The sequence below is a fragment of the Corvus cornix genome, chromosome Z (assembly GCF_000738735.6).
Source record: "Corvus cornix cornix isolate S_Up_H32 chromosome Z, ASM73873v5, whole genome shotgun sequence".
Lineage (NCBI taxonomy): Eukaryota > Metazoa > Chordata > Aves > Passeriformes > Corvidae > Corvus > Corvus cornix.
This window is the reverse complement of record NC_046357.1, coordinates 39,288,289-39,432,467: the sequence shown is the minus strand read 5'-3', so window position 1 is coordinate 39,432,467 and position 144,179 is coordinate 39,288,289. Positions and strand designations below refer to the sequence as shown.

The window sequence follows — 144,179 nt, the reverse complement described above, 5'->3', positions numbered from 1 at the left end:
ATGGGGGACTTTCACAACCAGCTTCTTACTCGGGCAGCGATGTCTTTCCACTCTTCAGCAGCCCAGATTGGTTTTCCCCTACGCTGCCAATTAGCTTTTTCCCACTTTTCCAGCCATCCCCACAGAGCATTGGCTACCATCCATGAATCAGTGCAGAGGTAGAGCTTTGGCCACTTCTCTCTTTCAGCTATGTCCAGGGCTAGTTGAACAGCTTTGAGTTCAGCGAGTTGGCTTGATCCACCTTCTCCTTCAGTAGCTTCTGCAACCCGTCGTGTGGGACTCCATACGGCTGCTTTCCACTTTCGTTTCATCCCTACGATGCGACAAGAACCATCGGTGAAAAGAGCGTAGCGTGTGTCTTCTGATGGCAGTTGGTTGTACGGTGGAGCTTCTTCAGCGCGTGTCACTTGTTCTTCATCAGCGAGACCAAAGTTTTCACCTTCAGGCCATTTGTGATTATTTCCAAAATCCCAGGGCGATTCAGTTTTCCGATACGGGCGCGCTGTGTGATGAGAGCAATCCATTTGCTCCATGTGGCATTGGTGGCATGGTGGGTAGAGGGAACCTTGCTTTGAACATCCACCCCAGCACCGGTAGTCGGGGTGCCAGGAGGAGTTGTGCCTCAGTGCCAATTACCTCTGAGGCTTGGATTCCTTCATAGGCTGCCAAGATTTCCTTCTCTGTTGGGGTGTAGTTGGCTTCAGACCCTCTGTAGCTTGCTCCAAATCCAGTGGTCGACCTCGAGTCTCACCAGGACACCTTCTGCCAAGGCTCCAGGACAGACCATGGCTCCCGGCTGCAGAGTAGAGCACGTTCTTCACTTCTGGTCCTGTCCTGACTGGGCCAAGGGCTACGTGAGCGATTTCCTGCTTGATTTGGGCAAAAGCTTGTTGCTGTTCAGGGCCCCATGGAAATCATTCTTCTTGCGGGTAACCAGGTAAAGAGGACTCACAATCTGGCTGTACTCGGGAATGTGCATCCTCCAAAACCTATGGCACCTAGGAAAGCTTGTGTTTCCTTCTTGTTGGTTGGTGGAGACATTGCTGTGATCTTATTGATGACCTCAGTGGGAATCTGACGTCCATCTTGCCTTTCACTCCAGGAACTGGATCTCTCAGGCAGGTCCCTTGACTTTGCTCTTCTTGATGGCAAAACCAGCTTCCAGGAGAATTGGATGATTTTCTCTCCTTTCTCAAACACTTCTGTTGTGGTGTTCCCCCACACAATGATGTCATCAATGTACTGCAGATGTTCTGGAGCCTCACCCTTTTCTAGTGCAGTCTGGATCAGTCCATGGCAGATGGTGGGACTGTGCTTCCACCCCTGGGGCAGTCGGTTCCAGGTGTACTGCACGCCCCTCCAGGTGAAGGCAAACTGAGGCCTGCACTCTGCTGCCAGAGGAATGGAGAAAAATGCATTGGCAATGTCAATAGTGGCATACCACTTTGCTGCTTTGGACTCCAGCTCGTACTGGAGCTCCAACATGTCCGGCACAGTAGCGCTCAATGGTGGAGTCACTTCATTCAAGGCACGATAGTCCACAGTCAATCTCCATTCCCCGTCAGACTTGTGCACAGGCCAGATGGGGCTGTTGAAGGGTGAGTGGGTCTTACTGACCACCCCTTGGCTCTCCAGCTCACGGATCATCTTGTGGATGGGAATCACAGCATCTCGAGTTGTCTGGTACTGTCAGCGATGCACTGTTCAGGTAGCAATTGGTACTCGTTGTTCTTCCCCCTTCAGAAGGCCGGCTGCAGATTGGTTCTCAGATAGTCCAGGCAGGGTTTTCAATTGCTTAATGCCCTCTGTCTCCACAGCCCTCCCCCACCAGGTTCAGGAAAAAGAAATTTTCCTCGAAGGAAAGTGAAAGAGATAAAAACTATTTATTTAACAAACACACAGGAAAAGGATAATAATGCTAAATAATAAAACCTCTTGCTGTGGAGAGAAAACCTGGGAAACTTTCAGAGTCCTTCTGTAGGTCTCTCTCCCCCTCCTTGAAGCTGGGTTGTGGTGGGCCCACCTCCAGGGCCAAGGCCTTGGTGGAAAGTCCTTCCGATGTATTCTGATGTTGAAACAGTCCAGCAGAGAAAAAGGGAAAGAAAAGAAGTCCCAGGAAAACAAAAGTTCAACTCTCCATCTCCCTCTGGAGAAAAATCTGAAAGCTGGCTGGAAAGCAAGCAGTGCACTTCCTCCGCTCCCTACCACAGAAAGTAGAACGTAGAGGAGTCTCTATCTCTGTGTCCTTGAAACAAACTGCAAACTGCTTTGAAAGTTTTGCTCAGTTTTTTTCCTCTCCCCCCTCTCAGGCTCAATTTATAGGCACAGAAAGGCACAAAATTAATTTCTGGGCATAGAGCAGCAATAGGGGATACAACATCATAAAGTCACCCCAAGACACTGCTCCTCTCATTCTCTCAATTAGGCAACTTAGATTTTCATTTCAAATTTTCAACTGGCAGAAAGCCTTGAAAATCAGTTGAATGAAAACCTGAAATGGTGAGGGCCAGAATACCATCCCAGGATTATTCACAGGCTTCATCATCCCTTTTGCAGGTGCACATACAGCGTGTAACAGCATGGGAGAAATTTTAAGTCTTACACCCTCAGCCTGACAACTTTACCACAGCATAACAGCCAAGTTTGAAATCATCACTTACTTCTACTTTTTCTGTTATTCCTACAAGTTAATAACAACAGAGCAAAAAATAAACTGAGAGGATAAATAGAAGAGGTTTTCAGTGGGAGGGACAGGCAAGATAGCCCCAGGCTGATGCATCAGTGGGTGATGGGAGCAGACTTGGAACAAATGTGGCCTGAAGCTTGGGCCTGCAGCTACAGCATGCTTCACAAGTAAGAAAGTTTGCCTGGCCTCTAACCTGAGATTGATTTGTCTGTGGAATGAAAATGTTCTTGGCAGGTGTGCAGTTGGAAAGCATCTTCAGAGTAGAGCAATTTAGATCCCCAGAGTTTGTTGCAATCTGAATCCCAGCCCACCACTGTCATCCTGCAGTGACTCCTACTCCTTGTCCCATGCTTGCCATGAAAAAATCCTGTATTTCCAGACAACGTGCTTTTTGTGAAAGCTGTTGTGGTATCCAGGTTCTGTGTTTCTCTGTGCCTTTTCTTTTATTCAAAGCAATTCTATTTGCTTTCCAGTATCTAGAGGTAAAAGCTTAATCCCCAAGGAAACATATGATACACATTTCCAGCAAATGCAGTATGCAGTTATTTGTGAAATAGTCAGGAGTTATTTTATAACTGTCTTTCAGAAACACAAGGTTTTTCAGCTGATCAGGATGTTTTCCTATTTAAACATTGATTTAAAAGCCTTGCCAAGTATATCAGGAAGCTAAGACAGAAATTTCACAGTGCACAGAAAAGCAGCTGTTTTTTCCCCCTCAAGTCCTGGCAATTTAACCAAATGTTTAACAACAGCAACAAGAAGTAAGGTATACAATAACTTTGTTTCATTATAGTATAGAGCCAAATTAGCATTTGCAAAAGATTTTCAGAAGAACATGCATGTGCACTAAGTTGGTATTTTTCCCTGTGAAGGGCAGGAGAGGACATAGAAATTTAGTCACACATTTCACTTAAAGACCATTTTAGTATGTGAGGGGACAAAATATCCTTAGCAGCTGCTCTAAGTTTCCTAATGGATTCCCAAGCAAAACTTCTCCAACACTAGCTAAAAATCATTAAAAATACAGTGAAAACCTTTGAACTTTGCCCTCTCAGATGAAAACTGGTTTAAAGTAATGCCATGCTGTGAAATCTGAATATAAGTGCATTTAAAACTAAACAGAATTCCTTCTTCTTTGATACAAAAGGTAAACCAACTGCATCTTGTGCTGTAGTCTTTACAGTAACTTCAGCTGAATATCATTCAATGTTTTTTGCAACTAGCAACTTTGGAATGAAGAACCACTCAATTCAGCCACATTTATTTTTTAGTCAGATGGCTTTACTATTTTTTTATTTCCACAAACACCTGCAGTCAGAGCACCCATTTTCTCAATATGAGCAACAACACTTGTGCAGTAAGAAAGCACTACCTTCTACAAAGTTTTTACTATTCTTCCATTTAAAAGTTTCACTGGCAAGAAAGCAGAAAAAGTAGTGTAAGTCACAGGTCACCAAATAGAAGCCACTAGGAGAAAAGAACATAATAATCCAGGGCTTCAAAACTAGCACTGATTATATGAGTTCAGTGACATTTTCATAATTCAGGTCTGATTAGCAATTCAGTAATATGCACCTATGCAAATTTAACACCCTTTTACAGCAAAGGAACCTCTTCTAGAGGTACAGAGACAGGACCTATCTTTCATACCTCAGAAACTCACTTGTCTCAAGGTTTTTCCCTGTCTAACTTCTCTGTATGGGCAAACCTAGACTATTAGTATTACCTACTTAAATGATAACAGTGTTTAAAAGTCCTTTTAACAAGAAATTTACTTCCCTAATCCACTTAATAAAGGCAAAGTGTATGGGATATCAATAGCAAGAACTTGTGTTCAACTGCCTTGAAATGTACAAGATCTGTTAAGCCTTTAAAACATTTCACAGTATTCTCTGCTGATGAAGATGGAGGCAGATAAAAGCAAGCATATGGATTTACAGCCCCAGCAATTTCTGAAGCTCTTTTAGTTTCACTTGGGCCAACCAGATCATTTCCAGCAGAAAAGGAAGGGGTGTTTCCCAATGGTAGCCACCAGCATGATTGTATTTGTACACAAACATGCAAGAAACTACTTTTTGCCTAGAAAAAAAGAAAAAAATAAAAGTACTCATACTTTTTTTTTTAATTGGTCAATTTATATTTGTTGAAAGATATACCTGTGGGTATACTTATGAAAGATTTGAAGCAGGTGGCTTGACAGTTCATTCAGCAGCTAGACTCTGGGAAAGAGCAACAGTGCTTGAATCTCTGCCCATAAAGCAAATTCAGCACACACAAATTTCACATACCATAACCAGCACGCACCTTCACAAAACAGAAGCAGTGTTTATGTTTACCCCATTTCTCCTGTGTGCTTAGAAGATGAGTGGAGGGGTGCTAAGCTGTGGGTCTTTGTGGGGCCCTGGTCTGCAGGCTCTGTCTGCACCTAGCCCTGTGAAACTGCCAGCACATCTAGTGAGCCACGTGTCTTATTTACCCTTCCATTTGTACTTTTGCATCCTTTCCCTGAGGCCAAACATAATTATGCACTGATGAAATCACTGCCTCTTCAGTCCTAGACTGATGAACCCCCTGACTGTGAGTGTGCAAGCAGGCTCTTCTCCCCACCACACCAGCACTGAGCAAGCCAGGACCAGTGCTGGACCAAGGAGGACTGTGAAGCTGGAGGCAGCCGTCCTCTGAGCCCGGGTGTGTACTGCTCAGCAAGGCTTCAGACCACTAGATAGAGAGCTGGCAGGCCTCAAAGCCCTGGCTTTCATTCCCTGCTCCCAACTGCTGCCACAGATTTCCAGACTGTGTTACAGAGATGAGTTTGGATGCCTGCAGGAACAGCTAAAAGTGGGAAGCAAAAGCCAGACTAACTGGCTCCAGTGCAGGACATGGCTATTCTGAAAAAGGAAGCAAGAGGAAAGAAAGAGAGCTGTCTTCAGATGTTGCAGCCACAAGTGAAACAGTTAAAATCATTAAACACTTTCGTAGCTTTGCTTCCCCCTTAGAAATGATGCCATAAGATTGCGTTTATAGGTTCGCTGTGAACAGAGCTAGGGAGGCCCAGTACACACTATACAAATGTGGTCTTTTCTTGGGGAAAAATGAGACACCCTGGATTAGAAGTTGCACCAGACATTAGTGCTCCTGATGGGACAAATGCCCTGCTGAAGTTTCAATTTCAGCCAAGAGACAATCCACAAGGTTATTTAGGAGCATGCACCATGTCTTACAGCATATTGTGAACATACAGCTATGGGAGGGTTTAGCAGATCTTTGAAGAAAACAAAACCCACAGCAGTATAGTAGAAGAGTGCCCTAATATGTGTGCTTCTAATATGGGCAAATCCAGCTACTTTAAAGGTATATCCAAATACAGTGTTTGTAACTAAAAAAAATGATGAAAAGGCACAAGCAGCTGCCTACTCAACATGAACAGTCTACAGACTCAGCTAGTAACAAGAGCAAGATGTCTGATCTGCTACTCAGTACACAGACCCATTTGCTGTTACCTAGTAAAATCTTGCATGTAGAGCACTATTAACTAAATCATCAAAAATTAAGTAGCAGAAGCCATTGGCAAAATCTAAGTTGCATTCAGACTGCATGCAGGACTTGTGAGCACTTTCTAGTACCTAAGGCAGTGTGGTCCTAGGAAGAATGCCAAGATGCAGTACAAGTACATAGCACACACATTACCAAATCCCCTGTGGAAAAAAAAAAAACCAAAACAGGAGCACAGACTGAGAAACAGCTACAGTACACCCTGAGGAGGTGTCTGGCTTGGTTGAGCAGCAAATAATATATCAGCTTGTCATTAGAGAGGGAGCAGTCTGGAGATAGCCAACCAATGAATGATTTCCAAGAACAAGCATCTTATGGGGAAAAAAAGAACAAGTGTCAAGATTTGGAGGATATAAGTCACAGCTTTAAATATATCTAAGGTAAGAATGAATAACTTTGGCCTGTGTACGATATATCGCAAACCTACTGAAAACCCATTTGAGACCAGAACTATCATAATTTCCTTACAATTTACTCATCATTTGCTTCCAATTCAACAAATCCATTTTTCCCTGCCTACTACATTAACTACTACTGCTCCACCATTCTCTCACCTTTACCATATGTCTCTTCTGATTGGGCTATTAAACACTGTTTTTCCGCTCCGAAGTAAACAACTCCAATCTGTGATTATTTTACAAATTCATTAAATTTTGATAATTTTGTCAATATTTGTCTTCTATGAGTTCTCGCATTGATTGTAATTCCCTTTTCCTACACCTGCTTCCAAAAATTCCTGAGTCTCTTATGTGTCACTTCTGTTTTAATTAGACAAAATGTCCAGGCAACATGCTAATATATCTTGTTTGTCATGACTAAAATTATAGTTAGAAGCACATTGAATCAACTATTCTGGTAGTATAATGCATTTTCATAATAGAAAAAACAACTATAATTTATAAACAACCACTGTATATCATAGCTCACAATTTTTCTAGACTTCTAAGTAGACATCTTCAAAATAATTTCTCATGATTGAAACTAAAGGAATTATGGTCCCATATTTTAGTTAGTCCTAACATCATTTTTGTAGCTATGAAAGTTTAAATTCCGTATCTACTGTTATTGAAACGTTTTGCAGCCTCTGACAGTCAGCTCTTGAAACTGCCTCCAGATTAAAACTATCATTTTCAAGTAACATAAAAAGTGAAGTCCAACATTTCTATGCTTTTGCTGTTAGAGCAGCCACAAATCATTGCTCAGAATGCAAATTACAGATGCATCATACCAGTATATCAGAAAACTGCATTCCTTTGACACGGAAACTAACAAAGCAGCACTTGTTTCTACACTAGCATGCCTTGAGTATGGGGCTCACAAGGGAGTCCTGTACCAAATTCCACACAGACTTTGAATAAGAAATTTCATTAATTTAAAAAGGAAAATGAAATAGTTATAGAACTAGTAGTTAAAAGTAAGAAAGAAAAAAGACAAATAAATCAAGCCCAGCTCATCAAACGTCTGTATACCTTGCTACTTGCTTTAATGGTTCATTCTGATTTTTTCTTTGAAGAACCTGGATAACATGGAAGAGGAGTCCATTTTGAAAGAGTTAGTTTGTGAGAGTTAGTCTTACTACCATGGGAAGCAGAAGAATGAAGTAAGCAGGATAAGGTCAACACATTAACATTTACATGAATTCAGATCCCATATAGCTTTAATCCTCTTCAGTGACAGGCAAACCATCAGAGAGGAGGAAATGAGACTTCAACATTAATTCAAAATGCCTGGTTTAACCTTTAGAAAATAATTCAATTTTCTCTTTCTTTCTCTTTCCTGTTCTCCTTTCCATGCACCACAAAGGCACTTTTCCGTTTCTTCAAAATTAACAATGTCTTTTTCAAGCTTTCATTTAAATTTGGGGAAACTGTCCATGCACACTAAAGTACACATATGGGACTTAAGCTCCTTTCAAACTCTTTGTGCCTCATTCCTGTAGACTTAACTGAACTAACAAAGAAGATTGAGTCAGGATTATCTTCTATTCACCTAAAATACGAGATGTTAGCAGTCACTGCCTGGTAGTTCCAGGTGAACTTTTCAGTAACAAATCACCTAAAGAGAGAAAGAGACCTAAAGTTACAATGAAGGGCACTCACCAACTATTTTAGAGGGGTAAAGAATTGTTTCAATGGAAGAAAGCAAAGTGGGGGAGTGGAGAAGGGAGTGGTGTGAGAGAATCCCAAATCTTAAGTAAATAGGACTTAAAAATATTTTAAAACAGTAAGACTAAAGCTTTAGAAAGTGGGGGTTTTTTTGCATAGTTCCTTGAGGCTATGTAGTGCAATAATTGTTCTTTCTACTGGGATCCTTCACATTTCCCCAGGAAGGTGAACTGCAGCTTGCAGGGTCTAGAAAACTGCAGCTGGGAGAAGGATCAGTTTAAGCAAATCTGGCTGTCCTAGATCAGCAGAATCAAAATAAGATAACATAGTGTCTTTTTCTCAGGCAGGACATTAAGGAGGGTAAAACACAGTGCCCCAAAGAACTGAATATACTCAGACCCAGACCCAAAAGGCCAGCTCGTCTTGCTGAGAGACAGTCTGTAAAGATTGAAATTTTCCTTATACAGTGATAACTTATTTCTAACCACATCAGCATAAGTTCTTCTTTCTGAAAAGAAACCTACCTTCATGTAGGTTAGTGTGAAAGTGTGTATTCATCTGCATCACTCTCATAAACAAATCTTAATGGCTTCAAAATGGCAGAACTTTTGTTAAAGACAAGCATCTGTCACTTGTCTGTAGATATGGCACTGCAATAGCACATACACACAAAAATAAGGATAGTCAGTCCCTACATAGGATGAGACACGGGAATATTACTAAAGTTAAACACTTGCAGAAGCGTTCTCATACTCCACATAATGTGGAATGTCATGTGAATCACGACTGAAGAAATGTTTCTTAAACTCAAAGTTGCATGCCAAACAGCAAAAACCAATCACAGATTCCATTTCTTGATGAATAGATAAAAGTATATGTTTATTCTACTTAATTTCTATTTAAAAAAAAAAGCCCAAAGCAAAGCAATCTTTCTTATTTTAATTTTTTCCATCATCACTATGGTCAAAAAAGTTCCATCCTTTTGATTTCTTGTCTGGCACTGACTTCATTTTAAATAAAACCCAGTAGAGTACTCGGTTGCCAAATTGCTGCATTTTTAAACATTCTAAATAGGACATTAGTTCTTAGCATGAATGTTTTGAAATCTGATCAACAAGCCATTTCTCAATACATTAGGCAAAGCAAGCAAAATTAGGCTGTTTTATGTCAGGTACTTAGCACAAATCCCTTAATAATGTGTTTGAGTGCAGAAACCATTAATAAATGCATAATTCCCTAAGACAGGCTTGATTAATTAAGTCATATGTGTATCCTTCTAATTAAAAAAAGAACATTAGGCAGATGAGTGGAATTTCTGAGTACAAAATTCAAAGGCTGTTTTGCTTTTATTTGAACAACGAAAGAAAAGCTGCTCGTTAATATAGCTGCCAAAAAACCAGCAAGAGTGCTGACACAAACCCCCCAAACTCTGACTTGTTCAAAACAGCTAAGTCTTTACTCACTCATTTGTAGTCCAATTTTTAATCAGGTAGCTGCTTGATTAATCCAGGCAGCTTAAATTACAAAGGCAGCTGGTGCTAATATACACATAACTAGGTGATATGTTGGTTGCATTTCTTCCAGTAAATTATTTAAAACCAAAGACTCACAGGTTTTCAAACTCTCAGGGAAAACTATTTTATGAAAAAATAACAGTCTAATGGTTGACCCCAGACTCTTCCCAAGCATGTACTTTACTGTCATGTGGATTGCAAATTTTGGTATGATACCATAATTTGCAGCAACACTGAAGCAATAGCTATTCTTAAATGCATAGCTTTTCTTGTAAAACAATTAGCTTTTTGAAGTTCCTTGCTAAAACAAGTAAACTAAACCAGAAAGAGCAGAAAACATAATGTTATGAGACATAACAGGAACATAAAAAATTCTGCTAAGCTAACAGATACTGTTAAGCATAACAATTTTGCCAAGGTGATTTTTGAGGATAAGTAGGACTGATAACAGTCAGCACAATTTGGTATAATAATGCTACCAAGCCAAATACAAGCCCAGTACTCTAAAAGTTTTAGTCTTAGAAACATGAACCTGTTGAAGATAAATGGTAAATTTAGTGGCTCGTGGGTGGGCAAACCTGGTACCTGTCAGGCACAGACAACAGACTGATTTGCAGGATTAACTCCTGTTGGGGAAAGGACTCTACTGCTTTGAGTAGGGGGTTTGAACTATATGAACTTCAGAGGTCATTCTGTGACACTGGCCCTTGAAGCATTGACCTATTTACAAGAACACAATGTCCTGTGGCTGTTTAATTTACAGCAAAGTGCTTTGATTTTGATGAGAAAACAACCAGGTGTCTGAAAGCAAGAGGGAAAACAGTAGGCAACAATGACTAAGGAGCAGACACTGATAGATTTGATAAAGATTTGACAAAATACATTGCATCCATGGGACAGGATGGAGAGAGGAAAGCAGAGACAAGGGTGTAAAAGTGATTTGAGTAAGATCTATGAGCATCCCAAGAAATATTATTTTGACCTAACAGAGCTGGCAAAGGACTTGAATCTCATGGCCTGAAAGAAGCTAAAAGTCAGATCCAGTTATAAAGCCACTGAGTTGGTTTCTCCAAAAGCAACTGATGATTCAAAGGGATTAAGTGTTTTAATTCTTCAGCTGCTATATCCTAAACCATCCACATAAGCAACGTTCCCAAATTAAAAGCAAAGCAGCTCAGCATAAAACCAGCCAGAAGGCTGCTGTATGTAGTCCTAATTGGTTGGTGCAGCTAGATTTCCAGTCTAGGCCTTATGCCTAGGCAATAACATAATTTGCAACAGGAGTGACAAGACTGAAATAAGGCCCACCATGACTGCTAGGTTTTCCTCCTGTGTCTTCCTCTAAAAGAGAGTTAGCTACAACTGAGAGAATGGCTAAAGCTTAGTCAGACAGGCTGAGTCTGCAGCTATGAAGAAGACAGTACATTACTGCCACACAATTAATGCAAGATGACTTGCTGTGTTGAACGTTTATGGGAGGTTACATAAGGGCACAGTTGTTGTACAATCTGGAATGTGACTTTGAATTAAGCAGGAATCCACTTTATTAGACAAGTAAGGACTGCGTACAGCTCATCATGGGAGTTCCAACTCCCTGAGTTGCAAGTCTGAGATCTCCACACAGAGAGACATGCTTAAGTACTTCTATCCAAAAAGACATACAGCACTGCACTTGCCCTTGTCTGCTTTTGCCATAACATATATTCATGCATCTACCAGAGTTCTGCTTAGTATACTGATACAAGGTTACCACTCTTTAAAAATCCAGTAAAGAAGACTTAAATGAACATCATAAGACAACGAATCCTGTTACTAAAAGGTTGGAGAATTACAGGGAAATCTACAGATACAGGATGCTGGAAATGAGCAAAAATAATATACACAGTAAAAGTTAGGTTGGAAAATGCTTAAATCAGGAGGGAGTGTTGTTACAAGAATCAGACTTGAAAGCAGCTTGCCTGTTGACATGGTCAATAAATATGACAGAGAAAACAAACACAATCAGTCTAGATTTAACTGTTTAATTGTAACTCCAGTTAAAAAACAGGCTCCAGCTTGGCCTCAGTTGGGTGAAGGAAAAGAAAATAAAGTTTCTATATTTTAGATGGGTTTGAGTTTAATGGAATTAATTTTTGGCATGGGAGGAAGTAATATCTATCCTACAAATCAGCTACCTTTTCCACCATTTTTTCTATCTAACATGACTCGAACTCTCAGTGCCTTCTTGAACTGTAATTAAATCCATGCACTAATTTCCTCCTGTGAAAAAACTGTCTTCTTTCTAATGTTTAGATGCAAACCTATGTCTCCTGTTGTTCTGACTCTCCAGATCATTCCTGTGCTATCCACCATCTCCCATGCCCTTTGTCTGTTGCCCTCCTGGAAGATTTGCCAAGCTTAGTACACTCTTGATGCAGTCCAGTGCCTTAATTGTGCCTCCCCTGATGGGAGATACTTTTTAGAGTCTTTGCCGGGAGTCTGAGAGATGGACGGGACCTCTGTATTTTCTTGGTCTTCAGGTTGTTTATTATATCTTATCAGTAAGTCACATGCTGACAGCATAGCATGAAGCAGAGCAAAATACAAAAGGCAAAATGCAGGTAAGCTCAAGGCTTTTTAAAGGTAAACTAACCAGTGGTCAGTTAAAATGAAAGACATTTTCACTTTTCTACCGATTATCTTGTCACATAGACAGGAACTGCAGAATTCTTTATCCAATCATCCCAAACTACTTCTACTGCAGAATATGGAGTAGTAGAAGAAGAAGAAGGTCTGGAGAACAACAATCCTTCATTTTGAAGTTTTTTGTTTTTATCTACTTACTAGATTAACAAACCCAAAACCTCTAAGTTTTTCACCCTGTGATAATCTTACATAGTATTCTAACACCTAGTTCACACCAGTGTAGATTCTAATTCTTCCCAGAGGGTAGGCAATTTTCTGCATGGACGAAGGTCAGAAACAGTGTTGTCCAGGGGGGTAGAACCCTTCAAAACAGGCAGAGAAATATTTTCTGCACTCTGGGTTCCCACAGGCTCTCAGGAGGTTAAAGCCTCTCTCATCTCCCACTCACCAAATTCTTCCTTTCCTCTCCTTCTTTCTACTGTTCCACCCACAACCTTGTCAAAAGCCTATGTATTTTGATTTGGGTTGTGGTGTTTTAATTTTGATTGTTTGTTTTGGTCTTTTGAGAAAAAACTCCAACACAATTATCAGTTATGCTGCATATTGTATGTGTGAAAATGAGAGCTAGAATGGTCTGAAACCGGACAGTTTTACTGATTTAGGTGACTTCAGAATGTGAAGTCATGCTGATTTACAAACAGAAATCAAAATCGGACCTTATTCTGCAGACAGCCATTGAGAAATCTCCAGTAGGTGGATTTTTGTCAATACTGTTAGTTTTCCTTAAGCATTTGTTTTCTGCTATTGCATGTTCTTGGCTCCTGGCTGACAACACATTAGAGTGCAAGTCTATTCCCTGAAGACCAGCATTCTATCACTGCTTATCTTTCCTTGGGACTCAGGTCAGATTAAGATCCAGGTCCATGTGATCTAATCTTCTAAGGTCAAACATCACATCACACTAACAATAAAATAATTTTTAAAAAAAATTCTTAAAATACAGAGGTTGTCCTCTCTATCAAAAACCTCCTTCCCTTCATTGTCTCTCTTACTGTCTTCTGGATCAAAAAGCTAAGAAACTTGGACAATTTGAGAACGTATTTTACAAGTGTCTTGGTTTGAAAGACAGGTGTCTGCTAAGGAAGGCAGGAGCCCCCCTTGGAATGGCAGATGCAACCCCCCTTCCCTCCGAGTTATTATAATTTTGAAATCAAGGGGCTTTCAGGGAAAGATGTGGAAAATAGGAATAACAGTACTTTACTATAATATATCTATATGTGTATAACCAGTCAAACAAACAACAATAGCTATGGAAGTAACAGCAAACAATCACAAACCCAGTGCCAGCCTTCTCGGCTGTCGGGCCCTTTCCCCTCGGGTGCAGTTCCGCTCGCAGCCGGCAGGGGCGCTGGCGGCTCCCGGTGAGCAGGGCAGGTGCGATGGTTCCCCCGCGGCTGCAGGGGGCGCTCCGGAGCAAGCTCAGGGAGCACGCAGCGCTGGTGCCCTGGGATCCCAGGAAGGGATGGAACAAAAAAGCCTCACAAACACCTGGGTAGCTGATCCCGGTGTCCAGCTGGACCCTCGGGAACAGCAGGCTGGAACGGCAGGCTGGAACGGCAGGGACAAGCACAAATCCCGGGTGGCAGATGTGATGTATCCAAGCGGAAACCCCCCGGAGGTCTGGGCAGGCAGGGTGACCATGGCTACAACGTAGCGAAAGGCTCTAAGCAATGGTGGGGCAGGGCAGCCACAGCCGGGCTCCCAGCGGGGCGGGGAAGGAGGGTTTTGGGATCCCGGGGCTTCTCCAGCAGAAGGAAAAGCGGCCAAAGAAAGCAGCCTCCCTCTCTGTCCAAATGCTGGAGATCGACTGCCCACACACCCAGGTGAAATAAAAGAGTAGCCAGCTCTTTTGCTTTTCTTAATTACACAGCCATTTGTCCCCCCAGCAACATATATGGGGGACATTCCTTTAACAGAAAAAGAAACAAACCAGGAGAGCTCCTAAAACCCCAACAACAAGTAAGCACTCATTTTTCCTCTCTCTTTTGCGGGGTTTTTAAAAAAAAATTTTTTTGGTTGGTTGTTCCTTTTTATATCTGTGTTTTGTAGAAAATGCTTACAGTTCAAGTACATATTCAAGGACACCAAAATTACTCATTTTCACCTTCCCTATATACATAAACCTTTCCTATATATGTAAAACAGCATTTAGACAGGGTGTGCTGACATGCTTCAAAAAGAAGGGAAAAATATTTGTCATTTTTCAACTTTACTAAGAAGAGCACCTCTTTCCTTGCAAGACCTCATTCTGGTGAATATTAGGGACAGACGATGGAGCATGGACATTCAGAGACAAGTTTCCTCAACAATTACATTTTCTTCTCTTGTACACAATCCCAGTGTTATTAAATGTTTGCAGACCATTCACTGCAGGAGACAAGGGCACAGCCAATTCAGACCAAAGCCTGGAACACGGATAAACACTGAAATTCTGAAACTCACCTAACAGCCAAGGGTCTGGAGCCAGGGCCAGAATATAAGCCAAGGCTGAAGCCAAAGACAGGAACCAAACAAGCTGCCAACAGGCAGGACCCAGAGCCAAGATAGGATCCAAGGGTTGTGAGCCAGAGCCAAGATACAAGTCAAAGGTCAGGAACAGATGCCAGGGACTCGGATCAACAACAGGCTTCAACCATTCAACAGCTGAAGAGAAAATACAGACACCACTTTAACACCCAGCAACTAACTACATGGGATGGCCACACATGTGACTGTGCTGCTGAAAAGCATCAGCCCTCTCTCACCCAACAATCTGTAACAGGCTCCAGCTAGCACTGAGCTCAGGCCAAAGCCAGCAGTCCAGGCTCAAATAAATTGCAAACTATTGCATCACAGCCAAGTGATGGGGTACAAGCTAAGGTCTGAAAGTGGCATCACAGTTTCCTTGCCCCCACAGACCCGAATCAAACTGATAACATAGTTCATTACACACACCACATGCATGTGGTGCTGAATCCTTGTATCTTTGGTAGGGTGAGCAAGAGCATCCACTACTGTCAGCGTGCAACAGGAAATGGGATGCCTAGATGACTGGAGATCAGAGCACAGAAGAGTTACAGGTACAAAACTACTTTTGGGGATAGTTTTATCAACAAACTTGTTGCTATAAAAACAGACATTCCAATAAAGCCAGATGGCAATCTGGACCTTTTTTCAGTAATCAGACTGTCATACTTGCTCAGACAAAATTTAGAAAAAAACCACAATGAGTAAATACATCCTTTTGCACAGACAACCACAGCAACATAATTAATTCACTTTCTCCTATAAAGTCTGAAAAGTCTGAAATGAGAATTAGAAGTTTCAGAAAAGAGTAGGAGAACAGCATGAACTACCTTATCACAATCTTTGGCTAACTGGAGGAAAAGAAAACCAGTAATTGCATGCAAGCTGCAGATGTAACAAGAGGGCTTATCCAACCAGTAAGCTAATAAGCCCAAACAGTGGAAGAATGAACTAAGACAGATAATCAGAGCCCATTGCACTGATGCATCCAAACCTCATTCAATTAGAATAAGAAGCATTGATAAAATAGTGTTGTCTAATTTGCCTTGATTTAATACCTGGCATTTCCCCAAACGTCATCCTCTCTGTATCATGTTTGAAATAAGTTTTAATGAGATACATATATTCCTTTAATTTAGCCTTCAATATTTATTTTTCAGATGCAAAATTTCAGGCTTTGTAGCAAGAAACAAGTTGTATATTATCAGCATCCAAAATCATCAGGAGTCATGGTCTTCAGGCTCTTCCATATTTGCATTAAACATCCTGCTGGCCCAGATCAGGTCAATCACTGCTTATGAAAGCAAAAGGTGATGTTTTTCACTCCATTTTCTTTACAAATAGTTTGTCAATGCATGAAAAGGTGAATAAAGTTTGGTTTAGAGCTTATAGTAGTTTCTATAGTAGCTCCTTAGGCAGGAGGATGAGAGGTATGGTAATGAACAATATTATTCTTAAAAAGGTAGGATAAGGAAAAGAAAAACAGAATGATACATGTTTTGAAGTATGTTAGAAAATTCAATTGATAGGATGTATCAATCTCAAACCCCTCAAAGAATGGCTGCTTCTCTTGTTTGCTAAAAAAATCCAAAACATAATTCTCAGACTTCAGAACATTTAAAGCTTTAGGCTTTCATGTGGCTGTTGTCACTAGAAAATCAGCATATACTCTAAGAGAAGTCTTCTCAGTGAAAGAGGCTGTGAAATGATTGCAGAGAGGTTTCCAGCTAAAATGTGGGGGGTGGGGGGCAGAGGAGAAAGACTCATCCCTTCTTTAATTTTTGTTGTGAGACTGTGCTGAGGAGATGGATGTAATTCTTCTTGCCAGTGAAGTGAAACTGCTCAGATACCATTACTGAAACCCCTTTCTCTCCTATCCTTGAAGGCCTATATCTTTCTAATTAAATACTAAAAAATATCTACTATCAGGAATGCTAATATCAAAAATGATCAAGAATTTGTTGCGTAGGTGTCAAGCATCTCCTGAACAGTACTGTTAAAACTTTATATGGAATTTTTTTTTCAGACTAAAGAAATATCTACGTGTTGATAGGGACAAGTCCTGTGGAGTGCTAATACACTTTGGAACAGCTAGAAAGGATTTACTTAGGCCACCCATAATGCGAAAAAGAGTAAAAGTAGCTTTTAGCTTGTCATTTAGCCTGAGGTCTAAAAATAGTTTGTAACAAGGTTATGACACATGTCCTATAAGCAGAAGATCACTTCTCTACAGGGGAAGTACCTGGCTGCTATTAAAGCTGGATGGGTTATTAACAACACGGGTGCCCCTGTAATTTCGCAGCTGCCTGGAGGGTTCATCAGGTATCTCTTCATTCAAACATCAGCAAGTTCCTGGAGGCAAAACCATATGGGGTGAAAAGAGCTCTCCCAGTAAAGTAATTTCTTACTTGTAAATCCTACTAATTTATGACCCTGTGTTAATTTCTCGAGCCCTTGAAGAACTATTACATAAATCTTTTTAACTGCATTATCATCTCTTGCGCACAAATCATAATTTATTCTAAGGACTTCAAAGGTCATCAGTTATCCTGGCTGCAGCTCCAGCCTGACATGGCAATCCATTAAAAACAGAGAGACTTTTACCAACAAAGTTTTTCACTTTAAATTGCCAGATGACTGAAACTGTTAAGAGGTCACTTTCAGACAAATAGTCATCATATTTTTATCATCTTTAAAATCCTCTGTTAAATTCTGCAGTCTACTAAGACACCAGCTATCTTCCCCATGGCCTCTATTATTCAAGAATTATTCAATACCCTCATTATGATATGTAAATGTATATTTGACCTTGATGAGCTCCATCTTCAGTATTATCCCAAACAAACTCTTAGAATGGAGCACACATCAGAGAATATGCTTCTGCTTTGTAAATGTATTCAGAAGAAAGGCACCCTTTTCGAAGTATTTCAAGCAATATTTCTTTGGAGTTCAAAACAGATCTTCCTGTTTCACATCTGTTTATACCCCTGGTTTGAATATGCTCTCTGTATCAAAAGAGTAAAGCATTTGTAAAAATATTTTGAGTGTTTATCATACAAAGTCCAAAAAACAACTCCAGAGGGACTGGAAAATGTACCAATTAAAAAAAAACAAAAAACGAAAAAACAACAACAACCAACGAAAAAAACCCAAAACCAAACAAACAAACAAAACCCAAACAACCAAAAAACCCCAACAAATTAAAAAGGCTTGAAAGCAAATCAAACAAAGAGGGATTTACCAAATGGAAAAGGCAGCTGTAATGGCTGAACTATTTTTATCAGTATTCTAACAAATAACACCTCCTGTGCTTTAAATATTTAATGTGAAATCCATGGATTTATATAGCTTACAAAATGCCAGAGGCTTATTATCTTTACAGATTGCATGACAGGAATATTCATATAATTTGATTCCACTTTTTAAGACAACAGGAATTCCTCCAGGTGCTAATGGTAGATAACTTGTGTGCTGCTTCAATAATCTACTAATTATAGAATCCCTCAGGTAGAACAATGTCATTAATCTGATTAAATTATTTATATTTCTGGAAAGTAAAATCTTATTAGGTCCTTGGCATTTGACTGTGTATATTATGCAGCTGCGTTTGCAGTTTATGGTGTGGAGGAAAAAGATCTATATTTTACCTAACCATCAGCATATCTGGAAAAGGACCAGAGTCTCTTATAGCCTAACATTGCCGTTCATAAATTCCAGGGCATAGCCTGCATTGCATAGGTTGTCCATTTAGAGCACTATAACACTTATGAGAATGAAGGTTTTTTGTAGGCATTTATTAGATACCTTGTCTTCAGCAATATAACAACAGACATGGATGGATTCTCATCCACCCACTGCATGGTAAACATGTTAAGACTAGTGAAATTATCAGACATTCTCATGTAAGATCAGAATAAAGCCAACTGCCAGAATTAAAGTGAGGGTTTTAGTTTTCTACTAAATATAGCAGGACCAACAAAAGCAACATATGTTTGCAGAAAGCACAGTCTGATCCCACTTCAGTAGCTTTGATTTTAAAACAGGAAGGAGAGTAGGGGATTGAGAGCTGGCATTAACTTGTAACTTAGCACATAATAATGACACTAAAACTAGATTCATTTTAAGTTAGGGAAAACAGAAATTTTGATTAGTTCTTGCAGCTGATAAGATACTTTCTGCAACAAGCATTATCACATCATATGGGATAGATAATGTGTTTTTTAATAGAGAAGCAAAAAATTCCACTGTCATCTCTGTACACCATTGTGCAGTATATCTAACTTCTATTCTGCCATGTGCCTCCATTTGAAATTTATCTTCCTATATTTGTATGACAATTAGACAAGTGTAACTAACATAAATATGTTCCCATAGTAAAGAAATAAAAGCAACAATAAATTTTTAGTAATTTAAATATTAATATATTTAGAGATTCCTTAAGGATGTGATTTGGTGTTGCACCTGTTTTAGCTGCTATATCAGACAACTTACATGTACAATAATTTACTGAATAATATAAAGGTGTGTCAGTAGGTCATTATTCTGCTAACATTTATTTACAGTCAACATAAATTCACATCCAGTTACGGCTACAGACAGGCTTAAATGTTAGCAGTATCCCTTCAAGCAAAAGATTGCTGTGTTGCTTTTATGAAAAACATCAACTCATGATCATTTATCTTCTTGCCCTTCTAAACTTCTAGAATATTTAAGTACAAAATAAACTGTATAGAAAAAGTTGAGAACACCAGTGTCCCATTTGTTGTCTATTAAAATATATGATCTAACAGTTCCTTCTTACGTTAAAAATATATGAACTTTTACATTTCATATTTTGCCAAGAAATTCTGTTTTGTTATTGGAAATAACTTATACAGTACATACTGTATGTAGGCAGCCACTCTAAATACTATAAAGCATTATTATAAAACATTACAAGTCCTAACATTACCGAATAAAGTAGAGGTTTTTATTCCTTTATATGAATTACCAAGGATTCCTGCCAGGGCATTACTGTCCATCTATCAAATGTCTGAAAAGGGATTAGAAGGAGCAGCTTCACATATTCAGCTGATTCCTCTAGCAAAAAATAGTTTCAGTTTGTGAGTCATCTCACTTTCTGGCAACTATAACCCAAAAAAAAAGCGATAACATATTTCACCTCTGTACTACGCAAATCTGGTCCTATAAAATGTAGGATGTTCATGACAGTGAAAGTGAGAAAAAAGAGTTCTCTTCACCCTTCTATAGCAGCTCCTGCAATGTGTCATAGCAAAAATTCTCCTTGCATAAAACACAATCTTTCTCTCAGGCCAAATTCTCTCCTAGTTGATCTGGCACAGTATAACTGAAATTAAATAACCATCAACCATTTGTACCATAAGAAAGTTCAGTGCTCTTTTTATTAGCAGGTTTCTGATGTGCCTCTTGAGAACAGACTTTCCCAGGGGAAGCTGGTTTGCATGTCACAGATCTGAATGACAGCACATGCCTGCTGATTATCACCATCTTGGTAGACTTCCTTAAAGTCTCTTAAGTGACATAAATGCCCGTTTTTCAGACACATCCACTTGAGTGATTGCCAGAGGAAGTTTACAAGCCATCCTGAAGAATGCTAAAGTGATGAGTCTTCCATCTGCCTTAAATCACAGGGGTACTAAGTATGTTCCCACAATCAGTTCACTGCTCAGTTGGACAACATGCTCAAGGTTTGATGCTTTCTTATGCTTAAGAAAGGCCTCTGCAAAGAATGAGATACATAGATACAAGCACACTTTTTTTGTGACTGTCCTCATTGTTCCTCAGGCCAAGAAGGTCTGATTCATGTTTGCTAGATAGGGCATGCATCTGCTAAATAGCCAAGTTAATAGAGAAGAGAAAAAGCCTGCAAATCACCTTCAAGTTTAAAGACCTCATTTTCTCCTTCTCTACAGCTACTGTGGTATCACAACGCATTATTCAGCATATATAATGTTTCTGCAAAGTCTACTATATGGAGTGATAAAAATCCAAGTGGGTGGAAAAACAAGATTATTCAACTCTGAATGCGCAGTAAATGCCTGTTAAAAGCTCTCTGCTGAAGGATTTTAGAGTTTGCTCTAGCAATGCTCTTATTTGTTTTCCTAGGTCCACTAGCCATCGAATCCCAAAACAATGACTTTTTTTCACCTCTAAGATGTTATATCACTCGTCAGAACACAAATCTAGATTCAGAAGTCACTAAAACCAGCACTGGTTCCTATATCTGTTAGTGGGAAGGAGAAGATTACCAGAAATGACAGAATCAGCTGTAGGTAATGCTGCCACGTTATTCATAGTTCTCAGTGCAAAAAGGCTTTTGGCTTAAGCTATCATGCCTTCTTATCTAATGTGAATAGCTCTCTTTCAGTCTTTTGTAGGAAAGATAATGAACTTCACCAGGAAGATAAGTGCAAGAACCCTGCTATTTCAAAAAAATTCTAAGGCTCCACTTACAAAATTAAATTTGCTTTTGCCCTACACAAAGGACCATTTTTACTTATCCTCAAAAAATAGAAAACTAGTAATAGAAATTTTTAAAGATTTAATTAATGCATAGTATTCTTTCTCTTTCACTACAATTTAAATAGGTCCTAAGCTCTCATGCAGGTGTACTCCATTACTGAAAGTTAAACTGCAAAAAGCAGACCAACAGTTCTTCTCACCTGAATGCAAATAGACATACTAATAGAGTGAGCCTAGGGCACAAAAAACTGAGGGAATGCAAGACAGAATGCCATAAGACAGGACTAACAGATAATCTATTGTAAACTGCAGAAACTTCTCTGGCTCTGGTACACTACAGTGGCTTGCACAGCTAAGAGCTCTCCTGGGATGAGAGATGGGAAAGAGGGATGAGACAGAACAAAGTGTCACAACGCCTTGTCAAAACTGGATTTCAGATGTTTACCTTTAGTGAGAGATCTTTGATATTCAGGCTATCCAAGATGTTAGTTCAGTGGTGGTGACTAGAGAGGTGAACAATCAAAAATATCTGCCAGGCCAAAAATATCCTTTTGCATTACTAAATGTCTACTCACAATGGGTATTACAGTTGCATTGTTTGTAGGAGGATAAAGGTTACTATTTTGCTTTTTTTCTATATCACTATGTACTTGACTATGGTTTCATGGTTGCCATTAATTTTTGGCAGATTAAATAATTGTGTGGTTAAAAGAAGGATATATAAAGTTGTGAATTTTTTAAAATAACTATTCTTGCAACATCAGTGACATGTACACAATTCTTTAATTACTCATTAAAAATGACAACCTCAGGTACAAAATCATTCACATTTTAGTCACTGAAAAAAATATAAAATCTGATTCTCAGAATTTAAATATGCTCAGGCAAGTCTGCTGCCTCCAGCAAAATGACACCTGATGTCCTTTATAGGATTTAACAACAAATATCAGCAAGTGTGAAGCAATGTATTAGATGTCTGACTGTTCTTTTTGCCTCCATCATTCTTAAGTCTTCATTTCCATCCAGTAAAACAATGATACCAGCATCACTCAGATGCACTCTTGGCTTTGTGTGGTTTTTTAGATTCATAATGAATATTGTCCCTCCATCTACTTAATTCTCCTGATTAAACTGGTGTGAAATTCAGTAAAAAACCAAACACTGGTAGCCCTAACTAAAGAAAGCTGTCATCTCAGATACCTATAGCCCATTACCTGAGAATCCACCAGATCATAAATTCAATGATCATTTACAATAAAATCACTATATCACAGAACTACAGACTCATGTATTTCAGAGAAAATGCATCACAATATAAATTGTAAGTATATATATATATTTATGTATATAAATTGTGTATGGTGGGTAAGATAGGGGCACTTAATTTAGTTCTAAAAACTCATTTCAAACATATATTTTTATTGCTTGGTTTAGTCCTCATATGCTAGCTGAATGCAATGCTTATTAGGTTTTGGGAAAAGAGGGACTAGTCAGCCACAAAAGATAAAGATAAAAGAAAAAGATAATTCTATAGCAGTAGGAATGTGGACTATGTGTATTCTTATCACTTTTTCTATCTCTAGTTTTCATGGTTGGATGGTCAACTATTTATAAATATTGTCTTTTCTCAGAATGCCCTAAGCAACATGTAAATATAATTTCAATGCTATAATTCATTCTTGGTGCTTCAGATGATTCAGCAATACTCCAATCCCCAACCCTTCTTGTGTCACTCAGAAATATCCACCAGTACATATATACAACATATATACAACATTATTCAGGTTAGAAAAAAACCTTTAAGATTGTCACATTCAACTATTATGCCAGCACTATGAAGTCCACCACTAAACCATGTCCCTAAGCACCATGTCTATATGTCTTTTAAATACCTCCAGGGCCGGTGACTCAGCCACCCACTTGGGCAGCCTATTCCATTGCTTAACAACCCTTTTTGTGAAAGGGATTTTTCCTGATATCCAAGTTAAAACTTCTCTGGGGCAACTTGGGGCCATTATCTCTCACCTAGTTGCTTCCTGCTTAGGAGTAGAGACCAGCCTCCACCTCACTACACCCTCCTTTCAGGTAGTTTTAGAGAGTGGTGAGGTCTCCTATCAGCCTCCTTTTCTCCAGGCTAAACAACACCAGCTCCCTCAGCCACTCCTCACAGGGCTTGTGCTCCAGACCGTTCACCAGCTTGGTTGCTCTGCTCTGAACACACTTCAGCACCTCAATGTCTTTCTTGTCATGAGGGGCTCTAAACTGGACGCATGATTCAAGGTGTGGCCTCACCAGTGCTGAGTACAGAGTGACAATCCCTTCCCTATTTCTGCTAGCCACACAATTTGTAATACAAGCCAGGATGCCACTGGCCTTCTTGGCTGTTGGGGAAGATGAAACAGGAAAGCCTTATAAATATGATTGCCTGACAAAAGATTTTGGGAATATGAAAACTACAGGCGACATCGAAATGAAAGCCACTTTTGAAATACCAAGTCTTAGTTACTGAACAACTGGAAAACAATGGTATGGCCGACTGAAGGTAATCCCCTCTTGATGGAACAATACCCTCTGCTTGCAGGCAGGTCCAAGGGTCAGAGCAGACCCTACTAGCTCAGCAGAAGGGGTCCAAAGAGTAGTTTTTAGAAGTTAAGATGTAACACTCTATGGTAATATAAGAACTCTTATAGGCTGTATGTAAATGCTATAGGATTTGTATCTTGTATTAGATTGGTTAGTGACAATTAGAATATTCAGTACAGAAGATGATTTATTGTATTGTAACCAGAACTTCAGTCACTCTCACTCTCTCTCTTACTCTTACACACTCTTACTACACTCTCTTATTCCTCTCTCTCTCTCTCTCTCTTTACTTACCCGCTTACTCTCTTGCTCTCCTGGGCCTGCTCCGAGCTGAGTCTGGCAGCTCTAAGCAGTGCCCCTATACCCATGCCCTTTGCAATAAACCGCATGTTCCAAGATCTGCTTATAGAGATCTCTCTCCGTCACCGTCTCCGTCTGCGCCCGGTCCAGACTGAACCCCAAAGCTCCCACACTTGGCCACCTGGGCACACGCTGGATCAGGTTCAGTTGCTGTCAACAAGCACTCCCAGGTCCTTTTCCCTCGTGCAACTTCCCAGCCACTCTGCCTCCAGCCTGTGGCACTGCCTGGGGCTGTTGTGACTCAAGTCCAGGACCCCACAGTTGCCATGTTGAACCTCATAATTTCATTCTCGGCCTGAGTCCAGATCCCTCTGCAGGGCCTTCCTACACTACAGCAGTTCAACACTCCCACCCAACTTAATGTCATCTGCAAACTGACTGAAGGAGCACTCATCCAGGTTGCTGATAAAGATAGTAAACAGAAATGGCCCCAACACTGAGCTCTGGGGTACCCCACGGGGGACTGGCTGTCAACAGAATGTGGTACCATTCACCAACCTTCTGTGGGCCAGGTCATCCAGCCAGTTTTTAACTCAGTGAAGAGTTCACCAGTCTAAGCCATGAGCAACCAGTTTTTCCAGGATAATACTGTGGAAAACTGTATCGAAGACTTTACTGAAGTTCATGTAGACACATCCACAGCCTTTCCCTCCTCTACTGAGAAAGACACATGGTCATAGATCAGGCTGGTCAAGCCAGACCTGCCTTTCACAAAGCCCTGCTGGTGGGACCTGATCCTCTGGCTGTCCTATATGTGATGCATGATGACACTCAGGATGATCTATTTCACCACCTTCCCCAGCACTGACAGACTAACAGCTCCCTGGATCCTCCTTCTGGCCCTTCTTGTAGATGTGGCTAAGACTGGCCAACCTCCAGTCAAACTGGGACCTCCCTGTATAACTGGGACTGCTGATAAATGATGGAGCATGGCTCAGTGCGCACATTCACCAGCTCCCTTAGTACCCCTCAGGTGGATCTATTCTGGCCCCATAGATTTGGGAGCATATAAGTGGGCAAGCAGGTCCCTGTCCATTTCCTCCTGGATTATGGGGCCTTCATTTTGCTCCCCATCCCTGTCTTCCAGCTCAGAGGGCTGGGTAGCCTAAATATTACAGACTGAGGCAAAGAAAGCATTACAAGCTTTCCCCATCTGTAGTCGCTCCATTGGCATGGTATTTCTACATGGCATCCTGTAAAAGCTGATCACCCTGTGCTACAACCTAACACAAAGTCTACACCTCACCACAGGAGTTATTTCCTAGTACTTCAACTGAAGTGAAGAAGCATAAATAAGGATAGCAAATGAAGCTCAGATAAGAAGTGAGGTCTAATTCTCTGACACTAACAGTCCCCAAGGGGGCATTATCACCACTTAAAATAAGTGTAATTAATTCTAATTCTAATCCTGCTCAGAATTTGTGTATCAGGGACAGGCCTAAAGCCTCTCTAAAAAAATGTAACATGCCATATAACTGTTGGTCACTTTATGTCTAGTATTCATCACATTATTTTTCCGGAGTACTTGCACTGTTTGGGATCATTTCTGAATGAAGACTTTGTGGTAGGTCTAGTTCAGAAATACCCTGATTAATTGTCTGCTCCATAAACCACCAAAATACCTAAAAGTTATCTTGCCACTTGCTAAAACTGAAGGCCATTTCTGAACACTTCTCAATATTCACCCAAAGGACTGGAGCATGGAGCTCCCAGCCTTAAGACCCCCTGAATTCTCAGTGAATCTACTGACCAAAACTACCAACGAGCCAGTTTGCAGACTGCATGGCTGCTCTGCACAGCCTGCAATGGCCAAGGACATCCCTTATCACTTGCCACAGATCAAGAGGTCCATGTAAAGTGTCCAGCCAGGACCACAGACACTTTATGACTCCACAGAACTGAAGGCATGCAAAAACTGTGGCCAAGAGGATAATTTAGAGTTTAGGTGCTCTCATTCCATTTCATATAGAATTTTCTGAAGTAAAGTCACCACCTGATTTTTAAGTATTGTGGTTTAAAAGACAGGTGTCTGCCAAGGAAGGCAGGAACCTTCCCAGAAAGGAAAAATATGACCCCCTCCCCTCCAAATTATTGTAACTTTGAAATTACAGGGCTTTCAGGGAAAGATATGGTAAAAAGAATAAGAGTTCTTTACTAGAATATATATAACAAGAGAAACAAACAACAACAACGGCAGCAACAGCAAACAATCACAAACCCAGTGCCAGCCTTCTCGGCTGTCGGGCCCTTTCCCCTCGGGTGCAGTTCCGCTCGCAGCCGGCAGGGGCGCTGGCGGCTCCCGGTGAGCAGGGCAGGTGCGATGGTTCCCCCGCGGCTGCAGGGGGCGCTCCGGAGCGAGTTCAGCTGCCTCTCTCCACACGGTAATGGCGGCTCGGGCGAGGGGAGGACGGGGAGGTGGTTGCCCTTGCAAAACTCACAGGGAGCAGCAGGTCTCAGTGCCACTCCAGGTGGCGAGCTGGACTGTAGCAGGAACCTCGGAGCAGCGGTCTGGAACAGCAGAAGTGAGCAGATCTGGGGACAGCAAATCAAAGTGTAGCAATAACCCCGGTCCAGCTGCAAGAGCAGCGGCAGGAAACCGCGGGGGCCAGACGCGAGGAGCATCTAGCTAAAGTGTGGCAAAAGACCACATAGCAGTGGCAGGAAACAGCGGGGGCAGGCAGGTCTGATCGGATCTGGTCTCAGAATGCACCCCGGCGTCACTCACTGGCAACTGGCAGCGATGGTGAAGGCAGGCAGGTCCAATAAAGCAGAGGTTGATGTCAGCAACCGGTAGAAACGGGAAAAAAAATAAAGAGACACCGGGAGCAAACAACAACGCATCCTCCTCAAGGGAAAGACAGGCTTCTGCTTCCCACATCATACGTGGCTGCCATTGCGGAGAAGAGAAGGGGCTGAGCCCAGCCCCTGAGCGCCAGCCAAGTCCCAGTTAGACCCCGACCTCTGGAAGTACCGCTGCACTTCCCAAGAGAACCTCCCAGCCAGAGAGCTCACTCCCCAGCTAAGACACTGCCACAACTGCGCCCCTTCCCCCCCCTCCCCCAGGGCCATCCCAGTGGAATTTGGAGACACCCAGCCATGTTTTTTGTCTCTTAAGTACTGTCTGTTCACCATCTCCAGGGCAACAAATGGGAAGAAAAGTCCCTGAGAGAAAAAAAAAGAAAATGCCTAACGCCCAACACGAAGATATTTACTTTTCCTTTCTGTAGGAAAGTTTGGAATTTCTACTTCTTGTTTCAGAAAGCTAGAATTTTGACTTTTGGACCAGATTTACCATCTTATGTCTGAAGTAGACAAATCATCATCATAAAGAAAGGAGCACCATGGAAGAGTATTTTCGGTGCAATTCACCTTTCTGTGTTCTCCTACGGGTCCATTTGATGTTCTCAACCTTAGAATTTTAACGTAGTGGTCAGACCACACCCTTGCCATATTCTTTACTTCCTTCTAAAGGCTGCCTGAATGGCGAAGGCAGCAAAGACATGAGGAGGTGCCTGATGCAAGAGGGAACTAGGACCTGTTGAGCTGTCACCCTGAGTGTGAATGCAGAGGCAGGTTTTGCCCAAGCAAGTTGGCTCAAGCAAAGCCAGCAGCAGCACCAGCTGCAGCTCAGGCAGCCAGCACTGGTTCTGCCAGCAGCACCATCACAGGGGGACCTGCAGATGATTTGCACAGCTCAGCTCTCAGAAGAAGGAAACATCTAGCTTATCTGGCTGTACTACCTATTCCCCTTTGGAAAAAAGAGGGCATGCTTCCTCAAGGCTTCCCATAGCCGCTCAGAAGAAGCTGATGCAATCAGTACGCTAACCTTTTTTGGCAGCAGTCACCTCATGCATGGCGTCACTTTGCTGTGAGGCAGAGACTCCCAATTACATACTCTGGTCCCAGTTTATTTTCTGCAAAAGAAAATCTTTTTGCTGCTCCACTGTTGCTGTCCATTGTGCATCCAAGAGGGGATAAGACAGCTGCCAGCTGGAACTAAGCTGATTTATATCCAGTGGTGGACATCAGTGGGGAGATGAGAAGATTCAGGGCTAACTAGATTCAGTCATAAGACAATTTTGGTGTTTGTGATCATATGTCTGTGATGGGCATTACTCAGAGGTAAAAACTGTGCCAAAAGGAGAGAGAACAAGATTATTGCAAAGCCCCAAACAGTAAAAATAAATCTAAGTTTGTGGAGAGAGATGCACACATTTCATCCTTGCCTAGACATGACTCATTAGTACTCCTCTCTCCCTGCAGCCTGAGGAGCTCCCCCAGAGCTTCCCTCCGTTTCCCTCACTTACAAACCATGTTGGCCATGGATTTACAGCTGTATCACTGCACACAGATGGGCATATTGTGCATATAAATTCAAGGACTACTGTTAAATAACTTTTTGTGAGCAAATCAGGATGCAATCAGATTAGCCTTCACTGCCTGACCTTACAGCCACACTACCCACCACTTAGAAACAGTGCTTCATTTTCATCATAACATTAATGCAACAAGGAATTATTACAACCATTTTATAGAGGTACAGAGTGGCTAAGCTGCTTGCTCACAGTCAGCAGCAGATTCCATAGCCAAAGTCATAAAACTGAAAATCCCACAACTTAAAAAATACAGAATCATCCATCATCTCTCTCCTTGATTACTCTGATGCTACATGAGAGAGTTTCCATGGATGGTTCCACTGCTTCTTTCTAAACGCAGTTACCATTTCCGGATTTGCAAATAATAGAATGAGAGAGGGGAGACATTATAGGACGAGTTTATCTTTAAGCTTAAGAACAACATACAGATTAATTGATTGCACAATAAAACCTCAGGGAATTACACAAACAAGTACCACATTGTATATGTTAAAGCAGAAAGATAATATCCTAGTACAAAGGAAAAAACTTCAAAAGTACAGCTGTGGTCAAAGAACTATAAATAAATTTATTTAGAAGTATCTATCGGAAATCTTACTGAGAGATTTTGATCACCCTGGACATAGCCTCCTAGGGGAATCTTCATGCTCCTCTAGCCTTTAAAAGCAAGTGTACTATCATTGCTTCAAATTTCCCCACCTCTCACTCCTGCCCTTGACAATACCTGTTCTATAAGACATCCAGATCAGAACAAGATGCCAACTCACTGTATAACTTCCCTCTCAAAAGAGCTAGTTTAAGCACTAAGACATCTAGTTTCCAAACAGAATTTTAACCCTGGAGAAGGTATTTCCTAAAGAGAAAGGCATAAAAATTCAGCCAAAAGGTTGTTTTTCCAGATATGCAGGATGTAACTTCAAGACTTCCGCTGTTACACCACATCCAAGGAAAAACACTTCTCTTCCTCCCATTCACTTTACAATTAGAAACCGTGTGAAATGAGAAGGAGCTACACGAGCTACACAATTTCAAAGTAAGTATAAGGTAAGCAGAAGAATTTCAATGCTCTTTTCCTGCCTTATTCTGTATAGAGATGTTTTTCTCAGATTTGTTTAATCCAGATCATTTTCCTTTTATTTTTAAGGGGCTAAACTTTTGCCTTGTTTCAGTGCAACAAGTACTTTGAAATGTTATTAAAAGTTTGCACCATTTTTAATTGTTGCATAGGTACATGAGAGAAAAATATAATCTTCTCACCATTTATAAATTCTTTCCACCCCTCTACTCTACCCTGGTGAGATCCCACCTGGAGTGCTGTATGCAGCTCTGGGATCCCCAGCAAAGGAAGGACATAGATCTATTGAAACAAGTCCAGAGGAGGCCACCAAGATGATTAGAGGGATGGAGCACCTCCTATGAGGAAAGGCTGAGACAATTGGGATTGTTCAGCCTGGAGAAAAGAAGACTTCAGGGTGACCTAATTGTGGCCTTCCAGTGCCAAGGAAGCTGGAGAGGGGCTTTTTGCAAGAGCATATAGTGAACAAGACAAGGAGGAATAGCAAAAGCGAGTAGGTTTAGATCAGATATTGGGAACAAATTCTTTACTGTGAGGGTGGTGAGGCACTGGAGCAGGTTGCCCAAAGAAGCTGTGGATGTCTTATCCCTGGAAGTGTTTAAGGCCGGGCTGGATAGAGCTTTGAGCAACCTGGTCTGGTGGAAGGTGTCTGTATCCATAACAGGGGGATTGTAACTAGATGATCTTTGAGGTCCCTTCCACCCTAAGATATTCTATGATTCTATGATAAAAATAAGTAAATTATACTGATAGGTCTGTCATTTTTACATACGTATTATTGTGTTTGGTTTGTATAATAAGAAGATATTTCATTTAAACATTGGGTTACAGTGAATAGTGTCACTGTTGGGTGAACTTTAATGCATAGAGTTTAGCCTGGCTGATCTCTAGTGATTAATGAAGATGAGCTTATTATAACTTCAATAAGGAAAGCATATATCACACAAAGGAACAAAAACCAAAGGAAGATGTAGCTGGAGTGTCAGTGAAAATTGCTCTAAGTATGCAGAGTTACTGCATCACATCCTCCAGAGGAACAAAAAATAACGAAGGAAAAATACTTTTCTCCATTAAAAAACCCTGCCATTTTTAAGATATTTTATGGGCTTGAGAGCTAGAGAAAAAAAAAAAAGATAGAAAGAAAAGAGAGGGAGATAAATAATCTATTTCAAGGCTAAGTGAAATTTTGGCAAATAGGATAAAGGTTCAATATGTCTCTCCCTGCTTCTTTGTACTTATTCTCTACATAGACAACTTTTAATTGTTTGTGATCTGGAACCCAGAAACCTTTTTCTATGTCTAAATATCTACAGAGAACAAGTTTCTGGAAAAACACAATAGAATAACCTAGAAAGAACAGTGGAAAAGATACCATAATCACTGTCCTTTTAGTGAGGCTTCTTACATTGCTCTAGCTGGGAGATGAAAAATATCAATGTATGAGATCTATGATGGGAAGGGTCACCATTCCACTGCTCTGAACGAGCTCCACATGGTATAACTTACACATCCCTGGTATCAGCTTCCTTCTTTTCCTGTGTGGAAGAGGTTTCATTGTACTCTTTTTCAGCAGTTATGAACAACCCATGTTTTAACCTCCAAACCCATCACAGTATAGCTGAGACTCTGCCTTATGGTTTGCAGACTGCTCACACACCTCGTCTTTTGCTTTTTTCTCACTGACCCATGCTTCTTCTGCAGTTGCACAATATTACCACCACCCCACACACCTTTTAGTGTCGGTCATACAAGTGCCTTTCACCTTCTTGGAGTCACTAGTACTAGCAAGGTACTTGTTTGTTCAATGATTCCTCAGGCCTTGGCTGACATCTTACACTTTCTTCTAATTTGACATCAGGCTTTTCATTATTTTAACATCTTTCACGTGGAAATCCCATAGGCAAAAGTCATTTGAAGGTGATGCAGTTTGTCCTTTTCTGTCTCATTTTTAAATGAAAATTTCCAAATCCCTGCAATTGTTATTGCTTTCACTGGGTACTGATGGAGCCACCTTTCAGCACTATTGTGTGCAGAACTTCCCACTCAAACCAAAAAAGGACATCACCTCATTCTGATAACATGTCAGCTGAAGAACAGTTTTCTCTTCCTCCTCGCATGAAGATCTCTTGTGTCCATGACACAGACTCATCAGGAACATCTCATGACAAGGGACGGTCACAAATGAAGTTGTGCTAATGCATAGGTCTTGGTTCATGGGTATTAGCTTATTTGTTTTCCCACAGGGAGATCAACCTATTCTTACCCTACAATTTCCTTCACTTTGTCTGGAGAATAAGAAATGTTTGCAGATCTCAAACATATGCATAGCATTTTTCCCCTAACCTCTTTTAAAACAAGCATTCATCATTTAATCTCGAATCTTTAATGTAACATTTTCATTTTTCGGGTAAAAGCAGCCTGAGATGCTCAGGTAAAAGCAGACGGAGATGTAACCATAGACCTCAGATGTCCTCAGGAAATTCAAAGAGCTTTAGCTAAGCTGTTCTCAGTTTCAGTATTGTGGGTGTTTGGAATTAGCACTTGTCACATTTATCTTAGAGTGGTTACAAATGCATCACTAAAACCACAACATTTTAACAAGCTGCCACTACAGATTAGTGCTACCTAGATTTTACATGGCATTTTAGATGTGAATCTCAAGCACAATACAGAAGATGATAAGCAACATGTCATTAGGCAGACAAATAAGAGTGACAGACAGTGTGGTTAAAAAGCCTGCAAGAGGCTTCTCGGGAAAGCAGTTCCTGACAACTTAAACAGGGATCAGTAGCATCCTGAGCCAGAGCGGTCTCTCCCTGCCTGCCAGCAAAACTTCAGAAACAACTTGGAGACATGGGTCCAAAGAGTAGAGTTTCCATGCCATCCTATGGATCTTGAATCCTTGATGCTGCAAAAGGGTAAGGGCAAAGCACAAGGTACCTTGCAAGACTTCATTTCCACAGGTTGGCTTTCTCCTAAAATGCTTTCTCAGTTGCTTTTTCACCAGGAGTGCTTCTTCTGTTCTAGCACACTCCAGTTCCATATTTTGAGACTATTCAAACTAGATTCCACTGCTGAAACCACTTGAAATCTTCCCAATTTATACTTGAAAAACAAAGAAAGACTCTAATCAAAACATGCTTCCATATGAAAATGTCAGCAACCATCTAAAACTGCGATGTATTTCTTTAGCAGATGATTGAAAAGAACCAGGCTCTTAGCCAGCCATTCTACTCTGCTGTGCTGTACCTTCCTTCACTAAAGAACACTGAAGCTTTTTTAACTAATCACGCAGTCTCTAACATTGATAAAAAACAGGTTAAGCAGCAGACAGAAAAAAGAAAAAAACACATTCAAACATCCTGTTGATAGAATAAAACAAAGGTAGTCTATGCCAGTTAAAAAAACAGGTGGCAAAAGTAGCAAACGCCTAGTTTTTAAAAGCCAAAATTTAAAAAAAAAAATTTATTTTAAAACATCCATGGGAGAAGTCTGGCTTAAATAAACAAAATTCCAACTACATCTTTCAAGAAAGAGAAATCTGTGATGCAGTGCTGGATATCCAAACCTGAACTTCTTGGTTACTTGCAGTAGGAAGCAAATGCATAACATGCATGGAGGACCATGCTTAAGCATCTATGAATCTCTATATATCTGACGTGTTTGAAGACCACTCAAAAGGCATCTCAGAGAGAACTGCAGCACTAACACTGTTTGCACCTGTGTGCCTCAGCACCACATCTTCTGTCTCAGCGGCAACTAAACATTTGCCAGTGTTGGCAAAGGGATTGACATGACACACCATAGGTTTTCTGTTGTGTATCCTCTCTTTTTCAACGCTTTGAAGAGTGGATTCATGCTGCTTCAGCCATATAATATGGTTTAAAAGTAACTAGAAGGAGAATAAATTGTAATTTGCATACCTTGAGTACAGCACTCAGAATGAAAAACACTTTCAGAGCTACTTTTGAATTGTTGGACTTGCATGGCAACTTCAGGCTTCCAAAGAAAACTTACGTTTCCTGCTTAAAATTACTCAAAGTGTTATGAAGAAAAGGGCAAGATAGAGATAAACTTTCAAAGGACAAAAATAAAGTTTTAAAGATATGTTTCATAATCATATTACATGGGGCTTCTAGTTTGAAGATTTCATGTTCATATTCTTGTAGGTAAATCTGCCCAGTTAGCTCATGTTCTCTTATGATGCGTTACTTGTATTCAGAGTGGTTGTATTCCCTCCAGTATCCCCACAATGAAACCCAGTCAGGAATTTTGAGCATTAGGAAGAAGAGGAACCTGGGGACACAGAAGACTGCAGCATCTGAGAATAGAAGGAATTGTATTTTCAACAACAAAAATAGATTTTCTGTGAAAAAGATAACACCGTTCTTGAAAAGAAATTAGTTTTTCAATTAGCCTTAGTTACAAACAGCAACCCCCTTTTTATTGGTAGAGGACCAGCAGATATTCTAACTGAATTTCTGTAATTAATCATTACAACAACAAATAACAAATTATCTAGTTAGATAGTGATATAGAAGTAATACACACTTCTAAAGGAATTACTTTACAAATGAGCCAATTAATGTATTTCTATATATATAACTACAATTTTCAATTTGCTGGCCTGACAAATAATGCGTACTGAGAGAAAATTATGAATTTTAATGTCCGAGCAATTCTGTCACAACTTTGATATTTAGTGTATGTACACACAAGGGCATGGAAGAAGTGGAATCATTCACTAAATCACGCTTATATTCGTAGACCGGGTATTCAGTGTGTTGTATTAAGCAGTAGCTGTAAAAAAGTAGTAAAGGTACCTATTGATATTTCTATCCATGCATTGGTAACTTTATGCATTTGTTCCTGGGTGAAGGGCTTTTTGTTTTGATTTAATACCGTAATTTATTTTTTTTCAAAATGAAGAAACTGGCAATAATACCATAGTTTTTGGCTAAGAAAGGATCTCTGTATTGTCTAGAGGAAGAGCTGAAAATAAACAAAAGATTAAAAGCAAGAATGTGATATTCGAAACCTTTAATGGTACATAAGGGGGTACTCATACCACCCCACTCAATTTTATTTTTTTTAAAAAAGGGGAATGGAAAAAAACCCCAAAAGTAGCCACAAGGACAGTGTAGCATTATTTATTTCAGCAAACACCGGCATTCACAGCCATCTTATTCCCTGGGCCAGTATTTGGAAAACAGTGTATTCTCAAAGCAAATTCTAAAGCCCCCTACATCTTAGCAAGACAGAAGAGAGTAGGGAAAGTATCAGTCAGTATTATGACCTATATAAAAGAAATACAGTAAGTAAAATTACTAAAATGATACTCCAGGGGTTACTGTACTGAATAGATGTTAGATTTTTTTTTCTTAGAGGATGATGGTTAAGAAAGAGTGGTTTCAGGCTCACAAGATAACATTCATGCTACTCTCTCAGTTACAAGCTTCACTTTCGTTTGTGTGCCCTATATCCTGTTCTACAGATATGCTCAATTTTTCATTCCTAGTTTCTTCTTCATAATGTCAAGGCTGCTTCCTCCTTCTTATTCTTTTACTTACCAGTTTCTTCAAATCTTATTAGAGATGATTAGAAAGAAATTATTTTTCTGTTGAACTGAAAGTTGGAAACATTATTCCATAGAGAAATAACAAATTTACTTTCCTCCACAAAGGGAAAAAAAAAAAAGATTAAGTTAAAACATAATTAAAACATAATTATGTGCACTTTGCCAAAAATAGCTTTTTTCCTGTGCTTTCTTTAAAAAAAAGATTCAGTGCATGCTTTCCATTGAAGTGTGTAGCCTTTCAAACAACAAAAAATGCAATCAGTTCCTTCCAATCCTAAAAAGTCTCAATGCACAAGAGACTAAAAAAACAGGATAACACAAATCCCACAAAAAACCCACATGAATCAAAAACTTGCCTTCATGAGAACATAACAATCTAAAAGAGCAAAGTAGCCAACATCTCTCTCCTTCAGTTTCTCCCCACTGCCTGCATAAAGAAACCTAGTCCTCTGCCTCTAGTCTTCTCTGGCTCTCTTCCCATTGTTTGTCTTTTCCAGAGCCATTCAGTTCTAGCTCAAACGTGTTTAAACAAAGCTTGAGGTGGGCTGCAGGGAGTCACCTCTGAAGCTCACTGCCTCCAGAAATGTAGATAGGATAAGGTGAGCATCTTTCATGTTCAAAATTATTTTCAAAGCCATAACTTTTAGATGGAAATGAGGATGGGTGGCAACAATAGAGGTGACCCTTTGTTCATATTTTCCCCCTTTTTAAGCCCTTACCCAACCCTGTGAAGGGATGTATGTGGGTGAGGAAGCTTTGTGGCACATGCCTATGCTCTCTGTGTAGGCAGTGGCTCAAAGAAAACGCAGTCACCAGAAGTGGAAGATGTTGGCTTTTTGGCCTCTGGGAAGGGATGTTTGGCAGGATTCTGGTCATTCCCATGTCCCCTGCTCCTTGGCCATTTTTAGGCAAGCTCCTCTGATTTGCAGAAGAGCAGTTTCTAGATCCTGGAACTTCTCCTCTTCCTTCATCTCCCAATGTAGCAGTAGTCACATAATGAATATATTAAAAACAATTTTCAGATTAGGAAGAGTTAATCGAAGTGTTTACACAATCCACATTCCTATTGAGGCTTGGAGTGGCACCCTCCTAGCTTGCTTTCATATATTACTAAGTACAACCCATCCGGTCATTTCTACATTAGTTGTAACAATGAAATTTTAATATGTGTTTTCATTATTTTAAAATTGTTATATATTTCTGGCGTTACTTAACCTTGGTTTTGTCAAATGCACCCAAAATAACATACACAATCCCTATCATATCCTTGATCCCCAATTATCACATATTTAATTCCCAATAACAGTTCTTGCCTTTTGCCTTACGTTATCTTCAAAGAGCAGTAGAGTTGCAATTAGCAAAAACTTGTGAAAGCAGAGCCATACCCATTCAGCTTTGGAAAAACAGAGCTAAAGTTGTACTGATGTGATTCAGCTTCCATTCTGGAGGCTGACAGCTGTGTAAGATGCCTTTCAACACAGTGAGAACAAGGATTTCCCCTCCTCACTCGTACTGAGTAACCTGGAGATGTAATTTATGATGAATTCACACACAAAATGGTCAGTGGTTCAGTACAAACCAAACATAAGCAGACACATTTCTAAACCCATCCGTCATGCTGCTTACACAATCTGTTGATCCATTGAACAAATATATGTTGAAAGATTAGGCGGGAGTTGACTGCCATTCAGTAAAATAAATGTGGACTAGACTCATTTTCTGCCTGACTTAACAGTTAAGGATTTGTATTAAAGGGGAGGGGGAGGGAATTCCAGCTACCTAGATTTTTGGAATGAGATTACCCTTCCAAGGACCTCACACAGAGGTCCCTACCAGCCCTCTTTCACATACTGAATCATCTGGTTTTTGAATAAAATTGCTAGGCAAGTGAACTGGTACTAAAGGAGCACTAATTCTGGCTATTCAAGGTTTTTTCTTGGCAGAAGAGAAAAAAAGCAGAAGGATGAAGTTGTATGGCATACAGTTGTAAGTTAAAAGTGCTAGCTGTGCTGTCATGGTCTTTGTTATACTGTTGTTTCGCAACAGAATTGCGGAAAACTGAAGATCATTAAGTGGGGAAAAGCACTCATGCTGCCTAGGGCCATCCCCTAGCATGAAATAACACAGTATTTACTCAGCTTCTTTTTGGTGACAGTCACTCTAAAAGCAGCAGAGTTCCTAGAGGAAGACTCCTTGGGTTTTGTCATAAAAATCCTTTACCAAAAGACATACTGGTTTTTGGAAATTGTGTCCAAAAACCGTGTTTAAATCATGATTTGTTGAGATTAGAAGTAGTGCCTAGAGGGAAATGAGCTTGTTTTAGGACTCAGGTTTCCCAGGAGACTTGGGAAATACTGGCATCCCCAGAAAAGAGGGCTACTGAAAGTTTAGGTGGGTGAGCTGACAAGAGCTCCAACAGGCTTAACCCACCTCATCACAAATTCATCATCACAAAGCACTGCCTTTTCTGACAAACAAACAAACAAAAAGAAACCCAACAAAAGAAGAAAGTTTCTCATATGTTCTTACACAACTCTGAGATGCAATTCTGAATATTTCTGGCAGGTCTTCAATAGACTCCTGAAGAAATATTGAAAATAAATAGATACATCTGTTTTGTCGAAACATTGCATAGAAAAATGTGATAAAATTCCAGATTCACTGCAGTCAATGACAACATATCTGCAAGTTTGAATGTATGTATGTTTTCAAAAGCTTACCGAGAAGCCCTCCATCTTTCCACTGTGTGTCTGAAGTTTGAATCCCACATGCTTCTGGGAATGTGTCTTACTGTAATGATTCCAGCAACCTGTACCAGGTTGTCTCTCTTGTGGTCCTAGGTCCCCTGGCAGCATCTCAGAGCCTTCTATCCCATGATACCTGAAAGGCATTTGTAAACATTTTGGAACAGGTGACAACTTTTTAAGCATCTTGATTCTAACCTCTAATGCTTGCTGCATTCTCACATGAGGCAAAATTCGTCAGGCTGGATATGAATATCATTATACAATCCCTTGTCATGCAATACTCTTTTTGGGCCAACACTGGTACATTCCCTTGAGTGTTTTGCTACTTCACAAATAAGAGCAAACACCTTGCCAGCATCAGTGCCTGTTTCTATTGTCTTATAAAAAAGCTACCCCTTCAGGTTTTTTGGGGTTTTCTTTGTTTTCCAGTTAAAAAAAATCAACTTACAGTTCTTAATCTGGTCTACCACCACCTTTCTGCCAGTTAGTTTAATTATTCTAAAGCAGATCCTATAGCCTTTAGCACAGGATGCCTTTTTGGTTTGCTTGTTTCAAGAAGTGGAGCCTACTGAAATGCTGATTCCTACTGGACACTACTTCAATACTGAAAGCAGCGTGTCAGCAAAATAAGTAAGCCCATTGTACCAGGTACAGCAAACACTGTCCAAACATTACTATGGTTGATTGCATCTCACTGACTCATGTGCAAACACTAGTCTCTGAATATTGAAGTTCAAGTTCACTGCAGGGATGGAAGCATCTTAGAAAACAGAAAAGGTTTTGTTTAGTAATCGCCTAATACATATGATAAAAGTCCCAGGCATACTCATGCATCGGTGCTAGTAGCTTGGTATTTTCTTGGGGTTTTTTATTCAGATGGAATTTTTTTCCTCCACTAGCAGTAGGTATTAGAGTTCCTTTAAAGACTTAATTCTACCAGGATCAATTCACATAACAAAATTTTATTTAGTTCTCAGAATTGCTTCAGCTTTAGCCTACTTTGGTTAATCAATTAAATAAGAACTTCTGTCCCAAATTTTGGATACTTTTGGCAAATCTTTGAAATAAGAAAGAAATCCAAAATAAAAAGAAGGTATAGGAAGAAACAGTCTGGAAGCATGGGTAAAGACATCTATCTTATTTAGAACCAATATTTCTTAGTCAATAACTGATCCAGCCATAGTAGGGACAAGGCAGAGACATTGGCTGAATACATTACACTTACAACTCGATGTTATTCAAACATCTAGATTAATCCCAGACAAAACAACATGTATTAGCTATCTCTAGATACCCTAAACCAATTCAGTGTTGTACAGTGGTGTTCTTAAAAAAAATAGAAAGGGAAAGGAAAACTAGAGGAGAAAAAGAGTGGGGGGGGGAGGGGAAGAAAAAGATTAGTTGAGTAGTTTAAATCCTTCAAAAATAAAATAATCAGGCACTTGAGATTAGTTTGGCAGACCCAGGCTTTTTAACCTAGCTGCTAAAATTATACTAGAAAAGAAAGCTACAATATGGTTCTAATGAATTCACTGGAGACAGTTTGCATTTTAAAGAAAACATAAACTTGACCATCTGGATTAAGTTACGGCAGATTGCTGAGTATTTTTCTTCCTCCAGTCCCACGTATATGACTAGCAACATCATATTTGGCACAGCAGTAATCTGTGATAAGCTCCATGGCTCTTTTGAAAGCCTGCTAGTACCTGCTCCAAAATTACGTAATTGAATGGTAATTGTCATGAAAAATGACAAACAAGGAAAGCCTCATTTAGTAGCTTCCTTTTCTTAAGACAGCCGCTACTATTGCTCTTTCTTTTCATGATGTCGTAACATATACTCAGCAAGTAGCATCTACAGACAGCCAAATCAGTATATCATACCATTAGTGTCTACAATGAGTATTTTAGACATACACACATACACACAAAGACAAAATCAGTACCTGCCCATAAGCTCTATGTTATTAATGAGCTCCTAGGAGTGCAAAATATGCCGAGTTCAGAATAACTACTTTGAATTTATCACACTTTCTCCACTCTCCTCAAGGAGAATGGATGTTCTACCTTTTATCCCTACTCACCAGAAAGGAGGAACAGACAAGCTATACTTGTTATATCAGGATTAGCAAACAACAACACAGAAACCAACAAATAAAAGTACACAGACAGCACATAAGAAATCCTGAGCTAGAAGAAAGTGTTCACCAGCTATTGAAGTAGCCCAGTTCTCCATTCAGCACTGTGTACTTGGTCTTCACAAGGCACAACAAAATTATATACAGCTGGTACGCAGGTCAGTCTTACCTCTCTAAAAACTTTTACATTTTCTGCCCTTGAACTTGGAGATGAATTTGTCAGCTGCTAAACCCAAGAATTTTACAACCATTTCCTTAAACAAATGTTGAAGTTTCAAACACACTTAAATTAAACTCTTCAAGGATAACAAAAAGAAATCCTGTTTGAAAGACAGGAAGTTGAGACTCAGAGTTTTTCCCAAAGAGGGAATCCCATAGTGCATTAAAATACTTGACCCAGCAAAAGGTAAGCAGTAGCAAGAAGAACGTATTTATTATGTCTGGAGAACACAGAACAGGTCGCCCCTGCTTTCTGTTTGCACTGCAGTGAACCTCAAATCTCCTGGAGCAATTTGTTCACCTGTGTCTGCAAGCTACATTAAGCACTGTGTTTTATCAGGTAGGCCACATTTTACATTACCACCAATATCGTCACATAGTTTTTGTTCTATGCTTATTACACTGGAAAAACAGTGTTTCTGCATCACAGGAACTTCAACTTACACTTGACAAGTAGCAAACAATCTATGCATCTCAATGCTGTTTTAGAGTACATGGTGTCTAATTGGACAAGAACACAATGGATTTTATAATAGCTGAAGCTGCAAATAGCTGCATAAGGAGCAGAAAATAAGGTCTTTTAGGATCTCTTCTGGTCCATCACACTGCATCTTGGACACATGCATATCTGACAGCACCAACAGCAGAGCTGAGTACTTCCAGGTCTTCTCCAGCAAGCATGCCCAGAGGAATATGACCATGAAAAGGTTGCTATCCTTTTGAATCCACACTTTGTATTATTATCGCTAGCCAAGTTCTTTCCAGTGTTCCAAGTTCATTTCAATGTTCTGTGACAAAGACCTTTTAGGACAAGTTGAGCACAATAAGAGCTTTCTAGTGATTTTGCCGTTCACCGGAGAATAAGTCCTTCTCCATAAAGTCAGTGCTGCATGCAAGTGCTGTGTTTGGAGTTAAGGTAAAGTCATCTCAGCTGCTGCATGGGAGGGAATGATTTATATACAGAAGAGTTTTAACAGTTCTCAAGGATGGAAACCACAATGGCACTTTTAAGATAAAAATTCCTTCCTCATATAACGAAAGGGGGAAAAAAATATGACATGAATTTACAGCCTACTCAAGCTGAGTCATAATCATGGAGGAGTTAAAATTACCATTTTTTTTCCCCTACCAGGGAGAAATAACAGTCCACAAATCATTTTGTCCCAACAAACTATTTCTGCTGGACAGGGCAAGGCACAGCTCTCTGGTCTTCACAGCAAATGGAAAAGAGGCAGCAGTCCTTATTCCAACAGCATTACAAAAAACAAAACAAACAACAACAAAAACCCCAAAATAAGCAAAACAGCCTCCCGAAAAAACAGAGAAGCCATAATGTGAATAGCTAGGCACTGAAACATGTCATCCAGAAAACATACGGTATCTCTATTCTCAGTGTTAAACAAAATCCAACTGGACAGGTCTTAAGCAACTCAACTTTGAAAAGGAGCTGGCAGAAGGTGAGAAGCCTTTAAGATAAACATCAGCACATGGATTATGTTTCCTCCTTGGTTTTATTAAAGTAATGAATAGAGATTAGGCAGCAAGAACACTATATAAAGGTAGAGGCCTACACTAAATAAATGATGTAGTTTTATGGGAAAAATACAAGAGAATGGGCTGAAAATTAACTAGATTTTAGCAAAGACTGACATAGAAGTATAATAGAGAGACCTACAGTGGCTGTGAATGTGTCATTCTCCCCTTGGTGGAGCCAGTAGGTCTAAAGAGAAAGGCTTTTTTCCAGTCATTTGTTTGGTTTGGTTGTGGTGGTTTTGTTGTGGTTCTTTTCCCAATAAATTTCCTGCTGGATGCTTGAATTGGTAGTTACGAGACGACCTCCCTCCACCCGCAGTGGGAAATCAAGCACATATTGATTGCACAAAATTACATTCATTGCAAAGCTAGCAGAAATAACAAAAAAGTTTCTTCTGCCAGTACAACTAGATACTAACCACTGTGGCCTCCTAAGCTGCCAACAGCCAGAAGATTGAGATTTAAACCCATTTTTAACTAGTTTCATCTAAAGAGGTTAGTCCTAATTTACCTGTTCATGCAGAATAGTCCAGCAGCTCAACCCACTCACCACACTAATTCCTCAGGACCGGGTAAGAGAGAAATGGATATTTTGCTTGTGTGCAACCGCAAGACAAACATCAAGGAAGAAAAAAGAGTAGAAGAGTTACAGATGTTAGGAAGGTCTTCCAAATCTCCAATTAGAGATACTGGAAAAAGGAAACTCTTCCTTTAAAAAGCTCAAAACTGAAGCAGAAAATAAATCAGTGAAAGTAAGATCAAATTAAAGCTGTTCTTCTGAAAGGGAGAACTTGATTGCTGTGGGATACTCAGACAATTGCTCAGAGCTGAAGCTGCTCTTACTGTTTAATTTCTGTTTTCTTTCATTTTACTTTTGTAATATGAATTTCTTCACATTGGCATAGCAGCAAGCTACCTCCCAAGGAGCTGGACAGACAGTCAAATAGCTGGCAATGTTTTACTTTTGATTGAATGTCTTGCTCGAGGCATATTTTCAGGCTTTGGATGAAAGCATGGGAAATTGCTATTATAAGTCTTTGACTTACAAAAGCAGTGTAGTGGTGAAGACACTGCTATAGTACATATTGTGGAACATTTCAAAGCAACATGGCAGAACACTATTCTGTCACTACACATGAGAATAACAACTCACATAAATATAAAACCCACTTTCAAGGATTTCTATGGTAGCAGACTTAGAAAAGCAACAATGATTTTGAACAATACCTGCAATTTTCTGTATTATTTCAAAAAATTAGACAGCAAAGAATTTTCAGTAAGATTACCAAAGGATGGTGGTTTTTTTTGGAGGTAAATGCCATACAATATTCAGCACTTTGTGACATGGGCCTGTATTAGTTTCAAAACAGGAATTTGTAATGTCGTATTATAGTTACATCATGCTAAAAAAGGCAGCAGAGCCTTCCTCTGGGCAAATACGTCATCTGTTTCTTGCTCTATATCCAGGTTCCGAAGTCTCCAGTTTGACTTATCAAGAGTTAATAATCAACAGACTTGCACTGGGCATTTTAAGTCTTTTCTGGATATTGCGTTCCTGAACAGGAAGATGAAATTCCTTACAAGTAAGATATTTTCCTGGGAACAGAGAGAAAGACCTCTGATGGTACTTACATACAGTCTATTTTCGTTAGAACAATTGCAAGCAAGCTGTCTCAAATAAGAATGCTGAAGTCTCTGCCAAAAGCACATTTTACTTTAACCCAGTTGGTAGCCATTGCCTGGTTAGATAAGACCATTTCTCAGGAACTTACCAAACATGCAGATAAACATTTGCTTGGTTATTTGCTCTTCCGCTGCCTTCTTTCCTGAGGGTATTAAGAAAAACTCAGAACAACCAACAGTGAGTTCAGCCTTGCTGTATTTGGTTCAACACAAATGTAATATTCCACCCAAGTATCTTCAATTGAGTAAAGAGTCTTGGCTTACCTTTTAGGTGTTACATCTTCATTGCGGCTCAAGTGTGCTATTTCTAATGTATCTCCATTTCTTCTGTAAATGGAAAAGTCTTCCCTGCTGGCAGAAAAACAACGTTCTTTTCCAATCCAATCCATAGTCACCTTCCTTTCCAGTAAGCAAGCCCCAGATAAAGTCCTTCGCCCTGGCTGAAGAAAGGCAGCAGAGCCAGGGTGTGCAATTCCTTTCCCTCGGGTGCTTCAAATCCACTGCAGAGCAGTTTGCTGCAGGGAGGTGAGGGAGATGAGAAGTTCACTGTTAAGTTAGTGGACACCCCCCAAGTGGAAGGAGCCGTGACCAGCCAAAGACTTGGTGTCACCCCACAAACCCCTTCACTCTGGGTCTTTTTCTTCACTTGTCCCTGGACCGTCCTGGACAGGCCCAGACCGACAAAAATACTTGGTGATGGGGCTGTAAATTATTTATTTAGAAATGTTGGGGCTTATCCTCATCCACAAGAGATTTATGCAAAGTCTTTTGATCCAAATTTCCCACTGCTGACACTCTCCTCCTCTGAATTTCTCCCAGCAACCCTTCTCCCAACAGGCCTTAAACACTGGTCCCTCTCCTACACCTCCCCATCCCTCTGTTCCTTGCCCAGCACTCCAGCCCAGCTCTATCCCCAGCAGCACTGGGGCTGCCTGGGCAAGATGGAGGCCAAACTACAGCTACTGCTCTGTGTGCACACTGTTGCTTACATTTCCCCACCCCCAACTTTACTAGGAGTCCACCAGAACATGATACCTCTGCTCCTCCAAACCTTTACTAGCCCTGTCTTGGAGGCCACTGGTCTCTCCCAACTCATGGTCCAATTGATTCAAAAGGGAGGCTTTGCTTTTCATCTTCCTTCCCTCCACCCTATTTCAACCCACCCCTACACCATCCCAGCATGAAAAGCCTTTAGAAGGGCTGTAGCTATGCTATATGCCTTCTTAGTGCCTTTTTTTAGCAGAAAGACGAATCTTTAATAGACTATAAAATAAAAATTTTGGGATAGTTCATAGAAATAAAACCTTTTTTGCTAAATGGACAAAACTAATTTTGGATTTTGTTTCACAGTGTTAGATTCTTAAGAAAATATGGTGGGGACTCGGTTTACTCTCAGCTAGAGTATCAGAAAGGTATGGTGCAGGAGAAAGGATATTATGGTAGAGTCCAGGAATACTCAGATCAACTGTTTCATAAAAATTAAACACCCAGTAGAAGCCATTGATGGAGAACTTGAAAAAAGTTGTGAATTTTTTCAATGAATGACATGAATATGATTCTGGGTACAATGAATAGTTTAAAAAATAATCATAGGTAAAAATTTTTGCTGGGACTAGAAGAAATGACACTAGCAAAAAATTTGATGGTCACCAGTATACTGCAAAATTAGAACCACCTTATGGTTCTGCAGTTGGAATATTGGAAATTTGAACAGAGATGGATAAAAAAAGCTGCATTTTTCTAATGTGGCAAGTGAGAAACATTACCCAGGAAAGCATAATTAAAAAATAAAATCAGGCTGATTAAACAACTTGAATTTTGTTTTTCTGACGTGTTATTGGCTGTAATTGTGCATTATGAAAAATATGGTCTGACCAAAGTTGGACTGACCAGAGCTTAGATTGACAACAAACTCTCTTTGAACTATCTGCAGAAAAAGGATGCAAGCACAGTTTAGTGTGCTGTCTTTTGCTGGAGCTCATCAACTGCTACAGGATAAAGGGTGCTATTTATGGTTTGCACAACTTTTCCAGTCATTAAGTCTTGGCCGATAACTGGTTTGTCAAGAGTTGTTTCCACCCCTCTCCCCCCCCACCAATCCTCTTTTAAACCATCCAACTGTCCAGAGCAGCTTTTGTTGCACTCCAAATTCCTCACAGCCCAGTCTGAATTTTGGTTCTTTCCACAAGAAAGCAAGAGCTTGCAGCTTTGAATTTATGAAAAGAAAGCTTCTGCTTTTCATACAGAATGATTTGTTATCTCCTTGATCTGTGTAGAATAATAGGCTTGGCCTCATTAAAGTTGGGAGTATGCATGCAGGTAACAGTGCTCGTGCCATCAGCCAGAAGAAATGAAATTCTGAATACTGTATCACCCAGTTTAGTTTGTCTGTTAGTTACAAGAGAAGACAAATTCAGTGATTAGCCAGGGCAGATTTTCTGTATCCTTTAAATAGGGAAGATTCTCTGTGTCCTCTAAATATTCTTTGTTCATCCAATATATGTATTGAACTATACAAAAAACCCAGTTTGTTACTAAATGGCAAGGTTTATTTTGAGAATGCAATTAGTATGTAATACCTTGGAAGATGAACAGCTATTGTAAATACAGAATAAAGGCTCAAGCACCATAGCTCTTCTGTGCCTGTATTTGTGTTTTACAAGAAAAGACACACAGCATAACTTCCATAAAAGGTGCTATAACTAATTTAGAAACAGTGCCTCCACGAATTAGCATTTCAGACTGACATATGTGTGCATTCATGATCACAAGAATTCAAAACAGTGGTCTAGAGAGCCATGAAGTTCTCTTGATCCCCTTCAGCTGTGCTTTGAACTCTGCACAATACCTTTTTTGCCATGCTGCCCCATACTCAACTTCTGTCTCAGCTCCATAAGGCAGGCCACTAATTTTCTCTAATCAGCTGTGTAAGTGTTCATAAGCCCTCTTAGCTCATTTACAACAGTGGACACTAATACAACAGGAAATGAACCTATTGGTTTCACTTAGATCCCTGGGCAGCTGCCAGTTACCAAGAGATCTCAGCTGAGTTTGAAAACAGCAATGCTCTTGATTGCAAAATGACTTTTTCCCTGCTGCTGCCGCTCTCCTCATACTCACTTCTAATCAATACACCATTCTAATTCACAACCATATCTTTCTCAGGAGGCTTTGAATCAACTAAGTACAATTGCAAGCTCAAAGAAAATGCTGGCATTTATTTTTATGTTGCAAACTAACTCTACATACGCCCTCTCTCAGGATTCACAGAAAAGTTGAGTCTTTTATTGAAAGGCCCTATAAAACTGAGGTAAAGTACAAAATTAGAAAGGTAGCTCTAGTAGAAATGGCAGAGGATGAAACTCATTAGGTATCACACCATAAAGAATAGAGGGGAATTGGTTTAAACATGACAGAAGTGAGCTTCCTAGCAGCAAGGAATTTAATCCTAAAATCTACGATAAGTCTTGTGTATCCCATGAGTTTTTACAAAACAATTCCATTTCACTGTAACTGCTCCAAAATCAAATGCATGATACGTATATACAAATAGAATGAAATAGTCAAAAAGTTGTTCCTAGTCTGACCAAGTATCAACTGAACAGAGGCACCTATTAATATTTTTGCAATTAGCTTCATAAATTACCTTTCAGTTTTGTCACTTAACCTCTGAATTTCATATGTACCAACATAATTTAAATATGTTATGGTTTTTGCCCATCTGTACAATGAAATTTCTGTATAAGGCTCTAACATCTCCTCTCCCACTTTCCAATGGGAATGAGCTGGGGGGGCAGCAAAACCTACCGCTAATGCTTAAGCTTCCTGGAACAGGCTGACTACAAGCATAGCTAAGATAATAACTCCTTCCCTCCTTCAACCACACATAATACAGTCTTTATTCAGCAAAGTCGTTTCACACCATGCCAAAGGTCAGCTTTTGCTGTATTAATAGCTGCTCTGGGAGGATCAGTGTTGTGCTATCCTACATTTCTTCCAGGGCCTGGAGATGCAATTTCCTACAATCTGCAGGCAATTTCCCACCAATTTTCTTGGGGAGCTAATAGGCTGTGACAGGAGATGGAGCTAGCAAGCAGCAGGCGGCTTCAGAAAAGACAAATTGCATCTTTGCCACCTAACTGGGCAATCTAGAAAGACAGAGTTTATAGCTTTGTAGTGTTATTGGGCCCCATGCTAACAGCAAATCGTTCAAGCTGCTATCTGAATTTCATATTCTTTTCCTTCTGAATTGTTATCACCACATATCACTTTGTTGCACTTTTTCTACGAACGACAGTTAGACACAGATCATGTGTGATTACTATTTTAACTGCCTTTTAACTAGACAAGCCCTGCTAAATGCTATCCACATCAGAAACAGAGAAATATACAGTGTCTCTGTCAAACAGCAATATTTTGATTATTTTCATACTTGTTAAGGCAAAGCAGACACCTATGGAAAGGGATTAATTTGTAAGCTAAATTCAAATGAAACAGACAGGGGAAACTATGGGAACATTAAAAGTGTGAGCACACCTATTGTGGTAAGAAAGTCCCACTGATCATATATAGTACAAAATGAAAGCAATAAAGAACCCCCAAATATAACTGGTAAATTCTCCCTCTAACTCTAGTAGATTTTGAAGCCTAAGAAGTTAACCTGAACAGTCAAATCAGTTCAAAACCATCCATGCAACGATTTACCTTGCACATCTAAAATTAGTAAGACTAGTAAAGCTCTAAGAATGTATTATCATATCCACTTTGACAGAAATGAAACTGATTTAAAGCTGCTAACCCCACCTAAGGTTACAAAAAACATTAATAACTAAAGAAAATTATTCAAAGGCACATAGCACTAGCAACTATTGCAAGTGGTATCTGTCACTGTACTTCCCCTTACTGTTATAGCTTACCCAAGGGATAAATACTGTAAACACATTCTATTACAGAACCCTGTATATCTGTATGTTTTCTTCAAAATATAGAAGAACAAATTTCTGAAGGCATGGAGGTTATTAAAAAAATTAACAGTAGTAATGAAATTATTATAATTAGCAAAATTTGCAAGGTTAATATTTTTCCCCTTCCCCCGTCCCAAGAATAAATTAGGTAGAGTAAAAACAATCCCATCTAAATTATTGCTGTCCACTGGGAGACAAAATTAGTACTGAGATGTATAAAATTTTACTATAATTCAACCCTAAGGATTTTTTTTTAATTACTTAAGTAATGAAAAAATGTAAAATTACAGTGAACAAAGTGTTGAAATATTCTAACATGCATTTTAAAACTCTCACATTTAAACCACTTGTCATTAATATCCCCATTTCATATTTGTGGTTTTTAATAAGTTACAGCTAGATAAAATACTGAAGAACCAGGAAGAATTATAAATAGAATATCAGGTCAATAACTTGTGCTCAACGAAGAAGATTATCTACATAAACAAATAAAAAAAGCTATGAAAACCATTCAAAATCCAGAAGTATTTCCTTAAACAGATTCACTGATAAAAATACATGAGTATCAGGACTTGGAAATCTTGAATTTGACAAATGAAAATCAATGATTTATCCATACAAGTCTATAAACTTCTTGAAGTACACATTCAAAAATTCAATTATACCATATATTTGTGAATATTCACTCAACTGCAGTTAGAAATACACATCTCACATAATTAACAATCAGAAAGACAGAGAAAAGTTAGAAGCATTATGTATGTATAACTCATTAAAACACCTCTAGAGATCTAATGTATATTCAGGAGGAAACACAAAGGAGCACAGTAGTAAACTGATTTCTGTATGAAAAAGGAAACTTATTCCAGTAAATAAATTTAATGCGGCCACAAAAGTTGAATCACTCCAAAGTTTTGTTGCATGCATGGCATGCTAAGCAAATACCAGGCTGACAGTAAGGACATTTACATACTTAACAGTAGTGTTTGGCTGAGTCATCAGCAATTAGAAAATATTTTGAATTTGCAAAGCCATCAGATTATATATTTACTTGAAATCTAATTTTAAAAAATTGGGTCCAACTGCAAAAAAACCCAATATGTGACTAATTTTTTTAAGAATAAAAAGAATAAATTTTGCTCTGCAAAATATCATGCTACAGCAAACCACAAAATAAGTTACTAGCTTATCATAATTGCAGCCAATTTTTAAAGTAAAGGGGTAATCCACTGTGGATCACTGAAGAAAATGTGACAAAGACTGTGAAATGAGCAGATGGATTTTATTTTAAACAAATTAGGCTCACTACCAGGAAAGTAACAAGGATTTCTAAGCTTCCACTGCTATGGGTTAACTTTCATTTATGACCCCTTCATTCTGCTTGTTAACTTCTTTAAACTGCCATTAAAATCAGTGCTCGAAGGAAAAACAGATTTATTGTTTGCAGTTACAAGCTATCATCTCAATTTTCTGTGTTAATGACAGAGTATACAAAAGGGATAATGATAACAGTATGTTTGATTACTTAGTCTCCAGACTATGTGTTATCTTCACCTCAAACTCATTTTTGGCAGAAAACAGATAGAAACAGGGTTTGAGAGATACTATACCTTTGTACTGTGAACATAGCAAAGGCAATCCTTGCCAAGCTGTACACAATAGAACTGTCTAGTGTTCCTTGCAGCATCTCTTCTATGAATCAACATAACCTTACAAAAATATGGGCAAAATCACATGTGAAATTATAGGAGAGGAAAGATCTCATAATTTTAAGTTTTACTTCAGAAGCCACCACAGAATTTTTCTGGGAAGAGTGAACTATGCCAAACCAGCAATTCTATAAACAATAAAAGTACAAATAATATAGAATAATGCAGCTATCTTATCTCTGAGTGCTTGTTTTAGTAAGGGAAATCATTACAGCAGACACTGCCCAATATAATCAATGCAGCTATCCACTAAAATATTCAATCAGATTTTCCTGTATTCTACGTATCATCAATAGGCAACTAAATTCTTACTAATGCATAGTAGAGCATAGAGCCAGAAAGGACACAGACTGTTGTTCAGCTTCTAGGAGTGAGCTGTGAGACCCAGATGTAAGAAATATGGGAAAAAACCCCAAACCCCAGAAAAAACACGGCTCAGATTTGAAAATAACATTTGTCCCCACAACAGAAATTTTTTGGTATTCAGTTTTCTGACCAGCACTGCAGCTTCCAGGAAATAGAAATCCAGCACTCTCAAGAATTAATGTATCACAGAAGCAGTAGGTTCTTTGCTTTGAGATACAGCATCTTCAACAACATTCTGCCCTCTGAAGGCTATTATTCATTCTTCTGATTTCCCTGCATGTTTTCTTGTTGTATTCAATTTATACTTTTAAATTTATGTCAGAAGAAAAAAAGAAATAAATCAACACAAAATAGTAAAAAAACACAAACCAAAACAAAAAGAACCCAAGCCCACCCATGTGCTTAAATTGTGTTCAAAACCTACTTTTTGCTGATTTAGAAAATGTTTCAGTGTGTGAGCTCTCCTATATAGCTGAGCAGAAACTCTGGGTAAATTTCACAGAAATGTCAGTAAGATAGATTTTTCAAGCACCCAGTTTTTACATGTCTGGTTTCCCTAGCAAAATCTACCATACTGCACTAAGCACTTAAGATGCAATGGGACATTTGGGAGCATGTTGCTGAAAATGGGATTATCAATTGCTTAGAAGCAGATCTTGAGCTACAGAAATAAAAGGTAATGGTAAATGTTGGGAACTGTCTGTGATTTAACTCCCTTTCCTCTTAGGATGAGGTGGTTAGATGTTTATGGATGTCAAAGAAATGTCCACTTCCAGTTCAAACACACAGCTCAAGTGTCTTTGAATAACTACACAGAAACATTTTAACAACTTTACAGAGAAACAGAAGTTAGTGAAATTGCACACTGAAATCTCATTCTAGGTGAATTGCGTGGATTGCATGTTAGATTACACCTAAAATATACGTGTTTCTATGTTCTCATTTTCCATGTGTGTGCAGTGTGACCAGGTGGCCAAGGAGGCCAATGGCATCCTGGCTTGTGTCAGCAATAGTGTGGCCAGCAGGACTAGGGAATGGATTTTCCCTGTCCTTGTCACTGGAATGGCTGCACCTCAAATCCTGTGTTCAGTTCAGGCCACTCATGACAAGGACATTGAGGTGTGTCCAGAGAAGGGCAATGGAGCTGGTGAAGGGTCTGGAGCATAAGTCTTTTAAGGAGTGGATGAGGGAGCTGGGATTGCTTAGCCTGGGAGAAAAGGCTCAGGGGACACCTCATCCCTCTACAACTCCCTGAAATGAGGTTGTAACGAGTTGGATGTCAGTTAGCCTCTCCTCTCAAGCACAGGACAAGAGGACATAGCTTCAAGCTGAGTCAGGGGAGGTTCAGGTTGGACCTCAGGAAGAATTTTCTCATGGAAGAAGTTGTCAAGCATTGGAGCAGGCTGCCCAGGGAGGTGGTAGAGTCACCATTCCCAGAGGTGTTCAAGAAATAACCAGATGCAGCACATAATGCTATGGTTTAGTTGACATGTGATGTTCAGTCAAAGGTTGGACTAGATCTTGGAAGGCTTTTCTAACCTAAGTGATTATGTGATTCTGTCTGTGTTATTTCCTGCCATGAACTCTTGCATTCTGGTTTGTTAGGTTCAACTCTGAGTTGCTTCACCTTCCCCATTACGTAATAAAGTATGTCTGTCTGGCAGGACACTATGACTGAAGTCTTACATAGACCTACATTCTCAAATTCCTTCTGTGTACTTGTGGTAGGAGAAAAAAATAAAATCCTTCAAGGAGACAGCAGAGTTGGAGCCAGTCCACATTCTCCAGTGAAGTGATTTAAGGGGTAAGCACTTTATCAGTAATGCAAAATCAGAAGTCAGTACTTCTCTTTAGCCCAAAAACTTTAAAATCCACCTTCCTTAATTAATGGAATGGTGGAACTTCCCCATCAACTCAAAATTGCACCAATATAGTAGAAAATATGAAAGATTATTCTAACTAGACTACATAATCCCACAGACTCATAAGTGGGCTAGTCGTTCCACAAAAATACAAACAAAAAAAACCTACCAAGAATTAAACACCAAAACCAAAAATCAGTTTGTGAGTTAAAGCTACTTCAGTAACTTAGAAACTTCTGAAAATTCTACTTGTATCATCAATGCAAAAATGTGACCCAAAAATGATGTCAATCATTTATACACAGTAGTATATATGAGACTAGATGACAGATTCTACATTGATGTTAATATTAAAAAATAACACGTGTTGTAATGGTCTATGAAAATCATATTCATTTAGTGCTCCCTCTTTCCTTTAAAGGAAGAAAAGCCTTTGAAATGCCAAATGAGTTAAAAAGAACTAATGTAGATGAAAATTCTCTCTCAGGTACCAGTGGCTTGTAGACTAACATGGGAAATTATCATTACTTGGAATTATAATCAAAAAGAAAGTCTGACACACTGACAAATACGTTGTGTGGAATGATACCATGATTTTCTGCACAATTGATTTACGAAGGGTTATGCCAGTGCACATATACAAAATATACATATTAAAGCTGGCAAAGAATTTTGTTCAGTTGAATTGGTATTACCACAAATCCCCTCTTCATCAGTTATTGTATGCACTGACATCCAAAATGTCTTTTGTAAGGACTCCCTGCTTCTATCCAGCACTAGCATTTGCCAGAGCGGCATTCAGACATCTCTGAATACTGAGGGCCACCCAGCACACAAAGACTGTCCCAAAAAAGGGCTAACCAAAGGTATCTTTTAGGACTGTAATTAAACTGACCTCCCCCTCCCCCCCCCAAAAAAAATTAATTACCTACGCAATAGTTACTGGCGTACTTCTTTTTCCCATATCGTTTTTCTAGTGCCTTTTCTGCTGCTGCTGATCTCGGTTGATCTGTTTCTTCATTCAACAAGCAATTATTTCCACCCACTACTTTACACAGAGCTACAAGAACTTACAGAAGTTTCAAGCACCACAAGTTTCAAATCTTGTAGGTAATTGCATACACAGACATGCCAGGAGTTCAGGGAATCTATCTTTTCATTAAAACTTACATCTGCAAGTAGAATATGCTTTACTGTCTGACAAATGAAAAAACCCATGATGTTTCATAAACATTAAGTGAAATCTGAAACAACAAATGGAGAGAACTACTCATCCACAAGTATGGATGATGCATCCACAAGTTTTCAGATGCATCCACTAGTTTTCAGACCCAAGGCTTAAAGTAGATATGATGGGTGGGGGGGGAGGAGGGGAAGAATTAATTTCTTAATTACAATCAAGAAATATATGGTACAAATATGATTAAATTCATTCACATGCATACATTTCTGATTCCATAACTGCTCTGACACACTGTGCGTTCTAGAAGCCAAGAAAATAAGGTATTTTATGATTTTCCTAACAGTATGATTTTGAACCTCCTGATTGCCAAGAATGTGATTACACTTGTGGTTTTTTTTCAATTCATATGGATATGTTAGAATACTTGCATTCTTGGTTCCTCTGATATCAACTTCAGAGAACAGCAAAAGGATACCTATAAAGTAAAAGCCAAGGTGATAGCAGTTTGGCAAAAATCAAAAACATCCTAACTAAAGCAAATTTGTGGGTGCTGCTAAAGTCAATGATCACTGGCAGAGCCAGATGTTCAGAGAAACTTCAATATGAAAAGTGTAAAAATCAATAATCTAGTAAATACTTGATTTTTTAAAACTTTACCTTTTAAAAATGGCATAGCACTTCCCAGTATTTCAGTGTAGCAAATATAGTTAATTCTTTGAAAAGCCTGATGATTCTGCTTTTTGCCCCACTATGTCTGAAAGCAACATGACCAGCACCTAAACTGGTCTGTCATTTCATACAGATACAAATTAACAGCAAGTAATCAACAAAGATATATATGGATACATATGGATTGAGGCTAATTTTAAATGTATAGGAGACCAGATTATCCTGAATGGGTAACATTCTACATTCCAAATGAATGTTAGTCCATTAAGGCTATTACACATCTACATGCTATAAAGTGGTTTCAGTAGAATGGTTATGTAAATTGAAAAGAAAGCCAGTGTCTCTTCAGACTACTAACTGAGATAAAATTTGCCCCCAGATGAAAAATTCTTTATCCAATCAATGCATCTGTCAGTCAAACTTGTTTCTTCCTAGCTATGTGTCTTTGAAAGAGCAGGGACATAGGCCATTGTCAAATGCTAGCAAAATGAGAAAGCAGCTCTTCTGTCTGCCAGTTTGTGTAATCTGAATTAGTTGTTCAAAGATATTCTTCTGTTCATCTGTACTCTCCATTAGCAATAGAAATTCTAACCAAATTACAGAATGTAGGAAATGCATGACCCTCACCAGTGCAATAGCAAAGTTTGTTGTCTAGCGCACAGTGGCAGAACATGCTAAACTGAAAAAATAATAGTTAAGTAAAGTGAACACATTCTCTCCTCATCCATTGCTCTTGAGTACACCAAGAAAACTTGAAGATGCATAGCTTTGGTAACTGACTGCTTAGCATGGCTCTTCACAGATGTCACACACTGATGTGACAGTGGAAAAAGTTGCTCAGCATGAATACATAGAGCCTACAGGCCTGCATAATATGGGACACTCAGGAAAATTAATTCTAATTAATTTGTAGAGTGAATTAGTTGAAAATCAAAATCCTTCTTAGTCAATATTCTCACAAGAAATTAAGAGGCGAGTTTAACTTAGTTTAGGTTAATTCACTTCACTTGCAACCCTGCAAGTATTTAACGTCTTTAAGCAATCCCCTGTAAAACTCACACTTTTGGTAATTTAGTTAAATTTACCTGAGTATCTAAGTATAGACAAGACTTTAAAAAGGAAATGGTCATTAACTACCACTTCTCTGTAAAACATGAAGGGTGCAACTTATCTAGCTTATCTAATCACAGACACCCTCAGTTAACGAATAAAGGCTCTGATGTACTTAGTTGAAATGCAGTCTCACATGAATTCTGTTCAGCTGGGGGAAAAAGGACAGGGAAGTCACCTCCTCTTGTAGAGAAATGACCAAATGAGTTATGATCAGGCACATATTACTGTATCTGCCAAAGAACATATACATGGGACATCAGAATGAACTTAAACTGAACAGCTTTATGAAATGTTCAATTTTTATATTTACACTATAATTAGTACAAAACTGCCTTTTTAAGTTTTCTGTAGAACAAGACAGTATCTACTGGACTTGATACCCTAGTATGTCAAATCAACTACTTTGAAGTATGATAAAGGAATCTAAGAATAGTTATAAAGAATAAGACACCATTTTCAAACTATACATAGTGTTTGCTTTTGCTTCTAAAAAGGTACTTATATCCCCAAAAGATTTTTAATTTTAAATAAGCAGGGCAAGCAGGGAGGGGACAAGGGGGAAGACTGGTTGTTCGTACTAAAGCCTTTACTGTAGTAAACTAAATATATTTACAATTTGTACAAATGTTTGACCTTCAACAAAAATACAAAAACATATCACAAGATGCAAAACCAGGAAACAAGTTCATCTGAGACACTGCTGCTCTACACAGGATAGAATGCAACTTGAACTGCAAGGAACAGAAAGGTATTTATCCCCCATATTCAGGCAATGAGAACAATTTGCATGAGGTCACAAAAAAAAAATAAAAGGCTCCAACATTCTTCAGTAGACTTGGCTTTTAAAAATTATGTCAAAAACCTGGGCTACATCTGTCCATCTTGCCTCTGTGTTCCATCTGGTCCACGTAGCCAATATTTAGTTGCTGGATGTTGCCTTCTATTTTGAAAAATTGGAGTAGTTTCATGGCAAGGTCTGGAACCTCAACACTTGTGTTCCTTTCAAAAATTCAAAACCTTTCTACGTCTACAATTAAGAACAATTTTGGCCCAGTTCAACTTCTAAAAGAATATCCCCGTCATATTTTTCAGTAGATAACTTCATAGACTGTAGCCTTTTTGTCTCCAGAGCCAGTGACTATGTACTTATCATCCACAGAGATGTCACAGCTAAGCACTGATGAAGATTCTTTGGACTAGAAGAAAAATAGAAATATTTTTCATCATTAAAAAGAAGTCTGTTGCCCTCATTTCAGTATCCCATTTTGGGTAGATCACATATATGAAGATATCCAAGTCCACTCTTGGGACTCTGCATGGTTTTTTTTTTTTTCATTAAAAGCAATATCATCCTCACCTGGAAGATACTGGCTCCATAAGGAGTTCTCCATGCATTAAGAAGGTTATCTTTCCCAGTACTCACAAACCATTTACCTAGAATATAAACCAGAAGGATTAAAAAAACATGAAAGACGTGTCTGACAAATTTTGGGTCTTCAATTCACATCAATGAAATCTGTTAACTAATTACCCCTATAGAAGTTCTTGCCACTAATCAACACAGTACTTTTGCTTACAATCAATGTGGACACTCTGTGCGTTTACAGTGTGCTACATACTAGGAAATCTCTTACCTCTTCAAACAGAAATAGCTTTTTACACATGAATCAATCCTCACAACAGCCGCTAGATAAACAGATGGTTGTTTGTAGATAAGTGCATTTGAATTGATAAAGCAGAAATATTTATGCATTACTTAAGGAACTGAGATGTAATAACTAATGACTATGAAATAACTAGTCAGCAATATATGAATTAAGAGCTCCAGTTCTATGTTCAGGGCAACTTACCACAGTAAGCAAACTTGAGTGACAATACGCAACTCTCATGAAGGTGCAGTTGATATTTGTCTGGTTTATTTACATGTAGCACTTCGACATTGCTGCTCTCCATTCCCACAGCTAGCCATTCACCAGTAGGACAATAACCAAGGGAAAATATCTGAAAATTAAACCATATTTACAACTTCTAATTTTTTCCTACAGATAATTTTTTTCTGCAGTTAAAATTATTTGGGAGAGGGAGACAGAGAGATAAGGGCAAATTCACGTAGTTCAGTAGCAAAACTGTAGTTCAAAATTCAAGTAACTAAATAACCCCTGTTTTTACCTTTTAACTTACAAAAATAGGAAAAGAATAGTGTCAGGCTATCATTTTCTTCTATAATCTAAGCACATAAGAAAGCTGTGTTGTGAGCAGCCAAAAGAAAGAGAGGGAACAACCTGCCAGTTCTACTGGGCTCGATCTTACCTTTGATCCTAAGGGTTTCCTTTCCACCCCACACACTGCCCCAAGCAGTAGGAAAATCCAGTTACCTGTGATGTGAAGTCATGCTGTTGTAGCTGTCTCCCTTCTCTCAAGTCCCAGGATCTGACAGTGTTATCCAAACCTCCTGTCCAGAGCTTGGTACCATCATTAGAAATGTCAATACAGCTGGCTCCATCTGTGTGGCCCTGGAATTGCCTGATAAAACAAACCAGATTGAATAATGATTTCCTGCCAGAGCTCAAGGTAAACACTGTTGTGGTGTTAGTTTTGGACTCTGTACATGTGTGTCATCTCTTCTGTGTCTGCTGATGAGCAAGAATCAGCCCCTCCCTCTCACTGAGCACTAAATACCAGTATTACAAAAACATTTTCCAGGTGCTAGAGGAATGAATTGCATCATGGCTAGCTGAATAAAGTCAAATATTTCCTATCAGGTTTTGAAAAAAAAAAAAAAAAAGACAACCAAACCCACTTGTGAGAATATTAAAATCACTAAGGCTAACTTGGATTAAATCAAAGCAGTCAGGGAATAAAACTTCCGATTTCAGAAACCAGCTTCTGTATTTTTCTTTGGCTGCAAGTCAAGAAGATAAATAACAAGCAGATATACTAATAGAAAGGGATCCAGATAGAGATCCAGATAGTTAAACACAAGCATTGCTGAGCCACGAAGTTGCAGTCTCTGTGGCAGGAGATTACAAAAATCTAAATGGTGTAGTTGGTTTTATAACCTTCTCATTAGCAACTCTCAGCTTTCAGCAACGAGAAGGTCATCTCAAGTTTTTCTTAATCCTTTGGCAAAAGCATTCTGAGGCTCCTGCATTTTTCATCAGCAATTAGCTTTAGCAAGTCCTATGCCTCAATGTGAAAGGTGAAGGGCGGGTGGGGAAAAGACAACTAGCTTGGGAGTGAAGGGTATGAATCACCAAGAGCCTGCCACAGAAAGGTCACACTGCACATTTTGTTTAGTAGCTCTGGTCTCAAAATTCCATGTGTTATCAATCAGCAAGATCAGCCAGCAAGTGGTGGGAACACATACAGCAAACATTTAAAAAGCAAGACATTCATAGATGTGTATAGATGCCACAGAGTGCACCTTTACAGGGACTAACTTTGTCATGTGCATTCTGAAAACTTTGTAAAACTAAAATTGTATTTATTGACCTAAAAGTTCAACAGAAAGTAAAATTTGCATGCACATTAACATGACTCTCTGCATGTAATTTTCAGCTAATTATGGATATACAGGAAGTTTAATTGAAACACAGCAGACTAAGTGTATTCTGTAATTTTTGTGTTCAGAACTTTTCAGGTAACATGGCCTTTCCCTAATTAGACTCTCTCTTCTCAAAATATTGTAAGCCACCACTACTTTGGTAAGCATAAGCTAAATTTTAGCTTATTGTAAGCCCCTGTGCTTTCCTAAAGAACTGAGAGGATCCACCCTTTCAAATATGTTTGTAAGATTAATTTTACTACTTACCATCACTAAGTAAGAATTGAAAATACTCTTCTTTACATAACAAGGCTTAAGACAAAGGAAAAGAACAAACCTCAAAGTGTTCCTTAAAAGGCCTGTTCAGTCTATCCCAATAACAAATCAGCAAGAATGCTGCTTGTAGAAACCTGCAGACCAATCCCAAATAACAGAAACCCACAGGAGTTTTTACATTGACTACAGTAGGTGACAGACAACCCATTAGGCCCTGAAAACACATCTTCCAAGACTAGGCTGAAGCTACCAAAACTAGTTTCTGCCTAACTGGGGTGTAAACCACTCCTTTGAATAACAGGCACTATTTACTTTCCTGTCATGAACCCTATTCAGGGAGATAAATATTTATGTAACTGTCCAAAGAGTAACTCCTATTAAAATTTTCTGTAAACAACGACTCACCTGACCAGTGTCTGATTGTGCAGATCCCACACTGCAATGTTCCCATCACTGCAGCAGGAAAAGCACACCTTGGAATCAGGGCTGATAGCCAGAGCATAGCAGGCAGGCGCTGAGGATGTCAGTTCTGCTTTGATGCGAGGAGTTGGAGCTGCCAGGTCCCAAATGGATAATGTGCTGGCTTCCCCACCAACAATCAGGGTGCATCCATCGGGAAGCAATTTACAGGAGCGGATGTAGTTATCTCTGTTCTGTACAACACAAATCATCTCAGTTACGTGCCTGCCAGTAATGACCACTAATATAATTCTGACTGCATCAAAGCTTTAAACAGTTTGTTACTTTTTCCATTACTGAAGAGGAACCAGGAGATCCTAAAAGGTTTGAAACACCTACTTCTTGTCACTAATTAGAAACTACAGGTGCAGAAATTAAAACTGCAGACTCCTGTTGCCACAGCCTACTCTGTTTCAAACCTGATGAATGGCAAGGTTTCTATCTCATTACATAAAAACAGAGCCAAAGTAAGCTTGCTTTTCTGCAAAGGTACTCCATCAGTGAAGGTCACCAACAATAGAAATACTAAAGCAAATGACCTTTTATTTGGCATTTAACAACCCTATATGGAAATGTCATTCAAGTCTCATGCCCTTCAGATTTTTGAATTTTTCTTTCAAATACAATTTTGTATTCACAGTATTAAAGTTAAAAGATTAAGGATTCCTGTATTGGTCCTGTATTTATGTTGGTCCTTTGTTGTTCAACATGATTCTTATTGTACTTATTGATCTCTCATTTGTGATACTGTTGTTGATTTGAGAGGTACTGTGTGGGGAAGTTAGTGACAGAAGACATTTCTACCTTTCCTTATTACAGCCTTCCTTGACTGGCAGCAGTTTTTTACAAAATTGATGGTTAAGATCTGTAACTCAAGACACAGGAAAAAACACTGCAAGAATTAGTTAACAGCATTCCTACTATGATTTTTTTTTTTTTTTTAATTTGCAGCAAAGGAGAAGTAAGTAGGGCAGTGGAAATGTTGGCTTAATCAGTCATTACTGCTCCATAACTAAAATGAAGGCTCTGCATCCAGACAGATACCTGCCACAGAACAGAATACCCATTCAACTGCACTGTTACTACTAGGCAATTACAAAATGATAGCAGTAAAGAAAGGATAAAGGGTGAAAAACCCCCAAACCCCCACCACATTTAATTGGATCAACACTGAAGCTAGAATTTTCATTTACAGTACATATTGCTGTGCTTGACAACATTAAGTCTTCTCAGTTAACACTGCACAAACCTCTATGCTGCTTCCTTTTAATATGAACAAAATCCAAACAAGGATAGCTTTTTTTTTTTTGAGTCTCTAAGGAGAAGCTACCCTTCTGCATAAATTCTTGTTCACCTACCAGGCAGTCCAGCTGAGACACAGGGCTCTTGTTGCCAGGCTGACTGATGTCCCAGACCTTGACACACCCCTTCCCACCCGTGTACACGTGTCTCGTGGGATTGCTGATGGTAACTGCACACACAACTTCCCCGTGGTTCAGAGTGTTGATCTGACGGGCGTGGCGAGGGATTCCTGGACCGATGAGGGCATCAGGAGGGAAAGGAACTGGCTGCATCTGACCATCTGCAGTAACATGAAAGGAGTAGGCTCTTTTGGGGAAGGGAAAGAAGAGAGAAGACAAAACAATTTTAAAAAGCAGCCATTGCAGAACTACAATGCAAGAAAAACACAGTATTTTAAATTTTTATTCTTTGCCAATCATCTCACAAAAATCAGAGCTACAGTGCCAAGTAATATAGGCAGATGAAACCTCAGAAGGAGACAAGGATTCACAATAGAAATTTTCAGCTTGCCTCAGCTGACGTATTTGTGTAATGGCAAAGCAGGTTAAATTCCACCCTTAACTCTACAGATGAAGGTCACAGCTGCTATTCCTCAGCCACTTAGATAATCAAAAGATCTTTCAGCCCCTGGTTTCTAGCTAGCAGTTCCAAGTCTCAACACCACAAGTCCTATAGCAGCAGTCCCTAACCAGGCACTACTCTCATCCTTCCATGAGGCTTGTACCTTTTGCCTTGCAGGACCACAAGCCAAAGTTTTGCTTGATTCCTGCACCTCATCTTTAACATCATCACTCGCTGTGCTCATATACCTCTCTTTCTAGCCGGTAAGTAGTGCTTTAAACAGAAAACAGAAACACATAGAGTGGTTGCACACACATTTCATCAGAAAGCTGATATAATCTTCTCATAAATATGTTTTCTTGAATAAGTACAGTGGAAAACCCGAAAGGCTCCATTTTCAAGGTACTTTTGGCACTTCTGAAATACCTTTTATTTGTATTCATCGCATGATTCAAGTTTACAGAAACTGAGGCTTGAGGAAGTGACATTCCAGCACTGAAGAAAAGCACTCTTCCTTGGGGAAAGTACATGAAATTATATTTTCATGGTCACTAAAAAGTTTAAAGTCAGCTCTACTCAAGGACAAGGGCACAAACACCAACTAATAAAGGTTTCAGGAGCAGGGGGGGTTGTTTGCTTATTTTAAATAATGAAAATACTGCTGTAAAAGGCTGATTTTTGCTATACTAGTGAGCTCCTTTTCTGTTACTTCTGTTGTAAGTGCACCCATAGTTCATGGTTTTAATGTTGTTACATTAACAGCATCCTTCAAGAGGCCAAAGTGGATAAAAAATTGTGAGAGATGAGTATACTTTTTTTTCACTAATGAGCTGCCATCTCCCTACTAAAACATTTATTTTTCTAATATATTCTTTTGTTCAGGATTTCCCTTTCTTTTCCAAATCTACTTTCTTCCTCAGAAATCTTCAATCACTGTAGCTCAACTATTACTATCACATCCATCTTCCAAGAACCCAACAATAGACATTCCTATTTAATCTCCTGTTCTTAATAATAAATTAGTATTTTCAACAGTATTTTATTACCTGTCCCCAAGTATCACACAGTTTGAAATGAAAGAACAAGGAAGATGCCTGGTTCTGGAACAGACATCACAAAGCAACTGAATTTGCTCTGCTCCTGGGCATAAGTATTCCTTTGAAAAAGAGTGAGGAGAGATGAAAGAACACTACAGCTCTTTCATACAGAAAGTAACAGTGGTAACAGTCAATCCATGCAATATCACAGTTTTTTCTTAAGTGAAAGGTAAAAACTGGTTAACAGTAACTGCTCCTAAAAAGAAGAAATTAATAGTGCATATATATGCAATTCCTGTACTCAGTCTTGTTTCATGGTTGGATGTAAGAGCAGAAAGCTTGCTCAGAGAATACCCAAAAATAGAGGATGAGCAAGTGCAAAAGATGGCAGATCTTTCTGTCATAGAAATGTCAGGAATGGGAAATGTAAGATAAGAAAGGAAGTGCAAAGTTCACTCTCGTACATTTATACGAGGCACACAGTATATCAAATGTATTTTGTCCCATGGGACCCTTTCTGGGCTTTTGTATGAAGAATTATAGTAATGATAAAGGTTTAACTAGAAATCCATTCCTTCCTGTGAAGAAGAATAGAGACAAGACTGTCCCAAAGTAGCTATTCACTAAACAGATCAGTCACAGGATGGGAGAGAAAGCAGAACAGGAGTGGCAACAAGTCTGCTTGAGGCTGAACAACTGCTCAGGTTCATCTACACAATCCAACTGAAGAGTCACAACATTTAAGACACTGAAAAGCTTGGCCCCATCCTGGGCTCCAGATCAAAGTCAGTTGCAGAATATTTGTTAGCAGTAAGAGTACACAGAACTGTACAACTTTGAAGTTTCAGCCCGCCCTTGCTTTTATCATGGACTGAAGCAAAACAATTAAGCAAGTATTAGGCAATTTTTTCCAGCACGTTCAAGAGAATAATCTACTTGTCCATGACTTTTTTTATTTGAAGGTTACAGCTTAAATGTTCTGTTCAAGTCAAAATACCTAAATAATTAGTGGTTTGAAGTGCTTAGGTGCATACATAGAGCTTCTCAGTTCTTGCTGAGATGGGGCATGAGGAAGACAATAGAAATATTTTTCAAGTACTTCCTGTTTACTGTAGAATTGTAATGACTCTTATGCTTTGAAACATCAGAGGCCTAAACCAGTGTATTTTTAATCATGCAGAATTTCATGAGTATGTCTGTGTTTAAAGTGGGGCTAAACTGATCATAGAAGGAGTCACTCTTTTTTTAGCATTTGCTTCTAAGACTAGTTGATCAGGATGTGTTTGATGGCCTAACAAACAGACCAACGATAGTTTCCTACTAAGCCAAGACAGCTTTTTCTACAATGCAAGTTATCTGCAATCCACTGTAGAAAGAAACAGCTACACTTTGCCAAATCCCTCTGCCAAGACAAGCAAGCAAAACAGTAAATGTTCCTGTTTGCTTGAAGACTTGTGGCATGTAATGCTAATATCACCACTGCCAGCATACTTACGGTATGATAGATTAGTGCTTGTATCTGCTAGATATTATGGTATAACTTTGTTACACAATACCTTTTAACCTTGAAAAAACTTGCATCATTTGCCAGGCTGACACTCCCTAGACAAGGAAAGTGTCTGTCTCCAGAAGAACACAGGACTGGAGACAGCAGTGCAAATGACTATTTGCAGCTCAGTCACTGCTGCCCTTGGCTTCCTTTTCATCAGGTCACCATCACAGAGGGCCTGCTACTTCTGGGAAGGACTGGACTTCCTACACCTACAGAAGACTCAATTTTTAATGCACTAGACATATTCACAGGCCTCAATGCTCAAAAGTGACAAGAATTTCCATTGTCTAACCTCAGAAGAGTCAACAGCTAGCAAAATCTGACAAATTCTTGAGTTCCCTAAAGCTCAGGATTTCTTAACAGCCACCACTTGACCTTCCATTTTTCTTTTAGAACTGACCATGTATGCCAGAAACTGCTGTTTAGTCTCATGACTAGCACAGATTTCTGTCTCAGAGCAGTCTGCCTGTATAAAAGACAGCTATCCAATCATGGATTCCATGATCATCCCTCTTTGGTCAAAGGAGAGTCCTTCCTTGTGTTGGGCTAACAACAAACAAAGAAAATTATCTTATACAAATGCAATTAAAATTTAACATAAAACAAGCTAAGTACATATCAACTGATATGTAAATGTACACTTTTAATTAACTGAATATTTTGAAAAGAACAATTACAAGACAAACTTCCATGCCTTTTACTTAGAAGAGTTCTAAGAAATAATATACTGTCACTTATATTATTTCAGAATAATGGAAATATTCTTCTGAATTACTTCATCCAGAGAATTCTCCTCATGTGTGTGAAAGCAGTGCTGAGAATCTGCAGAGTTCCTACGTACAGCAACATAGTTAAGTGATACTAATACAAACCAGTTTCTCAGCTTAAATCTCCAATTTCCAAGTAAGTATATAGCAAGTATCATCTGACATGATGAGGAGAAATCAGGATAATTAATTCACTACCCAAGAATATAGCAAATTAACTAAACTACCTGCCAGCTACACTAAGTATTCAGATTGATATACAGATGCTCACAATTCCTGCCTACTAAAGTACCATGCCTTAAAAAAAAAATCCCTCAAAACTTCCACTTCATCCCTTCAATTCAAGCAGACTTCTTTGACTAGCACAATACCCGACAGCAAAACGCAAAAGCAAAAAGTTCCTTCCACTCATGAGTGCATTTTGCTTTCAGCTTTTCTTTGCACTCCAGCTCATTTTTAATTGTAGTTATCACAGAAAACTGAATATCTGAGAGTGTTGTTTCATCATATAGAACAAAATGCCAAGAAATAAGGATAGAGGTTTTTGTACAGAAATAACTGAATCTTCATCTTCATACATGTCACCAAATAATTCTAGCCAGAGACACATGCCAGGGATGCACACACCCATAAATCTCCTATAATACAGTAAAATTAGCCTTCTTTTACAATATCTCTCACTGTACGTTCACTGTGCAAGTATGAAGATCTGAAGACCAGAGTTCAGTTCAGCAGAAGTGAAATCTAGCAATTCCAATAGAGTATAGTACACCTCTCCAAAAATACAATGAAAAGTCATCTTAAAACTAGATGGAGAAAGATTGAACATTTACCACGTAAAGTTTCCCTTTCCTACTAAAATGAGAAACATGTATTTTCAGGTTTTTTTACTGTCTGGGAAAACATGCTGAGAATGTATATTTGTCCTCAATACTACCATTAATTCAGAATTTTAGACACCAGTGAAGCAATACTGTGGACATAAATCTTAACACTAATCTTGAAAATCTGTCTTTAATCCACGATCCAGCTATTAGAAGGCATGGTTCACACAAACCAGAAATCCATAAGAATGTTAATTTAGCAGCTATAGAAAACTAAAAGCTAAGTAGGTACTTGCCAGAAAGACCATGCAAAGCAAAAAAAAAATTATTAGATCAACACACCAAAAACTTATAGTCCAGGGTATAATTAAATGCGTTAAAACAAAAGAGTTCAGGACTCAGACACCACATGTTCATGTCCAAGTGGGTTTTTAACAGGCTACTAATTTTTCTAACAAGCAGGTCTTTAACAGATCTCAGAATGTACAAGGGTTAAAAAAACCTGGGTGCTATCAGAAGTGTCTGTCCTTCTGAAACAAGGGAATATAATTTTCTTTTGGGTGAAAAAGCAGTATAAGCATAACCGTTGATAAAAAATGTGCAGCCTTAAGCATACAGGAGTGGGGATTCAATAGTTCAATTTGAAAATTCTCTGTACCACTTGCAACAAGACTCACTAAAACTTCACATCTAATAAAAAGAATTCAATGTGACACCGTATTTGCACTCAAGAAAAAGGCCTACTTTTAAAATAAACAAGGTGTACTCCACCAGTTTGCACAATTATATCTGCTCTGTACAGAAAATACAGGAGAAAAACCTAAAGTAGGTGAGATACTCAGAGATGCTGCAGTCAGCAGACAGCATCTAGCCAATCTAGACTAAAACAGGAGATTATCTTATAGCTGTCAATGGAAAGATAACAGATGAGTTTATGGAATTTTAGGCTTGCTTCACTACAATAAGCAAAGAAGTAATTTTAGTAGAAATGTACAAGTAACATGACCACAAAAAACCTCAAACATTGCAGAACACATTAAATGAAGTGGAAACTAGGGAGTATGTATCAAAGTAGGCAGTATATGAAGCAGTGAGAATAAAGTGGTAAAAACATTAAAAAAACCTAAACAGCCCCCACACAGCTTCCTGCCCCAGACAAGTAATTTAGCTAAATTACCAGGATACAAAATAGGGCTGCATACATATGCTGTCCTTTTGTCTTAAACAGTGTAACAACTAGAACTCAGCCACCGAAAATTTCTGATTGAACAAAAATAGGCTTCAATAGCTTACAATATAAAATATTGCAAAGCAATAATAATAATGACTGAAACATTTCATATATGCTGCTGAATTTTATTGCAACATCAATGAGTCACAGCATCACTGAAGTATTTTATTTAACAACTGCTTCATCAATAACTAAAACATTTAAATAAAAAGAACTTACTGTGAAAACTCTTCTACATCTATGCACTACCTGCTCCACAACTGCTTCATCATAATAATGAAATACATCATTGAAAGCTTATGAATATACTTGTCCAGAAGTAAAAACTTACAGCCACTTGATTATGCGATTTCCACAAGCATTTTATTTAAGTATGCCAAATTCCATGAAAGTCAGCAAGAAAGTGTCTGAGTTTTGAGTACAAAGCCTGATCCTTACTGCACTAAATTTAAATACACCAACATTTGATACGCAACACCAACTCATTGAGCCCTCACTTCAGTAATCTTGTCAACACACCACCAACTTTAAGTAAAACCATGATTTAACAGGTTTCTCACACTGCCAACAGATAGCTAACCCTGTTCTCAGAAGTACGGTGGATAACCACAAAAACACGTTCAGGATGGCTTTCCAGACTTAGTCTGCTGCTTTCTTATTGTTATAGGAAAAGATCAGAAGAAAAGATACACTTTTTTGCCTCTAATCTGGTATCCTTTCAAGGATGTTTGCATTGCAAGACTGACATTACAAGGTATCACTAGTTACTAATAGGAGTCCAAAATTAAAGCAAACAGAAATATGTGAGTATACGACTTTCACCACAGCCTGATAACTTAGACAGCATCCTAAAAATAATAGTTTCTAAATGTTTTGTGAAACTGCAAAAGGAAAAATTAGATTTAGATTGGTAAGTAGGCATTATGTAACATGAACATCCTGCACAGAAAGTGCAAAGTGTTAAGAAAGTTTCAAAATTATGTAAGTACCTAGGTAGAGAAACACTACTCTAATTGCAAGTTCCAGTTGAAAGAGAAGTCAGGACTGACTGCCAAGTATGAACAAAGAACAGGTTCTAACAGAGTGTTGAAAAAACTGTTAGAATTCTCTCTGCCTCATTCTGTCCAGAAGAACAGCTGAGTTACATTTGCTCTGTTAGTACCCGCTTAGAATACTTGTCCTAAACATTAATTGCATATTTTCAGAGGTCATGCATGCATGAGTCATGCTCATGCACTGGTAAAGCTTAGGGTCAATAGTCTAACAAAGCCAGATGACTGAAACATTTCATATATGCTGCTGAATTTATTTTATTGCAACATCAAGAAGTCACAGCATCACTGAAGTATTTTATTTAACAACTGCTTCATCAATAACTAGAACATTTAAATAAAAAGAACTTATTGTGAAAATTCTTCTACATCTATGCACTACCTGCTCCACAACTGCTCCATCATCCTTTTGCTCTCCAGCTGCACTCACACAAAAGGTCTAAATAGCTTGCTCCATTATGCAAGGTGTGTTATCTACTGCTGAAGTAACCACTCCAGATACCCACTGTCATCAGTTGCAGACTCCCATGCCTGATAAAACAAGTGCCAGACAAGGAGTCTGCAAGTTTGCACTGCACATTTATCCTCAGTGTATTGCAAATTCTAGTTTCAATATATTTTTATCTAACACATTTTACCACTATTTACCATTTAGTCTGTAATCCCCTTAACTTCCCCCAGAAAGGATGAAATAAAAAAACCTTAAAGTATACCTTCAACAACTCTTCCTTGGAAATAGGTATATACACACCTGGTTTGGGATATGACTACCACCATTTCAGAATTTTTACGCTGCAGGTTTTACCTGGAGAAGTCTAAAGCATCCTCTTTAAAACAACCAGACACCATCCCCTTTCAAATCCCTGTTCACTGACACAATATAACTTCATTCCCTCTAGATACTGCAGATATTACCAAAATGTTAAAAGTTACTTACGGTTTTCCCCCAGGAATCCCTGCTAGATTTGGAGGGATTCCAGGTACTCTCATGTGAGGAGGAGGATCAAACCCAACCTGACAACAAAAAGTGAATTAATCTCAAACTTGGAATTTCTCATCAATTTCTCAGCAAGCTTCTTTTCTCCAATCCCAAGATATTATGCACTTAAACAAAAGGTGGCTTTTACCCACAGTATCAGATAATTGTGTGACCCTCCATTGGGGGTGCAAAACCCAGATGTTTTCTCTGAGCATACTTCTGATAGAAGCACTCATATGAGAACAGAAAATAATTTATCATGCATTCACACCACTGAGCATAACACAGCAGTCCTGGTTAGCAGGGAGAGTCCCGTGTTAGCCGTGGAATTACAGTCCATGTCAGCACCAAGCCATGCCAGTGCTCTTTACTCCTGAGAGAGCTAGCACATACTCAGGCTGGCACAGTGTGGTGCTGGAAAGCTGCCTTAGGCCCCAGCTAGGATCTCACTGCCTCCACAGTGTTCTGTTTGGGCACAGCAGCTGAGAGATCTCTCAAAGAGCCACACTGTGGGGTGCAAACAAATTTGTCCACAGCTTAAAAAACGACATTCTCTTTACATACTGCAATTCCACTGAATTTTTATACCCTGAATAAGTATGTACATCAAATAATCCAAGCAGAAATTCTGGACCAAAAAGACTTAGTTTTTCTTCTGAACATTATATTAGATATTGTTATTGCTTTAAAAGCAGGGTGTATGCTATTTAGAATTTGCACATTTTCATGTAAAAGCCCTGTTTACCAGTTTGAAAAAAAGTGGTCATACAAGCAATAATGAGAAGTTGACAAGCATAAATCCAATTTTCCAAATTTACAAGTAGGTAAGTTTGTCTATGCAGAAAGCTGCCATCAAGCTCATGTTTGCAGAACCAGGCCCCTAGGTTATTTTGTGTGACACCCACTATAACTACCAGGCTCCATTTACTTACTACACCCCACAACAGCAACTATTCTTAAGACACCTGATCTCAGAGCTCCAAAATGACCAGCTTCTCAGGTTGATTTCCACAAAAAAAACCCAACAAAAAACAGGGACAGAGGCCCAGATGAAAAGACTTTTACATGCTTCAAGATTAATTTGTTATGTCTATATGGAACACAAATGTGGTTCAGCAACAAAAAAGCAGATGTCCACAGCTACAGTGAAATACCTTGTGTCTACCAAAACTACTTTTTCATTTACAGCATGAAATAATTTTCTGGCATTTATTCATCAGTTAAAGCACCGATGGAGGTGAAGAACAAAAAGAAAACATACATTAATACACTGAGATTCTTTGTTTTCAAGGTGCAAATTTGTTTCTTCAGCCACACAGCAAAGTGAAGCACGCAGTGAAGCACGCAGTGAAGCTGTCAAGCCTCTGGCACTGTTATGAGTTGGGAATTCCGCAGTGCTAAATGAAGCATGTAGCTTTTCTCAGTGAACCACAACTCACAGGACTGAGATTGCATGCAACGTATGGCCTACCATAGGAGATCTTCCATAGGCAACCACGGCAGCTGCAGCAGCAGCAGCACTCATCTGGGGTGACATATTGTGCAGACTGGCATAGGCTGCCCCTGGACTGGTTAACTCTCCGTTCATGCCAGCGTGAGGTACCATTCCAAATGGAGCAGGGTACGGTCCTGGTACTGCCAATGGTGTCCGCAAACCTGCAGCTACAGCATAATGAAATTAAGTGGGTTTATTTATGTATTCCTGCATATAGGAAAGAAAGCAGCCTTTTCCCCCCCCCAAAACATCTCACCTTTCCCTCTCACATACACACAATGTCAAAAGACACTACCATGATCTTTCAGTACCACCAGCTCTTTTCAGTGTAAATAAGATCTACTGAAGTCTGAATTTGCTGATTACTTCTAGCAATCTCTTCTAGCATTACCTATTTCCATTTCTGTAATATTCCCCTGTTTACATTAATCTCTTCTTTGCCAAATTAAGCAGTAAAGCTGACAGACATGGTTTACACAGCTCATGTCTGAAGCAACTGTGTGTACCAGCCTGAATAGCAAAAGTAAACTTCCCCCAACATTTGTCAAGCTGTGCACTGCAGCAAATATTAGTAGACTCACACAAAGAAGGGATTGCATGAAGAATAAGTACCAGAAACTTCTGAGAAATCTTTTTATATTGCATTCAGTCTCTGGATTATTTGCAAAAAAAGATAAAGACAGAAGTAAACAAAGAAGACTAAGAGAGAAAGATATTCAAACTCTTGATAATCTGAACATCTGCTTCTCATCAAGCCTTCTCTTGATATCAAGAACAAAGCAATATATTTACTTAACAGTCACAAAGAACTACATGTGTAAAAAAAGATTCATTTTGGAACCATAAAAACACATGAGGTAATGCATTCACCAGCTTGGTTAACCAGAGGGTCCATTGTTGGAGGTTTGCCAAGGCCTGGACGGAGTCCTGGAGTTGCACTAGTGCCTGGGGTTGGCACGTCACCTCGAGGAGTTGGTGTGCTGGATTTCAGAACAGGCGTGCTGGCTTTTTCATGCTGGTATCATTAAACAAATTAAATGAGTATTATTTTTAATCCAGGCCATATTATACAATTTATCACAAAAGCAGCTGGGCTGCTGGGCACCTACTACCTAGTCCCTCAGCCAATTTTTATAAAGTCACACAATGCTGACAACATTAACTTGTGAGAGAGAAATGCTGACCTTTTTGATTACTGCCAAAATTAAAATAAGAAACATAGAAAGTTATTTTCCCTTTTCTACTGACATAAAAAAAAGGAATGCCTGAGCTAATTTTTTTCTTCAGGAAAATACAGTATGCATTACCAAACTATTTTAGCTTGAAATCATTAATATTTCAATTATTATTTCATTAATATTTCAATTATTAATTAAATCTCACTACAAAAAGAAAAGATCACCATAGTTGATAGTATCAAAAAACCACGACACAAAAGTTACGGAGAATCAGATCAAATTATTAGTGATTCTGCAAGAAAAAGTCTTCAAGGAGTAACAGCTTATTTAGAAGAGTTTAACAAAAGCCTCAAGAACTTCTTCACAGGCCATGTTAAACTATAAGTTATTGTTCCTAAAAAAACCCAAACCAATGCTTAAGCAACTCTTGTTCTTTGCAGCAAATTTGCAACTCATTTGACAGAAATGTAGGAAATAAAAAAAATAAAAACAAACCAGAAAATATTGCTGAGGAGGAAAGCTCAATAATACTTTAAAGATCTGGAAAAACAGTAGCCAATTTCAGCCTCAAATGTTTAGTGCCAGGTAATTTGTGCCACAAGTAGTTCCTGAAAAATGGAGAGTTAGATTTTACAAGAAAAAATACTATCTGGACCACAGAATGCTACCTACCAGACCCATTTCTTTTGATTTGAGGGAAGTGGAACTTCCTGAAGAGGCTGTAGATGCTGGACTGCTGGAAGCATCCTTCTTCAGTAGGCGGGTTTTATCTATACCGTTTTCACGTGGTGAATGAGTGGGACTTGCCCTTGGGGAAGAAGGATCCTAAAACAATGGGAAGGGAAGAACAGCGCAGAGCCATGTCATAAACTGGTACACAAACACCACTAAGGAGTCTATGGGAGAAAAAAAAACAAACTAGAGGAATTTAAGCAGTAAGTGCAAATGATGAGACATTTTGTCATCTTTATAGAAAAAAAGCTGAAATCCTTTCATCAGTCTAGAGAAGTAAAGTCACATAGTTAGCAATCTGTTTTTATTTTACACTACATGTAATCATAAATCGTTTCCAAGCACAGAGCTTGCAAAGCATACCTAAGTACAAACTAAAGCAAGTGCTTAAAACATGGTAAGAGTAAGGAAGACCAACAGAAACTGCAGTAACTTGACACTCTTATTATCATGTACACTCTCCATGTTCCCGCTAGTCGCAATAAACATTTCAATAACCTCTTTTAGTTGATAAACACCTTGCTCATCTCTACTTCAGAAGAAGAGACAGACGCATGCCTTCACAGATTTCACAGAGTATTTTGAGTTGGAAGAGCCCCACAAGGATCATCGAGTCCAACTCTTAGGTGAATGGCCCAGACAGGGATCTTTATATGCCATAATAGCTGTCACATTTTTGCTCAACACCATCTGTAATTGCCTTGCCACTTAAATCTACAGGAAAACTGAAACCGCCTCTCAGGTGATTATTTTTCTCTGTTCCAGAGGCATTTTCTGCATTTACTTTAACTTGAAATAGCCAGCCCCATGAGTTACAATGCTATCAGAGCTCTGCAGGTTCTCCATGCTCCTTTGGCTCATAAGAATAGCACCAGGGAGAAATCACACCTCACAAAAGGGCAATAAGTCTGACTGATTATTAAGAAGTTTCATTGTAAGCCAACCTTCTGAAAGGATTATTAAAATCACTAGTTGGACACCCATTTTTCTATTTGGCTGACATTGTTTGGGCCCCTGGAGCTACTGAGGACACTTCTCTATCAGCTTCTCTCCCTGTGTTTTGCAGAGAGCTGAAGAACCTCACTACCATATTCAGGCTTCCTAAATCTGTGTGTTATTTGAAATAAAAGATGAAGAAAAGGGAACACCCATCCCTTCACCTTGATGCCATTGCCAAATCTCAGCCCTGGAGAAAAAAAGTGTCTACAATCTCTGAAAAAATCTTCTGAACTAACTTCATTCTAAAAAAACAGCATTTCTGGAAAATGTCTTTAACCAAGGACATTAAAATACAAGCAATTTTTAAGGCAACGTTTTTAATAATAACCCTACTACTAAATACAACATTAGATAATGTCTTCCCTTTCCATTCAAAGACAGTAGTTTGAAAACCTCAGCCTTCCACATGCTCTTCAGCACAACCCTCTACCCTATAGAGCAGCTGTGAAGTGTCAGAATGTTAACTGCAGAGGGAACAGACCTGGACAAAGCAGCAGAAGGAAAAACCGAGAAGGTAACCAGATAAAGCTCAGAGGAAGACACAGTAACTGCAGTACTAATAAAAAGGAGAAGTTGTGAATATTTTAACATATCCACACAGAGGATTATTTTTCTTCTAGCTTTAACCTTTGGGCAAACGTCAAGACTACAAAAATGAAAAAAGTTACCTCATTGGATACATCTACAACCAAGTTATCGTCACTCTTGTCCCCATCACTGTCCTATTAAAAATAAATAAATATAGTGTTCATTTCAATTAGTGCAATAAGAGCCCAGAGAGAAAGACTACGCATCTACTCAGACATTTGTTGTTTTTCCTAAACAAAAAACAAACAGCCTTTCATTAAGTTATTAGCAATAGGGAGAACAATTAAAACAAACACAACACCTTATTTCTGCTACAATAGTAAAACCCAAGTATGGTAGAACTAGTTGAAAGATGGCAATCTCACCATCAGTGCAAGATGGTCCAAAACCCCTCCTTATTACCACCACATAAACAGTATAATCACTACTCCTAAAAGAGAAAGGTACTCTGTTCATACACTAATCTTGTGTTAATTTGGAGAAAGTAGTGCTTGTGCATACCTGGAAAAACACCAAAAAACAGGTCTCAGGAAAATGGAGCTTTTTGACATATTTGATGAATTGTCTTCCTCAAATTGATAGTACCATTTTTCCCCATTTCCAGAAAGGCAAGTTTTGAAATAAAAAGTTCTGGGGAAGAAAAAACTTCAAAAATGCCAAGGCATTTCAACATTTCTGCCCAAGAAAACCAAAATACTTGGGCATTCCTGAACAGAAATGTTCTACTGCAGCTTGTCAAGCTGCAGTTCAACTGTTTCCCTTATATCTATGTGCAGCTGAGCTGTTTTACTAACTATTGCTGTTACTGTAGTGCCTCCTGGTCCCTGTCTCTAAGAGAGGCCAGGATTCTCCAGTAGACACATTCTGATATGCAGAGGTCTAGTGATTTTCACAGTGGTTAAATCAGAAGGTGAGTCTTGACTCAAAACCAAACAAAGAAATTAAATTAATTTAAAAACTTTAAATTTCTGGGGGAACAAGTCCGATATTTCCAATAAAAGTACTTTTAGTTAAAAAGTTTCTATGCAAACAAACCAGACATACAAGATTACTCAACTGTCTCCCATCTCTTCCTTTCAAAGTGTCTGAGCTTTCACACGTAACACCAGATCCTTTCTCTCACTTAAGGTCATAATGCTTTAAAAAAACAAAGCAAAACCAAACCACCCAAAACCAACCAAACAAAAAACCCCAAACCAACCAACCAACAAATCAACCAACCAACCACCCCAAAGAATCCAACTGAAAAAACCACCCCAAACCAACAGGTAGTTCCAACCCTTCCCTTCTGTTAACAGCTGAATCTTGCTCCAAGAAATACACAAAGATATTAGGGATCCAAGAGTGCCACTGGACAAAGAGTGGTCACTCTATTTGCTACTCAGGACGCTATCCACCCAACAGGTGCAAAAGAAGGACATGAAAGCTTTAGCTCCTGTTATCTGCCACCTCTTGAGAAGCATGAAGCACCCTGAGTGCTCGAACAGGTAAGAGAATGTGGGAGAACAGTAGATGGGACACTTGTTTGCCAGAGACACCACTCTGGAGGAGGCAAAATTAGCTGCAAAGCAATGCTTAAGTGAACTCCACTGACTTTGTCATTTTAATAAATAGAAATTTACTGGGATTATCAAAGGCATCTCCTGTAACTTCTACTAATACCAGAAGATTCTCCTCACTAATAAAGCCACACACTGAAACTACATAGGTACTAATATGAAAATTAGTCCAAAGTTAAAAAGGGGGAAAAAATTCATTTTGCATTCTTTTTCCGAAAGCTACAGGTCCTATAACTCATTTATGCCCCTTTTGACAAAAGCAGTATTTCTTTGTCCCTACAAGGGCCTCATCTAAAATGAGCTCAAAACCAGCAGCTCTGTGTTTGCATAATTGGTGGACCTTCAAAAAAAAAAAAAACAAACACAAAACCGTATTCAAAACTAGAATAAATCTGGAACTTTCAAATATCCTTGCTTTACTCAATTTTTTATTTTGATGCTGCCTTTAGCTGTAAAGTCCATTTCAAACAAACAGTGGGCAGAAACATATTTAAAATGTGGATTAAAACAAAGTGCTTCTACTGTGCAATAACATCTTTTACATTTCTTTACAGTAGAAACACAGGAAAAACAAGCAAGTTAAGCTTCTTCTTCCTTTTTATATCAAGCGTAGCTTGAGAATGCTTAATCTTCAAATATTTAAAATTAAAAATGCCAATAAAATATCACACCCTTAAATTTGAGGGAGTGACATGGGGAAGTTTGCCAAACCCTTCTGTAATCAAAATATTGTTATTAGAAAGTGGTGGAAATACAACTTGTAAAACCATTAACAGCACTAACACATCCAATAGCTTCTCAAAGACATTATCCAAGTGGAGAGAAATTAAAATTACCCTACTAAATATTGAGAAAATAAAATAGCACCTAATTTTCTCTTGTGTTTCAGTAACCAAGAATTAATTAGTGATCTAAATCACATAAACCAGACAATTTGCCACATTATTGCTATGTCAAAGTACAGTATGTTCTCCTAGATTTAAATTTTGCTTTTCAGTACTCTCTCACACCAGTCCTAGTCCCTTAGGCCTGTTCAAGTACCATCCTGTGATTTGTCTGAGCATTTAGACTTGAAGTTGAAAGCCTGTGTGAACCTTCTGAGGTTCACATACATTGTTGTACTGAAGTGTCTCTTTGAAACCAAGCAACAAGCAAGCAAGTCAAAAATGCAGAACACAAAACTGTGAACTTTCAATATTTCAATTTGCTTTCTGCTGAAATTGCTGTTTCAGCCAAAAGCAAACTTCAGTTAGTTGGTACAGCCTGATAACATGTGCAATTTGCAATTATAACTCAGCATGGTAAGAGCTAGTTATCAATAAAATTTACCAAACCCCTCTCAATAACAAAATCTTCCATTTCAAACAAACCTGAGTTTAGAGCAGTCCAGAAAGAATGTCACAAACTCTGAGAAACGCTCCAGGGCATATGTGAATCCCAAACAATTATGTCTGTTGAGGCCTATAACTTAACAACATCCCAAACTACTGAGTCACTACTCTTCCCACAACTTAAATCTTGTGTCCCTCTGGCACATATATTCATGTACTACTTCAGCCATAAGAGAGTTGCCTTGTTCTTCACAGCTCTTTTACTCCTCATACAAGCACAGCATGTGCAAATAAATTAATCATTTCTTTGACACAGATTTGCTTACATAGTGGCTGGAATCCTTATCATCCACCTTTCTCTTTTTGATGTCATTGGCATATTCAGGGCCATTCCTGCGTTTATCTGTGCTTCGTAGACTGTCCGGGACCAACAGAGAATTACTCTGTAAAGACAAAAAACAAGGTCAATCAAAAATCCGTTTTAGGATTGCTCATATATTCTTACAAACTCAAACTGATGTGATAGATGCTTTAGAAATGTGATACCTGCTTAGTCTTCAATTTAATTCAAAACAAAGTCCTCCAGGCAAACATGTACAGCTTCATGCATTCTAAGGAGCTTGGCTTTTCATTGTTCAACTTATCAAAAGTTTAGTTCACTTGTCAGTCACCATCTATTTAACTAATTAATTCAAGTGAATTTATTGTTTAGGAGAGACAGGCTTGCTGTTTATTCATGAGCAAGTAACAACGATTTTATTATTTTTTTAAATACTCAGATCCCATCTAATAAAAGAGATTTACTACATATAATCTGATTGATAAGTCACTTCTAGAATATCAGAAATAGATGAAGCTTTGGTATGTCTACACCTGCAGGTATGGACAATAAATAACAGCTTGCCTTTAATGCTTAAAATAACAAGTATTTGCTGAATACAGTTATGCAGTAATCAATTGTTAGCTGGAGTAAACTCCAATTGGATTCCTTCAACAAATGTATTGCAAACAAAGATCAAATATTTTTACTTCCAGCATAACATTCACTACTAGTGTGAAATTAAGGCTAAAGTCTTGTTTAATCAGACTTGATCTGAAAAACTGAGGCCAACACACACACACAAAAGACAAAAGCAGAGACTAATCTTTTCCTCAAACTACATGGACTGCTTTCATTCAAGCAAAGTTATGCTAAGTACAAACTGTTGACCCAAAGAGCATTTTAGACATTTTTCAGTCACATGACGATTTGACATGCCTGTGATTCCTGATTCCCATCTCCATCTCAGTTCCAGCTAAAGCATTAAAATGTGTTACAATGAGTTCTTTTAAGTGCAGGATTAGCATATGCAAGAGGGCAATTTGTTCACTGATGTGTTAATGCTGTGAACAATACTGAATGAGTTGAGAAAAAAATCTCCTTTCACAAAGACCTGGTAAGCCTAGATCCTAAAAGCCAAGTACATGCTTAGATAAATAAATACAGGCTCACATAAATATATAAGTAAACATGCGTTTGCATCCATACATATATCTCTCTCAAGAGAAAAGTCTAATACCAACATGTACTTCAGTGTAAGCCCTCAAAGAACATATTTAGATCTACCCAAGAGACAGAGATATTTACTTGTAATATATCATAAACATATACTAATAACCAGTGAACTGTGCACTGAATAGCTTCCCCTTTAAAACCTGAACACATCAAGATAGTTTTGCTCAGACACAAATGTTTAGCCCCAAGGAGGAGGACAAGGAAACAGGGTACATAAGGCAATCTGAATCCTCTTTTTCCTAATTCAGAAGCTGCACTTTAAAGCCAACTCTAAGCTCTTTTATTCATGACTATTCAAGCTAAACAAATGCCAAAGGGCTTACATAAGGCATATAGGAGGGTCTATTGAAATTCAGTATAAAGAAGCTCAAAATAATGTCTTTACCGAAATGTTTTGTACTAAAAGGTGGGCTTGTTGGATCATTGAACTAATTGCCTTGACAAATACAGTCGGAATTTAACCCCTTATCTCCTCCCAGATGCACACAAATTCAGGCATTCACTAGTCTGAAAACCCTTAAAACTAATTTTAAACATTTTAATACTGAATCCATCATGTTTGTGGCAGTAGAAACATCTTAAGAAGCAGTAAAAACACTAAGAAGCAAGGTGGTAATTCAAACTTGACCAGAGATGTTTTCCTCTTCTGGAGGAAAGCCATTTAGTTAAGAGATACTTTCCTTAATAAAAACAATTAAAAATATCTCTTTTACTACTGAAGAATTTAGAATAAAACCATAAAGCAAATGCAGGAAAGAGAATAAAGTCAGTTCCTTTGTTTAATTTTCTAAAAAAAAAGTGTGAATAGCAGAAAGGTGGCAAAGGGGCAACAACTGGAAAAAATTTAGCAAACCTACTATTTGGAGTTACAGCTTGCAAATTTTTGGCAACCCGTAGGTGTTTTTTCTTTTTAAATTTAGTCTACCTAGACAATGTTGACAATATTTTATACTGCTTGTCTTGTAGAATTTCAAAACCGTGAAACATATGCAGGAAATCCCAGCTCCCACTGTGTCCTAAATGCCAAACAAAGATTATTAGATTTGTTTTTTTCTTCAAAAGACTGATGGTTTCTCACACAAACATGTAATTATATCACAAGCCTATTCTGCAAAACATATCACCTCTGGTCCTATTTACACCACCTTTCTATAACTTACCACATTAATTTAAACCACTGTTCTTTGTGATCAGAGTATCCACACTAGAAGTTGTTGTAGAGCAGCTCATTTCCCAATAGCTACACGAGAAATTGCAAATAAGATTGTGCTCTTTTTATGGCAAAATCTATCAGTAAACTCGAAAATTAAAAAGTTCCTGTTTTGTTTCCCACAGAAGTTCAAGAAAGTTCTAACAACTGTGACTAAAATCAGGTAAAGAAAGAATACCTTGCTGTAAGCTAGTACCATAATTCAAACTACCAAAAATGTAAGAATTCATTCAACAATGTGAAATTATGAATCTTTTAAAGTAGTGCAAATGGTAAATCCAGAATACTGAAGAACAAATTAAGTAAATGAAAATACAAACAAGAACTGGTAAAGAGATGATCATTGGGCTATTGATATCTCTCACCCCTGTAATGTTAAGGTTCAGGGAAGAGTGAGGGCAGCATACCAAAAGCCACCTTTCCTCATTTCAGGTCTGGTGGAGTTTATATTTGCTACATGTCCGCTATCAAACAGGATCAGCCAGAAGACAGCAGCAACAGTTTCACAATATCAGAGTCTCCTTATCTTCTCTTTAGAAGAGTAATCTGTTTAGTTCTTCTAACAAGGTCTACTAACAACTGACTTATTTTCAGAAGTAGGACAAGAATTTTTATTTTGGCTATAATATTTTTTTTAATAACTCTACAGAAATTTTCAGTTGGGATTGATCTTCAATAATAACCCACTTATACAAAAAGGGCAAAAAGATATATAGATGCATAGTTGATATCCCTAAAGAGAAACTTCATGGCATCAATTTTTATTTTGTCTTAATTTCAACAGATTAGATACATAACTGAGGATATTCCTCGCTTTCATACTTAGAGTTCAGTCTGTTAAGGATTAACCAATGCAACGTTTGCAAATCATGAAGCTCAGATCAGAGCAAGTTGTCAAAATCAGTTTTTTGTGTTTTCCTTTTCTTTTGATCATTTGTTTTATACACATGAAGCCCTTTTCTTCAAATAAGTCCCAAAAGAAAATAAAAACGTTAATGTAGCACTACTTCCTGTCAGAATTACCAGACGGCATAAATGCTATATAACAGGCAACTTGTGATCCTAAAGCAACTCTGCTTCCAGAAAAAGTTAAATACTGAAACCACCAGAAGGCAAATGTGAAGCAAAAACCCAGTCATGATGCACAGAAAGAAGGCAGGTTCCCTACTAGGAATATAATGCACATTATTCAAATGCACCTCTTTGACTGCCATACTGTTCCACACAGGAACCACTTCCAAACCTCAAGTATGTGCACCAGCAGTACAGGCTGAGAGCACCCAATATCTCATTTACCCCATTATCCCACTTGTAATACAGCACAGACAATTCATATAGAATAGTACATACAGAACTGACAATTGACTTTATGCTGATCATTACAGCAATTAAATAACAGTATTTACATTACATCTGTGCACATGGTTCAACTACACCTGGTCCCAATTAAGATCTTCTCTAGTGCTGGGCTCCTAAGGTCTCTCACTCCCCTCTCCCCCAAAGATGTGTACACACATAGGCTTGCTCTGTGCTTGGTGATTCCCTGACTCTCCATACATCCGTGCCAAGGACAGCCACCAGCCATCACAACCAGTTACCACAGCTAACAACTTGGCCTTGCCTGCAGTGCTCAGTAGAGCCTCTGTGTTTATTTTTCTTCACCACACATGGGACCTCTGCCCTGCCACTGCACCACACACAAGTGCTACCTACAGATAGAAACAGGTGCAATTCCTTGCTGAGTAGGCAAAACAGCATCAAGTCTAACAACTACACCAAAATCATCAGTTACTCATTGTCAGGAGTCACTGACAGGAATACAGGAAATGGAAGATGTACTTCAAAATCCCCCAGAAAGGCAAAAGAAGACTGGGCTCAAACCTATTCTGCTTCAGAATCATTAACTTCAATTTGTTCAATACGCTTATTGCAAACACGCATGTCTACAACCCAAAAGCTGACTTAAAAAGTCAGTAGGTTTCATGTCAAATTACTTGTGATGGAAAGCTACTTGACTTCACCTTCTTTTCACCCACCATTTCAAGTTATATTGATTTTACAATCAGAAGACATTAACAAGGACTAGGACTTCTGTTGATTTCAGTATTTTCTAGCTAATGTTTGTCAAAATCAAGGTATCCCTAAAAATTTGTACCAGACCACCTCAATCCCCTTGTCCTTTGTTATCAACCTTCTATCTTCTACTGTCATGCTGCCTTCTGTCACCTACAAACTAAACTGCAACACAGCAACACACAGCTCTTACACGAGCAACCTCTGCTGAAGATAATTTGTAGTCTGAAGCCATTCTTTCTTCACAAAGTCCAAGAAACATACTTGTGCTATGCTTATCAGTACACTATACTTCCATATAACAACTTTTATGATTTTTCTCCCCCCTTTAAAAGACTTAAAACACAACACAAAAACAGCTTGCACATAATATCACTCAAAAAGTAGCACTCAATTGTTCACGCCCCATTTCTCCAAGACTGGGAGGTGAAGAATAGGATAGAGAGCTCAGGGCACAGAATATTTTTCTACTGTAGGAAAAGAGCATTTTCTTTACAAAACAATAGCAACATTTAGGCTTAACAATGAAGGCAAAAAAATGTCTGGGAAAATTTATGAATGCTTTCTAGGTCTTAGAAAATAAGCTCAGTGTTTTTCATGAGGACAAAAGATAAACATCAGCTAATGTAAATCCTAAGAACACAGTGAAGTAAGATTTCACTGTCTACAAATTACTACTGTTACAACAGAGTGCATCAAAACATTTGCATTTCTGTGCTGTCCAAACAGGATACTAGAATAGTGGGAAAACAAGTGATAAATGAACACCTATAACGAGTTTAAAAAAGGTTGCCTGGATGTTTCCTAAAGAAAAAAGTGTGGACATCAAAGTTCTTTTGTATTGCTGTCTCTCAAAGCTTTCAGTTTCAGTTGCAAAACTTGCTTCCTTTGCCTGGCTTCGCTACCTGCAGACAGAATTTGCCACATTAGAAGGGATACCTGCATTTGCACAATAACATGACCCAGTTTGGGACAGTTAGAGATACATCAGCCAAAACCCACCAGCCATTATTCATGTAGTCACACAATTTAAATTTGACAAAATAATTTTAGCATTCATGTAGGAAGTATACTATTATTAATAACTTAAATGTTATATATTACACAAACACGCATTTACCAAAAAACATTTTTTCATTTTGCCTTCTGGAACTTAAGCTAGTATATAAAAGAAAAATGCAGGCCTTGCTATTTAGATATAACAAAAGTAGTTAAACTGGTCAAAATAAAAAAATAATGAAACCATGTCTTTATATTAACTTATAAATACAAGAATTTCACTACTTTTGTTGTATTTCAAAACATACAATACATAAAAGCTTGTGACTGCTTATTTATCTAAGGAGACTTTAAAAAAATAAACCAAATCTAATTTAAAAATGAATACGCTCCAGTCTGTCACAATATGCTTTAACCCAAAGTTATGTCCCAGAAACTCAATTTAAAACCCCATAGACAAGCAATAAATTTTAATTTTTCAAACTTCCACATTTTAAGCTGTTAGCTTCTACTGATAGTGCTCGAAGGTCATGCTAGACATATTTGATGGAAATCATACTGTAGAACTGCACAGTATTTTTTTGGCAGCACCATTACTTTTAAAATGCTACTCTGAAAATCAAATTGATTTTACCTTGATGACCCAGATGTCATAAAATGATTTCAACCACACATAATAACCAAACAGACCTGCTGCTATGCCTTGTGTACTTGAGATCCATTTCATATTATCCTTAAAAATATATTTTATATTTTAAAAATTCCATAAAAAATACAAGAGAATTAGAGAAGCTTGAACAGCCCATAATTCCCAGCTGATCATTTTAGCCACAGAGTTGAACTTAACTATCTCTTAAATTATGATTCTTTGTTTGAAGATATAATTTACTGTTAAGTCAAGATTTTGATGTAACACTGTATTTAAACAATTTTAAGTTCAAGTTCACCTGTATTCAGCTATTAAAGTCAGCTATGAAGTATTATCCTACACTGAGACCAAAAAGAAACTAGAATGACCATAGTGTAGTATCCAGAACTCAATATATCCACATGGCAAAATTCCTTTATGATATAAAGCCTCAGATTATTTAAAAGCTAATTAGTGACAAACCCAGCATAAACCAGTTATTACCAGTCTGCTTCAGGTAATAACCAAGCAATCATCGGTTAGACATATGGAGACAGAAGCAACTACAGCAACAACTTTATAGTTTAAGTAAAATTTACATCTACAGTAAACTAAGCAACTGATCAGCAACTCTCCCGCAACACAAAAGCCAGGCTTAATTTTTGACAGTTCTCCTTCCATAGGCAAGGACTATTCTCAGCTACAAGATGAATTCAGAGTCCAAATTTCACAATGCTAAGCATCTGATTTTAAACCCAGACCCTTGACCAAATTGCATGATGGGCAGGGGAAGCTGGGACCAGGGCAAGGACAGGAAACATAACCAAATCAAAACACAGAGCCATCACTACCACATGTGCATGTATGTGTGCACACAGACACACTGTGCAGACTTCCTTCCTTAGCCCTTAAGGAAAGTTATTGAGATTCCTGCAGCTAGCAGCACTCAAAGAAGTATGGCCCACACAGAGGAAAAAGTCCTTGGTAAGTCAGAGACTTCATAAAAACCCAGCTTAAAATTATTTCTGCAGTTACACTGTCATTAATAACATTAAGCAAGCTGAAATGAATGCTTTTTGCTTAGCAATCTAACACTAAAAGACTGCTGCAAAAGATATGCAGATAGTTTCCAGTAAATAAATGTCAAGCAAGTCTTGTATATATATCTTAAATAAGCAGCAATAAAAATCAGAAGTTTAGTGCTGTAAAGCTGTCAAATAACTTTTCCTAGTTCTTGTCTTTTCTAATTGAGAAAAGGAGTAAAATAGAGCCCAAATTCACCTATGACATAAACAAAGAGAATTAGCTTTGTTACTTGAATTGACATTAAATTGCACATGACCATCTCTAACAGATTAATACAGCAATATCACTCAAAACAAAACAGTATAAAAAGCTGTAACAAAGTAGTTCTTTAGAGGGCTTTTCAGATAAGACCAATTCTATTACATCTTATGTCTACAGGGAAAAAAGTATCGCTGTAGAAGTTACACCTGAAGCACAAATTAAGCAGTAATGACATTAGTATCGCTTAAACAGATGCAGTTAAAAAAACCTCCTAGGGCCAAACACCATCATGACACATTTAAAATTATCATATTTAAATTTCTCACCTGTTCTCCAACTCTAAGTCTTCAAAATCCTAGAGACTAAACATCTTTACTCTGGACTAAAAATTATGTATTTCCAGTGATCTTTTTGATTTGCAGCTTCATGCCCTCTTTCTGCCACCAATAAGCAAACTCAAGCTCAAGTTTGCCTAAAAGCATTCTGCTCAGAAACAAAACTCTTTCACACAGTCCATCAAACAAATGATCTGGTGTTCTGCATAAACCAAGACATACATTAACAGAAAACACATACACCTTTTATCATAAAAATGACTAAAAAGAAGACAAAACAAACAAACAGCACAACATATGATTATTGCATTATTGGAAATGGAAACGTTAGCAGGAATGTTGGTACTTACTGTGCCTGGCTCTCTGTCTGCTCCCGCAGTAACCAAGAAATGGACAGACATGCCCGTTCGGACACAGAGGCAAGAACAGAAATAAAAAAGGGGGGAAAAAAAATTAGAACACAAGCCACAAACAGTTTTAAAATGGCTTTTATTTATATAACTCATTGCACATTCCTAATACAGTGATTTCCTGAAAATTACAGTATTTTGTAAACATGATTTACAGTTTAACCATACACAAAGCCTAGTTTTATTTCATGACAGAATAAATTATTTTCTTTTCAAAAATTAGTCAAGTGCAATTTTGCCCAATATTTAACTGAGTACTAGAATTTAAGCTTATGAAACTAAAGTAACAGATGGAATTATCTAAATCTTTTTTTGAACGCATTCACTTCAAAATTTAACTTCTTATTTCCCCTACCTTCCCCCCAACCCATTCAACAACATTACTTTCTTTGAAATAAATCACCATTATGCAGTTTAACAATTTTCCACAATATGGTGCAGGCTACTGCTATTACAACTAAGCATTTACCAGGACGTCAAAAGGCCCTGCAAAGTACAGAGCAGGTGACACCTAGTGATCCCCTTTAAAGTATAAAAAAATTCCAAGCTGAATTTTGCTTCAGTGGTATATATGCAGACATTTTAGTTTGCCAACAGTTTTTTCTCATTCTATATAATTTGAATTCTTTAGAGATGCACACAATTTGCAGCAATGCACAAATTTGACAATGTCCTAATCAGGCCTGCCATGCCTCTCACCTCTGTGGTGGTCTGCATCATGATGTTTCTTGTCATCTTTTATTGCCAAGTGAGACTGCCCACCCAAAGCACTAGAGAGGGCAAGAAGGCCAGCACTGCTTCCAAGTGGAGGGATTCCTGGAGGCTGAAGTCCTGACGGATGCGGCGTTAGAGGCACTGGAGGTCCATGGCCATGGGAGAGATGCTGAGCCTGCAACTGCTGCTGCTGCTCCCAGCGGTATCATCATCCCCAGAAGAAAAACGTATAGCACACAGTTTGGGAAGGATAAGGTAGAAGTTTGGTTAATTATTGAGAATCAATAGTGGATTTTGATATTTATTTGTTTCCTCTTCATCTAGCCTCTCCCCTTTAACCCACCACGCTATATACACTGCGTTATATCATGCTGTCTGTGGACAACTCTGCTCACGTCCCATTACCCAAAAAAGGCTAGCTGGATACTTATTTTGCAGCCTGACTAATAAGTTCAACAAGTATAGGTTGTTTTGGGCAGTTACTGCCTACCACAGCATCTCTGGCAACAAAGAACAGCAGCAGAAGACTCAAACACCTTTTTCTTTCTATAGAAAAGCTTATCACTGCTCTGGGAAAAAAAAGTTTCAGTGGCAAGATTGATTTAAACTCACATCCCTCTCTTCCCCCAGTTTGGAAACAAGTACATTTCTATTCTGAATATTAAAAAATGTAAAAGATATGCTGAATTTCATATTTAGTAAAGTTTAATTTGCATTTTATTCTAGCTAAGGTTTTTAGGGGAAAGAGGGGGAATTATTAATGATGTAACACCCTGTTTAGGAACCAGCTTTGAGCTTAAAATCCAGGTATTCCAGATAACATTGAATTCTCTATTAATGAATACCTTCCCCTGTTTTAAAAGGAGCTTGCAAGATCAAAATCATAGACATACAACCCTGTAACCAATGTGCTAAAATAACCTGTAAACAATTTTAGAAACAGAGTTTTTACAATAGAATGTCTTCCCCATAGTTTAAATTCTAAGATATTTTCTAGTTAAAACTTTCATGGTTTTATTAATGTTTACCAAGTTCAGCTATCCATTTAATTTGTTCAAAATGCTCAGCACAGGTTTTTTTTTTTAGAAAATGAAGCTTCAAAACCATCTTTAGCTTAGTCATAGCTCCCATAATCTGCTCAAGTTTAACAGATTTTCTTCTGCTCTCTCCTGCTTCCTTGTGTCTGGGCATATGAATAGAAGACAGAACAATCCTCTCCACCTTGGCCACTCTCCACTATCCCTCTGCTCAAGGCAGATACAGCTACAGTACAATCCAATTCATGGGATCGAAAAGGAGACAGATAAACACATCTGAACAGGATGAACTCAAGTTTGACCAGGTGAATGTCAGTAGTCCTGTAAGAGCAAGTAAAATTGTTACAATACTGCTGGCAGCTACTGAAATAATACCTAGACTGCAGCTTACAATATTTCACCCATTATTCCAAAAAAAGCCTCAACTCAAAATAATGCAGAAATATTTTATGTGTTTCCACAGGTGTGAAGATTTCTCAAGACAAACTGTCAGCAATACCTGTATAACATCTACTGGCATATAAATGAATTTATTTATTACTATTTATATATATAACTACTGCACTCCTACACTTTTACTTCTCCTAACCCCATCCCAAGACATGCCTTGAGCTGTTTATAAAATTATGCAGACACAGGGGCTGACAGTTAAGAACTCTAGACTGGACTTGATAATTTTTCACTTTCCTGCTGTCCCAACTCTCATGCAGCATTTACTTACTTTGATATACAGGAAAATCTTTAAATTTACCACAATCCATTTAGTCAATTTTTTAAAGCCACACATTTACCAAATCTCTCACACCATGTATCAGGAATTTATTTTCAAATGCCGCATAAACAGCCTTGCTAGTCTAAACTTCAATACATACATCTGATCACCACCCTCTTTAGTATGTTTAGAAAGCAAGGTAGAAGTGAGGTACTTCTTAGTCTTCTCATTCAATGTGTTTACAACAACACAAAAGGTAACACTTTGAAGGAAGCATTAAGAATCATTTTTATTTTAAGTAGTTAACACAATAGACCACTTTCTAAAATATCAATCAGTTATTGCTAGTGAAGCTTCACTTAACTGAAGAACTATCAGTAAGAAGCACTGTAAATTCTGACAGGATTGCAGGGGTTTGGTTTGTTTTTTTGGATCCAGTCTCTAAAGAACAAGAAGACATCCCTCTTCTCCCAGACTTTAACAATACTTAGTAGTTTCTAGCACATTTCCTCAAAACAGGAGATAACCTGATATTTTGGCAGCCTCTCTCAGAGATGGTAATTTAGCCACCTCCTTCCTCATTGACCGCTTCAGCCAGGTCAGTCATCTGCACCCTAGCTCTGAGACAGCATGAATCAGCAGTGCTGTGCAGCATTGTTGGCATTGGTCTTACTTGTCCCCAGCTGCACTATCACCCTGCATTACCTCGTTTTGGTGTGCAACTGCCTAAGTGCATTTACTCCTTCCAAACCAGTTTGGAAAAAAAGTGATTTACTCCTTCCAAAGCAGTTTCACAGAGAAAAGCCTCCTCCCTTCTCCAACAGTAAGCTCAAATTAGCTTCTTTTGCAGTGTGACCATGGGAAGGTCAAAACAAGGAACAGGAGTTAAACTGTTCCCATTCTTGTCTCTACTCTTCAGCAAGTGTATGAAGGTAACCCTTATTCATCTCTCTTCTGCCTGGTTTAATTAGCAAACAAGTTAATCTACTTGATTTCAGGAAGCATAGGTTAACGTTTTAAGAAATGTTAAGAGCACGTTACCTACCATTTCCCTGGCTCTGGTTGTAGCCTACACACCATGCATTTTGAAAGTCTGAGAAAGGAGGAACAGATTAATGCTCTATAAAAGGTTCTGAAGCTGAGAGTGGGAGGGTTGTGTCCTGTGTTCTCTGGTGGTATTGCACACGGATAGTGGGGAGAAATGGGCAAGGTGTGCTATAAGAGCTGAAAGTGCATTGCAAAGCTGCTCTGCACCTCTCTGTAGATTTGCAAACGGCTACTAAGGGGCATGGTACACAAAGATCCATAAATTTGTCTCAAACCGGGACAATGGCACTATATGAAACTGACTTAAGACTGAAATCCTGATCATGATCTTTTAAGCCACCCAAGTCATACCATGATTTCATGTTTATTATCTGAAGTTCACTGCTGCTTAGGACTTCAGCATACTTATTTATTGCTTATATAAGATTTATTCATAATAGGTTTAAAGTTCTCCCTAAGAGATGAGGAATCACCCACAAAGATGATCCTTTCCAGAAGTTCATATTCTTTTTATTTAAAAAACTTTGATTTTTAAAAGCACATTGTATTATCTTTGTAGAAGGGATAAAAAGAATATGTGCTGCACACAAAGTAAGAAATGAAAGACCAGGGAGAGGGATAACAGCAATGTTTACCAGATGCATTTATTAACTAAACATTTGCCATAGTAGATCCTACAAACAATTATGTTATGCATATAATCACTTTCCCATCACTTCAAAGACACTAATGCCTGCTCTGTAACCTTTTAAGAGCTTAGCAGCAGTGAGATATAAAATGGAGTAGGTTGGCAGCAGTATCATGGTCTACTAGGCATGTTCATTAGCAGTTAATTAAAAACTAGACATCTGCCACAAGAAATGTGCTCAAAAAAGGATGAGTAACAGGTCCGTTTTAGTACCAATTATTATCTTTACTTGCAGAGCAAAGGCTGTGTCCACTTTCAGAGGAAAGTGGGAAGGTAGAGAAGAGTGCAATGATGCATACTTAAGTGACTGCACCAAGATAATTAGCTGCAGCAGTGATTTTAAAAACATTGGTAGTTCACCCACCATTTTGTTGCAAACCCAGAAGTTCTTCCTATTTGCAATGGGAGAAAAGGAATTACAAACCCATATTACTGTACTGTTTAGATGTAGGTTTTATTGCCTCAGATTTTTATTTCCCAGCATCTCCATAACCAAACCATAAAGTCCCAAAACTCAGCATACAAAAAACAGCATTTGTGTCTCTGAGCGAGCACTCCCTAACAATTTTAAAGGTAGCACAGCTTTTTACCTCCCACATTTTAGGTAAAGTCCAGCTATAAAGAGATCTTTAATCAGGACTTAAAATGTGGAATTATATTTTTAATCTCTGACAAAGACTTCCAGAGACAGTTAGTATGTCTTTGTGAAATAGAGTTCCTATAATTAAAACGTGACAGGTCTCCTTTAGGCTCCTTGCTCATAAAGATAGAGCACAAGCTCCTACAATCCCACTCCTCACCTTTAAGCAGCTCTGTTGAAGTCTCAAACACCATATTTTAATTAAACACTTTTTAAACTTAAATATCTGTTTTTAAATTCCTATCATTAAACAGAGCATTCTTCTGTTCTTAAACAGAACAGATGTCTGATGTACTCTTCTGTATCTCTTGAAAAGCACTGAATTAAAAATTCAGATGTGATTGTAAATGAACAGTGGAAAAAAGGTTATGCCTAGTCCCAAACTGCAATAACTGTCTTCTCTTGTGCTCTTCTAAATAAACACTTGAAAAATAAACACAGAAAAAAAATTCGAAAATCTTATCAGCACTAGCATCAGTAATACTATCAACAGATACCCCCAAGCTCCATAGAGGTGTTCTGAAAAATATCTGGAAAATACATAAGTCATTTAGAGACCTAAAAAGACACTATGTCATATCAACTTTTGTAAAACAGAAGAAATGTGATTTTATTCAACTCAAGCAGGCAGAAAGACGTGAGAGAAAAACATGTATTACTGAGTTCAGTTTCATTATCATATTCACTTCCTTTCCAAAGGGACATCTTCCGGTTTTTCATGTGCTTCCTTGAATTTCATAAGGAAGTGAGAACCTGCATCAAATGTCTGTGGCCAACAAACACAAGAGAGCCACTGTCTGAGCACATACAGGTAGTTGATCAAGGAATAACCTTTTCCCTCACTGTTTAGAAATACTCTTAAAACCAATATTGCAAATATAACCTTTCAAAAAAGGAAGTAACTCAAGACTATACTCTTGTCACATCCAGTTTTTCCCCTCATCCTAAAAAAACCCTGCATGCACAACCTACAGTACCAGCAGTCAAATCTGGCAGGAGGAAACTCATTAGACGGTCTAAGCCATTAATTAATACTTGCATTTAAATTTCTGTAAGTACTTTCCAAAGAGTATTTCAGCTATATGGGAGGACATATTGCAGGACAACAATCAATCTCTCAGAAGATTATATTCACATTCTTCTGAAAAAGTGACTGTATCCATGGACATGGGAAGAGTAACAGATACTATCTATTTAAGACTTCTGGAATGTCTTTGATATGGTCCCCCACAAAATTCTTGCCACTCAAAGAAATAGGGCATTGAGGGATGGATTATTACATGGATGAGGAACTTGCTGGATGACTGCATCTGAAGAGTCAATGAAACTCAGCCCAAAGAATCAATGGCTTCACACTTCTGTGGAAACCAATAACTAGTGGTGCCCCTCAGGAGTCCAAAATGCGACTAACACTACTCAACATCTTCATCAATGACACAGGTAATGGGACTGACTGCAACCTCTGCAAGTCTGCAGATGACACCAAGCTTTGCAGTGCAACTGATTCGTTTAAGGGAATTGGTCACATTGAGATGGACTTTGACAGCCTGAGAAGTGGGCCCATGTGAAACACATGAGGTTCAACAAGGCCAAATGCAATGTCTGGCACCTGAGCTGTGGCAATTCCTAGACTGGGGGACAAAGGGCTTGGGAATGGCCCCGCTAAAAATTCAGGACTGGGAGGTGCTAGAAGGTAAATCATTGGATCATTGCATCTGCAGCCCAGAACGCCAACTGTGTCCTGGGCTGCATCAAAAGAATTTGGCCAGCAGGTCAAAGGAATTGATTCTGTCCCTCTTCTTCCCTCTACATCATGAGATGCCTACTGGGGTACCATGCCCTGCTCTGGGGTTCACAGTGCAAGAAGGACATTAACCTGCTAGAGCAGGTTCAGAGAAGGCCCACAAAAATGATCTCAGAGGGCTGGAACACCTTGCCTAAGAAAAAAAGACAAAGATGGGGTTGCTCACCCTGAAGGCTCCAGGGACACCTTACTGTGATCTTTATATACAATGTGGGTCTGTAAAAAACTGGAAAGAGACTTTTTACCAGGGCTTGTAGCTACAGAACAAGAGGTTGTGGTTTTACACTGAAAGATGGAGTTTAGATTGGACATAATGACAAAACATTTATGGTTGGGGGGGGTGAGACACTGGATGCCCCATCCCTGGAAGTGTTCCAAGTTAGGCTGGACAGGATTTTGAGCAGCCTGGTCTAGTGGAAGGTGTCCCTACCCATGGCAGAGGGTTTAGGCTTGATCTTTGAAGGTTTCTTCCAAGACAAACCTTTTTTCTATCAGAGGTGAAGAGATTTATTTATGAAATACCAAATATGCACTGCTTACTGCTTCATTTCCCAATTTCGCATTGGCAGCAGCTGTCATGTTTCCTTCTCAGTGCTTCTAGATGTTTCTTTTTCCTTGATAATATCACCACACAAAATGTATTGATAGTCCCCACAAGACACTTCCTTTTGACCTATTTCAACCCTAATCTTCAGTACCACTGCAGCAATTTACAAAACTAAGGTCCAAGTTTGCCTTCTTTCACTGACACTACACAACTGAGAAGAGTGGCTGATACACCAGACAGCTGTGTTAACATTCAAAGAGAGCTCAACAGGCTGGAAAAATGGACTCACAGGAATCTCATGAAGTTCAACAAGGGCAAATGCAATATCTTACACCAGGAGAAACAATCCCATAGACTGATAAATGTTGGGGTCCATATAGCTAGAAAACAGCTTTGCAGAAAAGGTCCTTCTGTATCAAGTTGTGCATGAGCCAGCAGCAATGTTCCCTTGTGGAAAAGCAGGTGAATGCATCCTGGGCTGCATTAGACAAAGTATTACCAGCAGGTCTAGAGAGGGGATCCTTCTCTGCTTATCACTGTTGAAACTACAGCTGGATTGCTATGTCCTGTTCTGGATTTCACCTTTCAAGAGACATGGACAAAATGGAGAGCATCCAACAATATGCCTAGAGATGGCTAAATAGTCCCAGGTCTCTCAGCTCCTCCTCATACGACATAGCCCAGTCCCTTATCTTTGCAACCCATCACTGCACAAGAGGCAATGGGTACACACTGAAACATAGGAGTTTCATCCTGAACATTAGGAGAGATTAATTTTTGACCGAGCCCCTTGCACAGGCAAAGCCTAGGGAGCTTTGGAGTTTCCATCCTTGAACACAAAAGCCGTATGGACACAGTCCTGCATAACTGGATCTAGGTAGTTTGTTTGAGCAGGGACAAGTAGATCAGATGAGCTCCAGTGGTCCCTTTCAACCTTACCACTTCCATGATTCTTGGACTGCAGAATCACAGAATGCCTGAGGCTTCAAGGAACCACAGGGGCACATCTGGTCCAACCTCCCTGCTCAAGCCAGGTCATCCCAGAGCACATGGCACAGGATTGTGTCCAGACATTTCTTGAATATCGCCAGTGAGGGAGACTCCACAACCTCTCTGGACAATGTGTTCCAGTGCTGAGTCACTCACAATAGTGAAGAAGTTCTTCTTCATATTAAAATGGAACCTCCTGTGCATCAGTTTGTGCCCATTGCCTCTTGTCCTATTGCTCGGCACCACTGAACAGAGCCTGGATCCATCCTCTTGACACCCTCCCTTCAGATACTGATAAACATTGATGAGGACCCCTCTCAGTCATCTCTTCTCGAGGCTGAACAGGCCCAAGTCTGTAAGCCTTTCCTCATAAGCGAGATGCTCCAGTTCCTTAATCATCTTTGTAGGCTAGTGACAGGCCCACCAATAGACTCTGTGCCAATTCTTACTGCATACTGTTGTCTCCATATTTAAACAAGTTTTGGAAAAATGAGTCTGGTACTATATAATTTCTTAATTTCTTTGAAATATCTGTTTATTTTGGTCAGTTTGGTTTCCTTGCTTCCTCATCTTCTAAATCCTGTCAGAAAGAAAGCCACACTATACCACAGTAAACAAACTTTGAAGTGCCCACCACAGCATGTCTAGCTAATGAGCCAAGCATGTGGGTTTGTAGAAGTTGTTTGAAAACTATCCTTATGTGCACAAGCCACAGTGCCTAACGAGGGAAGAGAATGTCCCTTCAGAAACAAAGTGTCTTCAGCAAGTCTCTTCCATCTATAAACCACATGAAATGTCATTGTCCTACAGAAATTTAAGTCCATAAAAGGACAACATTGGCAAAAGCTATTCAAAGCTGTATATTTCACACATACAGAAGTTGTGTGGCAGTGGCATGATTATTTAAAGGCCCAACTGTCTCATGGGTAAACTCCTGTTCCTTTCTCATGCTTTATTAACTAAGATGTATAGGGTAGCATCCTGGGGTCTTCACACTGATTTTCCACTCCCACAAAAAAAGCAAACAAAATCCCACAATTTTACGGGGAAGGGAATTTATGTCAGAAAGCAAATATCCAAGTCAGAAAGAAGATATAAGTTAAATAAATTTTGTTATATTTCTGAACAAAAAGCTCTTCAAAGTTTTTTCCCATTTCCTATTCTTGCTTGTTCAGACAACACAAACCACACTAACAAGTATCAATTGCATAATAACTTCTTTTAAGCAGTAAAGGGTTGCATAAGTTGCCTCTCATAAAACAGAAAACTGATGCTATACTGGGATAAAGGCAGCTTGCCACACACATTCCCCAAATAGTCCTTTTTTCACAAATTAATTTCAGCTCTAAGGTAACTGAAATAAGGCAGAGAAGTTTTATTTCAGTGCTCCACTGATACAGTGATTTTAAGTACACTACACCCTTGTGTCACTTTAACTATGAAAAGAAAATAAATCAGATACAGGAGACCCAGCAACATGCTCAAAGTAATCCATGATGCTACTTCAAAACAACACGAAGCCTAGTTGGAAGCCTGTCACTAACGGTGTACTCAAAGGTTCAAAATAAGTATTGTTTAACTTTTTCGTCAGTGACTCGGACAAACGGACAGGTGCCTCCTCAGCAGGTTGCTGATGGCACAAAGCTGGGAGCAGTGGCCAACACCCCAGAGTGTAGCCATTCAGAAAGGCCTTGACAGGGTGGAGAGACGGGCAGAGTCCTGTCTGAAATCCAACAAAGGCAAATGCAGGGTCCTGCACTGTGGAGAAATAACCCCAGGCACCAGCACAGGCTGGGGTCTGATCTGCTGGGAAGCAGCTCTGTTGAGAAGGACCTGGGGGTTCTGGTGCACAACAAGCTGTCCATGAGCCAGCAGTGTGTCCTGGGGGCCAAGAAGGCCAATGGGGTACTGGGGTGCATTAGGAAAAGCATTGACAGCAGGTCAGGGGAGGTGATCCTGTCCCTCTACTCAGCCCTAGTGAAGCCTTCACCTAGTGAAATTATTAAGGTGATTTTGGAAATGGAGCACCTGTGGTATGAGGAAAGACTGAGAGAGCTGGGCCTGTTCAGTCTCAAGAAGAGATTACAGAGGGGACCTGATCAATGTCTGTGAGTATTTGAAGGGTGGGTGTCAAGAGGATGAACCCGGGCTCTGCTCGGTGGTGCCGAGCAATAGGACAAGAGGCAATGGGCAGAAACTGATGCACAGGAAGTTCCACCTGAACATGAGGAAGAACTTCTTTACTGTGTGGGTGATCAAGCATTGGCATGGGTCATCCAGAAAGATTTTGGAATCTCCCTCAAGGGAGATATTCAAGAACCATCTGGACACAATCCTGTGCCATGTACTCTGGGATGACCTGGGTTGAGCAGGGAGGTTGGACCAGATGTCCCCAGCGGTCCCTTCCAACCTTATCCATTCTTTGATTCTGATACATGTATTTTTTGGCTTGTATTCTAAAATACTTTATATTTTTATGAGAAATTTTAAGTTTTTTCAATGAGAAGAGAACAAAAAGGTCTTCCAACACAGAAAGGCTTGGGCTGCTGTTAATTACATGGCCAATACCAGTACTTTTGCTGAATCACAAGATCACATTTTAAAATTTTAATACTGTAGTTACCTTTACACCTACAGAACTGAGAAACAGGTCCTTAATGCTTCCCAATATGATTCAAAAAGCATTTAAAAATTAATATTCAAGGGTAGGTTATTAACCAACCATTAATTAGTTTCTACATTACCACTATACATTGCGAGGGAGAAAGGACTCTTATCTTTCCCTTAGCATGAATCTGAGCAGCAACTCTTACCTTTGCTGCACCTCCCTGTCTTTCCATAAACAGCTAGGTTTCACTGCCTTTCCTTTTGGCATCTTCGAGGGCAAGCCCAGGCACCAGAATTAGAAAGATAAGAGATAATGCACTTCAGATCACTTTTGTAAACAGTAAATGAGAAATGTGGGTGACCCCACCCAAATGATTTGCCACCGCACCCAGTGAATAAGCCCATCAGCTGTTTTTCCACTAAAGTGATCAGCAATTAACTATTTAACAAACTTTTAGCGATAATTCTTAAATGGCAGGATTTCTAACACCCTATTAACATAGAGGGAATAATTATATGGCACTGCCAGCACGACTCGTGTTTTCACTGGAGTAGGTCTGCACTAGCAACCTCTCTATGCTGTGGATCATCCTACCCCATGCAGACAGAGCCCTGCAGCGAGGATGTGGGGCATCACCAGCAGATGGAATTCTTCCAGTTCAGTGACATCTTCTCCCCAAGATGCATTAACACTCCGCTGGTATAGCTGCACTCACACAAAGGCTTTTGCTGATAGAAAAGGGTTTTCTTCCTTCCTCTGTGCTTTTACGCACTGCAAGTCAACCTAAAACTCCATAGTTGTACCACGTGCAGACCCACTGAAGCATGAGCAGAGCTTGTATCAGCAGCTATAATGGCAACACAACAAGCAGCCCACAAACTAAAGAAGCCCTTTTGCTAGTATAACCTTTTATGTATGTACAAACACACCACATTTTATATGATACATACACAATATTTTACATCTTAATATATCACTAATACATTGTTACACATGACATATACTATATATTTTACATACTGTTCTGTATATGTTACATATATATTGACTGTTTATACTTCTATGTAAAAATATAGATCTTTGGTGTGTTTGTATATACAGTTATTCTTCTAAAAATGAATATTCCAGGGCTGGCTTAAGAACAGTTCCTGTCTCAAATACTTCATAGCGAAAAACCCAAAATTAAATAGAAATGAATCAGAAGACCATGCTTTTAAGGGCCCTTATAATAATTATGTTATTTGCCTTGCTATTTAACTTAGATAAAATTACATTGGTTTTTTCTTTTCTTAGGCTAAATTCTGAAGAAATAAGGGATAAACAGCAAAGCTGAAGGCAAACAGGAGAAGAAGACTGCACCAATGGAGGAGCCAGACAAGCCTTTGTAACAAACAGATGCCACAGGACAGGAGGCGTAGAGGCAGTTGCCACAGAAAAAATGATCCTTGCTCGGGAAAACATGTCTCCACCAAAGGACTTCCCAGACTCTAAACGAAAGTAACAAATTCAGAACCACAGTCTAAAAGTCACAGAAGATGACCTTATCTCCTGGTCCAGGCAAGACAAAGGCTGGCTTTCTGAAACCATTTGCATTCCTCTATCACTGTCAGTCTAAGTCAGTTGAAGAACAAAGCTTTTCTTTAATTTTAGACAAGTACATATTGCCTTCCCTGAAGACTCAGATGCAAGCCTGAAGTCTCTAGAATGAAGCTGTCAGTGCACACTGCTTCTGGTCTGCAGAAACTGCCAGCACATTTCATTTCTGCGGCAACCATAAATTCCTGCTATTACTCACCTTCTAACCTCAAATCTGTGTATTTGCCTTTTTAGCTACTGTTAGCATACCACCACCATCCAACAACACTTCAAAAGCATGCTCCTGCTGCACAGCTGCCAAAAACAACTAGTTCAAGCATGCACCAATTTGGAAATGACTTACAGATATTACTCTAGAGGGTTTTATTACTGATGTATGATTATCTAAAAAAGTATTTCTTTTCCTTCCAGGCTCTCTTAATCTCCAGAAATTTAACTCTTGCCGAACATGACAGAAATGATTAAGTAGCAAAGCTTTTTGGTAAATTAAAATGCAGAAGTTAAATAGAGGATTTGAAATTATACTCAACACCCTTTTGTCCCATCAACTACTAACTATAAAAACATTTCAGAGACATCAAAAAAAGAAAAATATGACAGTTATAAGAAAAGCATTACACCAATCTTTATTTACTGTTCCAAGCCAAGACCAGACTCTTGTATGTTTTGTCTACATTCCGTAACGACTTTGACACACCGAACAACAATCATTTCTGAACATGCACTTAAGCACTTTTGCTAATTCGTGCTTTTACTTCCTCACTACTGCTGCTTGTAAGTATTCGATTTGCAGAGACAGTTAGCCAGCAACATTATAAACAGTACTAGATACTGTTTCAGGTAGCTCTGCATTACTTCCAGGCAATTAACTATTATACAAGATAGCAACCTTGGTAGTTCAGCAAGTACTCTAGTAAGTTCAAAAAGAATGCAGTAGCTAGATAACAGAAATTCTGCAATTGAAACAAACTCTTATGCATCTTGAAGAGTTACAGCAAAATGCTGTGAAAACTGTGTCTTTGTTCTGCCTTTACTATTTCCTAAAGTTACCCTAACTGCCTCTGCTAGCCTCTCTCTATGCAAGAAAAAGGAAAGCAAGCTTCTTGTCTTGTTCTCCCACACACTCCCTATCTCAACAGTCTGTCATGCTCTTCACCCATGATAAACACAGCAAGCAGGCTGCTGTTTTCTTGCACATTTCCAATATTTAATATTTACAGCACTTGTGTCCCCCTGTACCTTCTTCCACCTGCATCTTCCTCTTCACAGTCCTACTCTCAGTGACTCCATCATTGACATTGGCACCTAGTTCAAGGTGTATTTTGCCTGTGCAGTCCACATCACTCCCATCCATGCAGTGGCTACTATTTCTCCTCAGTTTATCAGCGTTTCCTTCTCAAAATCCATATGGCTCATTCTCTGCACCGCTTTTACTGCAAAGCGGGCCAACTTAGAGCTCTACATCATTCAACATGCTAACTCCCAACAACTTTCTCTACTCCTACCCACGCTGGGATGGGCCAACTCCGTGAACATAACCATCCTTCACCCCTACTCCACTAACTTCTTTGCATTTAATTTCTCCTCATATGCAGACCAAGCTGAATCTTTCTTTTGTTTGGACCAACCAATTCACCTCTCCCACCCAACTCCTTCCTCCTCCAAACCTTCCGTATTTCCAACTACTTTCCAGACAAGTACTGAAGGTTACATCGTATTTTATCACAGCCTATTGGCTCTTTATCTACTCCAACTCCCTCACATATCTCACTAAATATAAACAGAAAGCAGACATTTGTAAGAGGAAAATTATGTCCATCTCTTCATTTTGTCTCCTTTTACTTAATAACTTTGTTTCTATGAATATTATCCACTTCATCACTATCTTCAAACATGGTAAGCTATTCTGCCTATATACTTGAATCAAGAGAGGTGAATTGAATCACTTTCTAGAGGAAGTAATCCTTTCCTCTAGGATTAAATAACTTACCCTCTGTGCCAATTACATATATGAATACAAACACATACTGCTCCAACCACATTCTGTAAATTCTTCCTTTCAATTGTGGTATTTCAGCATTTTTATCCAACTTCAGTCCCTTACATTCCACCAAAACCATTCTTTCCAAGCCAGTCTAACAGAATCATTTGGAGACAAGTTCACAAAATTAATTAATCAACACTTCAATATCAAATCCTTCTATCTAAGCCTTCCTGAAGCCACATGTTCCACTGAGACTCTTTCGTTCATTATTACCACACGTTTTTCCAAACTTACCATTCACCCCTGCTGCAAAACAAACCAGTTTTGAGCCCTACACCATTCAATATATACATGCCATATCCCCAACATCCACTCAGTAAAAAGGAATCTAGCAAGTGGTACCAATTCACATTTGGTACCTCACACGTTATCTCGTAAGAATCTACCTTCTCTCTGCATTCACAGTTGCAGCTGCATATCCATCAGCTTCTAGCAGTAGTTAACAATATTTCTGTTCAACTGTCATCCTTACACTCCTTCCTGAAAGCTCTTAGGCTTCACAAATTTGCAACTGTATGCTTGGCCTCACCTTTGACTTGTAGTTTAGATATTAGATCTAGATGAGAGCCACCTGAAGTTCTTTTGGTTTTGTTTTTGGGCAAGATCCAAGGTGAAGATTTTTCCATCCACCCCACGTGAAGCCTCGCACAACAAAGGAGGTCTGGCCTGCAATTCAATTCCATTTGACTTTTGGATGCAAATTTGCCCTCTCCAGAATGACTTAATACCTTCTTCTGCAGAAAATTGTCTTGTTTAGATACTACCTTCCTCTGTATTGCTGCTCCAAGATTCTTCATTTCCCCATCAGTCCTACAGAGAGTGTGGGTGTGGGAGTAGGGTGTCAAGAGGAAACCAAGTTTGGTTAACACCATTCTTTCATATTTTACACTTTCTCCCAGATTTTCTCTTTTGAGTAGGTCAAGTTACCAATACACATCAATACCACTTTGTTACTTTTCCTCCAAGCTTAGTAGCACTAACAGTAGAAATCTGACCATTGCTTGGGGGCCAGTATTTCGAGAATACTGATTACCATGCTGACAAATAACTTCCTCCCTTGCTTTCTATTTTAAACTTGTAAACTAAGTCAGAAGCCTTTGTATTCTAAAAGCAGTCACCATGACAGAATCCTAGGATAAAACTAAGGTTTCTATGTATTCTAAAATATGAAGAATAACCCAGGATGTGCTGCACAATAGAGCTCCTACTGCCAGAGTTCAGTAATTTGGACTTGTGGTTAGGGAGTTCATGTTAAAAGTGAGGAGAGTGTCTTGTGTTCACTAGATCTCATTTTATTTAATTTAAAAGAACTAGGCAATTTCCCCTCCCTCAGCACATAATGCAGATCATGGCTGAGAAGGATCTAAGGTAATGCTACAGCTGCTTAGCTCTTCCCTTGCACTAAATTCTGCATTCATTTCTGCTCTAGTCTGTATTTCTATTTTATAATGAAACATACAGCCTAGTTATTTATAGGCTTTCTAAGGATTAACTACACACTCATAAGAATAAACCCTCAAGAGGTTAACCTCATCCTCTTAAGCTTCACACACTACAATCCCAGAGATAGCTGGCAACCACAGCCAAGAGAGAAAAAATAATCCCACATTTTGCTAATCCTTTAGCCAATCAACTCATGCAACAGTGGAGAGGCCTCTCAGAGGCCAACAACTCAATCTGTCTCAGGAGCACTGTCAGTCCAAAAGATACATATTTCACAGAATCATTAGCAACACACCTCAAAAGGCAAAATAAGACATACCTGGCTTCTCAGTTGTATGCTAAAATCATGCATCATAAATACAGTGCTGAAGAAAGTTTCCAGTTTGCTGCTTGTGTTTCTCATTCAGACATTTGCATATTCTACACATAAAACTAGTTTATTGATTAGAAAATAAATCTAATCTTGTATTGTTCACACCTAGACATACCAATTTAACTGTCACTCATACTTCCTAGCATGAACCTGTTATTTGCTAGACATATCTCAAGAAAACAACCCCACAAAAAAACAAGCAAACAATGAAACGAAACACAAAAAAACCCTCAAACCACCCACAAAGAAGTCAAAACAACCCTTCAAGTTAAACCATAATATTCTACCTAATTCTTTCATACCATGATCTAGATTATTCCTTAACCCCAGAAATGGACACAGCCTGCAGCTGCAGAAATGCCAAGGAGTTAATGGGGGCACTTATCTTTTAGTTAAAGGTTTCTCCTTCGTTCATCATTTATCTAGCAAAATTGCTACTTCATTCCACTCTAATATAATAAATATTAAATGGTGCTATTTTTAAAAAAATTGAAGAGAGATTGTTTAGCCACACTTCTACCCCATGGCTGAAAGTTAAAGCCTTCAAGAACATGTAGGATAAGTGTAAGGCCAGAAGTACGACTATTAATAACCAAACATCATCCAGGGTTTTTTCCTGAAGTAAGAATTTTTAATCAACACAGGGGATTAGCACTGCTTGCAAGCTCACTGAGGCCAACTATATTACTTTTTTTTTTTAAAAAGTGTCAATTTATTCATTCTGTTTTGTATGTGCTATACACCTATTCCAAAGCCTGGCTTTTGATTTTGTAGGCAAATTCTCTGAAAAATCCCAGTCCTTTGAGACTGTAAGTCTCTATCCTCATAGTCCGTTCTCTAATAGGCTTCCCTCTTTTCAACTGGAAATAAAAAGTATAAAATAAATATAGTTGAAAATCATTTTGTATTTCAAAACATTATTCCCAGTAATTAAAAAAGTCTTTGTACCCTTCCAGAATTCACACATCGTGCAGGAGTAACAGGAATTGCTCTAGCTGAAGGAAGCCAATTGGGAAACTCTTAAATCATCTGGTGCCAGGAAACAATGACCCTTAAGGACAGAAAGGAAGGGGAGGAAAAAAGGCAAATCCTGGCAAAAATGCAGAATTTTATGCAGTCAAGAGAAACCAGGCAAGTTAATACCAGCTAGGAAAATGAAATTTCCCTCCTATCCTCAAGATTTATACATGTATTTTAGGTAGTGTGACACCAGAAGCCACTCGATTGCATCTTCTACTGTTACAGACTGGTCCAGCCGATTTGCACTCTGAAAAGAAGTTTGATGATCTTTCATGCTCATAATAGGTGTCTAAACCGTTAAATTACTATATCTTTTCTTATCTTGAAAGACACTGCACTTTAGCAGCATGGGCCTTCCATTGTTCTTTACACTAAGTCGGGTCCCTGAACAATACTGACAGCTGCTATCAAACTGTGCCGTGCTCACCCTCAGTGCAGCTGCCGCTTGTAGGAACAGACAGGCTTCTGATGTGTCCTCCCCTCTGGGGAAAGGGCTTGACACCCTGAGTGCTCAGTGAGGGGGAGCAAAGGTCCACTGAATTGTCAGCCTGATTTTATGCTATTCAGATTTTCCAGGACATACACCGTCCCTTTCAAACAAAACCAAGCATATGTCAGAGCATGAAACTCATTGTGTGGCACAAGGTAACTATTGATTAATAAGACTGTAAAAGATCACTGGGACATACATCTAATTTTGGCATTATGTAAGTGCATGCATCTACATGATCAAATAAATTTTGTGCCCAGCATGTTAATTTCCTCACTCACAGCTTTGGATTTGTATGGCATCATTCAGAAGTCTTTCATAAGACACAGGAAAGTATTTCTTCAGGTGACTTTACGATAATTAGAGAGCAAAAATGGTAGAGGCTGCTATTCCTGCTTCCGAAGAGCTTCCCTTCCCCACCCCCCCACCAAAAAAAAAATCCAGAAGTTCTTAATGGCATGTGGTACTTCTAGATCCTATGGCTTTTAAAAGACTGTATTGTGCAGACTTTAAAAAGAATTAGATTACATGCTTGAGATAGCAAAATTTGGTTTGTCTAAGTAGCACTATTTTAAGGCAAGAAAGAATCTTTAAAAATATATTTTAATATGTTTCCTTTTACTGCTTAAACTCTTCTTTAAAATTTGTTCTTAATGAAGGGTTTTCCATTCCATTTTCATCCTTAAGAAGCAATTTGTTTTAAAAAAATGCAAGAAAGTACAGTTCTCTAATCTTTGCTAATCGAATACCACAAATGTACATGTTGTGTATTTCAAAGATCAAGTCAGGTATTCATAAACGAACTCATTACACAAGCAAAGCATAGAGGAGATTCTGACAAATACAGATGTAATTGTGTAGGTTTCTAAGATGTGATTAGCAAATCAACTAAGTAACAGTCAAAATTTGATACGAAGGAAAAACAGCACAGATTTGAAGGGGGGGTATGTTTATGCAAAGCTAATCTGTCAAGTGTAATAAAGCAGCTTGAATAAAATTTAAGCTGAAAATCCACTGAAGCTCCCCATTTCAGGGAGGAAAAGCTATTAAAAGGAAATGAAGGTCACCCTCCCAGTTTATTTCACCTAATTGACTGCCAATAGCTTACCACAGGCAAACCGACTGCAGATCTGCAATTGAGAAACTGATGAAAGGAGCATTTTCAAGCTGAGGCTCATTCTTTTAATCCTCCCTCACTCCTATTTTTTTTTTTTCCATCTCCAGTTGGGATGTAATTTTAAGCACAGATGGATTAACTGGTTCCATTGTCTGTAGACGTCATTGGACTATGGCACTGTTAATCCGTACAGCAGCATGTCTAATTATCATTACAAAGTGTCTGAGGGAACTATAAAGACCAGCAGGGCATCTTCTCACAAGCAATTAACATAAATTGATAAATGAGTAATTTGAATCCGCTCAAGGCGCTCACATATGAATAAAATCAGAAAGGACAGGTTCTTGTTTCGGCTACTTCTTTCACTTAGTCGGAAGGGCAGAAAACATGAGAAATATTCCAGACTTAGTGGCGGGGGAAATGAACTCATACAGTGGAAGGAATGTATGGTTCAAAAAGTTCATTAATACAAAGCAAATGACTTGTGATTGACAACCAGTCACAAGCAAGTAGTATTAACTTTTTTAGCATATTTAAAAGCACATTCTTGGTGAAAGGCTATTAGAACACTGTGTCAGACAATTAATACTACTTCAAAAGCAAGTGAAGTTTCTATTCAGTAGCTTGCTAATTTAAAATTCATGAAAGATTCACAAGAAAGGGAAAGAAAGAAGAATGAATAGTTGTATAAGCTCCAAGAACTCAAGTGTCACAAAAAGCATGAGGAAAAAGTATCTAGCTCAACTGACATAGAATCTCCATAAATAAACAAGCAGCTCTCCTAAAATTATAAAATTATATTTCTTGCAGAAAACATTTTGTTATATGCAGCACTGCTGGACAAAATTATGTTCTGACAAAGTAAACTATTACCTTTAGCTCTGCTAAAATCTGTATTAAGCAAAAACACTTCAGCAACACTGGGCATCAAAACAGTGTTAGCTATCAAAACATTAAGTTTATTTTAAAAACAGCAAAGCAGTAAGATATGAAAGCAAGTTATACACACTGTAGGAGGTAGACCTGGAAGGCCACGTACCCCGATGATGGCATTCAATTCAGCCATGGTCACTTGTTTGGCACGTTCTACAGCTTGGGCCACTTGTTGCTGATGCTGTTGAAAGAAGAAGGGGTATAGGGAGGAATTTGGGTTAAAGTATTGACCACACCATATCAAACCAGGATCACAAATACTTGAATAACCAGTTTGTCTGCAGAAGCCCACACTACCCATTGCAAGACATCGCATGCAGGTAAAAGGTAACAATGCCCTATTTTTCAGCTGTTCAAAAGGAAAGAAGAAACCTCAAGGCAGCCAGCTTATCTCTCACCCCACACCACTTCATTATTAGTTTTCTGGCAGATGAATAATAATTTTTAATTGAGTTGACAGGACAATAATGTCAACTTTACATTAGTGTCAATTTTAATGTTTATAGACTCTGTGCCCACATAGCAAAACCAACTGAAATTTCAAATAGGGAAAACTGATTCACTGAAATCAAGAATTACAAATACTCTTGGTAAAAAAATAGTTTGAAAATAACAAGCTTCAAAATGTAACAGCAGCTGCCTACAACATGTTAAAATCACAGTCATTCAGACCAAATGTAGGTTTACAACCTTAAACAGTGTTTTCCATATGAGCTAAATACTCACCTTTGATACAAATTATGTAGAGAACATAAGCATGCTTATTTCACTAGATCTACATTTGACAACTGAATATCTAATAAGCAATCACCATGATTAGGAATGAAAGCACTTTCGTGTATTGCTACTATTTTACAGACTCCCACTCTCCTCAGGCAATGACTGAGGCTGAGCCATTGTCACTAGTTTGAACTCAGATTTGTTAGATCAAATTAGCAGGGGGTCTGCACACTTCAGCTATAACAGATGTTCCTTACACTTGTGTATTTTGATAAAATTAACATCTTAAAACTAGCTAATTTGCAAACAGAAAAACAACCTAATTGCACTTTAACAGCTGAACAGTTTTACTTACTTCCTGAGACAAAAATGGGATGACTTGTGCACAAATTGTATTCAATCTCTTGGCGATTTCTGTCTACAGAGGAAAAGTATTTTGATTAAAAACTGCATTTTAGGGGGTTTGACATATTAACTATATACAGGATTATATTAAGTTCAGACAATGAAGAAAGTAGCAAAAAATTACCCGTTTTTCATACTACTGCAAACATAAATACTAAATATGTAAGCCCAGACAAGGAAAGAGATTTCGTTAGCTACTCTAGGACATCTGCCATGTCTAAAGCACCTAATCTGTATACACATTTAGGCACAAGTCTGGTCCTTGTATATAGTTCATTAACAAGCAGAACGTTTTTGAAATCCATTAAGTCCATGATAAAGCCTTTTAAAAGGTAGGTTTATTATTACTGAAATTATCAAGCAGCATAACATGAAGGCAACAGGCGTAGAAGAAAAATGCTTTTTTCATGATCAATTTTATCTGCCTATTAGAAGGTAAAACTAGTTTTACTGTCAGGAATATACCATCGGGAATACAAAAGAAATACTAAAACAGAAGTGAGGAAGAATGGATACAAAGAGCACAGACTTTTAAAATCTATAATGAAAGAGAATTAAAATAATGCACACAAGGAAAAGAAAGATCAGAAAATGTAACAGTCTATAACAGCAAATTTGTGAAACCATGACCAGCAAGAGAACAAAGTTAGGAACCAGTAAAGAACAGAACAATCCTTCAGTGAAATCAACAGAGATTACAGCAGGACAGAGAGCTTGAGTCCCACTTTTCAGCAGCTTTATGTATCTTGTACATCGTATCTCCCATTTTGGCATGTCAGCTTAAACACTGGATTCCTGGTGGGGTAAAGGGATCTTTTTCTCTCATAATTCAGTATTACCTGTGTTCACAGATTTTCAGACCTATACATCTGCCCATAATTCAGAACCACTATTATAATTAACCCTCAGGGTACCTATACAGCTTCCTCAGTTTTCCTTAAAAATAGCTATTTCAGTCACTGTAGCACAGTTGCACAAAACCAAAATCAGCATCCAGTCAAGAACACAGCCTATGACAGCTCCGGTCAATCTCTGTCATACAATTAACCCATAAAGATTTTTTTCTTGGTTAGTTGGGGGGCTTTTTTATATTTTAAGACAGAAGAAACAAGAGGTCACTACTGTGAATCATTAGGCCTTCTATGCAATGTATTAAAACTGAGCAAAGATAAACTCACTTAAATCTGACTAAAACTGTTAACTGTTAAACCAAGTCTTTTCCTCTACCTTCCCATAATTCTGAGGTTTTTTTAAGTAGACATTGTGATATGTTGATCCTTATACATCAGTCACACAATAATTAGGATACAAAATCCACCCTGTAGTTTTATCTTAGCAGACAGGTGATTTGGAATCTAAATATAATTAGCAAGCTTTAACACCTCTTTCCCAATCTCTGACAGACACAGACAAAATACATGATAGCATCTTGGCTTGTAAAATACCTCATCTCTCTGACATGATGCACTCCACCTGACCAAATCTTGATATTTGATACATCCACTCTATAAAGTTTTGCAGAAGCTTCCAAAGAATTCTGGGATGGTTTCTTCCTAAGGATAAGAAGGTTTCCCTTAACTAAGGGCAATGAAGTCACAGTTGCTTTACAGGAAATTTGTACCCCCTGTAACAAGGTGAACATATCTCTATTCTCAACTGAAACAGTTATAATTTCACAGAGTACCACAGTGGTCTTTTCAATTCTGTTTGGGCCACAACCATAAAATATCCATAATTCCATGTTTAGCCTTTAGTACTAGTACTATATACGTAATAGCAAAGTTAATATTTGGAAGTTACCAGCTTAACTGTTACTGGTTATCAGACTTAACTATTACTGGTTATCAGACTTAACTATTACCAAATCTGTTTGTATTTCTCTGTTAAAAGAAAAAAAACCAAACATGTGTACTAAAGGGCACTTTTCCACATACCTAGTACATCTCTCCAGAAAGCAGGGTACATCAGCTGTGGAAAGGTAGTCTGTTACACAGCAATCTGTTTGGCTGATGTTTAGCTAAGATGTTTAGAATTCAAGGAGTTAATTGCTCTAGACCAATGAGATTAACTTTGTTTTTCAGGACAGAAACCAGTATGAATCATAGCAGGTGACAAGAGGGGATAGAGAAAGAGTAAAGTAAGAAACTCACTTGGTGTCTACTGAAAAGTTCTTTGGCCTGTACGGCCTATACAAAAGTCTCCCTATTCTGAGGTAAGTGTCCTTACTGTTGCTATAAGGAAACAGAACACACACCTATTTTCAGTAAGGTCTGTAAAACATGGAAATTGTCCATATTATTGGATTTTTCTACCCCAAGTCCCAAATATCTGAGCTACGCTGTAATAACACAGCATACACGACATCATATGGTAAGATAAAAGAATGCAACATCATGAGCATCACATTATAATTACCTTCCAATGAAGGTCAGTTAGATGTTTTCTTTAATTTATTTTCTAAAAAAGAGGGCATAACCAACTTTCCTGCTTTCCACAGTAATCTTCCATTAAAATTATTGTCTCAGTACTATCACACCTGACTTAATATCGGAACAGAAAAAAAAAAAGTGTATTCCTCTTAGTTTGTCTTTACCAAAGCTGGCATCATTGATGACCATATATGAACAGCAACCTTAATTCAGCAACAGTGCTAGGTAAACTTAAATGTACGTGCTATGAAATAAGTTTATTTTGAGATTTCTTGCTGTTGTTACAAATGCCAGATAAGAGATATCTACACGGAAAACTAAAATGCCTATTCTATTAATCATAAAAAGTCTGCTTGCATTTAAAAGGCAGTTTGCCTAATAGTTATTTCACACCATTTAAAGTACTTAAAATTATGTATCTACTATGCTATTTCACACACCTCCTGTTCACTGCCCTCAAATATTAAGTAAAAAATATTTTTATTCACAAACACATTAAAAAATATTTTTGTTGTCTAGGAAATAGTGAAAGTTAGGTTTTAATGCACAATTCATGCAATTTTGCTGATCAAGAGTTGCAAGGGGTTGTTTTCAGAGTTGAGAAAAAGGGACATTTGTTACTTTAAATATAAATGCAACTGCTCAATAGACAGTGTACGTTTGCTTGTTAAGGTGAAACACCCTTGAGTACATACCCGAGTGCCTGTGAGTGTATACACATTCACTCTGGAAAGCAAAACCCCTTTCTGAAGGAGTCAAGGACAGTTCTGTTAACCAAGACTAGGTATCAGTAACTGGTGTCATTAGAGTACACCCCCAGACCTGGGGCTCGTGAATTTGAAAGTCTTAAAATAAAAGTACTTATCTCCTCTTTATAGAGGCCTTCGAATATAACATAACTATTACCTAACTGCTGATCTTGAGATATATAGAGAGGTCCTAAGGATGAATAAACAATGGAAACTTTGCAGAAAGCTGCTCAAACATAGACAAACACGACTAATTGCCCATGTTCTGTGGCTCCTTGGTAAAGCAGACTACAGAAGCCTGCATCTCTCATGAAAGTCCTCTGAGCTCTATGACAGCTCTTAGCAAAGCATCTGAAGTGCCCTTAACTGTTTGTGTTCTTAATGCAGAGCCTCTTGAATACATTCATTTTTAATAGAGAACTTGAGTGTGAGGCCCATCAAAGAATAACAAAACTACATCATTCACTGGTTCTTGCTGCTGTAATGATTGTCTTTTGATTTATTTGCAAATGACTAGCTTGTCAGACCCCTGACTGAAGTGCTACCCTCCTTTCTGAAGTATCATTAAAAATTAACATGAAGGAATTCAGCTGCATTTTGTAAAATTAAGTTGAGCTGATGGATTTTTTTTTCCTTTCACTTCTGTAATTTTTTTGCTTCTGTTCCATTTAGGTAAGGACTTAAATGTTTTGACCTAACCATTGACAAACTCAAGTGTTTGTACTTAAGTTTGTCTTGCTCACTTGTTAAAAGTGAATTCTTAACATAATGACAAAGAACAAAGCAGCCAGACTAGTTACTAAATATAATACTCATTTAAACAATGCATTTTACTAAGGACTTAAGCTTGTTTGTATAATTGAACTTATTTTTCCTTCTGCATTGTTAAAAAAAGTATTGACCTGTTTCCTTTACAATAGGCTATTCCACGTAATTTTGCATTTTGATAGACTGTACTTTCCAAAGCTCCACGTAAGGTATCATACTTAAATCACCATGATTTCTTGAAAACAACGGATTTTTGCAATGAAATGGAAAGGAATTATAATACAAGTATCCAAATTCTATTTCACAGCATAACAAACACCCAAGTGTATTTTAGTTCTAATGTAAGAAGCCCTAGCTTATGGGAACCAGCATTTTAACTTCTGAATGAAGAACACAGACTTCCTCTGAGGAGAATTAGTTAATCTCCTTTCAGCTTCAGAGGTTTCAACAGGAATAATTTTGGGTTTGCTCCAACCAGTGTCTACCAATACCCCAGCAGTAATTTTAGCTATAGCATCCATGGTGATTTAAGGCAAAAATTAAATCTTAAAACACATTAGTTTTAACAACCACTTGTGCTGCAACAGCTGCTCTATTATTATTGCTGAGACTCCGCAAAGCTGTCCAGACTTTTTCAAAGGCGTGCTTAGCTAAAAACGTCCATTTTTTGTCAGAAGCTTGTTATTCTTTCTTGCACCGAACTTCCAGTATCACAAAGTTAGATCAGATCCAAAAGCACTCTATCACCAGTTCTGAAGGATGGGCTTATGTATCCTTATTTATTACATTTATGCCATTATTTTGATCCAATTTTGAAAATCAAATTTGTAATTAAATTCAGAAAAATACATCTTAGGAACAACGTGATTAAAAGTAAAGCAAAAAACCCAAAAGTTCTGATAATACCAAAGAAGCATGTCCTAATTCATTCCCTTCAAGCAAAAGAATCAGAGAATCAGCCTTTAATGCACAGAAAGGAATATGCTGTTAAAACACATTCATAAAAGCTTTACCAGGTGAGCACTCTTAAGCACTCTGCCTCCACTTACACTTTGAAGACTTAGAAAGCCAAGTACAACACTGAACTCCTCCTGGAAGGACAAAATGGACTTCCTGCCGTTTACAGCATGCGTTTACAGCATGTAACACAGTAATCCACTGGGAAGTAAAGGTCAATGTTGCACTTTTGGTCATTACTGAATCATTTGAGATTATCTGTGGTGGGGATGAGAAGAAAATCGAAGCCTATGAGAATGCTGCAAATGGCTTGACCTCAGCCCAATTTTCATCTCCATCTGTCTATAAGGCATGTGAATAAAAGCCCTCTTTATGGGACATGCTTTACCATTTTTTTTAATCCCTGCTGCAAGCCAGACCTCATTCAAATGACTTGTGAAATGCAGTAAGAAACTATCTTTTAGTCTTGTGCTGAAGTTTAGTATCCATTTAATATTTTAATTTTTCCAACGGAATCATTCAAACAAGCAGTGCACTAAAATGACAAAGCTTTTATTCTTTTTGTGATCAAGATCATCAAAAACAATAGAAAGCACACACATTCACAGAGCAATTGCAGAAAAAGAAGTATTTCACTGTGCTTAGCTTTCTGCATGCTTTGTTAGTACTTGCTAGCAAGACTCTAGCACCTCCAAAAATTTGTTGCTAAGAATTCAGGGGATCAGGGGATGTTGGAGATATAATTAAATTTCAAAACTTAAACACTCAAAAGCTTCAAATGATTAAGGCTAGCATTCTGTGAACTTTGCTGTTCATGAGTTATTGAATCCAGGTTGAGCACAGAGATATGCATATATTATGAATGCCCTTTTATTTAAAATTAATACACTACATTCCATTTTGGCAATGGCTGCAAAATAAAAATAAAAAAAATAAAAATAAAGGCAACATGCCATTTAAAGTTTAGACCCCCATAGTATATCAATGTCAAACAACAGCGTGTCAAGCAAAGATTCAATTCAGGTAAGTGCCACTGCCAAATTTTCTTGTTCCCAGACGTGCTTTAAGATTATTTTATTGCTTAAAATTTAATTTGTTCCGACTTGCGTTTCCATGACAACGTTGGCTAACCCTGCAAATCATTTGGGTAATTGGATATCTTATCTTTCTATTGCTCTCAAATCCAATGATTCTGGAAGAACTGCAGCAGCCAATCAAATTTACAGGCCTCCTGAGTAATAGATTTGCACAAGTAGCCACATCCATCTCCCCTTTACTGCTATATTAACCAACCTGTGACAAACTGTGGAAGTCGGCCTTCCAACTGTATTTTAAATTATAAACACTGTCATCACTAATACTCTCACCAATAGGAAGGAATGGGAAGGTTTATTCTCAACAGATACTTGATATTCAAACTGTCAAGCAGCAATGGGTAGCATTCATTTCAACAACAGGAATAAACTGTATTTTGGGCATAAACTTCAGTTTCGTATGACACATCACTAATAAATACAGTTTTCCCTCTGCCCCACATAGGTACTACTCATTTTAATTGTGAGATCAGTCACCCACAAGATGATGATATTAAAATCCCAGAAGACTGGGATGAAAAATCTTTAGCAATGAAAAAAACCAAACACTACCATATCGTAAGTGGGAGTGCGGAAAGGAAGTAGCAGAAATGTTAACAGAATAAAAACTTAAAATTATAAAGCCACAGAATGGTAAATAGTTTCCAAAGTGAAATTAGAGGGCTTTAATTCAGTACCTAAACTACTTTTACCTGATTCCTCTTAGATGTTCATTAAAATTACAGAAAGGTCACATTAATTTAAACATAAACTACATATGATACACAAGACAACAGCTACACTTGCCAAATATCTACTACAGATTTGGATCCCATTCAAGTATAAAGTGACTGGATATATTTCAGATGTCTAATTTCAATGTTTTATAATAATAGAGAGAGGCTGCGTGCAACTCTCAATGAACCACTGTACACAACTGCCCACCCCATTTACAACTGTAAATCCTGTTGAAACAAAGCCAACTGGCAACAAAGAATCTTTTCTCAGGATGTCGAAGTGCTCCTTTCACATATCTTCACTATGTCAAGACTCTTCTTAAACTTGGCTAGAGGGCAGTTACCACATTTCTCCTTTAATCTAACTTCAGCCCATCTTGCTTAAGCACTTACAACTACAAAAGGTGTGTTTATCTAAATTTTAGTTCCATTGTTTAGTTTCCAAGCCTAAGCTAACCTTAAATACACACAGAAGTATTTAAATCTCTGAAGTGAGCACACAGCTTTGTTTTACTTTCAAGCTGTTTTCCAGGACACAGAGTTCCCACTTTAATTTAGATTCCAAGAGATGATGAGCAAATCAAAGGCTGACTCCAATCCAGAAGAGGTCTTTGTCACCTTTGCCTCCAGGGACACAATTTCTTTGAACCATACTGGAGACATCTAGCGACCTGCCAAACACCTCAACAACTAGTCAGGCAGAAAACATTACTATAATACAAAATGGGAAGGGGCCAGCTTGGTAGACCACTATGTCAGGGAGCTAAATAAACTCACAGGAGGCATCCATCCGGTTGGAGAACAGCCCAAAGTATCAGGAGAACCAAGATGGGAGCAGAGATTTTTGTGAGAAACGTAAGCTATCAACGAATTCCCCTCTTCTCATCTGACTACACTCTAATGAGCTGTTATGGTGCTCTAGAAGCAGCATGGTCTCCAAAATTATCCAGCACGCTTTGCAGTATTACCTTTAAGGTCATTAAGAACTTGATTTACTCTGGACAACTGAGCAACACTGCATTACACAGTAACAAGAAGGAGACAAAGAGAACAGAAAAATTTTTTATGGTTTTTATGCACTTTTATCTTTCTGTAACTGCTACACTCCTACCAAGAAAGAGCCCCAGTGACTCATTTAGTTTAGGATGTTATTTCAAAACTACTTCCTATTTTGCTCTCACTGCCATAAACCACATTGGAATTTCTGCGAATATCTTTTCAGTACTTGTCACATTGAGCCACTTGATTGGGATGGCAGTAGAAAGTCAGAATTCTTACACAGCTGGAGAAGTAACTGGAATAACAGAGTTTCTAAAATTTAGAGCATAAAGTTCCTCAAACCAAGCACATATGTTTACAGTATTCAAGTCAATAACAAAACTCCCAGTCAGGATTCTGTCCTTATCAACATTCAAGTAAGACTGTAACAGCAGTAGAACCTAGACCTTACTAGAATGATAAGCATGCCATCCAACAAAAGAGACACTTTAAGACAAGGGTCTGAATTATGGGGGGGGGGGGGGGGGGGAAATAATTACTATGCTACAACCAGACTTTAGAAAGAACTACCAAATTAAGCTTACCAAATAAGTCACATGTACTATTCTACCTTAAATATAGTTTCATCATTTTAAAATACTTAGTATATTCACAGCTCAGTTTTAAAAATCTATCAAATCAGAAAAACAATTTAAACACTTATTCATATCAATGCTTCAGGTGCCATCAGGTGACTCACTAATGAATAACAAGTTAAGAGGATTGACAACTCCTTTGATATTAACAAGCAGAACTACCCACCACATAGGATTTGCAAGGAAGGAACTACCCACCACATAGAATTTGCAAGGAAGGTGAAAATAATGGATATTTTCACTGCGTGGGGGAAAAGGTTCGCAAATCTTTCAGCAAAACTTTGGGGACATGACACTAAATTCCTCACCCATTTTATTATTTTTTATATGTATTCTGTTGCTTACAGAATAGAAACAATAGTAAAGAGACCATCTAGATTGCATTCTAATAGACAAGAGCTGACTGAAACTGCCCAAACAGAAACAAATTCTATTAAGCCTGCAATCACTGCAGGATTTATAATGATTGGGAAAGGAAGGAAATGAAAACCAAGTAAAAGTTCAGAAAAGCATATGCCAACTGGTAAGGTCAGCTTTATAGGACCTGCTACTGATGAGGGAGATAAAACAGCATTAAGGAGAGAGGACATTTTCTTTTTGAAACAACATTAGGACATAGGGTGGCACACATGGAGGCAGAAGGGAGAGAAGAAAAACAGAAAGGATGGAATCGTGCCAAGAGACTAAATCCCAGATTCTTCACTGACTTCACACAAACAGGAAAGCATACATGAAGTGGAAACTAAATCCAGCAAGGCAGTGTAAACATATACAGCACAAAAGCATATATGCCAGTAGTAAGAAACAGCTAAAGTAAAGCTTCTGCTTTCAGATTGGAATAGTAAGGTTTGATCCCCTCATTTAGAAAAAGAAAGATATGGTCAAGGACAGCAAGAAGGCCAGAAAGTCCATACTTTTTGCATGTATCTTAACTATATCAGAATCATTACAAATCATTTATTATAAATTACTAGTTATGTACGGTCAACACTGCAGCTTAAACAGCAAAGAAACATGAGAGGACTCCAAGTAAAATATCTTCATATTGACTAGGTCTGATGAAATACCAAAAGCACATTAGTGAATACTGAGCAGCTAGTGGACACCTTGCAGAACCTCAAAAGTCAAATGGATAGGAAACTATGAAAGGACAGTGCCTAACAAAACACAGTAAATGGAAGAGCAAAGACACTCTAGCTCATTACTCAAATTTAGGCATTAAAAAGCCTCTTATGCATAAAAATTTAAGTGAAACAGATTTAAACCACAGTTCAGGAATATTTTTCAGCAGAAAACATAAGAATTACACAAAGTCCAAAAAGGAAGAATAATTACAGATAAGAGAGGCAGATGATGTTAACATCTTTGCTAAGAATCTGACAGTCATAACGTTATTAGGAGCAACACTAGCAGCACAGCGAAAACTTCATGGGAACAAAACTGCTTGATTATTAAACCATGTATGGATAATTTTTTTTTTTTTTTGAAACTAAGGAGTTCTGCATTCATGATCAGCCCAGTATTTTTTAGTATTTCCTACTAACAAGCATAAAGATCTCTTCATTTACCCTAATCCTCAATTTGCAGTGAGTTTCAAGCTGAGAAAGACAGAATATGCTGGAGAATAGCTTCAGAACTCACTTTACAGTGAATGGAAAAATGGACTGAAAAGTAAAAAGAAGGACAGGGATAAAGGCGCATAGCATGCCTAGACAGGAACATAAAGGAAAGGAAATAATGGGCCTTAGGAATGAATCTCCCGGTCACAGAGGATCAGAAGTTGAACATAAGTCAATGGCATGCTGTTGCAAAAAAGGCCGCCACCCCAGTGAGCTGTATACTAAGTAAACCTTCTGTGCTACTCAGCACGGCATTTCCTCCCCTGCAGTACGGCACTGTACTTCAACGGGGCAACACCATTCAGAGAATGAACACTCGACTTTAGAGCTATGCAGCATGGTTCTGGATGGCAGGGGAATGATTTGCTCTCCTTCTTCAGGGTGAAGAAAATGCACAGTAAAGAGCTGAAGCTGCAACAGAGAAGACTGAAACTGTAACTGAAGAAGCACTTCAACAGCAAGGACATAAAAGCTATCTGTTACCTGAAGAGCGTGAGCATTGCCACTACTGTTGATGTCTTTGCTAAGAGATAGAACAAGCACCCTATCAGCAATGACACTGGTATAGCTGATCCTGCTAAGACGACACAGGGAGGCATTAGGTCCCTGCTAGTGATCTGATTCTACAGTTCATATTTCAGTTTGAAGAAACAACCTAAAAGCTTTCCATAGGTTTTGTTGAAAATTTTGCATTTGTTTAACTGACAATTTATAGTCAGCATTTGAGGCCACAGACAGCTAGTCTAGTATACTGTCTGAAAAGTAATGGCTGGAAATCTTATAACCAGTCACAACAATTGAAACTCAGAATTACCTTATGTCCTTGCATCTTAAAGATAAATGTTTTACTTTTTTTTAACAAAACAAAAAACTTTGTTGTAAATATAAACTGTTGGGGCAAAAGTACAAAAGACAGATCTTTCTGTAAGTCATTTTTCCCAAGAAAGTTTAGGGTTTTCATTCCTTCTTCCCAGCTTAATTCAAACCTCTGTACTTAAAGCTGAGATCATCATGTCTTGAAGCAGAAGGCATGGCATTTCAAGGGTTTTAGAACACTTAAACAAATTCATAAATAGGCAGATTTTCACATATCATAAAACCCCCCCTGTTTCAGATGTCCTTTCTTTTTCTTGAGCTAACAAAAGCAGGTTCTCATAGACTTAATACCTAATCAAAATGCAGCTGAACAAGCACACCCATTCTTGCTCCCCTTCTCCAAAATGAAAGGTATCCTTTGTTTTTCCTTGCTAATCCATAGAAGCCTTTAAAATGGCACAAATAGAGATGGCAGCATTTTGTTCTCGAAATCAATTTTTTCCTCAGCCATCAACTAGATGTTCCAGCACACAGAAAGATCAGTCCTTCCCTTCTAATTCAAAAATCCATACTACCATTGCCCTTGCAAACTGCTAAACAAGCAGTATCGGCAATGCACTTGTGTTCTGTAATATATTTACTGCAAATCCCACTGGCTTGCCTCCTAATGCAGTTTTCTATTGTGTCTGTTCTTGTCAATACACTGACTGGTCACCTTACAAGTAAGTTGCTTTGACCAACTATTTACACAAACATCAAAAAGCTTCAAGAGGAAGAAAAAAAGACCAAACAAAAAAAAAAGAACATGCATGCTGCTGAGGGAGAGGGACAAAAAAAAAATAAATCCAAAAACCCAAACCAACTAAGAAGTCTTAAACCAAAACACAAATTAACGTCAGTTTTCTGTTTTGTTATCACATAGCCAAAAAGGCTAGTTAGCTCTTCAGATCATGTAAGAAGTACAAAATACTTTCAGATAGGCAGCCCTGACACAAAGCTTACCTACCCCTCAAAGAACTTTAATCTGTAATTTAATCATCAGGGCTAATTTGCTCACAAAGAACAAATGTTCTGAAGAACATAAAGAAAAGGTGGGAGCAACTTAGCCAATCACCAGTTAGTGACTAGAGTCTTCTTAAACACTCTGCAATTTCTCATTACACACAGAATATTAACATCATAAAAACGTTCAGGGACACTCACCAAACACATTAATTTCCTGAACTGATTTCCCCGTACTAGAAAGTGTATTTTATAACTAGGCTTGCTAACAACTGAAATACTACTCAACACTCAAAACCAAAAAAACCCAAACAGCCCACCCTGATGCTTTCAAGATTCATGTAAAGCTATGGAAACAATACTGAAATCTCTAACTTGGAAATATAATCATAATACTTTCAGGTGAAATTAGAATGGAAAAAAGCTTATAGCATTATTTCACGGGGTTGTAGTATTTTAAGGTTTTGTTTTGTTGCAGTTTTTTGTTTGTTTGTGCAGCACTAGGGCTTCTTTTTTAAGAGACAACCTCAGGAAATAACTGATTTTTAAGTCTAACCTGATTTAACTAGAGTTCGGTTAAGATTAAACTCAATTTCAGCAAGCTCTAATCTACTTTTCAATCACCTCCAGCACAATGCCAGAAACAGTTCACTGGTAGAGTTTCACAGGGGCTTTTGCTGCAATCTGTTTTACTAATATGATCAGCAGCAGAGCCTGGAAAAGACAGAAAGCGGTGGGGAAGAAAACTTGCTCCATAAAAGAATTAGAAAGAAAGTAAATACAAAGGCTTCAAGGAAGTAGAAATACATTATTTTATTCCATGGGAAAGTAAAAGCAATGGCTAAAGAATTGCAAAGAGACCTTACTAGAGTAAATGGGCAATGGAAACAATTGTACATAAACAAAATTTACACACACTAGGAGTAGACATCCCTAGCCATGTAAAATGATGGTTCCTGAGATTACAATTACCATTCATGAGCAAGAACTCAAATGTGAAAGGAATCTCCAGCAGTTCAGCATTTCATGGCAGTCAGAAGCAAAAACTTGGAAACTTAACCAAAGAAGAAATAAAAATTAAGAAAACAAACAAAAAGCATCCAGGAAACAGAAGAAGGTGGTAATACAAATCTCTGGTTCACCAGCATCCTGAGAACTGCATAGAGTTCTAGTTTCCTTATTTCAAAAGCCTAAGTTAAAAATTAGAAAGGTTGAGTGAAAAGCAAGGAAAGTGATCAAAGAAAGCTACACAACTGTTTAAGCTGGGACTTCCCAGCCTGAAAAGGAGTCAACACAGATGGGCTGCAAGAGGTGTTAACATATTGACTCCATTGCAACTGCAGCTAGGCATCAACAGCTTCTGTCCTGAAAAGCAGCAGCCATCAAATAAAGACAGTGGAAACCAGGTTCAAAGCAAACAAAGGTTGGGAGTTGTCCTAAAGCAGGAACAACCTTCTCCACAACACAGCACAGCAATGGTGGAAACACACTAGAAAGCAGTTTTGCAGAGGAGGGCTCTGGAGAACAAGTTGAATATGCATCAGGCCCACACTCACGTGCTGATCAAGGCCACACCTCATACGAGGACACAGTATAATGACTGTAATCAACTGGCTGGTTGAAACAATTCCCCTTTCTGTTCCCCCGTCTGGCAAGAAGGAAGATGTTGCTAAACTGGAGTAAGTCTCTAAGTGTCACCAATAAGGTGATCAGGCAACCAGAGCATACATCATACCAAGGAGAAAATAGATTTGATCAGCTTCAAGATGAAGCAGAGTAACAAGACCTCATTACTGACAAAGAAGTGATTATGGAGAGGACTATGTCAGCTCCTTCTTAGACGTGCACAATAGAAGAACAAAAGGCACACAGTGATTACCAGTGCGGAAAGGCAAACTCCCAGTTGGCAAGGATAAAATTCTTCAGCATAAGGGCAGGTCAAACACTAGTAAGCGTTGTCCTGACATGTCAGGCAATATTACCTCCAGAAAGCTATTTCAAGTAGAAATTTGATACTTAGAAGAACACGGGTTGCAAATTCAGCTTGACTATGGGACCAACTTGCAAGAACTTTAAAAGCCATAGCCTACATGTAATCACAAGGACTAATCTGTTAAACTAGATGGTTTGACAATTAAATGCTGACAAAATTATGAATTCTCCCCGCCTTTGTTTTTCCCCTGAGAGGAACTATGTGAGCAACTATTGTTCAAATACCTACACGAAAGAGTCCAATTAAGAAGTGTGATGCAGAAAGTGACAATAGTAGTGTTTGACATAATTGCCATTAGATATCCCTAAATCTTACCCCAAGTGGAAAAGTAATTTCATTTGTTCCATTCAAAGCTGTTATCATTTTGAAAGTAGGTGCAGTTTTCTGATAAGTGCCAGTAGACCCAAAATTTGCTCTAAAGGTTTTTACTGTATGCCAGTGGTGATCTATCAAGCCTAAAGGATCCTAATTTTCCATTCTGCACAGGAGACACTGCAATTTTAGCACTTTGCTACAAACATTTAAGTAGAGAGAGAAGAAAGGCAATTCAAATGCTCAGCTTGATTTGGTATAACAACCAGCAGACAGAGAAAAACCATTAAGCTTTCCCCACGGAATCTCTTGTGACAAAAGGATATTGCACATTCACAAAGCATCTCCCTCTTACTCTTCACCTTACCCCGAAAGTTACCAGGACTTTTTTTCCCTTTCCTCCAACTGAGCAGATACACAAAGTACATCAACAGACATGTGGCAATGCAAGCTCCAGCAACGCAAGGGAAGTCTAACAATGTAGCTGGTAGAAATAGTGTTCCTCTCTCCAGCTCTGTGAGGAACCTGAAATCTGGTAGACTAAGTCTAAAATGAGAGACGATCAGGCACTATGTAACATATGTACAGTGTTTACACTGTGACACACTTTTGAATTAAGTTCTATATGGAACTGACATAATAGATGGTATCTGACAACATGGTTATGTGAAAGCCACATGGAGATGTACTTCACAGTGCCCTGAATCTGTCAGATAATTCCTTCACAATAATGCTGGCCTCGAGCTTGAAACATGGTTCAAAAGTCATGTAAGTTGAAGTAATTATTCCAGTTTCTTCTTTCAAACTAGCAACTCTATTTGTGGTTGAAATGGCTAGGCTGCTGACACAACTGTACTCATTTAGAAACCAAATATTTGTAGAATAAGTACAATTTTTAGAGAGAAAAATACTGTCACAATCCTACCATTTTCTCTTTTAAATAAGAACAATTTTTGCATGTCTTTTTTGGCTGTGCCAACTGTAAAATGCTCTTGAAACATTCACTGCACACCACCAAAACCTTAAGGAGTTTTTCAATCCAGTAATTAAAATGTAGGAAAAAAGAAAAAAATTAATTTATCTTTAAATCCCTTTCAACAGCAAAGCCATCCTTCTCAGGAGCTGTAGAGAGCTAACTAAGCTCCTTAATTCCCTTCTGTTTAACCCACTCCTGAAGACTGATGCTCTAATGAGATATCATTAGACGACTTTGTCCTTTGCTGTAAAGCCTTAGAAATGATTCCATGGAACAGTCCAGGATAAAACGGATGTGTGACTCTTGTACAACTGGTTAATGCAATGCAGGTTTGGAGTTTGTGTACTTTTCTACAACAGGCAAGCTACTGAATGACAGGTCTGCCTCCAGGCAGGTCGCAGAGATCAAAAAGACCCACCCAAAGAGAAGGAAACCTTGCCATAACTGTTGGGATAGCAGAAACCCAGACACTGTAGTAGTTTATAAGTCTAGCACCTGGTTCAGCACTGATGAATTTTTTTTCCTTTGGCTGCCTGCCAATGAACAAAAGATAATCTTGCACCTAACCAATCTAGACATTAAATGTACAGGAAACCTTATCTTCTGACTTATGACAGAAGATGACAAGCAGAGCTGGGGAAAATAAAGACACACTGCCCTAGGAGCCCAGGGCAGCAACTCTAAGTACAGCAGGATTTTTAACACCCAACCGGCTCTTCATCTGGGCACTAGCAGTTGGTTCATCTGCTTTGCCAGCCACAGATGTCACATTGGGGAAAATCTCACTTGGACAATATAATACAGAAAAGAAACTTAAGGCCACACAATGTTCTTATTCATTCTGTCTTGACACATATAAAAACAACACCTAAATCAACCTACATCTACCTAAACAAATCCTCAGGTGGTTGTTTCTGTTTCAGGAATGCCAAACTTGGTCAGTAACTATTCACCTTAAAATAATTTCTAAGAACACCGCGTAAGTGTCTACATAAAACATGCTCTTAAGAAAAATCTTTTAAATTCTTTAACTAAAGTAGTTTAAAAACCTACACAGAAAAAGAAGGAAACAAAACAAACCCAAATCTAAACCAGACACAAATGTGTCAAAGAGATTATTTCCTGACCACTGTTCAGCCAGCAGACTGAAATGCAGCAGCACCTTGATTTAAGCACACATCATGCAGTTAAACACTGCGAAGTGCCAAAGGTAGATTTGTGAGGGAAGCCTTACCATGGCCATTTCTGGATTTAAATGCAACATATTCAACTGGAAGGCTCTGCCAGTAGAGCTGTTTGTGCATGCAAAGTTCACCTCAGTTAAGTCCGTTTATAACAACATTCAAGTCTTGACTAACTTTATTTTAGTTAAATTATAATAGGTTACTGAATTAAATGAAGACAGAACTGCTGACACAAATCCATCAGTACAAGAACTCAAATTCATTTACATGCAGGCTAACTGCAAGTACTTCATTTTATCTAAGTGACTGTACCTTAACGGTGATGTACACACCAGACTCCATAAATAAGCTCTGCTGCAGTGTAATTTTATTTTTCAAACAGCAGCCCAAGCAGTCTGAAGAGTTTCACACAGAGCAAGTACACCATCCAAACAGGAGGAAGACCTTAAAAATGTTAACGTTTGTTCACTGGAAAGTTTCCCCATCACTGCATTTTCCAGTAACAAAGATGTTGTCAGAAATGACAATTTTTTGTGTCCCCTGATGATGCCTTGCTAGCATTTGGTTATAAGCCATAAAGCAGGAATAATTTCAGCCTGTCAGGAGTCTAGCTAATGCCCAGTTTCCCCCTAGAGAGAATTCCTGTCAAATGTAATGAGAGCTCCAAAGGCCCTTTCTACAACATAATGAGCACTTAGGCCATGCTGGTGATCAGCCAGCAAAAAGCATCAATTTGAGCCTGGCTACACCCATGGGGGTGGACGTCACCAGTTAATAAGAATTATGATTACTATCTGTCAAAAGCCTCCTCAGAACTTATCGTTAGCAGTGGAAATTCAGAAAAATGCCATTGTTAGGCTTTTTTTTTTTTTTTGCTTCCTGTAATCTAAGGCCACCTACATACTGTACTGCAACACCATTTGGCATCCTCACTGCAGGCATCTAAATCAATAGCCTTTAACATGAAGGTGCTACTTTTACTAGAAATTAGAATTACTTAACATGTAAAAGCATAGTATCTGAGACTCACATCCAGAGAAATGTGTTTATGCCTTCAAAAACCTATTCTTAACAGCACACACAAAGCAAGTGTGCACTATTCTCCCCAGCTGCAACTAACACAGATATATAATGCTCGGTCATAAATCTTAAACACTTGCGAAGTATCACTGCCTACAGGGTACATAATTCTAATTGCCATACATACAGAACATTAAACCTTTACACATATGTTAAGGTCAAAGTGGAAACCTTAGCTCTCACACAACTTAATTCTGTGGGTTTAAATGATTTTATCTGAAGTTAATTCCTAGTACACAAACTGAAATCACATATTCTCTTCAAAGATCTCCTGAAAATAACATCCATTTTGCAGCAAATGAGCTTCCTATACAGATACTGGCTTCCTCACAGGTTACAGTATGCCAAGAAGTTGTTGAAGAGAAAAAATGTAAGAAAAAAAAATCTCAGAAACACAAAGCTATGAAAAGTCACCTCAAAGGAAAACTGACATTATTCTAAAACACAAGCCACAAGAAAATTAGTTAAGCTACACTACATAACCAAGTCAAACACTAAGCTTACTGTTCCATCTGGTTATGTGGTACACTATTAAAAAAAAAAAAAAAAAAAAAAGAGGTTGTCATGATACTACTTCTTTTAATGACATTTTGAATTGAAACAAGCATATCGCCAAAACCCAAAAGAACACCTACCCAGATTTGCAGATAGAAAACTATCATGGAATTACAATGCCACCTTACCAAATATAATATTCTTAGGGAAAAACAAAGCAAACAACAAAAAAATCAAAGAGTTCAGAGTTATAAAAGCAAAATTCAACTCCGTAATTCACTTGCTTAATGAATGTCTTTGAATATACTGAAGATCTGAAGCCTGAACTAATCAATTTCTTCGCTGTGCCCTAGCCGGTCAGCCATGCTCTTTAATTTAATGAAACAAGAGTTTTAGATGAAATAGCACATACACATCAAGAAAGAATTGTATTGTTGCACTTTGAAATGTGTCCAACTGTGCAACTTCATCTAATGATAATTTTTTTAAGAGGCCATCGATTTCTGAAAGACTTATTGTACTAGCATCTTGATGAAAAAGTGAATGTCAGCATATCTACAGAATACTTACACCCTGCCATTAATGCTTTATTTGGCAGACAATGACTACTCAATTGAGGGTCCTCTGAGCTGTGCAATCATTTAGCTTTTCTTCTCTTATGAGGTCCTTAGTGTCTTGTTCCAGTTCAATACTCTTTTTATTCACCATTATAGTTGCCATAAGTGTGAATTTTATGGGAACTTGCAAACTCATAGTCATAACTAGAGCTTTCCAAGTCACTAATCTCTTCATACCTTTATAAGGCAAGGATTTGCGTAACTATGACTACATATGCTACACAGACATAAGATCAGTTCTACACATCACAGCCTCTACCGCTAACAAAACAAACAAAAAAACCCAACCCAAAAAAACCCAAACTTGTAAAGTACCGAACTGCATTTTTAAAACCACAGACCTTCCCTATTTATGCCAAAGTTTCTCAGGACCAATACCAAAAAGGCATTTAACCTAATCTACACCTCATCTGACAGGAGGTAGGCAAAGGTCTACTAATCAGGCTACAAATCAGGCTATTGATTCAGACACGATACAGTCATCTGAGCATAAACAGCAGAGCTACATTTAAATACACCAGACAGACTGCAGATTTTGTGGCTTAAAAAAACAAAATGTCTTACCTGTTTGTGCATTTCAATGTTTAATCCATACGACATTTCATAGTACTGCAAATAAATGAGCATACATTATTTTCTTATGCTGATGAACGTTGCATTAGGAGATATTTACTGAAATAAAGATAGAACCAAATATACTTACCATCACATAATGCCTCTGCATTTCCGTCTTTTCGCTTGCCAGCTTCTCACATTCCAATTTAAGGCTACAAAATAGATCATGCTTTAATGTAACATGTCATTTTTTTGACATCTACCCACTCTATTTGTATTTTGACAGAAGCTGCTAATTAAAAAGACCTCAAACTAACATACAATGTAGAAAGACTTAATTCATACTTCAAATAAAACGTCTGAAGAGGAAACGTAAAGAACTTTTCATGGGTGCTCTATGAGGCCTGAACTATCTCCAGAATCTAAACATATCCACCTTCATAACTTGACAAAGAGCTGCTATTAAGTGCTACAACTTACAAGTTAGAATAGGATATTAATTTCTCTGAAGTACTTCTCAGGAGTAAAATAGATAAAATAGAGGCATTTCTTTCTACACAGTATTTAGTAAATTACTGCGAAGAAACATCACTCCCATTTACAGTTACAGCTTGAGTATAATTCTTAACTTAAATACACTCTAGCAAATGCTACCTTGCCCAGTGCTTGAAAACTGGTAACTCTGACTATCATTTACTGGCAAGTTTCCTTTCCATTTTTGTTTTCATAAACAAAAGTAAGTTGCATTTGGCACTTGCACATCTCATCACAAACAGTGGTATAATTCTGACTACTTTCACTGAGAGCCTCAACATTCCCTTTGTTTTCTACCAAACTGATTTTTTTTTTAAATGATACTTGTGAGCATCCTATGGAACAGTTAGTGTGCAAGCAGTATTTTTCACTTTAAATTACAATACTGGATGTTTAGAGTTTACACTGTATTTCTTAAGGAATAAATAGCTTAAACAAGTTAATGGTTTTTGGTAAGACCACACTATCATAGGTAAAGGAAGAGGAATCGTAACTAAAAGCAAGCAATTCTCAAGTGGGAAACCCATAAAGCTTTTACTTCTCTCCAATTATTCCAGGTGCACGTAAGTATAAAATTAAGGGAGATTAATGCTCCTTAACACCAGTTGCCCAGGGTCAAAAGGACCTGTACACCAAATCTCTGAAAGGACATCAGCAGCAAGCACACACACACCACAAAGGTGAAGAGCAGCACAGCAACGACGAGCGCATCCCACGGCTTCCATGGATTCTGGCAAACTTTTTGTTACTACTCCAAGTACTTGTGTGCTTTAACCGTCCTCCCTGGCTCTTAACCACAGGACGCTGGCGTTTTACTAATTTTTGCATTAACACCACACACAAATAAGCAAACAAGAGAAGTATCCTCTTTAACGCGCTGTGCCACAGAATTTGAGGAGGTCTTCCCTTGATATACTGAAATGACCCCTCCACATACAGGTTCCCAAGACATACTATATATATTTTTCGAGTGCACAGAGGTGCCGAACTGTCCAGCTTCGACGCCACCACCGTTTCGCAGCTGCCCGGGGAGCACGGGCCCGCGCAGGGCAGGGCTGTGTCCCCGTTCGTGCCCCGTCCACCCGGCAGCCCCCGCCCCCACCGCGGACCGGGGCTGTCCACGCTCCCGTCATCGGCCCGTCGGGGTCTCTCGGCGGGGCTCTGCCGCGCCGCCGCACGCCACCGCCTGGACGCGGCCGTTCGCTGCCGCCCCCCGCGTCCGGCCGAGGACCGGGCGGTAGTCTCTGTTCCGGGGCGGCCCGCCGGCGCTCACCTGTGGTACTGCGCCTGAAGGAACTGGAACTCTTCTTTGATGCGGTCCAGCGACTCCGGGATGGTGAATTTGAAAGGCTGACCCGCAGCCTGGTGCGGGGTCTGGCGCGGTGGCGGCACGGGAGAGAGATGCACGTTCAGACATAGCGCGGCCGCCCAGCGGGGAAGAGGAGGCGGCGCTGCCCATCGCGGCCGGGCCGGAGGGATGGAGAGAGCGTCCGGCGCGGTCCGCCCCCGCCCCGGGGCGCTGCGCACTTGTTACCCACCTTCCCGTCCCTCATCTGCGGTGGGGCCGAGGTTACCCGCACTCCGGCTCCGACCCACCCGCTCCTGCCGCCGCCGTCTACACGAAAGCGGGGCGTGCCGGCTCCTCCCCGCCGACCCCCGCCGCGGTGGCACAGCCAGCCCCATTCCGAGCGCTCTGTTCGCCGGATGTTGCCCGGCCCGGCGGCGACCCCCCGCCATCATTCCCAAGGCAAATAAGTTGCCCACGCAATAAAAAGTAGAGAGGGCCGCTCCGGCAGGCAGGATGGAGCCGCTACACTGCGGAGGGAACGAACTTGTGAGGGCGCCTTCCTCTCCCTCCCCCCAGCTCTAGCCGAGTAAGCGAGCCAAAGGTACGCTCCGGACCGCCCGGCCCTCGCCCCGCGCCCCTCACCCGCGGAACGGCGGCCCCAGTCGTACTTACAGGGTGCCGGCTCTGGGGGAACATGGCTCCGGCCGCGGCGGGTCTCCCTGGCAGCGCGGTTCTCGCGGCGAGACTCCCCGCCCTGCCCCGGCTTCACACTGGGTGCGCCAAGGGGACAGGAGCGGCGGCACCCGCCGACCGCCTTCCCTCCGCCGCCGCGGGCAGGAGCGGGGCGAGGCGCGGCTCAGTGCCCCCGCCGCGGGGACATCCCCCAAACGCGGCGTCTTTTGTTGCTGTCGTTCCGAGGTGGGCTGAAGGTGGCCGGGAAAGGCGGACGGGCCGCGCTTGGGACGGTCACCACCGCTCCGCGCTCCTTAGGCGGCGCGTCGACCGGCGGGCGGCGCCCGCAACGCCCGGGCGCGGCGGGACGGGACCCGACGGGGCGCAGGGGGGCAGGCAACAGCCGCCCCTCAGCGGGAGTGAATAATCCCCTTCACGGACTCGCAAGTCGTCGATGCGATTGTAAGGCCGGAAACCCCGAGCGGAGGCGACTCCTCTCTCCACTTCTGCCCCTTGTCAAAAGGGGAAAATCCAGCCTGAGAAAGCGGGACGTAGTGTCAGCGGCAGGACGGTCGCAAGCCGAGGGGCCGAAAGAAAGTGTCCAGGGAGGGACGCGCTGCTCCCAGGCGTCGGCGGAGGGGTCAAACCACCAGCAAGACACAGAGCGATGAACAAGGGAGAAAGGCAGGAGGAGGAGGAAGGAGGCGGGCGGGAGCTCTTGCACAGCCGTCCCCGATCGGAGCAGCTCCAATAGCACATGCACGAAACACTGGAGGACAGAGGAAAGGGTACCACACACGCAGCAGAGACTCTTCCGTTAGTTGCAAAGAAGTCCCTAGGACAAAAGGAAAGCAAACCCCTCAAGATGCTCGCTGGCCTTAGCGTCCAAGCAACCAGCCCCGTTGGGGAAGATTCGGGGAAGAAAAAAAAAAAAAAAAAAAAAAAAAAAAAAAAAAAAAAAAGGCAAGCGTCCGTTTGAGGTTTAAATCAGACGGGAGGCTCCTTCGCGCAACGGCACCACTACAGCCTTTTCCAGGCGGGCGCGTATCTGGGAGCTGTGCGTCTCACCAGAGCCCCCCGAGCGCGATACATCGCGGCGACATCAGCAGCAGCATCATCCTCATCCTCGCTCTTCTCCGCCGTCGCCCGCCTCTCCTCGTCAACCCGGGATAAAGTTCTCCCCTATTGAAAAATCCGAACTCGAGCGTACGGGAACACCACTGGCTTCCTTTTCCCCGTTCCCTCCGCGCCGGCCAACAGCAAGGGGAAGCCGAGGCGGCAGCCTGGCGGGCGGCGCTCGGCGGGACCGGAGCGAGGCCGTGGCCGAGCTGGACACGCTGAGTTCGCCCGCGCCGCTTACATTAGCACGCGGTTTCACACTCCGCCGGCTAACCAGCCGCGCGGCCCCGCCCACGCCGCCGCGCGGGGGGGCGGCCGCCCAATCGCCGGCCCAGCCGCCAACGTGGGTCCGTGACGCACCTCAGCCCACGGGCCAATGGCGAGAGCCGGAGTCGCGCCGCCTTTCGGCTTTCCCTGGGAAGCGTTTTGCGGCGGAGCGGCGGGAGCGCTCCGAGCTGGCCAATGGGCGGGCGCGGGGCGCGCGGCGCCGCGGGGGGGCGGGGAAGGTCGGCGGGAAGGAGAGCGGGGAGGCCGAGCTGTCCATCAAAGTAACGTGGGGCTCCCGCGCGGGCGGGGCTGCAGCGGCGTGCGCGCGGCGCCTGCGCGCGCTCCTCCTCTGCCGGAGCCGCGGGTGCGGGGCCGGCCCCGGACAGAAGGCCCGGCATAGCGGGGCCCGGCAGAGCCCGCCCCGGCACAGCGGCGGCCCCGGCACAGCGGGCCCCGGCACAGCGGGCCCCGGCACAGCGGGCCCGGACAGCGGCCCCGGCACAGCGGGCCCCGCACGGCGACCCGCGCTGACACTGCGGCGGGCGGGTCGGGCGCGCGGCCCCGCCTCGTTCGCCAAGCGGCAGCGGCGGGGCCGTGGCACCTGCTGACAGTGCGCCACGGAGAACGCCAAAAGCAAGGATAAACCCTCCCGCGTGCTTGCGCGGCTCAGGGCACGCCAACTGCTGTGTGGGTTGGAATGGCCCTCTGATCAGACGGAAGTTGTCGTTTGGGGAAAACCGGCTTATTTTTAAGAGGGGCCTGATAGAGGAAAGCTGTCAAGAATTTTAGTTTATAGGCCCACTTGAGATAGATTAGGGTCAAACAAATTCCACAGACTGTGTGTGCTGGCTGAGGAGATGACAAATGGTGACATAGCTTGCAGTGGGAAGTAAACTTCAAAACATATCCTCTATTAGCAAGCACCTTATTCATAGCAGAATTCCACAATGAAGTGTGAAATACCTTTGGACTTAAAAGGGTGCCTTAAGACACACTTGTGCTGTTAGTATATACCTGTGTGCTACCTAACAAGAGGTCTTAGCATGTTGAATCGAATCATTTAAACACTGTAAGGGTGATGTTATAGTCTGCATTTTCTTACAATTCCTCACTAATGTTTACTAGATACAGATTACTTCCTTAGAACTGGGTTGTGGTTCATCTTGTATCCTAAAGAAAGCAGTATGTGTTTAAAATAGGATAGGAAATTTGATGTTTTGCAATATCAAGGTAAAGCTCTACTCATTCGAGAGTGATAACTTCCCATTATTATTCCCAGAATATTCTGTGTTCCCACTTTTACTTAAACATAACCAACACAAAAGGAAATGAAACTGTCTCAGTCTTCCGCAGTGAAAAGTTTGGACTTCGTTCCAGGACTGCGGAGTTTTGTCAGTGAGCACTGATACATCTGTGTCTTCGTGCTTGTCTGTGTACATGTATATATGTACATGTAATGGTGTCTGTACCTACAGGTGTACAAATATATGTGTGTTTCTGTTTATGTATAGGGTGCATATGTGCATCCTGGGGAACACATGAATAAATACGTGGGCTTTTAATGGTTTTTAAGACATGAGGCAAAATACCCTTGATAGTGAGCTTTGATAGACTGTGGTTTCCAGGACGGGAGTGTAAACTTCTCTGGTGTTCCACCTGCATAAGCAAAGCTAAAAATCTTGCATTCTGTTCCCAGCTCTTCTCTTGTTCTCTTGGACAAGCCAACTCTCTACTCTGTTCATAGCAATGGAAAGCTTAATTACTTAATGCTTATTAAAGTACTTAGATCTTCAGATGAAAGGTGCCATAAAAATGCAAACTATGATTATGCACTTTGTGTGTGTACCTAGTAGCTATGGAGTCTATAATAATGTAACTTACCTAACTTTTGTTGTACTTTGCTTAACCTGCTGGCACAAGTTGTTAATGAGATATTGACAGATATGATATTAAAACAACACTGTGTTTTGGAACATAAACAAAAAGGATTTGGTTTTTTTAAATTGCTCACCTACATGAAAGTTGAAATGTCTTGTTACCTGTATTTGTCAACATTAAAACGTCCAAGGCATGTTTTAACAGAAAGAGAAAAGCTCTGTTTTCCTGGTTTTTATTAGCAAGTGCTTTTAACCTACTTAGCTTCTGTAATCAGACACTTAAGGGCATTTTGAATCTTATCCATTATATTTGAAATAGAAGAGCTGTACAAGCAGGAGCAGAATCAAATGTGATGGCTTTTTTTCAAATGAGAGCCACTGACATTACATAGCAGGAGTAATAACCAACACAATCTGATATTTAACTAATTTATAATGCATCATCATTGGCTCATTAGAACATAAAAAAAAAATCTTTTTGTTGGATGGGTATAAATCTGGATTAATTCCAGGAAACTGAACATTCTCATTCCGTGTCAATATTCACTATTTACACCACAGAAAGGCAGCAAAGTATGGCTAAGCATGCTGTATTCCAGTAGGTAGCATTTTATACCAGATCATTATTCCATCATTACACAATGTTGTACATACTCTACAAAATTCTCCAACTGGATTAAAAATAATTGTTTTTAAATCTCTGTCTCAAGTTTTAAAAGTAAAATTAAAATATTTCCTTCAGTATTAACCCCCCCAACCATGCTGCCTAGTCATCCATTTGACTCTGTTGTTTGAAATCAGTTGTTTTTTACTGTAAGAGTTTTAGTGTAGTCTTCCTACCTCATACAGCAAAGGGCCTAATCCTAAACTGGCTATGTACTGAAAACTCACACTGGAAGCAGTTGAAGCTTTGAGTGAAAAAAAACCACTATTGGGTCCAAAATGTAGGTTAAACATACTGAGAGGGTTTCAGATGTAGTATCCATTTCTTAGGGAAAAGATGTATTGTATGATGTTCTGTTTAATGCACTGTTTATTATTTTTTTTCTTTCACTGTTCACAGTACTGTTTACAGGCAATATTTTTTAACTTTGCACAAACTGGCACATAAAACAAAAATGTTGATAATGTTAATCACTAGGAGTTAGCTGTAGGTGGGCGGTAAACAATTTAGCAAATGTGTGATTTGTCCCACTCTTCTACTTTCTATGTAGTGAGAGCAAGTCTATGGAGGAAGCAATTCTAAAATTCAATAGAGTTTATGCTTTCAAAGTTTTAGATGGATCACTGGATTTTCAACTGAAAGAGAAACATGCTCATGGGCAGGGGGGTTGTTCTATTTGGTTTTGCTTGTTTTAGGGTTTGGTTTGGTTTTTTTTAATGCCAGTGTGGTGCAGATGAAAGAGAAAAAAAAAGTACCTGAATCATACAGTACATGTGGTACAGTAGTGACTGTCAATACAGTTGAAAGAATAATAATTATTGTATATGCAAAACAATATCACTTTTTAAATATTCATTTATTTATGAAGTGCAAATGGTGTGAATAGGGTAAAGCAATTACATTTTTAATTATTTGCTATCTTTTGGCTAATATCCATTGCATACCCTCTTTGTAATTTGATTTCTTTTTAATTAGTAGCTTTCCTTGTAGGCAAGAATGTTCAAAAAGTTGCACTATGTCATTTTACCATCATGACTGTATTCACTTCCCCCATTCCTTCACCCTTAAAAAATCCCTGAGTTGAATTTGAAAAAAACAAGTCAGTAGCAGATCGTGTAGCAGTAAAACCTCAAATAGAATCAGATCCAAAGAATCCCTTTTGGGTTTCACACAATATGGTAAAATTAGAGATTGCAGGAAACCAAAAAAATTAAACTGGGAACATTTGAAAAGAAATGACTGGGCTTTATGAAAATGACACATTGACTGGCCAGTGTGTTTTTTTATCGACCATTTCTTTGTTGAGGCATAGATCAAAGAAACCTGCATATGTTTTCATTTTGTTCTAAGTCTAACTAGAAAATTACATCCAGATGTTTAATAGGCATTCTGTTGGTTTTCTGCATTGATTAGATATGTTGGTACTGTTTGCTTACAAGTGTAGCCGGATCATTAGCTAATGCAAAGAAATGTTTGTAGCGAGTTGCTAATTAGGTCTTTTGGAAACTCTCCATACTAAGGAACAATTTGTACAGTGGCCAGAAAAACTTGCGGTACTTGAGAAGTTGCTTTCCCTTCTGTGTCTGGGAAAAAACAGTCAGTCGCTTTCCCTAATCTTCTTTTGCCTACAGGGATTGCAGCTTGATCCCAGTGGGTTGAAGTGCAAATAAATTAGGAAGAGACCACACACGCGCACGTGCGTGCGTGCACACACGCACACTCCCCACACACACACTCCCCCCACCCCCAATCTGCTCCTTTAGTCAAAATTCAGTTGTACAATCTTACAAAAAGCTAGCCAAAATGGAGTGCTTAAAACTAAAATGTGTTAAATTCTCAACATTCATGTTATCAAATACACAGCATTTTTGAGCATACTTTAGAGACAGATGGGGAAGCCCTTTATGATAAATGAGTGTACTTGAATTCATTACTGTAGTACTTATAATTAAAGTAGCTCTTTCTCAACTTCACTACTTCTGCAGGGTACTTCAAGACAAAGCTTGGGGAAAGTGTATACATGGATGACAGAGGGGTGAAAGAGGCGCAGAAGAACTTTAATCATCTGTGTTTTGTTAAGTCCAAAAAGAGGTCAGATGTATTACCTGTTTACAATATTGACACAGAAATTGTTGTAGACTTCATGGCTCTGGCCTGATAACCTTCTAGGTGCAATGTCACCTTCTAAAGGATGCTTGACAGTGTCAATGACGTTTCTAATAAAGACCACTTGCCAGTGTATCACACTTCAGCCTGTAGCAGAATGAGGCCCCCATCGCAGGAAGTGACAGCTAAAGGAGCAATGTGTGTATATTTTGTACAGTAAATGAGAGCGCATGATCATACCAGCTCCCTGATCCTGTCATCACACACATGACTAAGTTTTACTCCTGGAAATAGTCCCTTTGAAGTCCATGACAATACTTACTTGAAAAAAGGTACCTTTGTGTCAGACTTCACCAGATCAGGGCTGTGCATACAAAATAGTATACAGAATAGGTTGTGTGTGACATACATATGCAAAACACATGTGTTTTTATCAATGACGCCATGGAAGTGTAGAAGTTTTATCCCCCTCTTCAGGAACTACCTAAAAAGGAAGGTTTCCTCAAAGGTACATTAATTACTAGTCACTTCAGTGGACTAGTTGTGGGATACTGTTTTTCCTTGCCTGGCAAAATACTGAAACTTTTCCATCCCATTTTAGTTCCATATATATATAGTCTTTTGACAAGATTAATAGAAGTTTTTTTTTTCCCTTAAGCTGTCAATAACATTAGAAAGAGTCTGCAGATCACCAAAGACCCTTAGACTTAAAACCACTGGGGAAATAGCATTGAGACAAATGGTCTTGTGGAAATGATGCTTTCAAAACATTTGTTGAAATGGCTGAAGGAAGTTTCATTGTGCAAAGAAAGGGATTATCTGAAAGGGAGAGATGGCTCCAAGTGCACTAGCATTTCAGGATTAGGAACAGCAACTTGCTTGCTGCTGCTAAGGTACATGAAGCCCTATCTTTTATCCTAGTATCTGTTCTCCATGTATGAAAGCAGCAGCCTTTAGGAATCTTTAAAGTACAGATGTGATACAGAAATATTGTGTGTGGAGCCATGACTCTCTGTCAGCCAATAGGAAGCAGATTAAACTGAAAGTTGGGTAGAGTTTGGCAGCTGTTGCCTGTAATACTTCTGCCTTTCCGTCCTTCAGAAGAGGTTCTTGCCTACTGAGGTTTTAAACATCATATGAGCTGCTCTTATACCAACCTTCTACTCCAGACCTCAGATTTCAGTCTGGTAAAGTCTAGATGAAAGCAGATTGTCCTGTCCTGCTGTCTCTTTGTAATGCAGATGCTATAATGTGCTGGCATGCTGCAGCTGCAACATCTGTGGAGATGCTCTTCCAGCACTGGTGGCAAAACGGCATTAAGTCTGCTTCCAGATTTCCCCATCCCTAAAAACTCTGGTCTCCCATATTCTTGCGGGAATGGAATTAACAAATATGTCTTTTAGGACCCAATGAGAAGTCGAGGAATTATGTGAAAGAAGTTGCTGCGCAAGGGTAGTGATGAGGAGGAGAAATGGGGAGAGGAATTAAACAGGGACCAAACATTTCAGTACCGGCATGATGCAATTCTTAACAAATGTGGAAATTTCCTTAGTAAAACACCATTGAACTTCAGGCAAGATTGTAAACAGTAACAGTTACTCACAGGATAAGAAGAAAATAATTAACTATCTGAGTCATCTAGCACTGTCCACCTCTCTGTTTTTCTACTTACACAACCCTTCCACTACATTCAATGCAGGTCTCTCAGTTTATATCCTGAGGGGCTAACATGTAATGACAACTGTGATTACTAATAGAGTACATCCATTTTCCAAAATATGAAATAATAAATTCCACCATTTGACATACACATAGAATTGTCACTAATATGTATCATCTACTCAGTCCTCAAGTGAATGTCCACATGAAGCATCCAATCAAAAGGCATGTCTTGCCTGTCCATCTATTGTGTGTCCATCTATGTCCATCTATTCTGATACACTCAGAATATGCTCATAATCATTGGCATCACCCAGTAGAAAACTGGTAAGGAAAGGAAAAATAGATCCATCCTCTTTAATTCCATTTATATATTACTGCCTCTAAAATACCAATATGCTTTCTACTGCAGAAAATCACATCATGATTACATAGACAGTAGAGTAACTGTGGTTAGTAGTCCAAATATCTGAATATTTAGCAGTAAGAAAGCATGATGAAGAGTTAATAATAATAGTGCTTGTTGAGAAGAGAGCAGCCAAAGTCACTGAAAGGATATCTTTTGTGAAAACAAGAGAGCTAATAAGTACAGTATAGTTGGGATGTTGAACACTGCTTTGGTGTGGAGGGGATGGTGGGGGCAAGGAGGGGTTATGTTACATTGTTTCAGGTCTCGGTTTTTCGTTGCTGTTTGGTTGGGTTTGGATGTGTCTTTTGCACAAGAATGATTTTCCATCTATCCACCTGAGCTCAAAAGCAAATGAAAACTATGCACATATTCATAATTTACTATTATAAATTCAACAGTTGGTAGCAAGACATTTTCTACCAAGCCTCTCACATTTTCTGCTGTAGTTTTACTGTTAATGTGCTTATGCATCCTCAGGTGCTCAGCTGTCTGAGTTAAGTAGCATCCGTGCAGAAGAAAATCTCAATGCAGCATGACCCTAGAGCATAGCTTAGGAGAATGTCTATGCCCTAAAACTGGCAGTAGATTATACTTTGGGAACAGACTGAATCTCATAAGTGAAACCATTATATCTTCATTAATTTTGCAAAAAAATAGTTTGCAAATCTCACCCATGTAAACCCCAAAAAGCAGAGAGTAAGCAACACAAGACATACAGGAAAAGAGGTGCACATGCATGATTTAGCATTATTATACATTGAAGTAAATATTCTTATATTGCCCATATTTAGTTTTTGATTAAGGTGTTTCACTTAAATGAAAGAGATACATGATTAGTCTTCTGAAGGTGGGACAATACAAGACCACTGTTATCAGTTCTTTTCACATCTGCAAGTGAAGTACCTCCTCTCCTCTCCTCTCCTCTCCTCTCCTCTCCTCTCTCCTCTCCTCTCCTCTCCTCCTCTCCTCTCCTCTCCTCTCCTCCTCTCCTCTCCTCTCCTCTCCTCTCCTCTCCTCTCCTTCCTTCTCCTCTCCTCTCCTCTCCTCTCCTCCTCTCCTCTCCTCTCCTCTCCTCTCCTCTCCTCTCCTCTCCTCTCCTCTCCTCTCCTCTCCTCTCCTCTCCTCTCCTCTCCTCCCTCTCCTCTCCTCTCCTCTCCTCTCCTCTCTCTCCTCTCCTCTCCTCTCCTCTCCTCTCCTCTCTCTCCTCTCCTCTCTCTCCTCTCCTCTCCTCTCCTCTCCTCTCCTCTCCTCTCCTCCTTTCTTTTCTTTCCTCTATGTTTTTCTTTAGCTCAACGAAGCTGAGAAACATTTCTCTAACAAAAGAACGATGTGGATGGACATCTAGGGATATTTCCTACATGCATTTTGTACAGTGTTGCAGATCAATTCAGAACGTGGCATTTAATTTTCAAGAGAAATGTACTAACTGCAGTGAAGAGCAGTTACTTCAATGCAACTCCTTTAAAAGAGCAGAGGTACTTAATTCATTTAATTAATGTGGCAAAGCTTTGTCCCTTTTGGTTTTATTTACATGATTTTATTAGGAGCTTAATTTTGCCTCTGTTTCTTAAAAATTCTGATGTGTCTGAATGTATATAGACACCTGAATGCCTATCTCAAGTCTCCATTTAAGAAAGTAGATTTTTTATTTTGAAATCACACCTAGTTTGAACATGAGGGTTGTACACTTTCTTTTATTAAACTATCAGTTTCATTGGCAGGAAAAATAGAGCAAATAAATGTAGGGAGAAAAAAAATCACAGATGATTGTTGACCTTTAGGTCTGTCTTAGTCTGAGATACTATGGGAAGAGAAAAGACTGTGTTCTAAAGGATTTTTCTTTAAGTGGTTCACATAGGGCTCCTGCTGAACTGGTCAGATGGTGCAGACAAGGTCCCACATGTCTTTAAATAAGTTTTGAGTATTTGTTGTTTCTCTCTGAACTAGCCAGCCAAACCACAAGACAACTTCTGAACTCACAATTGAGCAAAACTCCCTACGAGCAAATTGCTCAACAAAGCCTGGCATATTTTGCCCCTGTGTTTGAAAACAATAGGAAAGAGAAGCATGTTTACTTCTATACCAATTTACTTCTATCCCAAGTTGTTGGACATCTCACAGAAAGTCCATGAAGTGCAACAGGTCATTTACGGAGTATTGCACAGGGATGGTCATCTTCTAATGGTTTCCCTTGAATGTGGGACATAAACCTCATCTCTTTTTCTCTGCCTCACACATTATCCTACCTTGTTTAATAGGATAAGTCGAGCTGATGTGTGCCCCCATCCCCTCAGTCATAAAAGCATGAGAGACCTCAAAGAATGAGGTACAGAGCTAACTATAGGGTTCTATGCATTCAAGAGGTCCCATTCACTTCAGATGAGGCAGGATTTCATATAGTTTAGTAAACTATACTGAATGCCCTAAGATACATTGAGAGTTTTCCTTTTTCTCAGAGAGAAAATCAACCATCCAGAATCACCTATGTTACCCTAATTGTCAAGCAAAGCTTTCTTTTCAAGAAACCTGGGCAATTGTGGAAATATTTCTGGGTGTAGAATTTCACTATAGGGAAGATTTGTCCCTCTTTGCCCACTCTTTTTATTTTAAGGTCTTTCATAATTTTGCTGCTCTGCATTAATATCTTCTTTTGCCTATGAAGAACGTGGGACTGGTTTACTTGCACAAAGAAGTGCTAGAATAGACTTTATCTGGAATACAGTACTAGTGTTGGGGTTTTAGGAGTTCTCCTTTTGTTTTTTTTTTCTCTTAAAGAATTTTCCCCATACATGTTGCTAGGAGACAATAACGACTGGATACTTAAGAGAGACAAAAGATCGGGCTACAGCTACAGAGGGGTCTAGCTGGCCACTCTTACCTGGGGTTTTCTTGTGTAGGGCCGGGATGCCGAGAGTTTTGGACTGGGAAAAAGGGGCTGGGTGGTGCGCCTAGGGCTCTTGTTCTCTCTGCGTTTGTAGGCAGGAGAGGCTTCAGTCGCTGTGGGGAGAATTCATCACCACTGCGGGGTTCTGCCCTTTGCTGCCTTCCTTCTACTGTGACTGGAGCTTGCTCACTGGAGCGGCTGTTGCACTGGGATCCTATTTAACACCCTACCTCACTAAAAGAGGGACCTTTTCACCATCTGCTCAGGTGCCTCAGGGGACCCCGGGATGCCAAGGCCGCCTTTCCCTGCTCTGCCAGGGGCCAGGCCGCCGCTGCCATGCCCCTGCCGTTCTTTTGCTGCTGGTCCGAGCCTTCGCTATACTCAGCTCCGCATGCCCTGCCTGGCCAGATGTCCCGTGGGGTTCCGCTGCAGCTCCGGAGTTTGGTGGATCTCGCCTGCCACCCAGGATTTTTTGTGCTCATTCCTGCCGTTCCAGTTTGCTGTTCCCAGAGGTCTTGCTGGGGCACTGAGATCGGCTGCCCAAGGGTTTGGGAAGCCTTTGTTCCATTCCTCCCGGGATCCCAGGGCACGGGTGCCGCGCGCTCCCCGAGCTCGCTCCGGAGCGCCCCCTGCAGCCGCGGGGGAACCATCGCACCTGCCCTGCTCACCGGGAGCCGCCAGCGCCCCTGCCGGCTGCGAGCGGAACTGCACCCGAGGGGAAAGGGCCCGACAGCCGAGAAGGCTGGGACTGGGTTTGTGATTGTTTGCTGTTACTGCCAGAGTTATTGTTGTTTGTTTGACTTGCTGTACATACATACATGCACATATATATATATATATTAGTAAAGAGCTTTTATTCCTATTTCTCATATCTTTCCCTGAAAGCCCCTTAATTTCAAAAGTATAATAATTCAGAGGGAAGGGGGATTACATTTTCTGTTCAGAGGGAGGCTCCTGCCTTCCTTAGCAGACACCTGTCTTTCAACCAAGACAACTAGAAAATATTTATAAGCAGCTGTTGAGTTCAGAAAAAAAAAATTATTTCTCAAGTTATCCTTCTGTCACTTACTTTTATTTGGGGTTTTTTGGGGGTTTTGGTTTGGTTTGGTTTCATTTGGTTTCTTATTCAGTGGTTTGGATTTTTTTATTTCACAGCGTTTTTAACTTCTAGTGGGAATGTAGGAGAACTTTAAAAACAGAAATCTTCATATCCATCAGCTGATTATATTGATAGTGCCCTCAACTTTTTTTATATCATTGCAAGTCATCTATACTAAATCTCCAGTAAAAATGAAGAAAACATTTATTGGCATAATAAGTATTTGAAAAGCATGAGAGAGTGGAAAATAGAGTTTAATTTGTCTTTAAGTGCGGCTTTAGACATTTGCTTTGTTAGATTTTTTTTTTCATTGAAAATATTTGAGGAATCATTACATGATGTCTTGGGCCTAGTTAGATATTTTCTTAATGAGTGGGAGATTATTACAGAAAATTGGACTACTAGCATCTGGCCCGACTCAGGAAGATTTTTCCTCTATAGAAGGCAGATTGTACTGCCTTAAGCCTCTGATTGAACTCCATCTTCTATCTAGTATGTGACTATTAGTTGCCCATTTATGAATGAGATATATCAATGTGTTACTTGAATGAAAAAGCGAATATTAATGCTTTCCCAAATTTTCTGGAAAAGTATATTTTATAAGTATCCTGAACATATGAAATAATAGTAAAATGTATAAATGTTATTCCCAGATTTCTCTTGCATCGGATGAGCAAAAAGGGAAACTCACAGGTACTGTTTAGATCACTAAGTGTGATATATACAAAATTATGGATAAGACACAAAATATTGTATGATACAGGGTATAATTTTGTTTCTTGATTGTTTTCAAAAAACAATTTACTGTTCCTTGGTAAATCAGAAAGTTGTTTATGCATGTGTATATATATATATATATATATATATACACACACACATACATGTGATTACATTCATGTAAATGTAGACATGTACATATACAACACCATGAGGTAAGAACTGATCAGTTTAATTCCCAGGCAAGGCATTCAGCGAACATGAAGGGTTGTGAAGAGAACCTGATCCAGAAGTGTTAAACTTTCAGTTTATGCCATGATTCATTGAAGTCAAACCAAAGTATCCTTACTTTTTTTTTTTCCCCTTTTCCCATTCGAAATGATTATGCAAAATGCATACGGTCTGGTTAAAAGTGTCCCTCTTAAGAGCATCAAATGCCAGGGAATGCTGCTGTCTTTGCTGTCAGCATTTTAGATCTTCTGTTCCTCAATATAAATGGCAAACTGCTACTGGCACCTGAAAAATAGTGTTAAAATGCACTGAAAGTATTGGCGTGACATTGAAAAATGCAAACAGCCTGCCCAAAGGAATATCACCTTCATTTAGATCATCTGTTTGCAAATGTGTATATCTGTGAAAACAGGCATATTAATATAGATTTTACCACAAAATAAATACATGGAGAATAATTTAAATTAAATCATAAATATCTGCTGATATCTTAGGAGGAAAAAAGCTTCTGAAGATAATTCTGTAATCAAGAGTCCAAAACACCTTAGCCTTTTATCATATGATAAGAAAATGGTGGAACATTCTTCTTGCAGATTGAGTTCCTGTTATTTTTGTTTTTCCAAAGTTTTACACAAATGCAAGGCAAAATGTAATTCCTCCTTTTATTAAACAGTCTGATTTTATTAAATGCAAACTAAGATGTAAAAGTAACACCATATTAACTGATTCAAAGTTGTGCTTTAGACATTTTGTGGATTTTTTGCTTAGAAGTCACTCTGTCCATTTCTGGGGCTGTATGACTCATTCAGATGGGTTCTAACACCCATGTTTTTAAATATGAGACTCTGTTGTCCCAAGCTTCTCTTCCTCTGTATACACAAGTCTGCACACTCACATACATTCACACAAAAAAATTCATCACAAGTAAAATGATGCTTCATGACTATGGAGATGCAAAGCTGCTGGGATTTGTGATCAATTTATGCAGAATAGAAGAAATTATAAAAGTATTTTGGTTGTGTGTTGGTGAAAAGGGTTTTCTAGTTGATAGGTGTACTTGGTCCCTTAGCTTATTGGATGGGAGGCTGACATGATGTTTTACATTTATAGATAGGAAGCAAACAAGCTGTGAATTTATCTTCATCCTTGAGTCTGGTTAAAGGAGAGCATGAGAATAGACATACCCTTTGTCTATGTACAAAGGGTAAACTGTGAGACCATGTAGATACCTTACGTGTGGTTCAGTCTGGATCTGGTCACCCAGAGCAAAGCTGTACTCAGTACCAGACTGAGATTTTTGTATAGTGAAGAATGATGTATTGGAGCTCATATAGGATGGTGATATGTCTGTATTTTCTATTTTAATTCAAAACTCTCCAACACTGTTTTTAGAATACATTATACTCTTTTCCACACACCATTCTCTCTTTTCCCATTTGAATTACCCCCACTGCCTACTTACTGGTGAGAGGGGGAAAATATGTGTCTTTCAAGGCTGCAGAAAATCATGGCAGGACATACTCAGAAGTTACATCTTGCTCTTCAGCTGCTGCACAACAAAATGAAAGAGTCAGTGGTTCACTAGGGGAATCCAAAAGCTTCCGCTGTGATGTAGTCCTCAGGTTTTATGAAAGAGCACTGGAGCCAATCAATTCAGATATTCCTACACCACTTCATGTGTATAGTGGTGTTGGTTTGGTCCCACAAAATAATCACTGGTTGGCTTTTTTTTTTTTTAACACACCAAGTAACACCCTCAGGTTTCAGGATAAAAACAGCCACAAATATGAAACCCTGTTTCATCCAGTCTTGTAATTCCAGATTGGAAAAAAAAGTTTGGCTTGGTGTCTATCCCATTTACTTTAAAGGGAAGTCAGAATGTTTCTGTGAAGCAGAGAATAAATTAGTCAAATAACTTTTTCCATTATATTAAAAATATTCTAATTCAAAGTCTTGTTTTAGTCAGTCTAGATCAAAGTGTCTGTTGTTGTGTTATCACTTAAAACTAATATTTTACATAAATCTGCTGAATATTCATGTGTCAGGGATATTTTAAGAAAAAGAATTTAGTAAAGTGGAGTTATTATTTTGTTGCAAGTAGGTTGGGCCCACTCATTTCTCTGATATTTGTAAACCCAAGCTTTTATCCATGGGTATCTGAAGGATTAAGGGAGTTCTGTCACTGAGGATGGGGCTGGTTATGTGTCTAGTGATTCTTTCCAGTTCAGTAAGAGCTTAAAGATCCAGCTACAGCTCACTGCTGAAAGACCTCTCCTTTTGGTTCAAAAGGAAGAAATCTGTAATATGTAAGTTAAGTATCACGGTTCCATAGGTGTTGAAGGTTATTAGAGGGAAGCAGTCACAATAACAAGGTTGGAGTTTATACCTTTTGGTTTTTCTTTTTCTGCTTAAAGAAACCTCATAGAATTTCATTTTAGGGCTTTATCGGTTTCAACTAGAATACAATAAAAACGTTGGCTAAAAAACCCTGAGTACTTCTTTTAAAGTACTTTTTTAATAACTGCTTTGGAGTATTTTGCAAAATGCCTAGGTTTTAGCTTCAATTACTTGATTATTGTGCAATATTTGTAGGAAGATATTTATATTTTTCTTTCATGTCATCAAAGATGTGCTTTTAAGGGGCAGAAACAAAGATTCATGTGACCAAACTGTTCTCCACAAACCCTATTTAAGATTCTTTTTCAAAATATTTGGGTCTATGCTCATATCAGTTGTGGAAAAATTTTAAGATAGAATTGGAAACATGCCAAAATGCAGTAAAGGGGCACTGACCTGCTTTGCAATTAGTGGTCCAGCTAGGTCACTTTCAGTGTCCATGCTATCTCTTTTAGAGCTTGTTATCAACCATGTGCTGGGTATTTTGGTGGAAACTGGTACTTGAAGTGCTTCTGCAAGGAAGAAATATTCTGTAATTTCTTGTAATTTTTCAGTACACTGACTTCCCTTCTGGAGTAAGGGTGAAGTAGTTCAACCCATTGCAATGGGGAAGTTGCTGTAATAACCACAAAACAACCTTGAAGAACTGAAGAAATATGATTGGGCGCTAATGTTATATTAA

General features: G+C 39.2%; 1 protein-coding gene across 3 annotated transcripts; it reads right to left on the bottom strand.

The window, feature by feature from the left end:
* Positions 1–53,860: 53,860 nt before the first annotated feature.
* TLE1 (TLE family member 1, transcriptional corepressor) lies at positions 53,861–128,190 on the bottom strand. Of its 3 annotated transcripts, none has more exons than XM_039567749.1 (20): positions 128,069–128,190; positions 127,382–127,482; positions 125,723–125,786; positions 125,584–125,628; positions 106,529–106,591; positions 105,530–105,634; positions 86,350–86,554; positions 85,591–85,607; positions 77,480–77,596; positions 74,344–74,397; positions 72,617–72,769; positions 71,637–71,781; positions 70,743–70,933; positions 69,230–69,306; positions 61,325–61,574; positions 59,913–60,160; positions 58,063–58,210; positions 57,538–57,688; positions 57,045–57,121; positions 53,861–56,883 (listed from the first exon to the last, which is right to left on the bottom strand). In XM_039567749.1, the coding sequence occupies exons 1-20, from the start codon at positions 128,090–128,092 to the stop codon at positions 56,776–56,778; spliced, it is 2,343 nt and encodes a 780-aa protein (XP_039423683.1). In that variant the 5' UTR covers positions 128,093–128,190; the 3' UTR covers positions 53,861–56,775. The 3 variants fall into 3 exon arrangements, with proteins under 3 accessions (XP_039423683.1, XP_039423684.1, XP_019143946.1); XM_039567750.1 differs by having other exon boundaries at positions 105,560–105,634; XM_019288401.2 differs by lacking the exons at positions 105,530–105,634; positions 106,529–106,591; positions 125,584–125,628; ... (1 more) ...; positions 127,382–127,482; positions 128,069–128,190 and adding an exon at positions 96,643–96,696.
* Positions 128,191–144,179: the final 15,989 nt, after the last annotated feature.

What these genes read in the sequence shown, in the direction of transcription:
- TLE1 (XM_039567749.1), bottom strand. Translation starts at nt 128,092, where the DNA reads ATGTTCCCCCAGAGCCGGCACCCT. An exon ending in CCCTCTGGTTAACCAAGCTG is followed by an intron (nt 70,934 to 71,636) that starts GTGAATGCATTA and finishes ATTATGCTGTAG; the next exon opens with CTGCAGGTTTGCGGACACCA. An exon ending in CCTATGGAAGATCTCCTATG is followed by an intron (nt 69,307 to 70,742) that starts GTAGGCCATACG and finishes TTTTGTTGTCAG; the next exon opens with GTTGGGTTTGATCCTCCTCC.